Source organism: Stigmatopora nigra, chromosome 8, assembly GCF_051989575.1.
Source record: "Stigmatopora nigra isolate UIUO_SnigA chromosome 8, RoL_Snig_1.1, whole genome shotgun sequence".
NCBI classification, from domain to species: Eukaryota; Metazoa; Chordata; class Actinopteri; order Syngnathiformes; family Syngnathidae; genus Stigmatopora; species Stigmatopora nigra.
Genome location: NC_135515.1, coordinates 6794664 through 6903003, shown reverse-complemented (window position 1 = coordinate 6903003; position 108340 = coordinate 6794664). Strand labels below are relative to the sequence as shown.

Genomic DNA, 108340 nt, shown 5'->3' with positions numbered 1-108340 from the left:
CCAGTTCATGGAGCTCTGAAGGCTTAATTTAAACAAAATGGCCAGTGAATATAATTACCCATAACCTACCATCACAAAGTAATGTACATAATTTAAAAAGGTACACTGATTTGAATTAGTATGTGTAAATTATAACAGAAAACCCTTTTCAAAAATCAACTATAAAAGCTCAAGATGAATAGAGAACAGTTGACATAGTGTTTTGCTCAAAAGACTATGTACGGTGTCATGCTGCGTTCTAAAGAAAGAGGTTGCTTTTGAACATTACAAGCTCTAGAATAGATCTTTTCTGTTTCTCACTCTTTCTTCATGTGGCAGTGGAATGTTCCATTGCTATGAATAATTTTATTTTAACCTTCTCTAGCATGGAAATGGAAAAAAATGGTTGTTTAAGAGTCAAGAAGAACTGTGAGCGGACACTCCAAGTGCCAATGTTCACACTGGCCATGAATAATCAATACATATAATGCTTTTGACCACAATGACATCTTGCATTGAAGCATTGATATGCTACACACAGCAGTCAATTCTTGATTTTACATACATGCACACTCACACACTACATGTCTTACTAGGAATAACTAGGTATTTAAAAGCAATGACTCACCATGATCTTCTGAGCTGAGATGGAACGTCTGTTTCAGGTGTTATAGCGCCATCCAGTGAGCCTAAAAAACTACAGTAGCCAAATCATTAAACATCCTTATGTGAGTCACTTAGTAAATGTACATGCCAATAATATAAGCAATTCTTTGGAATGCATTAACACATTTATTTTTTTCTTTTAAGACGAGCACTAAAAATGATATGTTTTGAACATGTCTTTGAATAATGTCCTCTACATATTTTGAATAAGTAAAACATTGTTAGAATAATTTATGTCACAGTTTCACCATTTGTGTGACAATACAGCAGAAGACAAAAATAGACTTTTTAAAGATCACAGATGGTAGCTTTTTGATATCATAAAACATACAGTCTGCAATCATAATGAGGTTGATTTTCCATATATATATTTTTTTCCTTTTAAAAAAAGTTGTCATGTTTGCATTAAGCGACAATTTTGGGCGAGCGCGCAAGCATTTTTTTGTTTCAGCACAGAAAAATATATCAAATGTTTCTATCAAGAGGAAGTGGACGTCACACACATTTTGTTAAGACAATGTGTTTTCTTAAAAAGTGCTTCCAGTCTAAATTGACTGTCATAATATAGTTACAGTACATTAGCCACAGTTTAGATAGCAGTGTTTGTCCATATAGAAAAAATACAATATGATGCTTTGGACAAAAACAAAGCAAGTGTTAATCTCTGCACATTCTTCAGCAAACTGTACTTTTTAAGATACTACAAAATAATCAAAATGTACCTTGTTTTCCCTCGGATTTGTCGCAACAAAAGTATGAAAGCCACTCATTCATTTTCTGAAATGCTTATCCTTACAAAAGTCGGGTCTGGGCGGGTGTGGGGGGGGCTTTTCAGCCTATCCCAGCTAACTATGGGGACCCAGTGGGGGGCACACTGAATTGGTGGCTAGCCAATCGCAGGACACAAGGAGACAAAAGGACAACCATAGACGAATGGGGGCAATTTAGAGTGTTCAACCGTCTTACCCTGCTTGTTTTTGGGATGTGGGATGAAACTGGAGTACCCAGAGAAAACCCACACAAGCCTGGGGAGAGAACATACAAACTCCACACATTGAGGTTCCACAGACTTTCTCAAAAGGATAAATCACAAGTGACAGTCACACTATCATATCAGCATGCGTGCTGCCCACTGGTAGCGGTTTAGACCGGCTCCAGCAGGTTCAGCTAAAGCAGGGGCCAATAACCTATTTCACAAAAAGACGCAGTGGCTGCAGGATTTCATCCCAACCAGATTAGACGACATATTTTCACCAATCAGACGTCTTGCGAGTGTAATCAAGTCAAGTTGGCAGAATTATGACTGGTCACACTGTCTGTGCTGGATCGGTTGGAACAAAAAAATCAGGTCTCACATCGGCCCTCGAGCACAGGGTTGAAGACCCCTAAACTAAAAGTGTATAAAAGAACGAGTTATATTTTCTGGCTGAGGATAAAGTGCGCTTTTCCTTTGGGCCGGCCGGCTGTGCATTAACGTAAAAAGCAGTGGCCGTCATCACTCATGGATGCCGGCGTGTGTCCTGAATGCCGACTGGTAAAAAGCTTCCTGAGCCAGAGCCTTGGACAGTAGTCTATGTCCGTGGGGAACGGGGGCAGAATACGGGGCAGGATCCGGGGCCAGTGCGTACGCCGGCCTGGCTTTGGTGGATCTTATGGGATTTGACCTGGGAGAGGCGTATAAGCCTCCCGGAATATGGTCGTAGTACGTGGGCCGCACTTTAGTGCTCTGAGTCCTTCTGTTGGGCTGAGAGGAAAAGGAGCCGGCGTGTGCATCAGTCTGAGGCGATTTGGCCAGGTGGTGAGGATGTTGGTTGCGATGCTCTCTGGTGCTCTGAGACCGCTCTGGGCGCCTGAACATGCCGGCTCTCGTTCTCTTTGACGGATCCAGTTGGCTTCTGTCGTTCAGTTCGGCGAAGCCCCGCTCTGGCAGCGAAGGGATCTTCCTAAGCGGCGCCTGCTGACGATCCTGGGAGTCCATGCCTCTCACGGGGTTGCTATGTAGCTGGTGAGAGGCGGGCGATGTGGCCTTGACAATAGTTTGGCTTTCCCTCCTATTGGCAGACAGCACGCCATTACCCGGATCTGACTTGCTCCTGATGTGCATTATCTCTCTCCCGACGGAGTCGTCAGGCGAGACTGGACTATTGTAGGGAGACGGACTGCTTTTATTCTTCTCCTGCGAGTGTCCACTGTCCATGAACAGCTCTTGATCCATAGGGTGTTCGTGCTGTGAAGAATAGTAAAACTCGGGCGGCGCTCTTCCCTTGGTGGACCGTGTCCTATAAGGCTGACTGTGGCGGATATTGTTGAGTTGGAAAGGCTCGACGGGATATCGGGAGCTCTCGCAAGCAGTCAAGTCCGGGTAAGGGTTATATAGCACTTGTTGTACGTGAACGTCCTCAAAATGGGGCTGAAGGAACCTCTGACAAGCTGCCTCCTGATCGGCATAAAAGTCAGGGGCCAGCATGTCAGCGGCGGGCAGCTCGTAGCGGCTAGTCTGCGGGGCGTGAAAAGAGCGTGCTCTCCTGATGGCGGGGTGAGGGGCCAATCTGTCTTCGCACCTCTGCCATTGGCCTTGTTGTCGCTGGCTGGCGACCATAAGGTGGTCCCCTCGGTATTGGTGTCTATACTGAGGGGACGAAGGCTGTCCAAACCCGGAGGAACTGCAACGGTTCTCCGACGACTGCCTGTACACGCGTCGCGGCCCCGAGAGGTGACACGGCAGTGCGTCGGGGCGATAGCAGCGAGAGAGTCTTTCGGCGTAAAGTGGAGTCTGGGGTGGTTGGTGGAGTTGGCGGTACGTGTCACCCGAGGAACCCAGAGCTCTGTAGGCATAGCGGCGGGATGCCGGAGACTGGAAAGAGCGCGGGAGGGCTTCCTCGATGGAGGCGGGCATGGAGGTTTCCGCCAGAACGGCTCGGAAATTAAAGATGTTGATGGAGTCGGCGTTGGCGTACACCGGTGAGGTTAAAGGGCTGTGTGGGGAGCAGAGGGGATCGGTGGGTGTTGATACTCCTACACTTTGATAGGTGGGTTCTTCTGGGGTGACGTCGCCCTGGCGGGAGTCTAGGCTGCCTGAGCCAAGTGGGCTGACGTTGGGAGTGTAGGTACTCTCCGGTCCGTCGTTGGTTTGAGAGCAGAGGTGTGCTGGCAAGAAGTGAAGTGGAGACGCCTGCCACAGGGGAGGGCCAACGTAGGACTGTGGGTAACCTTTCAGGTCGAGGGCCGACGGCCGGGTGGGCCTGTCCTGAGCTTCCTGTCTTTGTAGAAGGCGAGCCAGGTGATCTCTTCTTCTCTGCGAGCCCCCACTGGCCTTTTGTGCCGACTCCGCCAGTGCCAGAGCCAGTTTGCGTGCAGCGCTCGTCGGGGAAGGGTGAGGAGGGAGAATAGACACTGAACTCATAAGTCTATCTGCTCCTGGGGGGGCAGAAGACAAACAACGCTACAGTATGACAGGACAAACAAAGCTATGGTAAGACATGATGGGACAGGACACAAAAGCTTTCATAAGAATTTACATATGACGACTACCTACGTACAGCACAGCCAAAAAGTAGTGCAAGTGCTTCACTTTTTTTGTACTTTTCACAGCCTTTTTATAAAATGGCTTTATCATTCCAATTCATTACCTTTACACAGTGAATACAACATTTTTTTGTAGTTGTTTTTCTTAAGGGGAAGCACAACAACTATAAAATGTGCACTCTAGCGATAGAAAGAATAAAAATCCTATTAATAAATGTAAATAAAGGTTAGCATTTCCAGGATAAGACCTCCGAAAATAAGGGCAAAAATTTTATAGATGCTGGTATCATTTCAGCCAATTAAATGCAAGAATCCCAGATTGCACTTGTTTAATTTTTGTGTTTAAACATTATTCCCTCCGTTATCAGGTCTTATAAACTCTGCATATTTGAGTACTTTATGGAGCCATATTTTCCAGAAATGGCTTTTGTGGAAAGAAGGGACGAATATAAAATAATTAAATCCATTTTGGAATGAGTACCAATACAAAAAGTGTAGCACCTCAACTACCTAATGGATGCACTGTACTAAACAAGAGATGATGGCACAAAAGGCTAAAAGATACTGACCTGGATCAGGCAAGTTCTGCGCAGAGTCTGTTAGCACTGATGCTTGACTCGCTCCACTGAGTGGGCTGCAATGTCGGTAAGGTGCTCGGGGCTCCTTCCCATCTGTCATATGAACTTCACGTGGCTCTCCTATTGGGGGTAGTATTGAGAGGTAGCAAAAACTTGACCATCTGCTGGTGACTTATTTCTTTTGAACTTTTTCTTACCTTTTCTAAACTGGGCAGGGCTGTCGATATTTGTGTCCGAGTCGCCCTTCTTTAATTTATGTCCCTCCTTGTGGCGTGGGGCACGGGGAGTTGCAGAGTTTAGGCTGCACTGGAAAGACATGGGATCGAAGTCTAGAGACGACATTCCGGCAACAGGCGGGTAGAGGTCAATCTCGTCTTCTTGCAGTGGAGGTGAAAGGTCGTCTTCTCCATTCTCACTAAATGTAAGCCTGCTTTTAGCCCTGTATGTGTCGTCTCTGCTGGATGTGGGCACCGCCTCGCTAGTGGAGCGGGGACGCAGGTGCTGGTATTTCGGAGGCTCGCCTGGAGGGGCAAAATAAGACAATAACATATCATCTATGTGCACAGAAATAAGCTTTTTTTTTTAAAGGCATTCTTAAGTTTGCCTTCTAGTTGTCTGTTTCCATGCATGTTTTTTTCACAATATTGCATGTTTGTATTTACTATAGATTTGACTAAATTCATGATTACCTTCCACATTAAGCAGAGAGGTGAGAGATTCTTCACTTTTTGCTGAGCGCAGTGTAGCACTGTCACCCCTCCCACCTATTTCAGCCAAAAAAAGTAAAAAGTCAGGTGTCAATACAATTAAAATATTCAAAATGTCAGGTTGCTGTGTCCATGAGCCCACCTGGCAATGCAATGCTCTTTATCTCATTAGGCTCACTGGGATGTCGCTTCAATTTACGTTTGGATACAGAGTGGGATTTACCTAAGTGGAAAAAGGAAAGCCAATTGCCCACTGGAGACTTCTTGGCCTTGCTTTGAGTCCGCTTGGTACTGGAGAAAAGATAAAAAAATAGGTTAAACTAATCACAAAGGGAGAAACACAATCTAACAAAACATGTTTTTGAAACTGGCACAGAATACCTGAAAAAAAAACTAAAACACCACGAAAACATGCTAAATCAACACAGAAGAGCCCAGATTCAAGCCTATGACCCAAGAACTAACATAAAAAAAAATCCATACGCTTCTAGTATATATAGTTATTTATAACATACGAAACTGCCAAAAATAAAAAAAACTAATGCATACTAGAGCACAATCATTGAACAAACCTATCCAGCGGGAGCTCGATGACTGTATGGAACTTGCCCGTCAAAGCTTCGGGTCCCTCCCCGACCTCAATGTAATCACTGTGGCTGAGGCAAGGTGTGGTGGTGGGAGAGGTCAGCTGAGCCTGAGAACGTGCTTGTGCTTCTTCCAAAGACAGCAGCTTGGTGGACGGGGAGCAGACCAGTAGAGACTTGGGTCGAGATAAGGTATTGTTACCTTGGACACATAAAAAAAAGAGAGTCAGCACCATCTCTTTGAGGAGAAGTGGAAGATATGAAAGCTTAATATTGGACCAACCGGCACTTTCCCGTATGATGGTGTTGAGTTTGGTGCTGAAGAGTGCCTCGGTATTGTTGAGGATAAATTCCACTACCACTGACTGAATGCGCACCTCCATAAAGGCCGCTGTGCCGCTGAAGCAGGCCGATTCGATCTGTCTAGACCTAAACCACATAGAGAGTACATTTGTCTCAAATGCATCAAGTAAGCTATAAATGTCAAGCTCACCTGAGCAGGTTTGGTGCCCACACAATGGCCAAGTTTTTAGTGTGCATGTTGGTACTGGAACTAAAAGTAGCCAGCCGAGACAAGTGTCTCATGAGATGCTCTAATGTCCTGCACATAAAAATAGAAAGTGGAAAACACTGTATCAATTTATCATGAGATGTATACATTGACACTTAAATACAGGTAATAATTTTAAAATTTTATTTCGCAGTGCAACATTGTTTCATACCTGTAAAAACTCTTAGTAATTGTGGTGTTTCTTTGTAAAATAATATTATATATTGGATACTGTAAATTTTAGGATGTTTTTGATGTACCAAATGAAATGAAGTGAAAACGTATTGCCTCAAAGAAGGAAAAAGTCTCCTTTTTTTTAATGTGAAGTTACATTTGTGGCCATCAGGATGTGCCAGAGAGCTATAAAACAAACCTGTAATGTGGAGGAGGCAGCTGCTGGATGACGTTGTGGATTTTCCCCAGCCTCTCCTCATCCGTAGCTGCAGACACAGCCTCCTGTGAGGATAAAAGGCGAGACTGAAAAGCTTAAAATCCCATTTACGTGCGTCTTTAACGTTCACAGCAGCCACCATTATTTATTTAGCTTAACATGCACAACACTCCCGCTGTTCCTCCTGGGAAGCCGCACATAAAAAGAGTGAGACAATTTTCAAGGCATATCAGCAAAAACGACTAAAATGTTCAAACTCACTGAAAATCTGTCGTAAAGCTGGTAGGTGAGCAAAGGGTTGGGGAGTTCTCGAAAATACAGCTTGCAGAGGGAGCCTACTGAGTGGATATCCTGCCGAAAAACATCTCGACTCAGGTCCGGAATCTGCTCCGAGTCAAACTCGTGCCTGAATACAATGAAATGAAAAGAAAATTTGACTTTTTAATCATTCTAAACTTTTTCTCAGTCACCATTAAACCTTATTTCTCAAAAATGTCAACCTTTCTGACATTTTAAATGATGCTTGACCTACGTAAAATAGAATCTGAATGTCACAAACATTTAAATAACAAAGCAACCTGAGTTTCTGGATGTTGGAGGAGATTCCAGACAGCCTATAGATTCCATCCACCACACCGTGTTTCTCAATGAACTCAGCACAGCTCTTCACAACTTGAGGGACTGTAGGACAAGACCAAAATGACCTATTTTAATTCCACTTCAACAAAGATATTGTTGATTTGTTCAGATAACAGCAGAGCTGCACACTACCTGCACCATTGTAAAAAAAAAACACACAACGTCATCATGAGCTATAATGTTCATTGCACCGCAATCCCGGTGGTATTAATTTTTTTTTCTCCCCCTCGCTATCAATAAATCCCTTGAGAGGATTAAAAACAGACCTCAAATTGATTCGACTAACACGTGCAAGTTAATGCGGCTACTCCACTGTATTGATCCCCATTTTATGTCATTTATAGTAGCAGATATGTATTTCCAATTTTACGAGGTGTTTTTTTTTTCATTTTCAACTCAATTTTTAATTTACACCGAGGCAGATTCCTAAAAATGAAATGACATACCACACATTTCAGCCAACAAACTTGAATCTAAAGTACATCATTTCACCTTTACGCATTTTACCTTCATGTTCCGAGCCGTGGAGGTGTTCGCCGAGGTCACAGCCGAACACTCGTTCTTTGAGGATGCCGCGTTGACGAAGCTTCTGCGGCGGTGGGCGGGACTTCATGAAAGACCTCAGGAACGTCACCAACTTCCCATGCTTTTTACACACTGACATTAAAAAAGAATTAAGTTGTGAATCATTTATGCAGAGGGGGGGGGGGGGTTGAAAGCTGATGTACCATACCTGGTTTGGGCACCGAGCTTTGAACACTAGGGGGGAGCTTGTCATTTATCAACTCAACACAGTCGCTGGGGAAGAAGCCAACCTGAAAAGTGACAAGATATGTTAGTGCTGAATATGTAGGTGTCAAGGAGAATGTAGCTGTCAAGCTATCATGGCGGGCAAAAGGGGTGTATTGAGCAAAATAGGTCAGTGAGCATCAGGGCGACGAGGTGCTTTGGGGCAGAAAATGTCTAAATGCCACTGAGGCCGACATCAATTTGCTTCAGTCAGCATGGATAATTAGGAGATGATTTGGGCAAAAATAATGTTTTGCTGGAATTGTGGGAGTGGAAAGAATAACCTCTTAGACAAGCAAAATGACATTTGCAGCAATGTTATACTAAATTTGGTGTTATATGTTCATTATATCTGCTGTTGAAAATATTGTAATTGTATAACTGGTTAGTATATATGTATATTAACAAAAATATATATATTTTACCTGAAAGCCGTGTTTCCCTCTCCACCAACCGGTGTCCTCTTTGGGAGGCATGTCAATGACGGAAATAATGTCCCCAACCTGACACGAAAAGATGAAGTCGGTTACCATGTAGTGCACTCATTTTAAAACTAGAGCAGAAATAACAATTTTTTTACTGAATTAATTGGAGCTTTTCATTAGGAATAGTTAAAATAACTCATGAATTCAAAATCAAATCGTGAATTCTCTGGGTTTCTTTTCTACCTCAAAAGTCAATTCATCTGAGGCCTGAGCTGTGTAGCGCTTTGTGACGTGGGCAGCAGCAATAGCCGGGACGTTGATGGATGCCTCTTCAGAGACCAAAAGATGGTTCCCCTTGTTGTCAATCTAAATAACATAAGACCCACATTTCTTAATATTGTTGAAAGATAAATTAAGGGCATGGTCATTTTAAAAGATTTATAGTGTACATATTAAATAGAGCAGCATTTATAATCATTTATCACTGAAAATTAAGCTAACTAAGCTCTTGAAAAAAAAGGAACCAAACCAAAATGAAATTTTAAGTGATACCCTCCCTATAATAAGCATGCAACAAACATCATACTTGAGTAACTTTACTACCTCCATCCATGTTAGAACTGGACCACAGTTGATCTTATTGTCAGCGATGACAGAAAAGCGGGACAAGTACGTAGTCAACATCTTGGTTACTGACTAAAGACAAAAGATATTATTGATTAATAAAATAATCAATTGATTGACCAAAAGGAGATTTAAAAGTACCTCATACGTGTTCCTATCTGGTTCATATTTGGGCAGCTCGGTGAGTTCAGAGTAGCGCCGGTCATAAATGCACAGATGCAGATGTTTGTCCAGTACACGGAAGTCCTCGTAGGATCTCTTTACTAGCCAGTTTCGAGCCTGAATGAAGAGGGGAGGAGTTTAAAAATATCCAAAACGTGATAGGAATGGGTATGTTTTCAAGTCAAAAGTACCTGACAAGTGATCTGGACCAGGAAGAGCAGTTCTTTGGAGTCTTGGGCACACTTTGCTACTTCACTCTGCCCCTCCGCAAAAGCCAGCTAAGAAAGAAGCCAATCATAATTGCGTTAGTGAAAGGGTTAGTGGGTTCAAAATTGGGGGAAATCAGGTTTTAAATATATTACATTCTCTGTGATGCAAGCTGGACATGAATAAAATTAAATTTAAATCAACCATATTCAACAAATGATAACCTTTCACATTTAATCGATACAAAAACAGAATATATTTCTTTTCACGACAATTTTAACATTGTCCATTAGATATCATTACTGATTAGAGTTATCAATTAAGCAGTTTGGAGTACTAGATGTAATTCATTAATGAGTGCTTTGAGAAGGCTGTGTAATTTGTTCACAATAATCAAACCATTTTTTTGTAAGACTGTAAATTTTTAAATAAGAAAAACAGTTTGGGAATTAAATTGGCAGATGTGAAAGCAATAAGTCGAGCGAGCGTCTGGTTATTTATAACAGTTTGAAGTACATTGAGACGGGCTGTTACACAACATGCCGACCCAGTTAAACACTATGAGATGGTAAATCACAAATGACTGAATGGGACACTTGCTTGTCTGCTAAAAAGCAATGAAAAATCCTTTTGGTTCTTCATAATAAATAGCAATAAACATTCTTCCCTTTGAATGGAAAAGATTATGAGTGATGGGATTAGATAGCTCATCAAAAGCAGAGTTTACTCCAAATTTCATTGTTAGAATTCCATTGTTAAGACACCGAAGCCAAGACTATTTCAAATTAATAAATGAATGATTTTAATTAATGCACATAATTAATATGTATCTTTTGCACAGGTAAATTTTGTAGTACCTTTCAACATTGAGCTAACAATGACACCAATAGACGTCTATCACCCTCTATAGGACTGAGATATTATCATTAATTAGCAGCCCTTCGTTAATGCAGCTTCTTAGTTGAGGGCAGACCACTACCAAGGCCAGACAAATGGATACAAACTTATGCTTACTATAGCAAAAATGTAACCAAGACTTAAAATGATGGATAACAAAACATTGATTTGCACGTTTAGATCGATCGGCAGCAAATTGTCATTCTTTGTTGGCCCTGTACGGAATCCATGCATTATTTACAGAAAAAAATCAGCACAACGTTGCAAAATTCAAATCATGTTCATGCTCTTTTTTCCTCAGTCATTCCTTAAAAACATTGCAAATGCACAAATCAAAGAGGTTAAAATAAGTTTGCATTAAAGATAGCCATCATGACCACAAAGGCAATCACACGTTCATCACCTGCCTCAATTCTGCAGAAAGCCGCTCTTGCCTTTAGTCCATGTACTCCCAAAAGCTCCACAAAAATGAAAATACTATCTTAATGAGTATAATACATGATATAATGCTCTTCTCATGCTGAATTGTGGCGCCTATACTCGCATTAAAAACATCAATATGAGACGAGGATGCTTGCCACTGTCTCTCACCCCCTTTCAGACTCTCCTCCTCCCTGTCCTGTGTGTTGCCTCCAACACCCCCCCCCCCCCCCTCATCCTCCATCGTGCTCATTTCTCCCTCCCCCTTCTTCACAGCGGTTCTTTCTCTGGCCACAAAAGGCGACTTGGCAATGAATGTGGGTCTCCGTCTCGAGTAGAGCTCGGAAAGACCTGGATAATATTCACACTATGAACAAATTACTGCTTTGGCGCTATGTTATTTCAGATGATTAGATATGATGGGGGTTAACCCGGGCAGTTTACGTCCGTTTTGCCCTTGCACGGTTCTGTGAGACCTGATCATACCACACCCTCCCCCATGCCTGTCTATGACATCACAGAGTTGTAAGCACAATAATTTGTAGTCCTATTCAATGCATTAGTGCCATAATGCAATAGTTCTGTCTTTCATCCACCCATAGATGTTTCTTTTAACTATTATTATTTTTTCTTTTTACATATTAGACACATTAAGGTTCCTTGAAGCCCATTGTAGTGACATTCCAGCAAAAATTGTGGCAGCACACAACTGCTGCCATCTGCAGGCAAAGAACCATGACTACAGCTCACATTTATAGCAATGCTTACAGTACATATTTGACTGAAGTGGCTTTTCCACTTCACTGCATCTGAACCAAAAATCCCTCGAACACAGGTGAAGCCAATTATCCGAGCACTGCAAGAGAGCTGAGCAAATTCATCTTGACGGATGTCCCCCCGGTTCGCCTATTAATTTGGTTGCACTTGCTGAGGAGGGACAAAGTGCACATCTGTGGTCCTTAATAGACATTTGGGTCTAATCACCAAGACTGGATTCACACACAGTCCAAACAATGTTTACGTAATTGTCCTTCAAATGCAGTTCCACTGCTTTCAAGTGGGACACTCCCTAAAGAGCCAACTAAAGAGCCAACCCTGCTTCTAGGATAGTTTGAAGCAACGCTTTCAGATGAATGCTAATATCAGTGTAAATGAGATGCAAGATTAACATGCAAATGGGGTCATATGGCATGCTGAAATTTTCTAGATGATACAATCCCCTGAGGTTCAGCTAAGAGTAGTCTTAGGAAGCTGATGAGTCAGGAAGTTATGGTGAGTCATACTTAGAGCAAGTTTGTCAGTTGTCTAAGAAGGGATTTAACATCTATCATGGCAATACCAAAACAACAACTTTATTATGCCAGTACAATGGCACTATAGTAGGATATACAAATTATACTGACAGGAAAATGTGTGCAATTCTTCCTATAATGTCTCTAGCAAAATGATCTCCACTGATTTATGACTACTATCAAGACTGTTTTTTCCTGCTAATAATTGAACCCGTTCCGTAAACTGACTTCTGAATTATATACTATATTTTGGAATCTGGCACCTGCTAAACTTGTAAGCTGATTCCATCCAGTTTATTGTCAAACTAATAGGCGGAATCAGAGGTTTAAAATTGAATTAAGAGATTAAAAGGCTGACATGCTGGTTGGAGTGGGACAAAAATTAAGAGTGCTATAATAGAGTTATGGATGTTACTTCTCTCAAATTAAGCTCTATAAAAATATGAAAATAACGAGGTGGGTCATGTACAAATGTGGGTTTTGTTTGTGCATTACCTCAACATTCCCAAAATCAACAGTCTCGTAGTGGAAGTGTGCGCACTCTGCCAGGCGGGGAAAGTGACCTTTGGGGAATGTCAGCCTACAAACACAAAACAAAAGTAACAACACCTCAGTTTTTGCTGCTGTGAGCGATGACAATGAATGACAAAAGTGGAAAAGCAACGCAGGGGGGCCATCGCTTGCATCACACTGGCCTGGATAAGAGGCCTGGTTTACAGCCCATAATAGCAAAGAGCACCTACTTCTTCATGTTCTTGACCTTCATGCTTGCCGTGCTGGCGCATGAGCGCAGGAGGGGTTCAGCTATGATGTCATCACTCTGTGAGTGCTAAACAAATGTAGCAAACATGGATGAGAATGACAAATTGTGTGGAGAAATTCTATGATGACCAATAATCACACTAATTCATATTTTTTTGTCATCCTTTTTCTGACACTTTATCCATGTTGAGGGTGTACCTGCTTTTCCTGTGGCTGTCTCTCATCCGTAGGACTTCTGCTGGTAGATTGGTGTAAGACAACTTCTTGGTTGGGCTGAATGAATGGTGCCATGTCCCTGCAGAAAAAAAGTCCCATTTGTGAGAGTCCTCTACTGATTAAACATGCAATTTTCAAACATACAGCAGAGGGGGTAAGCGAGGCAACTGTGTATTTCTCCAATCATGACACTGCAGTGCATGTCATTCCACATGTGACTGATAACGTTTGAACAAAATGTTCAGTGAGACATGACAAAAGAGAGAGGAAGTGCAATCTTTCAGTGGCTTTTGTGAAGAGAAGCTCACCTATTCAGGCAACTATAAAAGGCAGTCCACCACGGGTCGTGCTTGTTATAAAAGCCCGACTTCAAATGTGACTCAGTATCTTTGAGGAGGGGAGAGTGATGTCAACTTTTATGAGCAGCAAAACACAAGTGACGAGGGGATGGGCCACGACATTGTCATACTTATTCAGGGTGATGAGCTCAGTGACATGGGAATACATATTACTCATTGCAATGTGCAGTCACTTTGCTAGTGGCCAAAGAAATACATTGCAAATGGCTGTGCATGCATAAAGATACCTTTACTTATCTTGATGCTGATTCTATGTGATTTAGGTGAGTGCATAGAATAAGAGATGGTCTCACCCCTCAAGGACGTGACTACTTCCTGGTTCGCCCCGGGACCGTGTGGCGGCATTCTCGATCACCGCGGCAACCACGCACCCAGCCTCCATGATGCTGTCGTTCCGGAAGTGCTCGCTACCTAAAATGTTGGAGTTGAGGGAGGGTTTGAGAAAGATAAAGCAGGAATGTATTAAGGCAGGTAGTTGGGAAAAGAAGCCACGCAAGTGGCTGCTGCGTACTCAGCTCCTCTCTGTGAAAGGAGGATCCGGCAGTAATGTGTGATGATGTCATTCTACGATGCTGGCAGCTGACACCGTGATGATGCACGTTGCACTGAAATTCAGGGGGAGGGCTCCACTTGCTGAATTAAAAGGGGTCATTGGCTGGCAAACCAGTGATAGTATTAAAGGCAAATGGGAAAAGAATGTGGGTTCGCTGATTATATAGCTATCTTTTACACAAAGATTTTGGCCGTATGACCAACTATCAGTGATTAAATATTTTCCTAAATCTTTATGCCAGTCCTAATATGAATCATGACACAATTTTACATTCCATTTTTTTCAGGTGGGAAATCTACGGATGTGTAAAATCTGAGGGCAGGGTATCCATTACATACACAGAATTTTGATCTAGATTATTTTAGCCTCCTTGTATGAAATAGAAGAACACTTTACAGGAGCTATTACTGACTAGGAGCGATACACTTCCAGTAGAATTACTACTCTCTTTATGTACTGTAAACAAGCAGGCGGAATGCACTGACACAGTGAAACCAGACTCCTTAATGGTTGTCTATGCCATCTTCCCATAACTGGCTTTGCAATGAGTGTTTGGCCACAAACAATGTGTGAGGGTAAGGGGCACAAAGAGCACAAATTAAATTCATTATATCTAAACACTAAAGGAATTTGAGCTTTTCACTAATCAGTAGTGAAATTTACTCCAAGAAAACTGCTGTTATGACGGACTTCCATAAAGCCTGTTGACTCAGCAGAAGGCAAGCAGTCGAGCAGGACAAGACTTCAATAACTTTTGTGCTATCTCCTCCCTAACAACCCCTGTAAATACCTTAGACATGTCATTGGAGTTAGAGGTCCAGCCCTCACCTTGTTTTTATCTTTATTTACAATATCTTGTCTATGTGGCAGGAATTAAGGCACATTCCTCACTTGAATTTTATGCCTAACACTCGGCCTTGAATCATGTGGCATCACATGCCGATGGCATTCTGTATTCTTCAACGTGAAGTGCTAAGAATGGTAACATTTGAATGAGTCCTTTAGGGTAAATAGATGAGGAAAACTATTTAGTACACCTGCCAGGTCAAATTAGATCCAATTCTGGAGCTTTGTGTATTCTCCATATAATGATTAAAAATAGAAGAGATGAGAGTGGGATACAATATAAGACATAGGCTTGGTGACTGTAAGAAAATATCATTGTCAAACAAAGCACATAGTTATCGCATAGCATGTTGACACAGTCTTCTGCGTAGCCATAAAATGCAATAATCAAGATAATCAAACAATCTATCTAAAAGGAGCCCTTTGAGGTGCCAGCACTGAAAGTGTTCTTTTTTGTTTAGTTTCTTTTTTAAGATACCAAAAAAAAGGCAGCTATCTGATGGCCAACATTGGAAAAAAAATAGGACAAGCATCTGCATGTGGGCTGTTTATGGAACCCGCTTCAGCTGCTCCTTTCTTGACAGGACAAATCATGTCTTCCTACATTTTTTGTCAGCATAAAAGATGAGAACGATAAGTATATATAACCCCCGCATATTCCACCAAGAGAAATATAGTCAAATGGCCATAGAGTGAATACTGCATAGTGATGTAATCAGTGTAGGCGTCTCCAAGAGTCTTGGTAAAAGTTGTCTTTGTGTGGTCTATTTTTAGCCTAGCAGGATTACATGGCGCTCCCGGGTGAGAGACGGGCGTGTTGATTAAATATTTGTAGCTTTATTTTCCTCCATTTAATCAGAGCACGCTAAATCGCTATGCTCTCTGGCCTCGGTGTGACGAGGAAGAGATTGAGCCGCCGTGTGAGATGACATCAACTTAATCTGTCAGATTTGGAGAAGATTATGCGATAGGACGACTGCCCCCTCTCTCGACTCTCGGCGACCAGTGCACCTTAAAAATGGCTGACCGTGACGAGGGGAGCGAAGTCAAAAGGTTGCTGGGGGCCTAGTTCTTCTCTCCGAGTGCCTCCTCATCTTCAGTCTGGAGGAGTTGGTGCGGACGGTGGAGGTTGCTACGGTAACTGGCAGCCTCCTCTCCACTGTTGGCCCGCGTGCATTCCGCGGTGCAACAATGCACTCTCACTGAATTGGTGTGTTCTAATTAGCCATAGATCAAGGCATGGTGTGCATTTTAAACTAGCAATTGAAAACATTTCTCTCTTCAGGTCTTCTTTTTTAATCACGGGCGCTCATATATTGGTCTTTTTTTTTTTTTACAACAAACTGCCTCGAGAATTTGTTAAAAGTGCTACTTGGTCTGGTTAGTTGATGCCATGAAAGCCCAAATATGAATAACAGACTCTATCATCATGTTCAGAACGGATCGAGATTCTCAAAGTGATGCACAAAGACAAAAAATCAATATGCACCTATTTTTTTTTTTGGGGGGGGGGGGGAGATGGAATACAATAGTTAGCATACATAGAAGAGTTTTTTATTATTGATGCCCAGGTTCTCATCTCATTTTCTGATCTGCTTTATCCTCACTAGGGTTGAAGGGGGGGGGGGGGGGGGGGGTTCTGGAGCCTGTCCCAGCTGACTACCGGCCAGAAGCCGGGGACACCCCGAATCGGTTGCCAACCAATGGCAAGGCACAAGGAGATAAAACAACCATTCACGCTCACACTCATACCTAGGGGCAATTTAGAGTGTCCAATCGGCCTACCGCAGATCTCTTTGGAATGTGGGGGGAAACCGGAGTACCTGGAGAAAACCCATGCAAGCCTAGGGAGAACATGCAATCTCCACACAGGTGGACCAACCTGGATTTGAGCCCAGATCCCCCACTATGAAGCCGACAGCTTTCAGTATATATTGCTTATGTCAATTGGTCCTAAAAGGTTTCTAATGGAAATTCCTCCCAGGTGGTCTCAGACCTGCAACAGCTCCCACGCAACAGCTGATCGTGTCCTCCCCACCTACCTCCATGACCACCACCTACATTTGCCTTGTCACTTGCCCCAGCTGACTCATGACAGCTGTGTTTTTAGTGCACGGTATAAAAAAACGTGCGTGTGTTTTACACGATGTCATGGTGTTAAGATGAGGATCAATCTTACCTGGTGCGACCGAGTGTCCTCTGCTGCTCTAAACCGCCAAAGGGGGCATTTCTTCGGCTTTTGCCAGCATGATGGCGGCATGGCACTGCATCAACACCCAGCTGGAACACGGCAACGATGACCGCTGATCTAAACGTCCAGATTGTGATTAAATACAATGATATATAGTTGCAAGAAAACGTCCAAAAAACGCAGCGATTCTGCTGCCGTCAAGCGACGATCTTCTCTCTTCGGTGGCTTCGACTGCACTCAGCCAAGGGTGCGCGCACAGCACCGTCTTTGTGCACGCGCCTCAGATTGAAGGCGTTTTTTTGCCACCTCGAGTTACTTACTGCCAACCATTGAGGCAAAATAAAAGAAGTCGTGGGTTACTGCGTGGGGGCTCGTGGTTTGCAATGGTCGATGCAGCAGGGACGGGGGCTTGGAGGATCTTCATCCAGCACGACTGCACACGCTTACATAAGCCTCGTGTGTAGGTGGGAGCTAGTGCTCACCGTAATATTAAAAATAATATGAGTTACCGTTTTAAAAGTAGCGTAACATAATGTTTTTAAACTTTTTTTTACACTAAGGGAAAATCGTCGAACTATATTGACGTTATAAACCGCGATCTCAACGTCAACATAGCGTATGCAACTACCTGGCGAATTGACTTTTGGTGTCACGTGACAGTTTTTTTTTTTTTTAAATCATTTATTTCCTAGGTTCGCAACCACCGGTCCGCGGACCAGTACCTGACCTTTTCTGAGATTCTGGATGTTTGAAAAGTTGCTGTTATAATATGTGTTGTGAATGAGAATGAAAAAAGTCATGATATTAATAATAATAAATACATGCAATTGTGCCCGGGGCATGTTTATTTTGCCATTATGTTGCCTTACTCACCTCTGACTTTAATCGTTTTGGACTTTGTCCTGACCTCCGAAAACACTAGTAATTCTCTTTTGTTAAATTCAATTGGCAGTATATTCACAAGGTTTTATGGCTGCCAGTTATTTGCAGAGAGCTGTAAATGTAAGCTTAACAAAAACGAGGTCAGTGTGTTCACCTTTGTGTCCCATTCCGTTTAATGTCTAATCGTGAGCTCGCTGTGATGATTTAGTGCACGTGAAGTCAATACAAAGTACACAGAGTACGCATTTGCTCCTGTGCCCAAAATATTTTTTTTCATCCATGTCCTGTCTGGAGCACTGGATTAGATCTGTTTTTACCATTGGATGGCATTACATTTCATTGATACTATAATACACATTCCAAAGACATGCATGGTAGGCTGATTGGACACTCTAAATCCCTCTGTGATTGGCTGGCCACCAATTCAGGGAGTCCCCCGCGTCTGGTCCGAAGTCAGCTGGGACAAGCTCCAGCACCCCCCGTTGTTCAGAAAATGAGATGGGAAATGTCTCTTTTCCTAATCTAATTATTTTTAACAGTGACAGTGTTAAATAGCAAGTAGATTCCCTTTGAAAAGAATGGTTGAACATTCATTCTTGATTTAAAATGTTTATGTAGTGGATTAGGACAAGGTTTCCTCAGGTGTGTACACTTGCTTGTTCCTATTTGTTTCCCAACATGCCTTGGGTTTGGAGTGTGGTAGCTAAAGTGCAAAGGTCATTTCTCCTTCATTGTGTTGTTTGTTTGTTTTTCGTTCCACTTATGTATCTCCGTTGGAGCCACAAAAACAAAACATTAACTATGAATGGTATGTTTTTTTGTAGTCAATTTAAAACGCCTGAATTATTCATTACCTATGACAGTAAATAATTTTGGTACTTGAGCTGGAAAGATGGAGAAAAATGCACAACACTTACACTCAGAGTTTATCATGTGAACTACACTTTTTTTAACTAAACAAATTAAAGCCTTACCTATTTATAATTATCAAATAATTAGTGAAAAATACTCACATTTCTTTGGGCATGAAGGTACGGTACATGAAAACCTATAAAAAGTAACAGGATGAGTAGTAATCAAAGTATTTCTGCAGGTTTTGTGTACTGTTGCATCACATACTGTAATTTGTCAACATAATGACTCAAACCCTCTAGAACATGTAAATTTAAACATTTTAAATAGTACTCTACAGTAGGGGTGTACTAATAGACACCCCATAGGACTAATTATGACTTGTCTGTGAAAATCATATCACGTAAAAGGTCATTTCATGTTTGGTCAAAAACAGACTTTTGCGGGGACTGAACAAAATGAAACATAAAATACCACTTTTGTCTTTTTTATTATATCAAAATACAAAAATTTGAGAGAAAAATTCCTTATGGGACTAAGCATTGGACATGATATGATGACATGGATGCGTCCATATTCTCGCAGGCGTGCCAAACGTGGCAAGGAAGAGCCGAGATGGTGCGCTCAAGCTGTCGCGACCACCATCTGTGGCACTTTTTTTTTTCCAGGCCAGAGTGACTTTTTTTTTTTTTTTTTTTTTTTTTTACATTGTAGCTTGTTTGTCTCCTTCAAGCACACCCTGACACTCACGCACCAAAGTTGATTTTACAGATGCCACTTGACAGCGGTGGGAAAAGTAATACAAATATCATACATAAGGCTTTGGTACAGCACCATACAGTATGAGTTAATTGTTCACAATGTGTCCATATTAAACCTGATGACTAGACGGAACAACAAAAGATTAAATAAACTACTTTGTTGCGCTGAGATATATTTACACATGTGGATTTTGTACCCAAATACAGAATGTAAACGTGATGAACGGCACAGAGTCGGGTGGATGGATGGATGGTCAATGGAAAATGTACATTTTCTTTCCTTTGAAGCACTACTTGGCTTGCTTGCTTGATTATAAACATTTTACGCTAAAACAGTTAACAATGTAGTGCTTTTTTTATTGTAGTCTACAATAATAATAATAATAATACATTCTAGTTCCTCAGTGCTGGTACACGAGAAAAAACGAGAAGAATATAGAAAATACTACATATTATTAGGTTTCTGTTCATTAACAACCAGCTCAGATCTCCGTGAATGATTGCTAAATGTATTGTATTGTCTCTACATGCAAGATTAATACAATAAAAAAAATTGTTAAAGTATCACTCCGACAGGAGCTAGTGAAGCAGAGAAATTGTGACCGAAAAAAAACAAAAACGGAGCTAACAGTACGTCCAGAGCAGCCCTCTTCTTCACTATACATGTTTCTTCTTTTTGAGAATGCAAGAAATATATATATATATATATATATATATATATATCTATCTATATATATATATATATATATATATATATATATATATATATATATATATATATATATATATATATATATATATATATATATATATATATATATATATATATATATATATATATATATATATATATATATATATATATATATATATATATATATATATATATATATATATATATATATATATATATATATATATATATATATATATATATATATATATATATATATTATAAAAAAAACAAGATCTCGGAAGACGACATCCTATTCTAAAAGAGGATGTGTGAAATTTCCGTGTACCAAATGGGGCCAACCTGTATTGTAATACAAGGAATACTAGACCTTTTCACCATGAAATCACACCACTGCTCCCCAGAGCTTTCTTCACTTAGGCTAACGATAAAAAGTAATGAGAGACAAATTAAAAGAGCATGAGAATCTGGAGGTTGAATGCAGTGCTTGGGATGATTTTTTTTTAACAGAGGATATAAAACTGTAAACACCCCTGTTCAAATATCAGGATTTTGTGTTATTCTATACATTAAAGCAATATCATTAACATTTCTTTCATGAACTGTTTGCGTGATGTAGGACAAAATATCTAATTACCAAAACAACACTATATTTATAGTAAAAAATGATGGTGAAAGCTCTTGGGCTGTTTGTCAGAAAATGATGAACAGTCCCAAATGCAATTAGTGTGAGTAAGAAACCCTTAGGCTCTTGCTAGACAGAAAAAAAGACAAGAAAAGTCTATTTGTGCTTACCACTGGTTAATTGGTATCCCTTCTCCAGTTATGCAACCAGATTAACATGCTCCTTTGATTTTTATTCTAAAAACTTGTACAGATCTAGCATTTGGACAGGAGTGTGTAGACTTTTGATATTCATTGTTTTATTGGGGAGCATCCAATATATGCTGTGATGTTGGGGAAGTGACTATTTTTTTGGTACTTTACACTAAAATATTGATTTTTTTTTCAATGACCAGAAATACAAGGATTCCAGGTCTGTTGATATAGATCTTTAAATTAATTTGTTAAACTATGTTTTTTTTCTAAACCTTTTTATATTTCATAGTATTTCAATGAGCAAGAATTTATGAAAAAGCCTTTCCAATTGTGCTTCCCCACAAAGGGCTTTTTCTGTGGTGAGAAAGTGGTGTGAGGTCAGTGAGAAAAGGTTCCATTTGTGTGGCATGCTTTAGAAAAAAAACATAAAAACAGCTGTAAGAATTGAAATGACAGACCTATAGGTGATTTCCCTCATTTAGGCTGGGTTTAAACTCTCAATATCAGTATACTACTTTTTTCGAGAGAGTACCTTGGAAGCACAGACACAAACACACGCTATTGAGACGAGTATTCTCGAAGTCATTTGAAGGTCACAAATCTAGTTGTTTTTTTTCCAAGGTTACTTAAGAATACGCAACTATTATTTCCAATACTGTTTGTTCTATCACCATCATCGCAATCCACATAGTTATGATAAGAAAGACAGCTCTAGTTTTAGCACCCCATCCCCAGCCCGACAAAAACAAATAATAAAAAAAGGTTGTGTTTTCTACTCTACAGCACCACCATTTTGAATGTAGCACCAAGTGGTAATGCTGAGAAGCCGCTACCACGTTTGGAAACGCTATGCAATGAGCCCGGGTTTGTTAACTTTTAGTAGCTTTACAGTATCGAGTCAGAGAAGCCCCCCTTTTAACGCTCTATCTGTTTCTATATAGGAAGTCTACCTGGAAATTTCTCGGCTTCAGAGGTAGTATCGGAGCCGTAATCATATCTCTTGCCCTGTTGTTTTAAAATTGTGTATACATAGTAGTAATATTTTGATCAACCGTCAGTAGGGCTGGGCGAATTTTAATTATTAACTTTATTTTTATGAAAACATTTGCTCAGCTATCAATTTCAACACTAAACTAGTAGCAGGATTGTTTTTCAGGAATAAACATTTCATTTTGACTGTTGATCCCTTGGGGAAGTCATTTTGTTTTCCACTGTACTTCCCATTTTAGATTTATTTAGAAATAATTTACAATTGTAATTCCACACATGTCTTGAGAGTAAACATTTTCTTATTATTTGCTTGTCATAAAGCTTGTTTGGTATCAGAAGAAATAAGGCAAGCACGAAGGAGAAGGGTAGGTATAAATTCAAATTTTGCATGGAAATAATCTTTTTTTTTAGTATATAATAGTGATATTAATAACATATTGCCCAGCCCTATTGTCACAACTGTGATGCCAGAATTTTGAGAAGTCTCTGCGTGAGCGGCTTAATTACGTTTAAAAGTTAAAGAATTGACTGGGATAAAATATACAGGCAAAAGCGATACATTATACGCTGCAAACATTATAATGTTCATTCCTCTGGGGGTGAAAGAATGTGCGCTAAAAGCATGGCAAACGAGGCACCTTAAAATATTTCCATTTAAAGCCGTACTGTAAGCAAATACTGTTTTTTTGTTTAATATATATATATATATATATAATCTAATTTTTCTCTACGTCTCTTGACATTTTTGAATATCCTCATTACAAGACGATCTTCCTGTAAAACGCGGTTTCTCTTTACAAATACGATACATGTACAGTACATAACAAATATAGATCTTATATATTTTGTTAATGTTCTTCTTAAATCACTGGGTCGTCGCCTATGCGTTCTTTTGATTCCTTATTGTAGTTGCATGATTTAAAAAAAAAAGTGTTGAAAACTAAACAAAGCTTATAAAGGGGGCCCAACAATAGCGAATAATTTGGCCTGAATGCAGGTTGCGCCTTCATTCAAAAGAAAACATCATCAGCGGTCATTCAATGCACTGCGACATCGGGACATTCATTTCCTGTATAGCGAAAAACATACATTCATTATCGGCTAGTGTCAAAAAATCAGCAATCATACAGTAGCTAGAAAGAAAAATACACTTGTTAAACAGTCGTTTTGTTGTTTGTGGTTGAGTTAAATAGACTCTCGGGACTTAGGTGTAAAATTTAGCATTTTGTCTTTGTTTCTTAGCCATATTTTGAGTATAATGGCAAAAACTAATGAGGGGAAACTAAAAACACATATTTCTAATCTGGCTTTGTTTTTAGAAACGGTGTCTATTACTTTAAGGATATAAGATTGCATTAGACATTGGAGTCTTTCATCACTACAAAAGCAATTGCTTATTAATTATCACTTTAGAGATATTCAAACTTGCAACAGCCAAATTTTTGTTTTCATTGTTCAATTCCCGAGGGTCCAGTTTGTAGTATTCATTGCTTTTAGCACTTTCCAACTTAATGAGGCATCGTATGCGAGCTGAGTTTATATTTTACATGCAGCACTTTTATTTTGTCTGCATTTACTATTATTTATTATGTACGTGTGTGTGTGTGTTTTTCTTTTAATTGCCTTTTTCCCCTTTTGGTAGCCCTGTGCGTTTCATAACCATTTGGAAATGCACGGCTGAAACTATTTTAAAAAAATGAAGTAATAAAAAAGAAAATAAACAAGAGTCATGCTTTCTCTCTAGCAAAACAGAACAACAGTACTAGTATCAGCGTCTTCTCTGACGCGACTAACGTGAGAAGGCGACGGAAAAAGGCAAGTTTAAGCTAGAAAAAAGACGAGCGCAAAGGCAAAAAAAGGCACCTACCGATGTGCCATGCGTCACAAGTGAAATTCATCCTATGCAAGATTATACGATTGGTCACCCTGTTCGTCTGAAAGCCGTCCACCACTGGCGAAACCGACCTCTTAACTCATCCGCCGTTCTTGAATACAATAGAATGAACGGACTCTCTTCTGTCCCATTTCATACAGATTGGAAGTCTATCGCCTTCAATGGCCGTGAGCAAGTTATCATCAAGACACAGTCTGAGTGATAGTACCGCAAAATAAACACAAGCTAACAGCAAGAACCAAACGCCAGCTACCGTGTCGAGCAAAAAAACAAGCGCCTCGCGTGATCCAAGCCATACTATTCGTTTTTTTTCTCTCTCCATATGTAAAAAGGTCAAGTACGTACAGTATACCACAAGAATTACAGCAACTCTGCGTTTACTCTGAGGTATATTTGGTGGTAAGAACCCTGTGTTTGAATACTGACACTATTTGTATTGTAGGAAAGTCGGTAAATGGACGTACCGGGCATAACAGTACACTGTATCACTGGAAAAACATATGGAGCCCCGCCCACCCGTCAATTCCTGCTTGAGTGGGGAAAAAAAAAAGATCTTTATTACTGTTGCACGACCTTTGATCCCTTGTTTTGACTATTTATATACATTATATATGTTTTCAAGTGAGATGGAGGGAAGCCGAACCAAATGTTCGTGTACTCACATTGTTGCCGCCGCGAAACCCCCATTCTGTTCAAGAGAAGATAAGAAAGCTGTTAGCTCGATACTAAGATCAGAATTTGGTGGGGGTAGAGCACAGCAGGCTCAGATAGGCTTAAGTCAGGTTCAATGGCTTGACCCCTCGGGTCAGCGGAGGGTCCCGTAATTGGGGCCTTCGGTGTCGGCGCCAGTCAGGATGCCCGTCTGGTCATCCTCGGAGCGCCTGCGATGCAGCAAGGAGGTCAAATAGAGATAGGGGTTCTTCTTGGTTTGCCTTTGCCTAGTTCTGTCGAGCACCTCGTCCTGGTGGGGTTTGTGACGTAGCTGCTGGGTCTGAGATGGGGTCGCACCTATAGGTGTGACAACCACAGGAGTAATGCATTGGAAGAGTGAGGAATGCAATTACATATTGACAGATCAATTGAGTCCTTGCAATGAGTAATGACAATTGTCCATAATTTAGACAACAGTGACTCAATGACAATCACCCGATGACACCAAAGCTTCCAATATTGTGAAACTATTCAAAAGTGCATGTTGTTTTTACTATATTATGGTGAATCAAGGTCTAATTTGGTAAACTTGTCTATTAAAGTCAAAACTATAACATATTTTTTGCATGAGACATCATAAAAAAATAACTGAAAACTGTAACATCAGAGGTCTACTGGGTTAAACTTCCCAAAGGGTGAACATGATATATCTGGACTGTCGGGTAATGAATGACTAGGAATAAAAACGTACCAGTTCTCCTTGTGGAGGTTGCGTTGTTATTGTTGTTGGAAGCCACTCCCTTGGCTTTAGTGATACAGTGGTGCAACAGTGCTGGTAGACTTTCAGACCCAGCAGCAGCACCACTAGACCCACCTAGGGGGTCCCTGAAGAGAGTACACAGAAAAGGAGAGAGAGTGGGGGCAGAGTGAGGGGGAGAGAGAGTGAAAAAGTGAGAGATAGAGAGTGAGAGAGAGAGAGAGAGAGAGAGAGAGAGAGAGAGAGAGAGAGAGAGAGAGAGAGAGAGAGAGAGAGAGAGAGAGAGAGAGAGAGAGAGAGAGAGAGAGAGAGAGAGAGAGAGAGGCACAGCACATGGTGTCTCCGTATTAATCCAATACTCCATCCCACAGATGAGTATAAAAGAAAAAAAAAAAGAAAATGATGGCGGGACACCGGTGTCACTGCTACTGAGCGGTCTGAAAACTACATATACTATATTAGCACTCATGGATGATAAGCGTTAGACACAATGAGGGAGGATAGAAGACAAGAGAAACTGTTGACATAAACTTGAAGCAATCATTACAGGAAAGACCCAATTACCCAAGACGTTGGCTTTGTTAAAATTGGCATATGTGAGATGATGTCATTGCAGTTTGGTTCTATTTTGGATGCAGGTTTGGGTCTTTACATAGTAACTGCTTCAGAAAGATCAAACTAATTACTTTTCTCACTAAGGACGAAAAAATGAATCTTTCTAAAAAGGATGGACGGAGTCGGTGATGTAAATTAAGCCTAAATATTTTCATTTCATGTATGGCACACAATTGAGTTGATCGAAAAACCATTGGAATTGTAATTATTAAAAGATTTGAAATGGAGAGAAAGAAAAAAGTCTAGTCTAGTGAAATCACAACGGGGGACCGGAATCTTGCTGGCGTGCAATGCATTATGAGTTGGTGGGTGGCGGATTTGCATATATACCTTCTGTAGTCTGTCTTTCATCGTTTTAAGATTCATAGTGCAAGGTGGAAAATTACTTAAATGTCGGGGCTAATTAGTTAATATGGAGTCAGCTAACCAGATCTACAGCAAGAGAACAGTTAACAAGAATGGTCTTGATGGCTTTCATTCCATGTTAAGGGGAATTATCTCTCAAACTGGAGAAAGTACAGTGAAGTTGCTACTCTCCATTTTTAACAATGGCAGAAAGTGCACAGCACATAATGCTTTGGGAAGTGGGAGGAAACCAGGAGAAAAGCCACACAATTTCCCAAATGATGGGGAAAAAATGAATTGCTAACCAGCACAATTTCCGTCCCCAAGTCCGGAACAAAAACCTATCCTTGAAACACAATGAATAGACCTTTAATAAGTACATTTCCAGTATTTTCAAAATGGATCCAGTTAGTATATTTTCATAGATTTAAAGTTAAGAATCAGTTGTTGCAGCTTGCTTTGAAAGCTGCAACACATTAACATTGAATTTGTGACTCAAGCAAGAACCAAAGGACCTCATTGAGTTTTCAGTGAGTTCAGGTTCTGCAGGCCAAAATGCATTAACAGATCTTTTTAAAGATGGCGCCGGCCTAATACTGCTGTGGAGAAAGAAAGCGAGAGGCATTAGCCGAGAAAGAAAGGGTGGAGGACAAATTGGAGGGGGAGGCGCGGCGTGCTGGCTTAAAATGCAGCACGTCTTCCATATAGACATGAACACTATACAGCACACGTTGATCGACATGAACACTGCGGTACAAGAGGCTTCACCATGCTGACGGGAGGAGATGGCAGGAAGAGGAAAATGGCCGTTAAGAAGGACCAGTCAAATGACGGGAAAGAAGGAGGATGGCTATTAAAACGGTCACATGACGTAAGAAAAAAAAAACGCAAAGCACAAATGAGACAGAGAAGTCAGCTTTTCTTGTTATTTGTTTGGTCATATAGAGAGAAGTTTAGAGAATGCATGCATGGCATTTTGCACATGGAACAAATCTTTAAAGGGGAATACTCCTTTCTCTCGTTCAAGTGCGTCCTCTATTGATTCAAGGCTGCTTTTTCTTTATCCATGCGCAGGTAAACATGTCAAGCAAAGTCACACGCAAGCCTAATTGGCTGCGGCTTGTGCCGCAGCAGGCTTAAGGTGACAGCGCTATTATTGACAAATGCACCCTGCGGCCATGATGATTACATTATTACCATTAATGGCGCTCACTTGAATCTAGCACAGAGGCACCACCCAAAGCGATTCCCCTTTAAAGGAGAGAGTGATTCGAGCCCTCCACCTGCTGACCCCCTCCCCTCTCAAACATGGGTCCGACCCTTACCTATTGCGGCGTGGGGGGTCGGGTCACAACGCTGCCCAGATAGCTGAGATCAATCAAAGACAAATCAGGTAAGACCCTTGCCCGCTAGCAAACAGCAGTCATATACTGCTACCATTTCCCCCTTTGGAGACCACCAGCCACGTACACCTGCCAGCCCTGACATGATGGTTGGCCACTAAGAGCATGGGGAAAATACTTTGCATTGTTCATGTAATTGTTGTGTAAGAGACTATAGTGCTAATTGGCTAGTTGTTTAATTATGAATACTAATAATAAATGTACATATTAGGAAGAAGCAGAGAGTGTTACTCTGAGTGTACTACTTTTTGCAGAATGCATGGTCACCTGAAAAAACAATTCTCAATATCGGCTACTTACTCCTATTATTATACTATTATGTTATTAGATATTGTTATATTCTTATTTATTATGTTAATGACTTGAAAGGTGAAAGTTGTAGGATATATTCTTATTTTTTTAGATTGCCATCCCATTTATTTTATGGCTCATTCTTCTGCAATGAATGTACTAGCAAAAGTAGATTGCGACTTTTCACATAAAGAAGAGACTAAATAAGATATGCATATGCGTGCTCAATGCAATTACATGCCTTCTGCATATTAAGGAACAATATGCATCCTGACTAGAGCCATTTAATTTATGTTTTACTTGGAATATACGGCAGACAGGTAGAGATTATTCTCTGGCGGAATGATCACCTACCCTGAGGCTGATATCTGGAGCTGGGAGGGCTCTGAGGGTAGCATCTCATCCTCTGTCCTTCTCTGGGACGGCCTTTGACCGAAAACATCCCTGCCCTCCGGCGGGGGCGAGGGGGACTGCGAGGGGTAACTGGCCGCCGTGGAGGCGTAGGACATGTGGGCCTGGTAACTGGAGCCGACCTGCTTGCCGCCCTGACTAGTGGTAGGAGAGGCCGTCAGGGAGGACCTCCGGGAGAAGGTGCCCGAGGGTTGCAGGGTGAGCTCGGGCATCTCCAAAGACCGAGAGGTGCGGAGGATGCTGGGGCGTGGAGGTGGGCGCACTAGAATATCTGGAGAACCTGGCTGGGTGCTAAGGGGGCTTTGGGAGAGAGGGGACAGGCGGGATGGTTGAAGTACTAAGGGAGGCAGGCTGGGGTCTGCTCGGCGCCCCGCCCTCGGACTGAGCCAGGACTGTGGGCTACTACTTGGGGCTGTGCTTGGGCTCCCAGCTCGGGCTGCCGGGTCAGGGTAAGGCAACACTGGTACGCCCATTCCGTGGGCCGTGTGTCTGAGCTGGCCGAGACTTTGGGCCTGTTGCATAGCTAAGCGCCTAACTGGAGGCCCCGGGGGCCTGTCTCTGCCCTGGGGGGCGACGGGAACCTCCAACTGCAGGAGTCTCGGACTCATCGGATCCGCCATGGGAGGGAGGTGGAGGCGACCGGGTGGGAGCGAGTGAGAGAGGTACGAGGGTGGCTCGGTCATGTCCGGATGATGCAAAGGATGGTGAGGGGGAAGCATGAAGCGTGGACCCTCCAGACTAAGGAAGGGTAACGCTTGAGGCTGCCAGCTGTCAGGTGAGCGAGGGGGAGTGTGAGACAGAGAATGGCCGGACGTGGTGTACTGATGGTGCTCCATCTCTCCGCTCTCCTCAGGAATGGAGGGGTAGCCAAAGGGCCCCTCAGAGGTGCCCGGGGGTGAGGAAAGAGCGGAGCTATGCGGGCTAACGTCAGGCATGTAGAATGGTGGTGGAATCCCTGATTCGACGCGGCTGCCTAGATAACCATAGAAGGGGCCTTGGGGGAAGCCCCTGTAGCGGGCGGACGGGGCCTGCCCTGAGGCGTGAATGGAACTACCCTCTGCAAAGCTCATACCTTCCATGGCCCTGTGCATGTGGGGGCTGTAGGTGGGAGGCTGCGTGGACTCCAGGCTGGAGGACGTTGGAGAAAGCTGGGGCCTCAGCGTGGGCATGATGGGCGGCAGGGGGCCGGGGTCGAAATCGTTCTCCTCGTCAGACTGCCGAAAATCCGGGTACAGATCGGATTCCTCAGCAAAGGGAAAGCCCTGGATTCGGCGGTGCGGCGGGCTGGTATCCATGACGAAGCGGCCGTCGGGGCCCCGGCATATTAACTCGATCGGTGTGGTGACTTCCGCTTCGTGCTTTGACACGCTGTATTTCTTGCTGGCTATGGCACGCTTGGTTTTCTTGTAGAATGAGAACTCCTTGTCCTTATCCCGTTGAGGGCTGGGCAGCTTCCTAACGTACAGCCCGGGACCGTGGGAGCCATCAGAAGAAATGGATCGCGGCCGGGATGGAGGGGAGCTCTCCGGGCTTATCTTCCCTGATGACAACCTGACAGAGAAAGGGGCATAGATAGCCTGTCATTTAAAATGCAAAGGAGTTGGTGCAAATTAAGCGACACACACAAACACACAGAAAATGGGAGTCTATGCCCTCCCTTGCTATTAAATTTTCCTTTCCTGGCAGTCAAAACCTGCAATGACCTGGTCCATAAAAGGTCAAAACTAAGTGATTACGTTGGTTAACTAAAAAAATATCATTTAATTCAAACACTTCTTGACTTGTTGACCACTTTTGTTTTTTCTCATAACCACCTTATTTTCTCTGTATTTGTGATTGCACCATGCAGCTTCACACAGAGCAGCTGTCTTGGTACCTTAGACATTTGCTTTAGTCGTCTCTAGGATACCTCCAAGCAGGCTTCATCAGCTCATGCACATATGCTGCATTGAACAGCTTTAGCCCGTGTATTGGTATGAAAATCCATCTATTCAGCCTCAACAATGAGCAGTAGTAAAGAACAGCCTATGGCGACGACAGCATGGTAGACGGGACAGAAGATTACAAACAAAGCAGGGATGACGCAACAAAAAAAGACATCTAGCCTGCCAGAGCTTCCTTTGCCCACCCCATGGGCATCCTGGCTATTGTACAGTACATGCATCATAAAAGTGTTGCCACATGCAAAAGCACCACAACCAAAAAAAAAAGGTCATATATCTGTATGAAAGCATGCATGCCAAGCCAGTGCAGTGCAGCACACTCACAGGGGGCTGGCGGGCGGGGGCAAGAAAGTGCTCCTGGCAGGCTCGTCCCAGCAGGGCTCTACCCCTGGCAAGGGGGTGAGAGGAGGCCTGCGGCAGGAGACAAACAACATGGGCCTGCTTCATATTGAACGGCATTAGTAAGGAAGGAGTACGGCTCACATCCTAATACTTGTTCTACGTTATAAAAGAGCCCTTGTTTCTCCAGTTGTTGATCATTTACGTCTATATTTTTTCCCCACACAGACAGATGATTACACACATATTGTACATTAAATGTGCAGCTAAACAACAAAAAAGTGTCCAACACTGAGAGTCATGCAGATAGTGGATAGTGTTTGAAGTTAAAAAAACACACATGGATATACAGAATTAGTACAAAAGAGCACATACACTGCTGCTTGACCACTCCAACTAATGTGCTGCACACTGATCAAGCTGCTTTGAACTCCTAATTGGCATATGGTCTGCATATATTTAATTTCTGCTGAAACTCCTGAATGTTTCACTTAGTGTATCATTTTAGATAAGCATACTGTATATTTTGTAAGAGTTTGTTTAATTCTACTTCAGTGCAAATGCAGATTCTCATGTCCTCTTACATAGTATAAGACACATTGATTTTTTTGTAATGACAAAATGTCTTATTGTTTGTTTTAATTCCAGTTTGAAGTAATAAAGTACTACAATATTTTATTTTTGTTGGAAAATGACTTACGGTGATTCCACACTTTTCCTGAAGTGCGTCACAGACAATGGAGGATCTGAAGAGCACAAAGACATTCACAGTTAACATTTTTTGTCGTGATACCCCAAGATAAGTCTCAGGTAGTCGTGGACCAACCCGGTTTGCGCTTGAGCTTGCGGCGGTGCTGCTTGTTGACGAAGCACGCCGCCAGCGTGCTAAACAGCACGGCCGCTGCCAAAAAACAAATGGTTGCAACTACGCCCGCAACCACGGGCCGGGCTAGACCCTCGTCAGTCACCTCCGCAGGGGGGAAAGGATCTAAAGATCATAGTAAAAAGGTTAGAGAGCAAGTAAGGCAAAGTATTTGTGTTGTACTAACCTGTACTAGACACTCCCACTACATTGCTACTCTCGCTGATTAGGTCTTCCATTACTGCCATTACTCGAAACTCATACCAGGACTCCTGATGTTATGGAAAAACATGGATGAGGAGAAGAAAAATCAATTAATGAATGAACAAAGGGACTTTATCTTCTTTTTATGGTCACATGACCAGAAACAGTTTCTGACCTGAACTAGGTCTCTAGCAACTATTTCAGTTTCAGTGGACGGAATCAAGTCATCCAGGGTCTCCCATCGCTCCCCAAGTCGAAACTCCATAATATAGCGGTTGATAGGCGATGAGTGGTTACTTGGGGGGAGCCAGGTGAGCAGGACGCCATGTTGAGTCCGGTTGGCGGTGAGGCACCGTGGTGGGGTAAGAAGCACCAGTGGTTCTGGGGTACCCAGGGGAGAGCCTGGATAACAAAGAAAGAGAGGATTCTGGATCATGGGTGTGCGAGGTGTGGTGTCCTTGCAAATTTAGCATTCTTTGCAATTAAGTGGATATATAACAACACAACTGTGCTCAATTCTATCAGTGTGAATTGTAAAGATTCAACAATGTAACATGTGCTACATTGAATAACAGTAAATTGTTTCCAAAATGTCATTTTGAAACCGCACTAGAGGGCAGTATATTACATTGAGCCTTCACAACAATAAATGTATTGAACACCGTTTCTATGCCAAAATGAAGAGTGTTGATGGCCACTTAAACTGAAGCCCACCTGCAGTGTGGACTGTCACAACTTCACTGAATGGGCCTGTGCCCAGCTTGTTCTGTGCCAGCACACTGAACTGATACTCTGTCCCAGGCTCCAGCCCTGGCACCAACAACCACGTCTGAGCACCAGAAACCGGCATGGAATGCCAGTCGTGTGGACCAAAGTCCACTCTCTTTGACCTGCACGCAGCAAACGGAAATAAAAGTCACATTTACATTTGAGTGGGACTCATACATTTTTAATCAACATAGATTTTTAATTGTTTGGCCTCACATGGTTTGGCTGCAATTTTACTTTATTGTTCTCTTTTTTTACTGGCAGGCCTTACGGTTTAAAGTTGGACTGTGCACACAAGTGACCTACTTACAACAGTCCACCAGGGAAATAAGATCACTAATAAAGGCGAAAGAGTATTATATTCATCTGATTATTACTTCTTTTCCTCCTAAGGCTGTCAAGAAAAAAATAACGTAACCCCCGGAGGGACATAAAATTCTTATTGTTCCATCGTTTTATTGTCATGATCACATCTCTAACGTATCTGCAGAAGGGATTATATCATGTTTCCTCAAATTGCAACTGTCATCCACAAGAAAAAAGAATCACCTCTATGAAACAGAAGCTTGCTTTTCCCTACTAGAAAAAAATGTAAGGACTAAATCTCACTAAATGTTGTAAAGCCATGGTACCCCCAAATTATTGGACGTCTACAGCTGTCAGTGGCACTAAAACATGAGTAAAAGGAAAGCTCTATAAAATGTTAATGAGTGGGGAAGAAAAGACAGGCTGAAATGCTGTCAGTTTATTGATGTTATTGCTCACTCACAGATAGTAAGGACTTAAGCCAATTTAAGCAGAAAAACACTCTCTGAATTAAATCAGCAGTAAATAAAGACCTCAGGCGGCAATTTGCGATCAAAGAAGAATCCACACGAAACATTTCACAAGGACACGAGGAGCACTCACACTGGTCCGTACCACACGGAAAAAGTCTGCTCAAAGCCGCCGTCGTAGCCCGCTTCCCAGGACACATTAGCGGAGGTGGTTGAGGCCACCACATGGATGTTGCCAGGAGCGTGTGGGCTGGTCCCTGAGTGTTTTACACACACAAACAAACACACACACACACACATCATGAAGCATAGAAACAACGCATAACCTGTACTCATCAGACCTCTCAGGCCTTCTTCCATGCTTTTTATGAATTGTCTAAATGTATATTTTGGAATTGACTGTTATACTTTTAAAATGATATCATTAGTAGAGAGCACAACGACATTATCAAACGTAAAGTATTTGGGAAAATGTCCTTAAGTGAATGTACTTATAGGATAAGGATATTATAGTAACAAACGTTGTGATAAATTCAAGACAAAGTCACATATTGGTCGTCAAGGAGTTTGGAAGCTTCTATATGATGTCTGAGGGTTTGAATTTACAGTTTGCAGTAAAAATGTCCTTGCTCCACTCAATGGACACAAAAGCTGTGCCGCGTAGCCATTACAGAATGAGCTCACAAATGAGCCTTATAAAGCCATTACAGATTAGATTAAATGAAAATTTAATGACGCCCACGGCCAAATTGGATAGAGGCGAAGAGATTAAGAGATGTCTATTGCTGGCTGCTTCATGGGAATCACACTAATGATGGGAAGCAGTGACAATGACATTTAGACACATGTGCAATGTGTGTGTGTGTGTGTGTGTGAGCGAGTGTGTCAGCTGGTACCAATGACCAGGATCCTGGTGTTGGCAGTTATGCTCGTGACTACGTTAGTAGCGACGCACTCCCACTCTCCGTGGTCCTCCTTGCTTAGCGACACAAACTGTAAGCTTCCACTGGGGAGGATGTTGTGCTTGCTTCGGCTTGGCTTCCCAACCTGCATGGTACACGGTTAAGGTGGTTGGTGTTTGACAAGTATGTGCCATAAAATATATCAGCCGTGAAATGACTTGAATCTTACAAGTCATATGTTTTAGAATCAATTGGAATGAACTGGTACCGGTACAAGATATACAATTTTGAATTAGAAAAATTATGAAATAAAATTTGTCCATACAGTATCAAAAGAAAAAAATGTTTCCTATGATATTGATAATTTTATGCTGAGAAAAATTGATTTTTTTCAGGAAAAAAGTTGTAATATCATGAGAAAGAAAATAAATAATTCTGTGATTCTCCAAAACAGTTCAATTGAAATTTGTATGTCCTACTTTACGAGTCTAATCCCAATGCCATCATTTTTTTTTATAGAAAACTGCCTTTTAAGAGAATTGAAAAAAAAACATTGTACAAATTGCTTATTTTTTACATGTGCAAAGTGTAAGTCGTATCAGGATTTAAAAAATTGCAATAATATTTATTTGTGTAATTATGGGAAAAAGTTGTGTTACTATTATGAAATAAAAAAACATTAAAATTTGGTGATTTTAGTATTACCTTTCTCCAAGTGATGCTGGGAATATCAGGGTCTCCAGAAGCAGCGCAGGGGATGACTAATTCTCTGCCAGCCTCCTGTCGGTACTCCCCCCCTGGCCTCACATTAAAGTAAGGGGGATCCTTTACACACAAACACTCACATCAGTACTGACCAGACTGTAAAGGTTCATACGGCTGGGTCTTCACCTTTAGCACCAGAGTGGCAGGGGGGGACATGCCCATGGTACCCAGGGCGTTGTAAGGCACGCAGGTGTAAGTGCCCAGGGAGTCTTCGGTGGCCTCGGCTACCCGGATACTCCCATCTGACGTCAGGCTCCAACCGGGGTACTTCTCCACTCTCAAAGGGTAGCCATCTTTTTCCCACTTGACTGACGTCACGGGTGGGTTGGCATCAGCCGGGCAGCGGATAGTGCCAGGCAGTTTGCGGGGGACGTAGATGACCGGGGGCATGTTGATCACTCGGGCCGGATCTGAGAGGGGAAAGAAGACCGACATTTTGGGAAATTTTAGAATGTGTTTTATCTCTATTTATTTTAGGGTTTTACATACATTTAAGCATGTTTTGATGAGGCAAATTTTGTCTAAATTATTATCTTTTTGCCATATTGCGCACCCCTACCCCTCAGACTGGATTAAATAGTATTATATAATTACAATGAGTTCATGTTGAGTAAACTGAAGTCTTCCCATACTGAAATGTTTAAGTAATCTGGTGGAAAATCTTCACTTTTCAATAAAATTTTGAATATATTGTGAATATCGCAACGCCGTTTTTTTTTCCAATATCATTCAGCCCTAGAAAGAAATCGACTAAATGGAAGTTGGACTGGCATGACGGAGCGAGGTCATTAGCGTCTCAGAGCAGCGGCCCGCATTTTGGGTGCCTGTGGGTGCAGCGCTGTCAATTCCCCATTGACAATCTATTCCCACATAGCTTAGCACAGTAATCAATGACTGGCAGGAGGCGACTGAAGAGAAAATTATCTCAGCGCATGACGGCTGACGCTGATGACAGCCTAGGAGTGGCCTTCTCATCTGTCAGTTAAATTTCTACATGCATGGAAATGAAGGTGGCCAAATCACGATATGAAGACGTCTCCCTCTTCAAATGACGAATGTGACGAAATGAAGACGGTTGCATCATGAAAGCATATTAGGTGACCTTGAAATTAGCCAAGGTGAACGTGTGGTGGTGAGAAATAACAGAGCAGCTTTCCTGCTTTTCCCGCCTCTAATATCCACCCACTCCACACCCCAACGCCAGTGCACACGGTTGCCATGGCAACACTCACACTGAACGATCAGGTAAGCCGACGCCGACGGTGAGATGCCCAGGCTGTTGCTCGGGCTGCACGTGTACTTTCCGGCGTCCTCTGGCTTGACCCGGAAGATGATGAGGGTGCCGTCGATAAGGATGCGCACTCGCAGCTTCAGGTCACTGCAAAGAAAGAGCGCTTTTATTTAGATACAAGGAGTGTTCCAAGTTACTTTAAGAGGCCAAAAGAGAGCAGCAGAGAGTCAACCAGTTGGGAATAATGTCAATTGAAATCATGTTTAGTGCTGTACTCAATTAATAATAATAAAAATATAAACTATGGAATAAAAATATGAAATCAATAAAAATAATCAAAAAGAACTATAAGCTAAATCTTAAGGTAATAATTAAATGTGTTACGCTTGATTTAGGATGACTTTGATTGACTATAAAAATTGAATAATAAAATTATACTATGTATATATACAGAATATTTAATACATTGAGATAGAAAGAAAAGTATTACAGTGAAAGACAACTCTTAGTGGTATATCTAATAATAATAGTGTAGTAATTAGACTCCCAAATAGAAGAAAACTTTACTTTTTGAAGTAGACATTTTCATCCTCCAAGAACCAGGTGTAGGTCAGGTTGCCAGGATATGCCTCGGCTTGGCAGGTGAACAGTGCATTCTGAGATATGTTGACGGTGACATTTTCTGGTGGGGAGACGATGAACGGAGGCCCTGAAAAGACAAACCAGAAACATACAATTAAAACACCTAACCTTCAATTTTTGCCTCACATTTTGTTTTTATCTCTGGCTTTGTTCTAGCTTATTATATTGGCCAGCTTTACACTTGTATGGGAGTGCTAAATGTTCAACCATTTCTTCGACATCAAAAACAGGCTCCAGTTCCACTTATAAAAATCCATAGATCATTGATACAATGCAGTATGGCAGATATACAGTTATGGCTGTTAAGCTTGCGCGTGCTTCACATTGTAACCTTTCCATCCTCTCGGGAAATCTTGCTAGTAACTCTCCATGAAAAAGGAAGCAGAAAAAACTTGGCCATGAAAGGTAAGCTGTCTTTTGTTGAGCGGGTCCAGAAGGAACATAGCGTGGTATGTGGATTGAGAGAAGTGATAGTTTACAGTAGTTATTCAGTTCCTCTGTCAAAATTGTATTTGATAACTTGTGATATTCTCAAGGAAGGTAGTATGCAACTACGCTTCTAAAAAAACTGAATGATGGTTGAATCGTTTTCTAAATTGCCACTGGGCCCTTAGCCATTGAGTTAGTTATCCTTTTTAAATCAATAGGGTTCTCACTGTAACATAAGATGTGATTCATGAAAGTTTTCAAGACAACCGCTTGAGAGGCAACATGACTGGCAGAGCACTGACAGGTGAACTTTGACAGGCGAAACAAAAACACTTGGACCCCAGAGAGAGGGGGGAAAACAGCACTTCCCCTGTTGACATGTTTTAAAGGTAACACTTGCTTGTTATTTATGTTATGTCAACCCACAGAAGAACGGAGAGACAAGGAAGACACAACTACAGTTTGTTAGTTTCTCAGAGCTAATGGAGGAGAAAGGGAAAGAGAATCCATAATAGGTAGTCTTTTTGTGAATAAGATATCATCTCATCTCATTTTCTAAACCGATTTATTCTCACCACTCACCAGGGTCGCGGGGGGTGCTGGATCCCATCCCAGCTGAGGCGAGGCACACCCTGAATTGGTGGCCATCCAATCGCAGGGCACAAGGAGACAAAGAACCATTCACGCTCATAGCTAGTGGCAATTTAGAGTGTCCAATCAGCCTACCATGGATGTCTTTGGAATTTGAGAGGAAACCGCATTACCCGGAGAAAACCCATGCAGGCCCGGGGAGAACATGCAATGTGCTCAAGATGAAATATATCATTTAACTTGAAGAGTAGGGCACGTGTGTATCGCCGTCAATAGCTCCGAGACATGATCAGCCAATGACTTCACTTGACCCACTCGTACCTTGCACCAGCAGACGGGTGGTGTGCAGCACCTCCCCTTGGTCGCTGTAGGCTCTGCACGTGTACGCCCCTCTGTCGTCGCGGGTGATACTAAGGATGGTCAAGCTTCCGTCATGTACCTGAGAGATAAAACACAAATAGAAAATAAACGCAAAGATTAAAAGATGTAAAAACGTGAGTGCGCCGTGAAAATGACTGTGGCTTAACTAGCTTAAGGAGAATTATAGAGGCAATAATATAAGGCAAAGAAGCACTAAAGATCTTCCACAACCTTTAAATTATGCAACATCTTGTGATGCCACGTCCATTCAAGTCTCACATAGCTGTTGTCAGTCTATTATGCAGCTCGGGGAGAAAAGAACTAATCACACGGAACATATTTTACATCTGTCATAAAACTCAACTGTTGTGAAATGAACAAATATGCCACTTTCGCAGCACTGTTTGAATGTGTCAGGCTCAAAGTCGGAGTGTCATCAAAACAGCCCAAAACTGTGAAGAAAATCCAATCTGGGGCCTGAGATCAGAGAAGCCATGTCCAAAATTAAAAGTTCAAACTTGAGAGTGCTGGACATTTATGAGAAAAAGAGCATCATGCACTGAATGATGAGAATTATCGTATTCTGTAAGACTGTAAGGTGATTGGCATTCTCAATAGATATTTGTGAGAAAAGTCCCACAATGTCAAAGTCTGTGAAGGTGGTACCATATAACACACCAGATCAAGATGCAAAACACTTAGAGGATGGTAGTTAGAATGTACATACATACAGTATGTGTGTCATTATGTTTAACATCTTCGTTGTATCCCTTTTCCCAGTGCCCATAAATAAAGCAATAAAGTTGAGGAAAGGGAGCACCATGACAATTCCCCCGATCTCCCCTCCTCTCCTCTCCTCTCCAGCCACTGTCTGACACATTCCTGCATTTCTCTGGCGAGTCTCTGTGGAAGCAAGCATGTGGGTGAGCAAACACCAGCACACACGCACATGCACAAATTTGCACTTGCACTTGCACTTGGAGGAGCCTTTTAGCATATCCATTTCCCAAGAAAGAAATATATCAGTTGACAGCTGGTAAACTCTACGTTCAATTCTGTATTTTGTTTCTAAACTAGAAGCGATTCGTTTAAATAAAGACTAACTGAATATATGTGCCTGTAATTAATAATGAATCAAAATGTTGTCCAATCCTTTAGTGGAGTGAGTGCACGGTTATTTACACTTGTTAGGTTTCTTTGAATAGAAGAGCGGAGGAATTTGAAAAATGCAATAAAACGTGGAAAAGGCCAAGGAAAACAATAAAGAAAATTAAGAGTCAAATGCAAGAAAATAGATTCAAACCAAAAGACACATCCTAAATTATCATACATTGATCTTTTTCTTTCCTTACCGAATATTTTGCGTTGCTGAGAAGCTCCTCCCCCTCCCTCAGCCAGCTGATTCCAGGTTTGGGGTTTCCCTGGGCAAAGCAGCTGAGCAAGATGCTGCCCCCCTCCTTCGCCTCCACATATTGTGGCGGGGTCGATGTAAATGTTGGCGGCGCTGTTGGAAGATGAAAAGTATATTAAAATTATTCATTCTTATAAGCGATAATCAAAGCAATATTAAAACATATAATTTAGAACTATAAAAAAGGTAATTGTGACTGTACTGGGTTAAAGAAAATACATAAGACTAACCCAGAGATATTTACCATTCAAAAGTTTTTTGTAAGAGAGTCTCTTGTTTAACCACTCACAAAAAGCTAGAAAGTACTTTCTAAACAGCTAAAAATGGAGTAACTGCTTTGATGTCTAATAAAGAATAAGGCATCCCCTAAATGGAACGTCTTAAATGTCCAAAAGGATGCTCTTGGTGATGTCCTGGCATTACCCCTTGATGCTCCTAAGCTTCACCGGCAGCCACCAAGAAGCCTCTCTTCACCAGCAACCTGGGGCCAATAAACCTTCTTTCTTTTTTTCCCTCCCTCCTTTGAGTATTTCAATATAGTGATGATAAATAGCGGCAGTGTGCTCATTTTGAAGCGAGAATACAAGTGGGCCACTTGCTCGCTGCTGGGAAAGTTACCATGCTAACTAATGGTCCACTTACAACTCTGTCGGCCTCTCCGATTTGCTACCGAGTAAACATACATTGGATGCACAGGCATAAAGTAAACGCCGCTGAGACATCCTTAAGTCAATGGCTGTGCATGTTAAGATGCATTATTTTCACGCCATAGTGACGGAGCAGTCACCTAATTGTTGCCTAGCAATGAGTTAGGCTTTTAATTAGGAGTTGTATTATTGATTTCTAGTGGAGTTGAGGACTGCAACATATAAAGTCACTTTCAAAGTACAGAATTATACATATTACTGCATACATCCAGAATGCCAAGTAGTATGCATACCAAAGGAAGATATTTACAGCCTGGACAGTACTGTATTATTCCAGAATTTGAAGACATTATGGACTTAAAATTTTCTTCACTTTAATGATTTCCTACTACACATTCCTCAATAATAGGCAATAAATTATAAAAGGCTTGATTAGGTCAATATTGGAAAGCATTATTTATTCGTTTTTTTTTTTTTTTTGGGCTTTGGTAAATCGAAGGAAAGCTACAGAAGCATTGGGGAGAATAAGAAGCACGCAAACCTCACAGGAAACCCAGAAGGGAGCTACTTAGACTAACATATTTATTATGTAACCACAACAAATACTGTGCTCCAGTGATGTGGTAGCGTTGCTTTCATTCTAAGTCCAATTTAGTGGCCTCTTGAGGGAAAGAGCATAGTGTGACAACAAACAAGAGCCGCGCACACAGCATGGCTATGACGGAAAGTTCATCCAGTTAACTTGGGAATTTGTTGTCAGGTATAGTGACACACTTGAGTTGTTCCACGAATAAAAAAGTAAGTTGAACATCAGGAAAGTCAAGTAGCGGTAGCTGAAAACGTATCAATTATAGAGACCTGAATCTCTTTTGTGCGTAGCTTTATAAAACTCAAAAGTTTCAGAGTGAACTGAACCAGAAAGAAACAACAAATGTATTTTTTTTTCTTGCCACGGGTTTCTAAGAATGTGAGTGGGGGGAAAATAACACATGTCGGTCTGTGTGTACTTGATTTAACGACACAATACAGGCATATTATAGTTAAATATGTACTTTTACTTAATAGAAGTTTATCATATTTTCCTAATCATTCTAAAGGCAATCCTTAATGGATTCAGTGATACTGTTGTTCCTCATTTGTGACAAAACGACAGTCTAACAAAGTCATTTTCTTCCTCACATTGAGTGTCTCATCTGCAAAAAGGAAAGCGCCAAGCCGACTAGACAGGGGGATGAAGAAAAGGAAGAGGAGGTGGGAGGCAGACCGGAGGGAGACTGGCCTCACTGTCTTTTCGGGCACAAGGCCTCGCCATCTGACACCTGCCACTGAGTGGGCACTAATGCGCTGTCCGCTTGGCAGGAAGCGAAGGCCACCGAACAGGAACTCCGAAGGAGGAGTGCGTGTGTGCGTGCGTGCGTGCGTGCATGTAAACAGAAGAAAAAGCAAAGAGCTGTATGGACGAGGAGGGCACCTGCTACACGCACACAACTTCCAAGTCATCACTTGTTTGATGTGTGCGCTCTGAACCAACGCCAACATTGAAATATTTTCTTTAAGAGGTCTTCAGAGCAAATCGACGAGACTCTTAACGCTTTGAACCAATGCCATGACATCATTTCTGCCTATTGCCTTTTGATGCTATTTCTGATTGCAGTAATGAAGGAAGCATATTTACAAATTAGGACAATTTATAGTCATAATTCTAAATATGATTATACTAAGTAAATTGCTGCTATTGACGACAATGGACATATAATTCATTTGAAGGGCTGGCAAAGAATGATCATGTAATGATCAGCAATAACTGTCTAATTCTTTAGAACTAGCAGGGCTGGCAGTAATCATTCACTCAGTCAGCAAATTCAGATCACTGCCAATCTGCCCACTTCAAATGGATTGGACACCTATCGCCAATAATAAAAGCCAATGACTAATAGTTGCTGTAAGAGTGAAGAGATCTGCAGCTGGAAGTTGAGTATGAATACCAATGAGGCAAAGTGACAAAAGTGCAGTATGCCCCCACAACAACACGACATTCATAAAAGCTCGCAGGTGACTCTCGATGCCACAGTCTGGCCTATTCACTACCCATGTGGGACAGAGGATGTCATACAGTGGCAACATAAAAGGGCACACTCTCATTTAGCGGCGTTGATGTAACGTAGGCCGATTCCAAAGAGAAGGAAAAAAAAACAATCAGCCTATATACATTTGCATCTTTTACTCTAACGTGATTATGCAGGGACTTTATAAATGGTTCTTTATGGTACATTATTCCGCATGCAGTACCGTGTCATCATTATTCAAATAGGAGGTGCTGCAAAGTACTGTAAAACATATGCATAATCACATTTCACATACCAAAAATATATGTGTGAATGACTCACAGAAGGTTAGAAGACCTGCGAAAGAACGTGTTAGAATCAAAAACTTTGCCTCAACTGAAAATGATGCATACTGCTGGCAAGCCAACTTTTGGAGCATCATCTGCGACCAAAACGCCTGATAAAAGCTGAGCAAAATGTATTCCTCACATAAAACACAGCACACTGCACAGGATTTACTAATACACTTGGGGATTTGATGAGGAAATGCATTGGCGCAGATGTTATTTTCCCACCCAGTCATCACTTTGATAACTCATAGACAAGCCTGGACAACGTCTCAATACGACCTTAACAAACCACAATCAATAATGGAGCTTGTTCGAATAGGTCTCATGAAAACACAACACTGGAACATTCACCGCTTATTTAAAGACTGCATGCTTTTCAAAAATATCAGTGGTTTCTCCAAATTAAAGAGGTGAGCACTTGGGTATACATGTATATATTGATGGCTATGACCCTTAATGCTCAACCAGATAAGCAGAACAAGGTTGGGAGACTCACCATTGACCGTGAGGTGCACCCAGCTGCCGTTGTGGAAGGTGTCGTACTGTTGCTCCAACATCAGGACCCTGCACTCGTACCAGCCTTGGTCCTCTGAGCGTACCGGCTCAATCTGCAGGGAGGCTTTCCCGTGCAGAGAGGCTCGACCTGTGGACACGAGATAATTATAACACACAAAAAAAGACAGCTTTTTGGACAGGTTTATCAGTCTTGTTGTGGTTCACGGGGATTATTTTCATGTACCCTGATCAAGACTAAGTACAACAGATCCAAATTGTCATCTAAAATGAGAGTACATGCATGAGTCTACACAAGCTCATGACATCTTTCAGCAAAAAAAGTGCAAACAACTTCCCAGCTCAGATAAATATGTGAAATTGGCTGAAAAACAGAGCAGCAGCTTAGCAGTAATTCCCCAAGGCCACAATTTAAGATGAGTCAAAGGTATCAGTGCAGCTGGAAAAACAGCCTTCCATCTCTAAGAAGGCATACGTTTCACACACAACCTGTCCAGTCTGACACTTTATTTTTCTTCTCTTTCTTCACAGCTCAGTATAAATTGGAATTCAAAAAGGAGCAAATCGCAAGGGAAGGGAGAAGTTGAAGAAAGGCAGTCTGTTGAAGTCTGCCGCTTTTCGGCTGTCTGTCTCGCGGCTGCTCACACGGCCGCCTTTGACAGCCCGACACACTAAAACATTTGCTTCTGCCCGGTTTGACAAGGATTTTGAGATAGAGCCTCGTTGCCAACTTTGATGTGTAAACGCAATATACTCCCTCTTGCTGTTCCTCGGCGTTTAAGCTGCCGAAATGTACATATATGTGATGCATAGTTGGGCTAACAGCTGGACCAGTTGGGGGTGCAGATTTTTTTTTTTTGTTAGCAGAAAATCGATAGCATCACGGTGAGGATAGGAGCGCAGCAACTGCAGTCTTGCACAAGGGGGGAAAAAAGGCTGTTTGTCTTGAAAAAAGTCAGCTCTATTTTTGGCTGGCCATTGAAGTGCTGAGTCGGGGCGGGCGGTGTCTTGTAGAGATCAAGGGAGTCGGTTCTGCTTAAGTTAACCGCAATGCATCTTAATTAGCATTACAGGAAAATTAGGGGAATTGGCATATTTAAAGCTTTCACATGAATCAAAATGCACCGCCAAAAAAAATTGCTTGGTTGCACCTCTCAGAATCGAGGTCAGTTTTACTTTGCAAACTGAGAATCATGGAAAAATCTCAAGGATATAAAATGGAAGCTGCATTTTTGACGCATTTTGGTGAAAGGCCGCCTAATATAACGTGATTTTTTTGTGCTGATAAATTGCTTGAAAGAATTGGATCATTGTAGCTTTCTTGAGGACATTTTTTGTTATCTTCCTGATTATTCTCCAGGGTACAAACTGAGAATTACAATCACTAATGACCAAACCAGGGTAAAGTCTTCCTCTTATAAAGCTATCTTGGACACACTGCAAATGACTAGGCTAGTGTTAAACAATATTGCTTCACATCATATTCTTGTCTCAATGAGGGGTTTTCAAACTTTTATGCTTTAAAATCAAATTTTCAAACTCCTGCAATCTACCCTTTTTTCCAGGCCACCGGCAAAGCTCAGTAGTTATGTATGTTGATATACCACGCAATCGACTTTAAGGCGGATAAGGGAATATCCACTATCCGATACATGCTCTGGCTTACTGCAGTCATGCCAGATTCATAATAGCCTAGCTAAGGAAACCAACAGCCTCGAGCAAAACTCACTGTTGTACCAATAGTACTTCACGACTAATAGATCACAGTGTACGTAATAACCACCGCTGATCTAAACTATCCTGAATGCTTTTCTACTCCATTTGCAGTCGATCAACAAACCCCTCAACAAAAATGTTTATTTATCCAAATAAACACTGTTCCTATTTAAGAACTTCATTTCATATCTGTTTGTTGTGGTTTCCACTACCCACATAACTACAAATGTCGGCAAGGTCTTGTTGAAAGATATATGATCTTCTTATTCCTGCATCTTGTCCCAGAGGCTGAGAATCAACGGCTAAAAATCTCACAAGATGCACAGCTGAATTATTGATGCAGTAGGCACAGAAATAGATGTTTTTAAATGCTGTAATTTCAATACAGCTGCGGGACAAACACGCGCGGTAATGAAAGGGAGATAATATATGTCTGCGATGGGTACACAAAGCGCATCGTTTAACAGGAAAAGATCTTTTCATTAGGGACAATTTGCATCCAAGGGTGGGTTTTCTGCAAATGCGATGACATTAAGCAATTATACAGCTCATTACATTACATAAAAATAAACACAAACCATAGTGTAGCCTGCTAGTAAGACTCCACGTTTTAAAGAGTTTAAGAGAGTCATTCCAAAGTCTAGTGCTAGTTTAAAACCTTTATGCTCTTGAAAAATTATGTTCTATTGTATATAAATATATATATATATATATATATATATATATATATATATATATATATATATATATATATATATATATATATATATATATATATATATATATATATATATATATATATATATATATATATATATATATATATATATATATATATATATATATATATATATATATATATATATATATATATATATATTCACTTTTACTGCAAATGAATATTGGCTCCTAATATTGGTTATTGACCTCCTCTAACTACAAATAATAGGTATCAGTCTTGAAAAACCCATATCGGTCGATCACTAAATGAGATGATAGTGTTTACACTGCTGTTCTTCTTCAGGCATGGTGTTGGAAAAGGAGACAATAATGCACTTTGACGGGGGCACTTTGTCGCAGCGTGAGCCACCCGCCATTGGTCGACAGGTTCATGTCAACAATGACACACTCCCGAAGGCGCACTGATGGCGGCTACTGAGATCTCCTGGAGGGATCCATTCGTAAAATAAATAAATAAAAAAGACGGGAGTTGCTTTCACATTCAGGACATGAAATGCAGCCATGCTTCACCTCGATTTGACAGCGCATTAACAGTCGAGGGTAGAGTTTGCTACACGGTAAAAAGGAGCCAAAAGGAGGGGATAAATGTGACCCCATTCTGACAGCTCCCCATCTTAACTCTTTTCCTCAGTCTCACACATACACACAAAAAGAGGAAACTTCAGAGAAAGCAATTTCCTACTGTGTGAAAAGGCAGTACTCAGACATTGACTAAATCAGTGCAGGAGGATTTGTTATTTTTTTTTATGTTATGTGATTCATGTGGTGTGAAATGCATCTCTAACAGGCAATGCTTTTACTTTCAATCAACCGTGAGAGTCACACATCAGTCACATGGCTCACAACTATTTCTTTGAGGGTTTTTTTAGTGGTGTTCTGGAATTTGATTATGCTTTCGGAGTGGCTATGCTGAATGTTTTTTAAATGTTAGATTACGCTGCTTTGACAAGATTGGCTGCGTTGACAACGTTTTAGGTATTCCCAAGCATACTAATCAATCCGACAAATTTCCTCACTGAGAGAAATATCTAAAATGTGGTGAATGTAATTGTAAACCTGTTTCAGAACTTCAATTTGAAACAGAGCCTTATCTTTTGGTTCTAATTGAGAACCTAACACTTTAATGGAACTCTAACACTGAACTCTCAACTGGAATCCGACCACTGATTTCAGGATAATGATTGAGTGCCTTCACGGTACGTATTTATGTACTCACCAGTGTACTCTGGATCCACATGGGGAGGGTAGAAGCGGAAGTTGATGAAGAAGGGAATAGGCACTCCAAACTTAAACCACTCCACCACGTATGGGGGCTGTTGGCCATCCAAAGGAGGGGACACGTCGCACCCCAGGATCACGCTCTCTCCGGCACGTGCCGTCACAAACCGAGGCTCTTCTCTCACTCCGTGGGCACCTGAAAATGCAATGAGGCGCTTTGACCAACAAAATAATCCAAATTCATTAAAAGCACATTGACTTTATTGCACACAGACAATAAAGTGGCACCACTTTGAGTGGTGCTGCCTTACAGTAGGTGAGCGGAAGCTGCCAAAAGCTTCCATTGATCCTTGCCGGCTGTCAACGGGTCTGAACGCTGGCCTACCTACCTCAGCAGAATGCTCACTCTGGGATTTTCTTTACTTTGCCACCAGCCCCAGACCATAATTTAATTGAGGTGTGGTATCAAGGGACATATTGACATTTCACTATGGGGAATCTAATAGGAAGTGGAAGCGTTTATTAATAGGATGATGCTTGATGAGATAAGTATTGGGATCGATTCAGTCTATCAATCCAATTATAATTGAAGGTATAAGCGGGCAAAAGTAAAGGGACTTGGCCTGATTATAGTAAGGTAGACTATAAAGTACATTTTGGAATATTGTTCTAAAAATGGTCTGCTGAGATAAATGAGTAATATTGGTTGTTTCATTAAAATAGGTGTGACAGTAAGGACCTATTTGAAACCCCCATCCTGGTTTTAAAGTATTCAACAATCTTGCAATCAATCAACCAAACCAATATACTACTATACTTTGGAAAATGATCATTTGAAACGTAATGCTTTCTTGAAACCCCAATTTTCAATGAAACAGAAATTCACTGGTACAAGTGCATCTTTGCAAGAGGATATTGAGTAAAGCTGTTGTAAAATTGTAGGTGAAAACAATCTGTAGCGCAATGGAAGGTAATAAAATGACATCCCCTTTGACCTATAAAGTTATTTTTGAGAGAGAAACCAAAAACATACTATTTCCTAGACCACCTCTTCCTCAACAAACTACAAACTAAAGCTTGGACTCCATCTCTGAAAGGCCATATGGATCACTCAGGGAGTATGTTTATCATTTTAATCGGCATTATCCTTGTCATACAGTTAATCCACTGTGGTCATTTCTGCCGGCGCAGATTCTGAACTGAAACAAAAGCAGATTAAATCAAATTATGTATTTTCCCCCCCAAATCATCTGGTGGAATCTGCTTTTGATACTGTGCCTTTTGAGCAAATGAACGAACGAAGTAAAGCCTTTATGCAATAATAGTTTGGTTATGATATTTTGCAATCTATTGAACCCAAGCAGAATCAGATCTCACTTGAATGGAGTGATGTACAAAGATCGACCGTCACATGTCAGAATGAGCAGAAGGCATATGGACAAACAGATAGTTTTTATGCATAGTCATCTTAGTCCATTAGCTATACATTAAGTGATGATTATCTCCAACCTTGGATGCTTGGCATTTGTTAAGTGAGAAAAGACTATATGTACACTTAAGGCATTGGTTAAGTCGAGTCACTTGACAAGCTTATACCAAGAAGAGAAAGGGAAAAAAACAATCCGTGGTTTTCTGTGCAGCCGTGCAGGCGGTTTCTGGTTCCTGGCTGGATATTATTTTTGGATCCTGTAAACACTTCCAGAGCTAATGATTGCCAAACTCATTAGGGAATCCTCAAGGGGGCGCAATGAGCAGTGGCTCCATCACAGCATTTAGCATTTTCAATTCCTTAATGGATTCACAACGACCCATGCTAGGGTTTACGAGTGCTTAATGAGGGGGAATATTCATGCTTTCGACAACATATTCATGTCATAGAATGCTACCATAAAACCTGTCACCATTCCATTGCTTCATTCAGCATTCTTGACACAACGCTCTGCGACTTGGCTTCCAAAATCGACCTCAAGCCTCGTATATTTCGCATCTTATTTTGCAATATCCACTGCTACACAAACATCATGACGGTGTGAAAATAGCTTAATACGTGCGAACTTATGCTCATGGTTAAAACAGGTATGTATAAATCAAGAAAAGGTGCAAAACTAAAAATAGGGGGAATCACATATAAATTTGCATTGAGGAGAAGGCTATGGGAAATACAGTAGGCTCACTGGGTTAAATGGCTCCAAAAAGATTCTCAAGGACGTGCAGCCACTGGGCTGGATGGGCCACTGACAGGGAGGTAATTGAATGCCAGACTGCACGGCTGAAGGTCACGTCAGAGAATGTGTGCGTGTCTATGTCTGGATACAGTACTTATGCACAGAGGCAGTAATAACAATGCAAACAGTTTTAACTTGTGTTTTTAACAGTGCATTTGTATAGTGTTTAAAGTAATTCAAACTTCAGATTTCAAGGTTAAAATATTATTACTATTTTTTGTCCTTTTTATGTAAATATGCCAAATACTTTATTTTAGGGTCAAAATGCAGTGCACTAACTATTGGGTAAAGTTTGTGACATTTCAAAAATGTTAGGTAAACTGCATTAAGATATGGGGTGACCATTAATTTTTTTTATGCTACATGCAGAGTACAGCAAGGTGCCCCAAACTATGAAGTTCAAGCGATGGAGCAGGTTAAAAAGTTCTTAAAAGATTGCTATAAAGTGACAATGCTATCAATGAGGTTGGTTATTGGCATTTTCGGTTTGTGTTTTACTGTCTTTTGGGAGGTTAGAGTAGTTTAAAGCTTTAAAAAGTTGCAAAAAGGCTGTAAAGATAGATGCCTATTAGTGTTTTTTATGGCATATGTGCAGAGGCTTTCAAAAAGGTGACCATTTAAGTTTTTTACAAGCAGGGGTGATGGGGCTAAAAGGGTGATCCACCATGCCTATGAACACTGGTCATTGCTATTGTAATCGTTTAGCCCTGTTTTGATTGGCGCGGTGTGCACCCCGACGTGCCGCACTAAGTCAGGGATGTCTTGGATGTGCTGACACCTGCGCAAAAACTCCAGTGCAAACAGCCAGCGAGTGAGGAAAAAGATGGCGGTGGCTTGCCAAAGGCACAAAGGGCGAATCAAGACAGTGCAGCTTGCAAGTGCAAATTACAAAGCATCTTTGAACCAGACTCCAAGACATGATTGAGTTCAACTTTTCTGGCCAACAAGTTTCTTAGACCCAATTGTGATCCAATTCCAAAGGCAAATGATTGGACCAAAACAAAATCATAATACATCAAAAAATGACAGAAGTCAGATCAATCTTCCTATCTTCACAATTATGACTCGTCTGGGATGCTTTTGAAAAAGTGAGTGAGTTTTTAATACAATCTGACGCAATACAAATCTTGCTTTTAAATCATGCTGTCAAATAGGAACGCAACGGCTGAAAATAGTTTCCTTCAAACAGTACTGCTCCATCAGTGTCACTTAATTACCACTTATGGTGCCACCAGAGTGGCTCCTGCTTCACCTTGATAGGTTGCCAAATTACCGTTGACTTTGTTGACGTGACCTCCGGTCTCTCCAACCATATGCTACAAACACACACACACACTCGGGTGCCCACTTGGCAGCAAATAATAATAAATGAATTTGATAACAAAATTCCTTGACTACGACTGATTGGTCCTCCAAAGCTTAGTCCCTCTAGTGTCTTACATTGTTTGTTAGCACAAAGGGATGTTCATCGGGCAAAACTTTGTGGTTTCTTTAAATAAACAATGGAAAATTATCCGTTTTAGTTTGTCAGTAAATTGAAACTGAGGATTCAGAATCAGAATCTATGACAAAACAATAGCAAAGCAGAGAAAACCCACTGAGGCCAAGGGAGAACATGCAAACTCCACATAGGTGGACCGACCCAGATTTGAACCCAGGTCCTCCACTCTGAGGCCGACACGCTAACCACTCACCCGCCGTCGGCCCCACTAACCACTCAGCCGCACAGGCCATCCGTATTAGAACTTTATTCTCGAGATGTTCTTTTTCCTTACATTCAATGTGATTCTAAAATAAATAAAACACACACACACACACGCACACACAATTTGGTACTCTCTGCAGTTGAGTTTATAATTAGCACTGGCGGGTCTTTGGGAAAAAACCTGCTAGTCTGTCACCCTCAATGCAGTAAAAGCAAGCAGACTTCCCTCTCTCACACACCAACGCTTTAAGACCACATTGGCTCTCTATCAGACTAGATGATTCCATGCCAGACGTGTGCTAGCAGAGCGGTTTAGACTGGGATGGGTATGTGTAGATGTGGGGGTGGGTGAAGAAGGGATGTCACTGGGATCAGTTACCAGGCAACAGCTTGGGCCTTGTCTCCCTCGTCTGGACATGAATGGAAAAGCAAGGTTAAGTGAGTGCATCTGTCATTGCACATGGAGTACGACTGGGAGCCCCCACAAAACAAAAAACCCGAGCAATTTGTGCATCCGATGATGCCCAATTGATGTCGAACACAGACTTTACTATCACGGCATCTCGTGATGGAGCATATTGCAAGCTTCTGTCAAAGCCATGAGTGCATTCATTTGACTTGTGATGCATTATTTAGCTACTTGGTCCATCTTGGAGGGGCTCAGACGGTCACACCCCTCTCATAGGAGTATGAGACCTACCGTGCTATGATCCCACATGCTCATTTTCTACACATGCAATATGAGGAATGATCGATGATAGGCACATTTGGTCAGCGTAATCCATTGTGCGCGCGACTGTACTGTGCATGCGTGTGTAAGCCTTTTCGGAGGCAAATCTCGTGCAAGAAAAAAAATGTCATGCATGTCTCAAGCTGCAGCAGCAGCAGTACACACGCACTCACTCACACGCGCATGCACGCACAGATGGTGTGCAAAAATGCAAAGGGGGTATTTATTGCACTTCGACTCACCTTGAGCGGCCGTTCCTCTGGTGCTGAATACACTTGCTATCAGAGTGGCCACATACCAAATCATAGTACTATTGCCAGCCAGCTATCGCCACGCAAAGTGCCCCGTTCGTTCGACCACGATGGCTCATATTCGACCTTGCGCCTCCTTTTCTATCTCTCCTCTCGTCTCTTCTTTTTGGATTTTAGCGACTTCTCGCATCCGGTGTCGTCTTTTTCCCGGCGCGCTCGCCTCCCTTCGTCCCTTCTTCTTCTTCCCTCCCCCGTCCTTCCATCCGCATCCCCGATGAGACACAGCACCTGCACCGCCGCCGCTCTCGTCTCGCCACACAAGGAGACGTTTTTTTTTTCCTTTTTTTTCCTTTCCCCCCTCCTTCCCTCTCTCCCTTTACGAGCGCGCCTAAGCGGACAGCCCCGTAGTGGGAGGAAGCGCAAAACCCAGCCTCCACCTCTCTCCATCACTCCCTTCAGAAAATCCCGCCCCCTTTCTCTCACCTGATTGGCTTCCAGTCGCACCTCCAGCGCTTGGATTGGCTGGCTCGGACGTGCGCCTCATTCAAGGTGAGTTGGAGCGTGCCCGTAGTAGAGTATAGTGCGAGAGCCGCAGAATCATGCGCACTGACAGAAAGACACCTCTTGGATATATTTCACCCTAAAAAGGGGGAGGTGGGGGGTGGGGTAACAAAGAATGAAAAAAATATCATCCAGTGTGTCACATACGCGTATCAAGATCGTGTGGTGTGAATTTGCATGTGCCAGAAGCATGGGTGAGGCTCACAGGAATAAGCATGAGGCTGCAGCATCCTCCCTTCACTGCACATGGTTAGTCCTGATAAGGAACCCACTATCCACTACTACACTACACACACATCCACGCTTCCTCTCCCCTTCAATGGATGCCTCTGTTTCTGCATGCATGTGCACTTACAGCATTCGTAAGTAGAGCTATGACTGGGTTCTGTGAGTTGAGATTTGAAAATAAGGAAAATTGCCCAGTTAGCTGGACAGATTTGCCATTTTCTTCTGAATCGCCATGAAAAGACAAGACATATATTAAGATTTACGTTTTTCCACATAATTAAGCTTCCATTCCTATTGCACTAAGGAATTGTCTGTGGGCATCTGCAAGGAGAAATTGTTCCTCTTTTGCATAGCAAGACACAATGGAATTACCTGCACACACTTCTCAATCTACCCCTCCCACATGAAGTTACCAAGGTGCTGACACAACAAGTCAAGCATCATGCATCCACCTGCATGCAAAATGTGGTGTTTCCATGGTGAAACATGCCCGAAATGGCACAGATTTGCCTCATGAACGTAATTAATCACTTCTGTAATTAAGATAGATTTCCCTATATACCCAGGCTCCAGAAAATATGACATAATATCTTATGTAACCAAACTATTGGTTTTAGATGAAGCCCTGACAAACCCCAAATCTTTTTGATTTTCAAAAAGCCAACGGAGGGAATCCCGAGGAATATGTTTGGGATTATGTGTTACATAACATGAAAAATGAATTATGAAATTGGGCTGGATGGAAAAAATATGCAAAGTATGCAATGAATATGTTTGGCAGTAAAAACAATATTTTCCTTATTTATGCATTAAATTTTACTCTGTTGAAACTACAGTTGTTCTTGAAGTGATAAAAGTTAAGGGAGGTAAAAACTAAATACTACAAATTTTGACCTGGTTTTTCAGTAATTGGCTCTGACAGATGTTACTGTATAATACAGGGTCTCATCCTGCATGTCAACTTATCCTGAAACATACAGAACAGATGTTCTCAAACATACGTTTCAATATGACTTACGGTGCATTCGTGAGTACTGCAAGCTCAGTGCAGCTGCATGAGCAGCAGTGGTCAACAGACCTTTACTCATAAACAGGCAGCTGCCTCAGATTCTGCAATACTGTATTTATGTAGTTATTTAGCATAAAATTAGATAGACCGACGCAAACAATCTGTCCTACCTAAATTCCAGGGCTTAGATCGACTACAACATGAGAGATTCTGAAAGTGAATTATCAAATTGGCTCCCAAATTGTTTATCTGTTTTATCTAGGGGAAAATTTCATTATTTATGGCTCTTCTAATTGAATTACATGAATTCAAAAAAAACACTAAATGAATTGCGCCGGCAAGAGGGCATGACGAGGCCGCAAAGTCACTTTTGGTCTTTGCCCAATCGTTCACATTAAAGTCACGGCTTGTCATATTCAGAGCTCGTCAGGTAATGATTCGCCTGCCTGCTATGATGGATGGATGCCCAATCCCTGTCAAATTCCCTGAGAGAAGTAATATAGCGGTAGTATGACTTTGGGTATTGGCAATATTGTAGGAATTCTGTGTCAGAAGAAGCAAATTACTATTATGCTAGGCCTTGTGAAAGATTGGAAAGACAACCTAGATAAGGTTTACTGCTACTGATAAAACTCTAACCTATTTTAACTGGAAGGGCAGACAATGTTTTTTTGCAGAGTTTTAAATGATAGTGATGAATCTCAGAGCTTGGGTAAATTCAATCGACTCTTTACGAAGGTTTTTATAGCGACAGGCAGTGATAATTATGCTCCATGGTGACACACAAAAGACTCTACAGGTTTCTCAAATATCCATGGCAATCACAGCATGTTTGGAAATAAAGTGGGATTGATGTAAAAGGGTAGTGATATAGGGTTGAAAAGCATATGTTTATCAAAAGAAGGCTTCAAGACCCCCCGACACCACACTCACACAAATCTATTTTTAACACTGTGATAATTGCAGCACACCCCACACCTATGAATTTACAGCTTTCACTCTCCCATTTGAAATCACGTTGCATACTTAGATAGTTGTTGATTTTGCTTGTTTGTCTGTTTTTTTTTCTAAACTGAAACTGATTTTCTTAGAAGGGGGCACAAATAAGTGAATATTGAATTTAGTGCCTATACAAGACCATATAAATGGTATTTTAGGCTCTGACATTTGTATTCATTTATACTATACATCTAGCTTGTGTGATACTGTAAAACCATCGGATAGTATATGTTGCCGTAGAAGCAAAGGAAATGATGCACAGTCGTGATCCTGGATTGACACCATTACAAGAAGGAACTCAAGCTTCAAGCTGTGCTAGAAAAGGGAACGGGGATTTTTTTTAGATTACTATACTCAGTTACATGCAGAGTGGCATTATACAGTTCATCCAGGATATGGACAAAAACATTTGGCGCAGTTAAAGTAAAACCTGTGTATATGCTGCCACCTACTGGTCATACGACGTTAAGAATACAAATAAATGTACCACTTTCAGAAGTATATAAAGGCAAAATCAGATATATCATATTTCTAGACAATCATCTAAATTATAGATCATGGGAATATAACTCAGGAGCCCAAAGATCCCAATGTGTTTGAATAATTCACTTTATGGTTTTAAGGCAGTTATCACCATTGATTTAATGATATTAAATTGTGATTTATAGTTATTATTTTGCTTACATTTCAAAGGTTTGTATTGTGATCTTCAAGCACATTGTCAAAAATGATGAACATGCATTTTCTGTCCATCTTCCGCCCTTATGCCCTTGTGCGCATCCTTCCACCCTTCCTATTTAGCCCTCTTTGCAATCTGACAGGCACATTTTCACATTTCAACACCGCTGACTATTGTTTGTCGTCATAGGGTTTTAACACGTGTGTGTTTTTATACAAAAAAATGGCATAATTTGATCACTTTTGGGGCCACCCAATGATGAAGTGATTGACTTCATTGCGGGCAGCCAAAGTTCAATTCCCACTCGGTGATGGTGTAATTGTGAGCATGTGGCTTGCAAACAATTCGGAATGCCCAAGGTTGGCTGGGATAGGCTCCTGCACCCCCCACGACCCCTGTGTGAATAGGTAGTACAGATGATGGATGAATGAATGGTCACTTTAATGATTTAGTTGATAGTACTAGGGACCTTGCAATGCTGGCAAATAAACTCTAAATAGGACCAATTAAACGTAAAAAAACGATTTCTGGAAACAATTTAGTAGATGTGGCACTGTATGCACTCGCAATTTAGTATAGTTCTGCTTAATCCATCAGGTGCTCGGAACCTGCAAGACAACGTGCAGGGCTTAAGCACTATCCACTGTAGCTATGGAAACTGGTTGCTGGCAACATCCACCAGCCCTCTTTTCTCTCGCTCTCCCTTTCTCTCTTTCTGTGTCCCCCCATCCTCCTCGTACCTTATGCGAGGTGGCGACACTGGCGAGCGTGCGTGTGGCCGCGAACGACAAATGAGACGGTGCAAGATGGCGATTGTGCGACTGGTCGCGTGTTGTGTGCTGTGCATCAACCTCGGTAAGCGCTCGATCCATATCGTGCATACGCGCATGTCGCTTCTACCCCGCCGCAGCAGCAGCTGTTCCTCCGGCTAACATTCCGAGCAGCTGCTGCCGAGTTAGCTTTACGTAAACAGGTTCAAAGAGATGAAAGACACGCTGGAATTGTATATTTGATACCATGTGATCGTACGTTAATCAAAGAGAACAGTGACGTAGCCTTTCTTTATAGTGATGCTGAGTAGTGGTAGTTGGAGCAGTACTCCCCAATTAGGTGTATAGTAGAGTTCCTCGCTGCTGATTAAGAGAAGGGAATTCTCACAGTTTTATTCATATTTTTTTGCACGCGACGTGTTCCGATGTCAGCTGCCTTGTCGTTTGGGATGGCGAGAAACAGGAGGACAACATCTGCTTTGTGTGCGGCGTCACTTTGTGTTGTCGTGTGCGCCTTCATGTGTAAGTACATCAAGCCTCCATGCTGCTTCACTGGCTTCACTATTATTGTAATTATGGCTGTTTAAGTTAAGGGCGAGGCTGACGTGAGTTGTTTTTTAAAAATGTGTTGTGAGAAAATAAGGGGGTTGATGTGAAATTTTCAGAACAGTAGGTGCACCTGAGGAATTGGAGGAGAATGGCAATGATGCCCTCACAGTGAATGTTGTTCTGTTATTTTAGGCGTTTACTTGGTTGATAAAGTGTCCTTCAAATTTCGTTCAGTTGTCATAAATTGCACTTGGAATGATGGCGAATAGAAGATCACAAAATATTTTGCTTTTGTTCAAAGTGGTAGTTAAAAAAAGCAGTTAATGAACTATTAAAATGTTAATAACTTCAAAGTAGATTGATCATTTTTTGGTTTGGAAGATTAAGGTCCAATTGATGCATTCCCTTATCATTTTCTTTGATCAATTTAAAAAATATTTTCATTCCAGGTCCATAGTCATAATGTCCGACAATGTGTTCTGACCACTCCCAGTTAAGATTGAGACAAAAGAAAGTGTCTTACATGTGTATTAAAAATGACTTCATCGTAGACTATCATAGTGCTAAAACCTATTGCAACATCCATAAATATGTAACATAACGTAGACATAGGAGAGGATCAATAAGCCACAAAACATTCGCTATCTGAACACGGCGAGGGCATTGGGGATTATAGAGAGACCAGTCATATTTTTTCATATATTCTATATAATTGCTACAGTATACTAAGTCCGTTTTTGTAGTTTTTAGATGTGGACATATAAAATTGTGGCCATCAGGTGACTAATGATACAGAGGTGAAGCAATCACAACACGGGTGGCGAGGTCTCATCTACCTCGCCGAGAACAACCAGGCAATGAATGTGACTGGTATTGGAATGATGTGTTGTGCGGATGTCTGTATGTGTGCGGTCACCTTGCTGTGAAAACGCCTGTGGTGTCTTGCCGGGCGTCTATAAACGCTAGATTGCATCCGTACGGCTGAAACCTTTGCCCTCAGTGTAAATCAACACGCTCACTACCTTCCCACCCCTGTGGCTTTCCATTCGTTTTTGCACATGAATAATACAGATTAATCAATAATTTGCTATGTGGAATTATTGTCCACCAATTTTTTTTAACTACTCGTACCTTGTTTTTAATGAACTTGTTGCTTGACTAATCCATTTTAACTAGGAGGAATGGCAGTGCCATTGACTATAAGAGACATTCAATATATGTCTCTTTCAGTCAATATGTGTAAAAAAAATGCCAAAAAGCTCCATAATAGACAAATTAACATTATTTTTGATTTAACAGCTCTTCTGATTATACAAGTAACACATCCAGGGATCTTAAATGACATTGATTTCAACCGTAATCACCAAAAAAGTGCATATAAACCCGACTATTCTTGGCTATTGTATTATTGCATTGATATTTCTGTTAAGGTTGTAGTGAGTGACTCATCGCAACAATATAGATGTCCCCAGGAATAAATGTTTTTAATGAAGTCATAGCTCTCTTGAGGGTAAAAAAAAAATACTCCTTGAGAATGACTTCATTGTTTCAAAATTAAATGTTGCATTTTGGTTAGAATGTCTGGCTAAATTGAAAGAATAGGACATGTTTTCTCATCTCCCTCAAGATTTTAAGATAACACACACATGGTCAACTCGCTAGTTTTGATACAGTATATCCCAGCGGCCCTGTTAGTTGCAGCATGTTTTCGAAGGAAGCACTCCGTGGAATGTCTGGGAAAGGGTTTTTTTATAGCTGCGTTCATATTTTGGTGCGTAAGAGGATTGCGGGACATGACTACTGGAGTGCACATTACCACAGACAGCAGAATGCCTATTGTATGACGAGTAAATGGAAGAAGACGGATTAAGGCGTGCTGGGATTATTGTCATCATTCCCTAATATTGTCTTTAGGTTGACCCGCATTTTGACACAGAGGCTCCATTGTCACCTTTTATTTTAATTGCCTGCTTCATTTAACATTTCTACATTGTCTTTTTGCATTCCCACGGCCTACATTAGGTTTAGGGTGACAACCTCTATAAAACAGCGCACTAATTTTACTGTCACTGAACAAATAAGGGATGGGAATTTGAAAGAACACTATTTCTTTGATCACAAAAGCTCTCTGTGAATGTTTTGATCTCCTATTTTAATACTGGTGTTGTGCTTAAACCAATCGTAGATACCCTACAAATGAATAGAAATGTCATTAAGGTGTTCCACCTTCACCCAAAAAAATGATTTTAAAAAGTAATTTCACCCATTATGCTGTACTATTGTGTCAAAACAAGTCACAAACATCACAAAACATTGAGCTGTAATAGACGAACACCTGACAAATACTAAACCGAAACAGTGAGGACCTTTGTTCTCGTAACATTACAACAATTAACTCTTAATTTTTTCTATGGAATTATTATTGACCTGCAACAGATGTTCCTTTCTAGATTGTCTGTCAATTTCAAGCCTGTGTCGACCAGGAGTGTAATTTCCTGTGTAGAAGGACATAGTATGGTGTGATGTTATAAAAGCGCTACATCCACAAATGTCATGCTTTGGATGTGCCTCAAAGGGATGGGGGGTGGGGGCAAGCACTCATGCCTTTATAGCCGCTTTTTTACTGAGCCATAATACTACACCTCTGGCCTCCCTGCCTCATACGAAGCTGTTAAAGGATAATCCACAAGTTGCAAGGGATTGTTTGCTGGACAAACTCGCCTTGTGTCGGTCCCTCTGGACGTCCAGACACAGCTGGAATAAAAAACAAATAGCTCTCAACCCCCACCAACATGTACAGGGTGGGAAAAGTCAGCGAAGGAGACAGAATCCGAGCCATGGGAGTCATGTCTCATCTTCACACGATAAGGCCTTGATACGGCTTGATGCTCAGGAAGGAGCAGTGTTTTTATTGCTTCTACAGTCCCTTTGTGTGTACGTGCGTGTGTGTGTGTGTGTGTGCGTGTGTGCACACACAAGTTGGCGGCAACCTCAGAGGCAAGCGGACTGATGTCGCGTGGTAGCGGGCTGCTTTGAATAAAGACCTCTGAATTAGTCAGAAAGCTGCAGGGGAACAAGGAAAGGGGCATGTCTTGTGGTGTGCGCGGGTCTTTTACTTGTCTTAATTTCAGCCTCCATTTTGGAGCCTTTTATCCAACCCCCAGTGGGAGTGTGGAAACTGTCTTGACCCAGCAAGGGGTTATCTCCCATGTGTGGCCTTCTATTAACTAAATGAAAAGCATCAGGCATGAATTAAAAGGCCCAGTGGATGATGAAAACATTCAGTGTCGCAATCAAGATTTGAAATGAATAGTATTTAGGGATAACATGTTGTCACCCTTGCCTAACTTCATACATACAAGAAGTATGATGAGAAAATTATTCATATACTGCAAATCACTACAATTGCAACAAAAGTTGAAGTTTTAGAAGAATAACGTAGAAATTGGAAATGATAGCAAACATGGATCTACGTTTTACAATAGGTAAAATGTACAAAGTTATGATTCATGAGTAATTTTATAAAAACAATCAATATTAACAGTTTTATAGTGCACTATGACAATATCTAAAATGATCTAAAACAACCCGAGCATATGGGTTAACAATTTTCTTCCTTCTTCTCCTCTTTAATTTGATAGCAAAGCAGCCGTCTATTTAAAAGGAACTGGCATTTACTTAAATAACACAGATTGCTTTGAGGAGTCCACTCAAGCAAGGGCTGCTAAAAACTTAAGTTACTGTATGCTCTGTGTGCCCCAGGGCAAACAAGAATGATGATTAAATATGCAGCACATTTAAGCATGGTTAGATAATTTGCGCTTCTGCTTTTTGCGGCACCCACACTTTTTGTTTATTGCTCAAAATCTACATGAATTTTAAACGAGAAGGACTTCACCTGCTGAGAAAACTACCAATGTTGCATTTTGAGGCGTTAAAACAACAGCTGACACAAATGTATTATTTAGCTCCTTCAGTTTGTCAAGACTGCGCACCTGTCAACGCGATGAGACGTAATGGTTGCGATAATGCTCTGCTTTGAAGTCTTCTCATGTCATGTTTCAACATTGGGCTCGGGATCCTTTTTGTGGTCTTCTAGCTTTCTTCCTATTCAATATTAATAGACCGCACGTTACGTTGACTGTGGCTTTCCAGCATGCTGCAAAGTCTCATTCTAATAAAGAGACGACCTTGCGAACTTAGACCTCAAAGTCTTGTGAAAAATTGTAGATGCATTGATAAATCATGTGTCTAGACATGATTTAGAAAAGAAAATGCTCATTTACCAGAACATCTTTACTCATATGCCAACAACTTTTGGGAAATTGTATTTTCCTGATTGCCAGTTAAGTGCAGAACACAAACAGACAGTCAGCTTGACAGAGAACAAAACCATGTGCTTTAATCAATTGGAGAAGCCAACTGCATCTGAGTGTGACACACCACAGATGCTTCTATGAAGGCATGCCAGGACTCAAGACGATGCAAGACAGTCTGCATTTTAGCATTCTAGAGAACCAGTTTTGATTCCTACAGCACATCACCAGCACTAACTATCAGGGCACTAAGAACATATTTATCGTGGCGTGTGACTGTTTCATGAAAAGACCGCTTGGGGCACGCTCCATTATCAACATCTGCTCATCAGCTGTTTAGAGCTGGAAGGCAAGTGAATGTCCATCAAAGTAGACCGTAGAGCATCTGTGTCACTCTTAGTACACAGAGCCTGAAGCATACTGGTCAACACAGGAGAAACAACGGCAAGAACCAAAATGACCAAGAAGACAAAGCCTCAAGATGATCCTGAATCTGAAGAGAAGGTCCATAACGACAATGCAAACTGCAAACATACCAAATTCTGACCAGACAACGAGATATCTGAATGAGTTTGTATAATGTTGGAAAAAACAGAGAAGACAGATTGACAGTATTTTTTGTGTGTGTTTTAGCTATCAAAACCTAACAAAATATGGAGGAACAGACGCATGCTATTTTTCTAACACATAATGAAGATAAAGCGGTTGTGTATCAATAATTCATCCATCCAAAGATTGAGATGCATAATTTCTCCACACCTAATGAAGATTATATCAGTCAATTTGACACTGCCAAGTGGTTATTAAAGTAATTGTCCAATGTATCATAGTGAAAGCAGCTATATTTCCACTGCTACTTGTAGGGGTAGATGAGGTGACCAGAGTTTGATATAGAACTTCAATTGTGCTGGGGAGTGCTTCTGTACCCGTAGCTAATAAATTGACAAATCAATGCCCCCGTAAAGCTCAAAGTCAGCACTCTAACCTCCGCTTGTGTCTGGAAAAAAGCCAAAACAATAAAAGGCCGTCACTGCTACAATATTTATGGCCCGGTTCCATATCGTTATGGTTTTATGAGCAGCAATTGAACATTCGTAGCGTCCCCTCTCGTGACCCACCGTCCGCCGCATTATTATCCAATTAACCACCATAAAGGAAAGTGAGCGACAAAGTGGAAGTGAAGCTATGTGTATACCCTCCCTCGATTTTGGGTTAATCTTCTCGGATAGGAATAGGAAGCATTTAATACTTCTCCTAGCAGGGAGCTTGTGTGTGTGTGTTTATCATGATAATCCGCTGTTTATAAAGCAAGCTGCCCAGCTGCTAATGTCTGCTAATGAAAATTCCATCACGGTGACTCAGCTTTAAATAATTTTTCTCCTGTCTTTCCACAGGCCACATCCCGTCATCGGTCGCAGTAATCCTCCGGACTACAGACAAGATTGTGTGGGCAAATGAGTTTGAGCGTAAGTTGCCGCATCCCTATTTCCCCCCCCAAAAAAGTAGCTTTTCATTCCCTTAATTTGCATTGCATCCGCCACCCTACCCACTTATTTTTCTTAGCCGTTGAGCTGACCTGCTTAATAGAGTCCATCTCCACCAACAACCCGAGGATTGAGTGGAAGAAGATAAGGAATGGCATCCCAAGCTATGTTTACTTTCAAAGGAAGATATCAGGTATGGCAGTCGGTCGGTATAAGCTGGCGAGAATGAATGGCACTTTTCAGAAAACTCTGCTCTGGATTCCGTTCGTGACCTGACCCGAGCCATGCTGTGTTTTTCAATCAGCCATTGTAAAGTGTTTTTTTCCCTCTCTCTTCTTTTTTTTAAGGCGACTTGGAAAACAGAGCACAGCTTAGAGAGCCAGCCAACATTCTGATCTTCAACGCCACCCGCACAGACACGGCCGAGTACCGTTGCGAGGTGGCTGCCATTGACGATCAGAGGGACTTTGATGAGATTCTAATCAGCCTGGCTGTGAGAGGTGTGTAAATTTAAACAACTAAGTAAACATGGCCATTAATACTAAAGAATGTTCGTAACTATGCTACTTTGAATGCACAATTTTTCACAATGTGTCTTAATTTATACAACACAACTGTCAAAGTAGCTCCTAACTATCACCACGCAATGATGTTCACAAGTCCGGAGCACAAATTTACACCAAATTTTCTTTGCACAGTGAAACCTGTGGTGCCCCGATGCAGCGTGCCTGAGGCAGTCACGGTGGGCACGTCGACCGAGCTCCGGTGTCTAGAGAACGAGGGCTTCCCGACACCCATCTACCGCTGGTTCCACAACAATGAGGAGCTTCCCCAGGATCCCAAGAACACGCCCAAGTTTATCAATGCCACATACGCCATTAACACAGACACTGGAAGCCTGGTACATACACTTTTTTTTAGTCCATCCAACTTTGTGGGAAAGCACATTCCCTTTCCACTTCTGGCCTCTAGTTTTAATACTTTTGCATATGTAAACGGTCAATATTCAGATGTGAGGACCGGAAACAAGATTTTACCATTTTGTCGACATTGCACTAAAGTCACTCAACTAACTTGACATTTTCTCTTGTCAGAAATTCCGCAGGGTGAGGAAGGAAGACGCGGGGGAATACTACTGTCAAGCCAAGAATGATGCGGGCCACGCCCAGTGTCCCTCCCAATGGATGGAAGTTTGTGAGTGACATTTTATTGCATGTGCACTTTTGTCTACTGTAAGGAGAATGTTGACGTTTAGTACGTGAATAGCATTGTATAAATTCAAAAGAAAGCACAATTAGGATACTGCGGATGAATGCAATACTAAATGGAACTCATAATTCAGCAGTTTGTCACTAGGAAAAGCAGCTACACCACTCCTAATAGCATTTTCATACAAATTTATGAGGTTGTTAGCATGAATGTGAATTTATGCCTGGTAAAGAATAGCTTGCAAGCCAGCCATCCTCACGAAATAAGTCATTAAATAGGCCAGTGCCACTAATGTAAGTTTTGTTTCGTTAACAGTCCCCCGAGGACCAAACAAAGTTTAAAACATGACCTGATGAGCCAAGTGCTTACTGTATTCGTTAGATCAGAACCCTAATGCAAGGTTTATGCAACATCTTAATATATGTTTTTCTAACGTTTAACAGCATGTAATGTGTGCAATGCCAAGAACCAAAATATAAATGCAAAACTTATGGTATTTGATCCCATTTGTAAAAGGCAGAAATCGCAAATCCCTTGTGGGTGTACACAGATGGCCAATTTCTGTTCCCATCATTTTAGAGTGGCATTTTATTGTGAGCAATCAAAGTGTGAGTCATTTGTAATAATGAGCTCTATTAATCAATATAAAATCTTACAAGGTCACACAACTTTTAAGGTAACCTTAGAAGGTCAGGAGGGTACTCTTGACGTTCATGCGGGCCACCAAGTGAAGTGGCCTCTGGAACAGTTAACACGCTGAGATATAAATGACCATGACAAATACCTCATAAAACATTGCTGGTTTGCTTAGATTGATTGTGTATTTTGAAATACAAATATCTCTATTGTTTATAGATGACGTTGACATCCTCGACATTGTCCTCAAGTCCGTCGGTGGCGTGTTAGCAGTGTTCCTTGTGATCGGCTGCATTTGGCATTGTCTTTTACGCGCATTTTCCACCAAAAAAGGGCACAATGAAAACGAGTGAGTTACTAAAAGTAGTCTATTTTTCCGTGTAATGGCAACATATGCATTTTCATGTGTATTTGTCTTTTATTGCAGATTTAGTTGGCCGGCACAGAACGACGGGGTTGAATATGGTGATGCAGATGAGGTAAAAAAAAAAAAAATGTTTAGCACAATTGTTTTACTTTGTTAAAGAGGTTATACTAATTATGTAACATTTTGATAGTTTGCAGTTTAATTGCCGATTTTAGTAAGCTATTTAAAACTTGCATTTTCGGGAAATATTTATAATGTGTCCTTCATAGCTGAAGTCCTATTCTTTTTTTCAGGGACATTTTCGCCACAAGTCATCGTTTATCATCTGACAACCTAGGACGAAGTGGCGACAAAGGTTAACATGCAGCAACAACGGCACGGGTGGTTAAATTTAAGCTGTACCATGGCACACTCTGTTCTCTAATGCACATTAAAATAAACCAACTTGCCAAAGTAATGCTATATATGGGTTTGTGGCCCTAGTTCACTGTTTTATAGCGTCAACAGATTTTCTATTTTTTTGACTATCCAGTGTTCCTTTCATTATCCACCTTGCACTTTTAGACCGTTTTTTTCTCCCCACACATTTTTACTTGACGCATCATTCACTACCAAGCTGTGACATCTAGCCAATTGATGGTGGTGAAGCATGTGTTAGAACAGAATTCCATTACCAATTTTGGAACAAACTCTTTTTGTAATGTTTTTTAATACACTGAACTTGTTTTACAGAAGTCCTCTTGTGTTTTCTCTGTGATGATATAAGAAACACTGTTTTTTTTCATTAAAGTTGGCAAGAGTTAAAAGCGGTATTGTTTAATTTTTTTTTTCTTCTACCGAGTGGCCAAGTGATGAAAAGTGGTATTTGTACATAGCTGTATGGGCAATAAATAGCTGACTGAAAGCAAAGGATAGAAAATATACTGTAAAATGCGGCACAATTTATCCAACTTGAGGATTCAGTAGGAAAAAATAAATCAGATGTTACATGTAAAAGTTACCTGGTGGATTTTAATATTATATATCCTACTTTGCTGCAAAATCAGTATTTACTTTAAAAGGTGGCAATGTATGACTTACAGTGCTGTTTGTGTATAAGTGACCTTCTGTGTTTTACTACTGTTTTGGTTGTAGTTATTGGACATATTGTCCAGTTTTGCCTCTATATTGTACATTGATGCTAAAATGGTTTTCCCCCCAGTACCTTATTGTAAATAAGGCCATATGTAAACTGATCAAAATGAAAATTTGACAGTGCAGTAATTACTGTCTAATGTTGTTTCAAACATTTTTTCTGGTCTTCATAATTTGTGTAAAAACTCAGGAACTGTTGTACAACGTCCACTATTCATGGTTGATTTTTGTCATGATTAAAATACATTTGAAATGTTGACATTTAGAGGTTTTTGTGTGTCCTTTTAATGGCTTGTAGAAAATATTTAAAAAATATGAAAATATATAACATTTATTTAGTTTTTATATTTGAATCTTGAATATTTAACTAATGTTGACTTTTTTAACTGCATATTATAGCTTTGTGTTCAAATAAAGCCTACCTTGCCACAAATTCCTATTTCTACTGTAAAGAAGACCATTTTTGAAAGAAAATTGCATTACCCAAATAGTATGCTTTTGTTTGCGCCAAACACGGTCCATTTGTGCGCTCTTATTTTGTAGCAAAACTGACCCGGATATACTAGAGTCAAGCCAAATGACTTGCATCGTTAATATTTGACAACATTGGCGACATTCTCTTAACGGAACATAACAAACATGTAATTATACGATAATCGAGTTGCGATCGCGTTTTGCATGGCTAAAGATATTGGACTGCAAATGAAAGGGAATCATTGAAGGTACAGTTTTTTCTTTTTTTTTTTTTTAAATCGATGGGCATTTAGTTTTTTTCTTTTTTTCTTGAGGCGCACGTAGCGTTGCTGTTTTCAGCTCCGTCGCTGCTGCAATCGGGCATGGACATTTAAAACGTGTTTGTATTACAAATACGTCTGCTATTTAATAGCGTGGCGTGCGGCCCTCGAAAGGAGGGAAATTTAACCTTTGGGCCTTGTTCTGTAGCTGTATAAGATAACAACAATGAGCTTCTTCAGTTTTGGACAAAATGCGGAGATCGACGTGGTGCTCAACGACGCCGACACCAGAAAAAAAGCAGAGCACAAGACGGAAGATGGCAAAAAGGACAAGTATTTTCTCTTCTACGACGGAGAGACCGTCAGCGGCAGGGTCAACGTCACACTCAAGAGCCCAGGAAAGAGGTTGGAACACCAGGGCATCAAGATTGAATTTGTCGGACAAATCGGTAAGCATGTTATCTATTCATCCATCTAGAGTACAAGAGATACCCATCAGAGACCTGCGAGCTCCTTTACTCCGCATCTCTCCATCTCATGCAAGAGGGAAAAATGAATGTGTATATTGGAAAATATTGTCTAGCATTCCTGCATGCTGTACAAGTACATAACAACCTATCCACTGCAAATAATCTGCCACAGAAGAACATTTACAATTCATAGTGAACACGCTCTCAAAAGGCGGCTGTAATTGCATACCGATGCCACAAGATGGCAGCAATGAAACTAAAACGGATAAAGTCTTACCTTTACCACCCAGCTACTCTTGAACCCATGTTTCTTTCATAAACTGTTGTACTACAAAGCTGTACAAATGCAATAAGCAAACATTTACTGAAAAGTGACTTAAAGGAGACTCATAAATAGTAATACCTAGTTTACTAGCTATATAATCTGCTGGTATTTGCAAAATGTCAGTTTTCCTTCTTGAAGATAGGGAAAACTGATTACGTAAATGCATGTCCAAATGGGTCAACATTTGGCTTTTTGTTCTCAGAGCTGTATTACGACCGAGGGAACCACCATGAGTTTGTTTCCCTGGTTAAAGACCTGGCGAGGCCCGGTGAGATGACCCAATCGCAGACTTTTGACTTTGAGTTTACCCACGTAGAGAAGCCCTACGAGTCCTACACCGGCCAAAACGTCAAACTCAGGTAAACCTTCAGAAAATATAATGACCTTTCACCTGTTGAAGTGGACAAGCTACATAAATTTCTACCTGGGTGCAGATACTTCCTTCGTGCAACAGTAATCCGAAGACTTAATGACATCAGCAAAGAGTTGGACATTGTGGTGCACACACTCAGCACTTATCCAGAACTGAACTCTTCTATTAAAATGGAAGTTGGCATCGAGGACTGTCTCCACATTGAGTTTGAGTACAATAAATCCAAGTAAGGATTAGTCACTTTTGCATTGTGGGCAAAATGTGGGTAATATATATAGGAATTACCTTCTAATCCTTCTCTCTTACAGGTACCACCTTAAAGATGTAATCGTTGGAAAAATTTACTTCCTCCTGGTGAGGATTAAGATAAAGCATATGGAGATTGACATTATTAAGCGGGAGACGACTGGGACGGGCCCCAGTGTGTACCATGAAAATGACACCATTGCCAAGTATGAAATTATGGATGGAGCACCAGTGCGGGGTAAATATAAACCCTGTTATTTTTTTTCCAATAACGATTGAACATTGTTCCACAACGTATTGTTAGAACTTAAATCTGAAATATTTTCACTGTTTTCTGCTTTTAGGCGAGTCCATTCCTATCCGGTTGTTTCTCGCTGGCTACGACCTTACTCCCACTATGAGAGACATAAACAAGAAGTTCTCAGTGCGCTACTATTTGAACCTGGTGCTCATTGATGAGGAGGAAAGGCGCTACTTCAAACAGCAGGTACTGCAGCCGTGCATGTCAAAGCATTACTATGACAAATATTTCCACTCTGCGGGAGTGAAAGAGGGGAGAGGCTTAATGTACCAAATAAGGAAAATGCTTTTCTGTGATTGTCAGCTGCTATGATCAGCATTCAGCACTTTGCTTGCATGGACGGGCAACTGGGTCACAGAACATGTCATTTATAATGCAGTGCATGTGTAGACCTCAACAGAGATGATACAGATGCTAAATGACTCATTCTATCGCTCAGTTAAATTGCCAGCAATTATTTCCGGCTGGTATTCTTATATAATGTATTCATTTACAGATGGGGGAGGCTTCCATTAAGTTGTAAGCCTTGATTTATACTAAGGTGTTAAACAAGTATAGCAAAATGTATGTCATGTAAAAGTGGAATTTTAACTAGATAGAAGATTGAAGTGACAAAACATAAGAATGAAAGATTTTAGAATGACATCACCCCAAAGAAGTTTTCTGCAGGTAAAATATGTATTCATTTGACATGTATTTGCAGGAGATCACACTGTGGCGTAAAGGCGACGTGGTAAGAAAGAGCATGTCCCATCAGGCCGCCATCGCCTCCCAACGCTACGAAGGCTCAGCCGCCTCAGAGAGCGCGTTGGAGCAATGCGCCAAAGAAGAAAGCGGGTCCGAGCCTCGCCTTAGACTGGATCGGGGGTCTCCATGAGGCAACAAGCGTCCCCGCCAGAGAGGAATTTTAAGGGAGACTGGACTGAGTTTATCTTCCCTCGCTTTGTTTTACTTGGATTTTGTTCGTCAGCGGTAAACTCAAACTAAAGTACCTCCCGCGTAATAATTCCTCCGATTTTCAAGCTAACGCCATTCCATGTGTACTCCTAATGCTATTGCGGCTAAATGAGTTAAAAACTTTGAATAAGCGACATTCCACTTATAAAAAAACTCAGAAATGTGAAATCTATCCAAGTTTTATTCTACGCATGTAGATGTGTAAATAAGAGATTCAAATCAGCATTCTGGCGGCTTCACTAGGTCGTCACTTCTTAGTGTTTCATTTGTTTAGACAAGTGTGTCCTCCTGCGCCTCAAACATGATTTAAGTCTTTTAAAGCAGAGTTACGTTACAAATATTTAGATCTTTTTGCAAAGAAAAATGTTTGTCCTCCGATTGTCAAATAAATTAATGCAAAATAGAAAAAAAAGCCACATTTATTTTGCTTTCTGGTGTCTTCTTTTTTCATCCAAAACAGTTCACATAGAAAATGGTCACTATATATCATATACTTACTTAAATGTATAAAATGGAAAAAAAAATTATTTCAACCCATCGCGAAGTCACAGTGGTTCTTGTTCCTCCAAGCTTAGAAGAAAGTCAAATTCTTCTGCAGGGATAATAAATAAGCAAAGGGGCTGTTGCTAAGTTTGAAAAGATCCAGTGACGAGATACTGACTAGATTCTAGTGAATTACCACTGGTGAGTGGCTGGACAGACAGCCTAGGCCGAGTGAACAGCATTGCATTCTTCAGAGGCCCCCCTTTGGTGCTATGCTGCAGGTGGTACTTTTTGAGTTCGCCAAGAGGAAGAAAACGCTTCAACATTCTTTGGTATTGCACGTCCACCTGAGAGTCAAAACCTTTGTCATCCTTCCTCACCTATCACTATCCTGCATTTGCTGTTGTTCGTGTGTTGTTGCCAGTTTTCAAAAAATATAATTTTAATATATTTTTAATTTTTTAAATACATGGGAATTATTCATTTTTCCAAAGGGATTTCATTTCCATATTTACCGTAATAACTCAAAATTGACTTCTTTATGTTCCCACATTTTTTGAAACACATTTCCAATTTCATTTCTGTGCTTTGTTTTACTTACCATTCTCCATTTAGGGTTTTCTTTCGTGCTGCTGGCATCAAAATGAACATCTTTTTTGTCAAATTGAGTGTGGTCCACATATGCTTCCTTCACTATCTGACAAAAGAAAGAAACAGCAAGTTTTAATAATTGTAACATGAAATCATTACAATCAGAGTAATGCCTTATATTAACATTTGCACAAGTAATTTACTAGGAAAAATGCAATGCATGATCTTACTTTAATGAGTCCAGCTATTCCAGGTTCTTTACAGTTGCTGTGGTAAAAGAATGCCAGGTGGCCTTCTTTCATCTGATGCATAAAGTTCCGTGCCTGAGAAAAATGCAGCAACAGTTGTGTTAAAGTCTCCATTTTGGTTTTGTTTTAGTATTTAGACACTAAGAGCCTAGGAGTGTAATTTACCTGATAGTTGCGGACACCGTCCCAGCAGCTTGTCTGACTTGGTAAAGACTTCAGATCCTCAATCCCAAACTGCAGACATTTTGATGGTATAAAATAAGATTACCAAATACATAATACAGAAGTAGTCTTTTCATATCGTACCTTGACATCAATGCCGTTTTCAAAACGGCTTTCTGGCTCAGATTTCATAAGCCAGTGGCTATACTGTACAGTGCTTGCCTCCTCCAAAGTCTTACTGGAAGATGATGTCTTCCGCTTTTTTTCAGCATTTTGGCCTGTATTAACCACACCATGCTTTTTAAATGTGCATTGGAAGAAAAAAAATGGTAGTCCATAACAAATGCTGCTTACCTGAATTGACAGTCTTTCTTGCTCGTTTCTTTGGCGGCATTGCTTCTTTACTTTAAGGAACACAATTTGGTTTAAAAAATAATAATAATTAAAAAAACAAAAGCTGAAATAATCACGGATGGAATAAGATTACTAAATTTGTCACTTTATTCTAAACATTTATTGGAAGGGTGAGAAGCAGTACATTAAGTGGTTGATCTGACCACTTAAAAAAGTATTATTTCAACTTTTGGGGCCTTGTTGAGCAACATTTTTGAATGCTTATTTTACTTTTTCTGCATCGCAGGCTGAAAAGAATGCATTGGGTTGTCCGTGTATAAGCGTGACTTTGTATTAAACAATACAAAACAGCATGTTGTTTTGCTGAAAACCATGATAAACCCGACCAATAGTTCTTAGATCAGTACCATGTGATGTGGTTGTTTGAACGTGTATTTTATTAACATATTTTGGAGGCCTATGTGATTTTAAAAAGTCAACTGTATTCAGTTAGTACGCTGAATTGAAAAGAATGAGAATAAATCATACCTGTACGTCCAAATGGCACAAAATAAGCGGCCACTAAAAGCAGAGGAAAAGCAGGACGTCATAAAAAAAAAAAAAAAACAGCCGTGACACCGGAAGTTTTTATGTGTTTCAGAACTACATCTCCCAGTAGCACACACAGGTTGATTGTGGCGTAACAAAATAAACATGGCGGCTGCCTGGTTGTTCAGAGTTCCACAGCGGCTCACAACGAACATCTGCAAAACCCAACGTTTAATCAACAGTCGAAGTTCGCAAACTCGAGGAATAGCTTCGTGCATTGCCCGTAAGTTCCCAGGAAAAAGTATGCATGAGTTTTGCAAAGATATAAAAAATGTAAATACATTTTCTGTAAGTGTATTGTGAAAGATGCTGAAGCTGATACTGACATAGGTGGATGTGGTCGCAGCATTTTAATTACGTATACTATGACTTTACTCAACTGTCATTGGACAAAAAGAGCCTCACACCCATCACTAACACCGCCCCCTTTTTCCTCCCCATCCTATAAGACAAATAAACACGCGAAAGTTGCCACGCATTGTGCATAATATAAGATCAATATCACAGAATGATGCAACAGTTATGAAAACATTTATCATGCTTACCTAAGTGTTTGTATAGACCAAATTACCTCTCAAATATGACTTGCGCATATGAAAATATGACTTAGTCATATTTGAGTAAAAATGTAGAAATATACACATTTCTTTTAAACTATCACCTTTTTTGTTTTTCCCTGATGTTTATAGATGTACTTCAATTTGTGAGAATCAACTCCTCTGTAGTCTACCACTATGTTAGGCTTACTCAATAGTATGGTAATTATTACAGATTTTTTTAATGATTTAATTTATGTTCTTCATTATTATATTATTACTTCAGCTTCTCATGGGCTCACAGATGAACAGAAAGAATTCCAGAAAGTGGCCTTTGACTTTGCAGCCAATGAAATGGCTCCACACATGGCAGAGTGGGATCAAAAGGTAAGTTTGACAACCTTCAATAAGTGTCTCCCCTTGTTATTAATATTATTTTTAAGGTTTTAACTATATCTCAGTTCACACATTCTTAGTGGACTCAAAAATGATGAGCAGATTTCATACCAAAACATTCCATAAAATGAACATAATTTCCATTCATCTTAAGGAAATGTTCCCAGTGGAGACCATGCGAAAGGCAGCACAACTGGGCTTTGGGGGCATCTATGTACAGCCGGACGTTGGGGGCTCTGGTCTGTCTCGCCTGGACACATCCGTCATCTTTGAAGCCCTGTCCACTGGATGCGTCAGCACTACTGCTTACATTAGTATCCACAAGTATGTCAGAACTTTATACCGGTATCCTCACTAGTGTGTGTTGTTTGTGATGATGCAAAAAAAGAAACCTTTTAAAAAATATCTAATTCAGGCAAATTTATACAGTTATAATTAATTGCATAATTATAGAAGTTGATCATTTTGCAGCATGTGTGCCTGGATGATTGACACTTTTGGAAATGAAGAGCAGAGGCAAAAGTTCTGTCCTCAACTTTGCTCTATGGAGAAGTTTGCATCTTACTGCCTCACGGAACCTGGTCGGTCATTTATATTACCCCTAGTTGAATTCTACGACTCTATTAAATGAAGGTGTCCTTGTTTATTTCAGGCAGCGGCAGTGATGCTGCATCGCTCTTGACAACTGCACATCTCCAAGGTGACCATTACATCTTGAATGGCTCCAAGGTAAAACTTTTAATACATATATAACACCTTGCTCAGTGTTATAAGGTGGGGATGAGGGTAAATATCTTCCCTATTTTAGGTAATGGCGTGACACATTATGATATTTTTTTAATTCTTTTAAATGCAGGCGTTCATTAGTGGAGGAGGAGACACGGATGTTTATGTGGTCATGTGTCGGACAGGCAACAAAGGTCCGAAAGGCATCTCATGTGTTGTCGTAGAAAAGGGAACACCTGGTCTCAGTTTTGGCAAAAAGGAACGAAAGGTAGCCAAATATGTTGTTGTTGTTCATGTAAAACTCCAAAACACCACTAGATGTCAGAGCGGTTTCACAGAGATGTTGGTATGGAGCTGACTGAATGTACGTACTCTCAGGTGGGATGGAATTCACAGCCCACCAGGGCGGTCATATTTGAGGACTGCGCCGTTCCTGTGAGCAACTTGCTGGGACATGAAGGTCAAGGCTTCACAATTGCCATGAAGGGACTGAATGGTGGCAGGATTAATATTGGTGAGTGACCAGTGGAAATAAAGTCTATATACACGTACATATTCCCGTTCAAATCAACTCGGCTGAATATCAATCAGCGTGATTATACATAGATGTATGTATATCTATAAATATTATGCATACAGACCTTTGCTTGAAAGCAATAGCATGCAGGGAATATCCCTGTCCTCAACAGATTATTTTTTTTGTATTTTATCATAAGAGGCAGAATTGGACTAAATAAATTACTGGTATATTTTTTTTTTACTCATGAAATAATGATTATAATTAATATTTGGTTGTCAAAACTTTCCTTTATGAAGAAATAATCATCAATTATATACTATGCTCATAATACTGGGTAGTTTTTGAGCGCAATGTAAACATTTAATTTGTAATTTCATGTACCCTTGAACAGCATCGTGTTCTCTGGGTGCGGCCCACGCCTCCGTACAGCTGGCTCGAGACCACCTGTTGGTGCGTAAGCAATTTGGAGAGACACTTTCTAACAACCAAGTGAGTGCCACAGAACTGCCTTTTTCCAACATAGGTTTATTAAAACTGACTTGATACATGTGTGTGCTTTTAGTTCCTGCAGTTCAAATTAGCAGAAATGGCCACAGATTTGGTGGCCTCTCGCCTTGTAGTACGCCAGGCCGCAGTGGCGCTTCAAGAAGACCGAGCAGACGCCGTGCAGCTGTGCTCCATGGCGAAGCTCTTTGCCACAGACCACTGTTTCAATGTGAGTAATGACAGTCCAAACCATATCACATTTCGCTAACTGTTTAATGGTTCTTCTGTATTCACTCAGATCTGCAACCAGGCTCTACAGATGCATGGTGGCTATGGTTACCTGAAGGATTACGCTGTGCAGCAATTTGTGCGCGACATCCGCGTGCATCAAATCTTAGAAGGTCAGTCGTTATGTCAGTTTCAATGTTCCTGGTTGCACATAAAGCTAAATTGCTCACTTCTCTACAGGAACCAACGAAGTAATGAGGATGATCATCGCGCGCGATCTTCTGACGGAGTCCTGATACTTGGTATTTTATGTTCTTGTATGGCAGCGCTGTAGAGAGACTGGGGAAACAATTAGAGTGGATTGGACTGGAACATTTTGTCAACAAATCCAGACCAGTACAGACACTCTATGGAGGAGTTCTGTTACTAAAGGAGGTTGACAATGCTTATATCATATAACTGTAACCATTTTTCTTATATTGACTTTGCTCAGCTCTTTTTTGCTGCTACTTCATTGTAATTAAGTATTGTATTTACATTATGAAAATATATTTGAGTGAAACACTCCAAATAAAATCTTAAAACAAAATGCTAAAATCTGTCATTAACTGAGATGATATGGAGAGACAACTGATGTACATGTTCTTTTATTGAAAAAACAACTTCTAGCAATCAAAACTCAATTTCAAATGCTACATTTAGCTGCTTAACATTTTGAATAACATCATATTTATATTTACAATTATATCTGTCGTATAAAATCCCGACACAACCAGCATGGCCTATTATGGGATGTATCCTTGCTCTCTGTAATTAAGAAAACAAAAACGTCCACAAACTGTGCTCAATTTTTTTGTTAACAAATCTGCCTACCATAAAAAGCAACACATCAAATGCTCTATAACCATTGAATTTCATAGAAAAACCTGAATTTTGATCTACTGTTTTTTTGTTTGACTTTGCCCTTCATTGCCACTTTCTTTTATTTCTTTAAGCCTGAGAGACATCAATAGGAAATATGTGAAAACTACTCAAACTAAGCCATTTTCTAATCAGAAAACTAGAATATTCCATTGTAAAAAAAAAAAAAGAAAAACTGGATGAGTCAGTGAGATGAACAAAACAGTACATCCTTCCAAGAAGTCACAAAGAAGTCCCATCACAAGCAGAGAAATGTCAGACACCAGCCCCTTTCTTCCTGTGCAATCACAGGCTAAACCAGGGAGCCCGCTTGGCTCTGCGCAGGCACCATGACAGCCACCGTGCCCGTTCGGGTCAGAGTGGACGACGAGCTAGCTCGCGTGGATGCCGTGAAGGCGGGCGGCGTCTGAGGCTGAGCCCCTTCGGTCCTGGCGGGGGGCACACGGATGACCTGGGGTGGGCCCCCATTGGCGACGGGAGGCCGTTTGTTTTTGCGCGACGGCGTCCCGCCTGCGTTGTAACCCGGAAGACCCCGCAGGGTGTTGGCTTCGCCCGGGCGAAGTTGATAAGTGTTGATGACGGAACCCGTGTCGGTGGTGGATGACGGCGAGTAGGGGTAGTGATAGGCGGGCTGCCGTTGGTGGTCTGTGGGCCGAGGGCTGGTGGCGATGGATGAGAGTGTGCCGTTTTTGGACACTATATCCGAGCCAGTGTTGCTTTTGGCCCAGGATACTCGTTTTGGAGCTTGAGCGTCCTCCCTGAAGAGCATCAAAATAATGGTGAATTTCAGAAGTACACATTTGGAATCCATTGATATCCATTTTGACAGGTTCAAATGAATTATACGTCTATCTCCATCAATGAGTTGAAAGCCTTCTCACTTGATTTCATTGGCAGTTTCTTCTTCAGTATCCCGCCTCTTCCTCAAGACAAATAAGAGGAAAAGCACCATGGCGACCAGTCCAACCATGGAGCCCAGTGTGGCGGCTGCAATCATACCAGCATTGGAAGCTGCACAAATAGCATCAAGATTCACAAGGTGTTAATCACACCAGCTGGAATGGCAAGTGGGTTTTGGAAAAGTGTGGGTGAGTGTGTGTGTGTACTCACAGGTGATAACCTCCAGGTTAATGGAGCAGCTGTCTGAGCCAGCTGTGTTGCTGGCCCGGCAGATGTACTTCCCTGACATGCTTTTGGTCAGGTTGCTGAGCCGCAGGGTGCCTTGCCTCTCGTCTGCAAATCAACATGCACACACAAACATACAAACACACACACACACACATACACACACAGTCAGTATCACTTGATCACACAGACACAATTAGAGGTAACACACCTTGACTACTGCATCACATATTGGATATAGTGGCTTCTAAAGGAACTATAAACCGAAGAAAACAGGGTGCAAACATCAAACTAATACCCAATGGACTATCTAAATGTGTAATATTTGAGTATTTTTGCATATTCCATTATTTTTGGACTTTCTTTGAAAGGCGCAAGTATATTTTCACAGTGTGTATACATAATCAGGCACACACCCTCGTCATAAAAGTGTATTTTCAGAAGCCAAAAACTAAAATTATTTTATAAAAGAAAGGAAATACTGGGTCAAAAGGCTTGGCCATTGATCTTAGACTGAAACTACATCCAGGATACTGTCATTTTGTTTTAGCATTTTGCATTTTGATATTCTGACAACTTCCTCACTGTCACACCAGAATAATTTTGTGTATATGATGCTCGTGTTGACTCATTAGTTACTGTTTCCTGCCATTAATCTCTCATTTAATCCACCCCTGGTGCGTTTCCAACAGCCAGGTTGGCAGCACATATACACACAGAGCTCCACATCGCACGAGTTTGTTCTCTCACCAGATTTCTTTTCATATTTTCGCACACAAAGGTCGCAACTTCATCCAGCTCGCATATCCACTGGACTGCTTCCTCAGTATTACCAATATCGCAAATGTCCAATAACTGCTTGTAAAGCGCCAACATGGAAATAAATGAACACCATATTAGGAAGCACAAATCCGTCCTCGATTCAATTTAGGACGACAAATCAAAGCATGTTGTCATCTTGCATTATTTTTGTAAAACATGGCATATATGCTTTGTCCAATCTGATAAAATTGAAAGCAAGCAAGGAATCGCAGAATGAACCCTGGTTGACATCAGAGCGGATAACCCAATCAATTGCCTAAATCAACTGATGCGGGCCCTCGAGATTTGATTGACAAGAAAGATGTGTCAGACAGATGTGCTGTAAAGAAAAAAAGAATACAATTTTGCTAGGGTGGTCCATGGGCTGAATGGTTAGCGCTGCAGCCTCATAGTTATGGGGTGCTGGTTTCAAACCAAGGTTGGTCCTCCTGTGTGGAGTTTGCATGTTTTCCCTGGGCTGACGTGGGTTTACTCGGGGTAATCAGGTTTCCTCCCATATTATAATGCAAAAATGCAAGGAGAAAATAGGCTGTTGTGCAACACAGTTACCTTGATGTATTAATTCCATATTAAATAAACTACTACACTTCAAACTAAACTAGCCAATCATCAATCTGGCCTTGGAACTAAAAGGATGAGCAAACTGTCTACATGGTCTATAATACACGGAAAACACAATCTTTAAATACAAGTTGATATTTAATACAGTGTAGTGAATCAACACAAGACATACGGCAGTAGACAGTTAAATATTTAAAGGAGAACATTTGTAGATTGAATCTATGAAATAGAAATCTCAGTATTGTGATTATCATCTTAATTGACTTACAACATAGGGTTTCTCCTTTAAATCTTTAAAAATGTATCTCTATTCAATCTGATTTGGGACAGAGGGTGAAACAAATGCGGCGAAACCCTTACCCAAAAAACCCAGGACCAGTATAGGCTGAGGGCATGGCCTCCATTCTTTTGGGGGTGTTAGATGAAATTATGAAAAAAGAAAACAAGGAAGAGAGGAAGCGAAAATAAACAAGAATGGAAAAGTGTGACGAACGTGCGGTGGGAGGGAGTGCTGAGATGTTCTCAGGCTGGAATCCAACTATGGGCTCTTAGAGGGGGCTGATCAAGTAATGACATGGGGCTTGTTAGATTAGGCACAAAACAAGAAAGTGTAGCAATTGAGAGAGAGAGAAGAGAGAGAGATAGAGAGAAAGAGAGAGAGACAGTAAGAGAGAGAGAGGGTAAAAGAGGGAGGCTGAACGAAAAGATAAGCAGTGTCAAAGGAGAGCACCCGTACATTAAAGTGCTGCTGAAAGGATGACATTTGGACTCAAGTGTTACATTTTTCAAGATTGCAGCCAAAAATAAACAATGTCAGTCAGAGCAGTAGCTTTCATTTGCTAAATCTAAAGACTTTAGCGTCTAAAGGGATGAAGGGCGCACATTAACCGATGCTTAGTCCTTTTTGTTCAGAAGCAGATGGCCACAAATGGAAATGCAAGAACAGATTTAAATGCATTTGTTTTTTTTTTTCTTTCATATTTTCGCTTTCAGCATTTGTGCAGAGGCAGTTAAAGTCCCGGAGCGCTGCATCACCTCCCATTTGTTTGGATTTAGATAAAAAATGATTTTTTTTTTTCCCCAAAAAAAGTTGCAGTCATGAAACTAACATACAAACATAAAATCCTTAAGAAGGTCACAATGACAGTGCTTTTTTCGCCTTTTTTTTTTCAAAATGCCACATAAATAGTGTAAAAAATAGTCGAAAAAGTATTCTTGGGGCGGGTGTTGTGAACTAAAAAGAGGCAGAAAGGTTGCATCAGGATGTGATGTTGACGATACTGTGAGGGTCCTGACTCAACTAAGCTGTTAAGGGGTCACTGGCGAGGTACTATGTGACATTTACGCCAGCACAACACAACTATCACACTTCATGTTTGCCATTGCTTTGACACAACACTGACATATCTGTGTAAAATAATGTGTGAAATAATACCAGATTGTTTAATATACAATAATGTATTATTTTTCATTGTTAATCGTTATGATAATATAATATTTTTACACATTGTTGAACATTCTGTTGTTGTGACTGTGAGTATATGATCATGAGCCAAATCTGTAAATAAAAAAAAGGGTGGCAGCCGGTGACTGATGCCAACAAACAAGATGAAAGCTCTCTAATTATCATGTCCATTTGTTTCATCCTCTTAAAAAGCGGGTAGTTTTGACATATTGAATGTTATATCAGCTTCACATCAAATTTAAGCCAGGTTGATTTGACAAAATGTGTAGGGTGTTTTTTTGGGAAGCAGACCAATTCTGCTATGCAATACTAGTAGTCTCTATCCTCTTCCGTGAGTAGTATGTTTATATTATTTACAAGCCACTGTCTAGCCAGTCCATTCCACATATGATCCTCTTAAATCAGGCTTGTAGTCACTATGGATACTCACCAAGTGTTCACAAAATAATAATAAAATAAAATAAAACAGGCCTCTACTGTTATCTTCTCATTCTAACTGCCAAACGATTGTCCGACCAATGGCTGTGCAGCATTTTTAAACCCCACGACAATTTTTTTTACAGATCATAGAGCACGGGTGAGAGGATGAATCACTGTCACGTTGGTCGGTTTCGGGGGAAAGTGACCTTTTTGGTGAAAACGAGGTTGCGATTTGGACAAATGAATATATAGACTTATTTTTTCAGTTAAGATTTGGCATAATCCCTTAATTGCATTTTTGAAGACTGGTAAGCCATTTGTCCTAATACTTGCATGGCATTTATATCCGTTTTGCTAATTAAATGATGGTTAATGAGTATTACTCACTCTGCATGGGTGAGAAAAAGACTTCCTGCATGGGAGCAGTCTTGGTCCACTTGTACTGAGGAACAGGCTTTCCATGAGCAGACTTGCAACTCAGTGTCACATTGCCATTGACGACGGGCTCACCCGTCATGGTGCACACTGGAGGCGATGGTGGTACTGGGAAGAAAAAATGTCACCGTGGACGATGTTAAAGGATCCAACTTTGCGAAATGAGGATTTTTTTTAGGTGCCTGTCAAGTAATGTTGAATAAAGTGAACGATTTCTATGGTGATATTGGAGATGTCACCTTTCACATTAAGGTGCATCTGTCCAGAAATGCCAGCGCCTCCGGGTATGATGACATCACATACATAGCGCCCCGAGTCGGACTCTTGTGTATTGTTGATAAAGATGGAGAGGTTGGTGGAGGGCATGGTGGCGCTGAATCCTGCACGCTTGCTGAAGTCATTCTGGCCATAGCCCATCTCCCCAGAGCTGAAGTTGATCACCTTTTAAAAAAAAAAAGGTGTACTCATGTAAGAGTTAACTTTCCAAAACCTGTTATACAACCCTAATGACTCTAATTTTGTAAAAGCAATGGAGTGAATGAAGCGTGATACGAACCACCTGTGGTAATTAGTGAAGTGAATTACATAGCGCCTATGATAACTTGATATTCTAATTACATTGGCCGTGGGGCATATTTGGTGCTGCAGATTAAGCATATAAACAGAAATGGGCGTCCGTTATAAAGATAATCCTGATGTGTGCAGATGGCAAGCGGCGACTTTTCAGATTTCTGTGCGAGATAAGCTGCCAGGCATCAGACACTGAAACTGTTTAGATTATATTAATCATGCCAAGACTCACGCACATATACGCACACACTCTTCGCTAATATTTACAGGGGAGATGAAATATGTCATTAGGTTTGCTTGCTTCCCGTATGAACAGGTCGTTAAACATGTTGCAAGAGTAATCTCTACGTGTGACACCTAAAGACGGGATAGAAAGTGTAAGTTATATTCCTGCTTGATTTTATAGATGTGTGCTAAATAATAATCCATAATAAAAAAGCGAACCTGAATAGTCTATAATATGATTAAACTCCTTCACTGCCATTACCAGATTGATTAATTTTGACTGTGATCATTGAATTCATCAAGTGTGAACTGGAAATGAAATCATTAAAAAAAACCTAATGTCACAGATTTGAGATAGGAATTAATAGGAAAATTTCAAGAGTCAAATATACATAATATCTGCATTATTGTTTACTGCATTTAAACAATCATGAAAATAAAAATACATTTTCATCACAGATGTATGAGGTGCTGGCATTATCACTTATTCTCCTTTTTATCCACGTTAATTTATTTGCCGTGATTGACGTCGAAAGACGTCCAATCCATGAGAACTGTCCAATCCCAGTTCAAAAGCCTTCATCAGCAGCCAAAGAATGCTCTCCTGTTCCAAACATATCACATCATTCCTACAGTAGATACCACTCAACTCTTCTTTAATCCGACTAAAGATGATCACCATTGTCAAGTGGAGGTCAGCATTCGGTCATATGACACAATATTAGTTTCTGTGTTAGCCCTCTCACCTGTTTGGACTCATTCCCAGTAAAGTGCCAAACAACAGTGTTTTTGGAAATGTCCGAGTTGGGGCTGTACCAGGCATGGAGCACCACCATCTGGCCCTTCACCACCTCCATCTCCTCCCGTGGGATTTCCACCTTGTTGCTGTCACCTGTTATTGGGGCACAAACATATATTACCGACTGGTATGTGTATAAATATAGCTTGCCCTTTCAGATACTTACCATAACCCACATTAGGGCACGCATGGGAATACTGTAATCATATATAACATGACCAGAGTTTGTTTCTGTTTTTTTTTTCATATTAACTTGATTAGTTTTGTTTTTGATTCATATTTTCTTAAGTTATTCTTAGTATCTTCATTCATTCATTTACTGCATACCCTCACAATTACAAGAAGAGACACTCTGAATTTTGGCCAGCCAATCGCAGGGCGCATTCGGAAGATAAATATTTCAAAAAATTAACATATAGTAATATTGATTTATAAGAAACATATGTTCTTTATTATTCATAGTGTGGCCAACATAAGGCAAAATGTGTGGACCCAGTTTTCTTTTGTAATTTACCAAAAATAGTTGCATGCTCTAAAGGATTTAAGAGATATTAAATGGGTTTAAAATTATGGCACATATGTTTGCTAATTTAAATGTAAACAATGGTGTTACTACTATTATTATTTTGACTTATCGGCCACAACAATATTCAAGCTGTCCAAGTGATGCTTTACTAGTGTCTCAAAAAAATAACACTCAGAAATTAGCCAAAGTGAATTTGCAACAGTCAATTCATTCATAGCATGTTACTTTTATGCCTTTTTGATTTGGGAATCAATTTTATTAGAGTTATGTTAATTATAGAACTGAAGAAAACATTGTGAAAAAAATCACAAGACAAGAGTCAGAAAGATTTCTCAAAATGTGAGCGCGTTTATAAGAATGAAAAACATAGTATTTTGTAGTTTGTACTCAAATGTATTCATTTTGCTGCTGTTTCTTTTCAATTCAAATTTAGCACAAGTGCACTTCCATATAACCAAAACACTTTATTGTCACATAAAATAACGAGATGGATGGAGCAACTCACAGGGTGCCCAGTCCCCAGAACCAGACAGCTGGAGCTGGATCAGCTGATCCCAGCAATCGGAGTCAGAGTGCGTCTCCAGTTTGGAATTTTAGGGATCGAAAAGCGACCCAGAGGGAAAAAAAATACAGGAAAAAAAAATCAATTCCGCCGGAAAGCTTTGACGAGGTTAGCACTCAAGGGAAAATGGTCAATCAAGCAACCAGGAGAGCATTGTGAGCCACAGATGGACAGCTGGAGCGTCTACATCTGTTCGGGCAGGAACGTCTTTCCCGTTCTGGCTTTCCCTTGCTTGTGCAGGGGCGGGGGAATTAGGAGATTGGAACTGGCTGGGCTGGGCTGAGTGAGGATGTGCACATTTTGGACAAGTTGTTATTTTGACCTGAAAAAAGTTGACTTGCAATGACTTGCTATTATTGTTTCTGTGCTTTTCCTGAGGGCAAAGTGACCTCTGTCTCAGTGGCGCTCTTCTTCCTTAATTTCTCAATCTGCTAAATCCTGTTGACTAATCCCCGAACAATCCGGAGCTCAATCCTCTCACCTCACGTGAGGGAAAGAGCTCAGCAAGCCATGGATATGATGTAAGGGAACCACACACATATACACACGGACCGTTATAGTAGATTCACAAAATATTAACATGAGCTAATCACATTGCTTCTCATGATCTCATCTTACGTTAGGCTATCTTGGAATGGCCTGTTTAGGAAGAAGAGTCCTACTTCCCGGATTGTTGTCATAACCACATAGCATGATGGAGGAAAGACCTGCCGATGAATGGAGGTTATTTTGAACAAAAAGGAAAATAGATGGAAAAGTAGAATTGTAAAAACTATGTTGGTTACCTGAAATAGATAAATATGATAACTAACTGAATGTCTGTCATCTGTGCATGAAACTAACAAAAACACCGAAAATGCACTACTACTAATCCTCTGTTTTTTTATTCATCACTCCTTTATACAAATTTAGTTCAATCAGTAAAAGCCTTAACATTTTTTGCATTGCACTTTAGAAGAGGGACCAAAATAAAACAGGGCTTTTCACAAATATTTTTGCTACACATAGCCCTAAATATATCTAGAATAAAATCACTTTGTCTTGTGATAAACATTATTACCATTTTGGGTAAGTTGTATAAATTTGCCCTGAGCTTGATGTCAACTGAAATATCCTCCGGCACCCCCGTGAACCTTGCCAGGATAAGTGGCAAAGGAAGCTAAAAAAAATGAATATTATCAGGTAGCCAATATTATTTTGGCGGGTTGTGCGCTTCAGTTTGGTGTCATTATTTTCTTTTCCTTCTAAATTCCTCAGTGTTCTTCTTTGAAAATGGCTACCTGAAGGAAATAGACGATCAAATGATCCCTGCCATTCCTCCCATTTCCAATAGATTGGACACCTACTTTTGTCAATGGCACAGATACATGAGCTGCCATTTTTTTTCACCCTGTCTTCTTTTCTTTTCCTTTTTTTTTATCTTATAAATCCTGTTAGCAATCCAATTTCATTTCCAGCACCGCCTAGTTCAAACCAATAAACAGCCTCAGTTCTGCTGTAATATTATGTAACGACAAAAATAAAAAAAAATAAAAAAATAAACATTTTCAGAATGAGGTCGTCTGAAATTTCATCCTGAATAATCAACATGGTGCGCACAAATCGGGGAGGATGATCAGGTGGACTGATGACGGATAGTGCTATGATGATAAAGATAAAGGGCAAAGGATAATACTCTGGTGTCTGCTTCATTGAGTAGGTTTAGTGTGTCATTCACTTGTTTATGAAACGGAGGAAAATCTTGATTTAATCCATGGCTGTCTCCATCTGGGACGAGAGCAGACAGAGTTGCTCCAAGATTGCAGCTCCGGATGAATCTGCTAATAAATGTCGCCTGTCTATGCAACCTCTGTTAAATCTTGACCTCAATTCCACTTCACCCAAAAGGGAAATTACACTTCATGACTGCTGATCATATATTTTACTTTCCTTCAAACAATTGTTTGGAGTAGAAATGTTCGAATATTGACATTTGTACAATGAAATATGAAAGAAACAGACATGACTGCATATATTTATACAAAAAAATCATAATTTTGTGCAATTAGTGTCATGGTATATAGGTTGTGAATCGGCATGAGCATTTTAATTAGGCAAAAATATAAATATTAATATTATTTTGTTCTCAACTGTTACATAAAATATTAAATATATATTTCTATGTATGTAAGCACTCCTCACACATAAATACCACTATTGATGTTTTAACTGGTGTGTACATTTCTTAATTGAACTTTTATTAAACATCATTGAACATAAATTATAGCCTGAAGTAGTACCACATATTGTCCAAAGGAGGCAGCACATTCCTATGATACCACAGGGGGGCTAACTAGGAGATTAGATCACATCATCATTAAAATAGTAACAGATAGGATCAGACAAATGGCAGTAAAATGCACATCAAGAAAGTATGGGCCATTTTAGATCCCCCTCCAAAACAGGTATGTCATTGTGTCATGTGTGTATTTAGCTCACTCTGTATGTGTGTCTGTGTATATGTATGCGCTCAAGAGGAGGATAAAAAGTGTGTGGCTCAGTCAAAAGCCCTGAGGGAGCCATGTAAAGTCCTGTGTGAAGATAAAGTGATCCTCTTTAAGCGGCCCTACTCTATCTCATGCAGTAATCTCGGATGCTTCCAAACCTCCTCCTCCGCTTCACCCTCTCATGTCACGTCCTCTCCTCGGAGCCAACTCTTCAACTGATACTCAAAGCAAGACTTACTATACGTCCATCTCTACATCTCTAGCTATGACATTTACCTCAATATGAATGAACACTGTCAACCCTCCAAGTCAAAATGCTGTTGACATCTAATGTCATCAATGGCAGCCAATAGACTTCAATGTGTCAAGAAACTCTAACTCCCCTTTTTTTTAATGTAGAAAAAGATGCCAGAGAAGTTCCAACTCTTTCTTCGGATGACCTCGTAAATGCAACGTCACACATAGCAAACAAAAGGGATAATATATTATTCAAGCTCCGGATTTCTATCCCCTTGTTATAATCTTTCACCAAAGCAGCCTAGAAATTGGGGTGACCTTAAAATTTCCACATTTTCTGAGAAGAACAAAAGCAGAAGCATTTCTTCTGGAGGTTTATGACAGACAGGAAGGAAAGTGGAGAAATGTAGGACAACAAAATAGCTCTCTTGGTGTTAAATGGCGTGTTGGACTAACCCTAAAGGCTTCAAAACAGATGGCACCTCAATAATAAATATTTGGGGAAGGCGCTTTTAAATTGGATTACATTAGTATAATCTCTGTAGCTATTTTCAACTATCTCGGCACACTAGCTTTAATCCCTCTTAACTTTTGATTGTGTTTTAAATTGATTCTCCTTGCACCCTCACATACACACACATAAGGATATAAACATTTATATATATATATGCACATTTATAGTCAACATCATGGACAGGATTAGATCCACTGTCACAGCTTGGATTTATATCAAATACGCCATATATAAAACAATAAATTGCATCATTTTAGTCAAGATACTATACAGTCAGTATACTATATAATTGAATCTGATGAAGGATGACACTACTAAATGTTTACTGCAAGTACTTCCAAGCAACATTGATTTAATTACTAATAAAATCATTAAGTGGCATTTTAACTATAGGGCACATTGTTTTATTTGGATGGGAGTTAAAAAAATCAGTTTACTGTTATACCAGTTTGTCATCTATGTATGATCAATACCGTTATCTATGATTAGGGAAATCAGATATGATTTAAGGTTGGCATTTATTTTAATGAATAAGAGCATGTAATTGGGACACAGCAACTAACAGAAGAAACACAGCAGAATTTTTGTCATAAAGCATTAATTCTGTATAACTCTAGTGCAACTATTTACACAAACTATTTATAGCGCCGGAATGTGAAGTCATTTGAGACATTACTACCTCCATCTTCATCACCCGCGCCTCGTTATAATCACATTATTCACTCTGGAATTGACTACATAGGCCTGTCCTCTTTCTTTGTCCTTCACCTTTTGTCCAATCTTTATTTACAAGTGGGATGAAGCTGAAGCTGCAGCTACGGTATGTGACGCTTGTTTCTGTGTGTGTGTTTCGCTTTTGAGACGCCTGATGCCTGGCGTGTGTCTCTTGGCGCCTTTTGACAAGCAAACACATTTAACACAATGCCCGCAGAGCTGATGCAAACATGAAACACAAGAAATACAAATGGGGAATAGGGAGAATCTTGGGGGGGTGTCAGAGGGGGGTTCTTCTGGGGGAGGCGGGTAGCAGAGAGTGTGTTGGGTTTGCAGAAAAGCATGGGGAAAGTGGGCTGAGGCTTTGATCACATGCAAATAGCACACACTGGGGATGTAGGTGTTTATATGGGAAAACAAAGACTTCTATTGTAGCCTAACTTTGCGAGAACATGCAAGTTTGAGAATTTAATATATGTTTGTCAGTGTCAGGCATACCTGTCAACCTCGAACCATTTGTGATCTTACCAAATTTTGTTTTCGCCCTTACATATATGTATAAATACATGGAAAATCTTACCACTTTACTTTTTTGTAATTTTTTGCAAATGAAAGTAAACATAAACAAGGGAACAGGAAACGGAAATCACATGGTGAAAGTGTTACAAAACGAAATGTTTATCATGATCTTTTTTTTTTAGCCAATCAGAGGCGCCGGTACATATATCACTTGGCAGACATGCGTTTCCGGGAAGAAACAATGGCGGATGGTGAAAAATGGCTAGAAAGTGCCTTAATTTATTTATTTTTCTCAAAATCACCGTTTAGCGTACCATTTTCATGTGTACAGCGTACCAATATAAAAATGGGCTTTCAGTTGTACCAATTACGGCGAGAACGTACCAGTTGACAGGTATGGTGTCAGGTCATCTGTTGTCAGCAGGGCTATCTATTAAGTATTGAAAGATGTGGAAAAATACATTGCTTAACTCAATTTCTGCCATTGGTGGAATCAGACACCCTATCAATTTGAACTTAGATAGCACTTTTAAATGCATTGAATGTTTATCACTTTCAATGAAGAAACAAAGAAGAAAACTACTGAATGTGCCTCAGTAATAGGAAGTAAAATTTATGTTTTTCACAGACGATACAGAATGATGTTAAATTGGGTGTCTACATAACATTGGCGCGTAGCTGTTCGCTCAGCATTTGTTTGCAGTTTGCTATTATTCAGCATATGTGTAACCGTCCCGCCACCGGGGATGGAATCCGTCGCCCTCTACCGGGTCAGGACTCGAACCCACACAGGAAAGCGGCAGCATAGCTGCGAGCCTCTTTAGTTTCTAGAAGGCATTTAGAGTGGGTTTGGCACAGCACGCAATGCATGCGATGCACCATTACATAAGCAGAAGACAAAACATCTAATTCAGGGCTCAAAATTAGTGTTTTCGGGTACTCACCAAAATGTCTGCTTAATAGGAGCAAATGTTTTGTCTCTTCCACAATTCCAAATAAAATACAAACAAATCAAGGCCCTGCAATCGACTGGGGATTGGCTCTAACACCCCCTGCAATACTAATGAGGATAAAGCGGTTCAGAAAATAAGAATGAGAGAGAACAACCTGGTCAAGACTCAATGGGCTAGTGGAAATTGATTTCCTAACATCAGTGGAGAAATAGACAGAAATTAAAAGTAAACAGCTTCAAGTGATTGACTCATACGGTGTAACAATCCCTATGTAGGACTTTAAAATGTGCAATTAGAGCAGGGGTTGTATTCTTCTTCACTATTGCCAGTAACTTTGGATGCTGAGTTGGTCAGTCAGCCTCGAAGCATCCATTGCCAGCAGTTTCTTCATCCCAGCTGTCGATCATTCCCAAATTGCCTTCCCTCACCAACATTCGGGCAGCCAATGAAAGGCAAAGTGGCAACTTAAATAGGTCTGCAATGTTATGCCATAACAGCCCACAACAAGCCGCCTGGTGTCTTTCAAGGAGATATTTATAAACCATTCGGGGTGGCGCTCGGCTGATTTAACTGGAGTGGCAGCACCCGACCAACCAGCTACATTGCCTCCGCTCGGCCGCTCGGAGGGTGACGCCGAGGCTTTTATTGCGCTGGAAATGGTAATTAACAAGAGGAGTGATCTGATTTTAGATTTCCACTGGGCCTTGATCAGAGAGAACTCACAGGATGAGTTTTCTAATCTGCCTATACGGCATCAAATAATCCAATGACTCCAAAGTCGATGGGGGATGTATGAAAATCACAGTCAAAGCCCAAACGTGCTTTGTACATCATGTCGCGTTATATCCTGTCTACACAGGGTATTTGAACAACCAGTACAAAAGCCTGATTTCATTTAGGTTCAGTTTGAAAATAAAGCCTGTAACTCGTGTAAGAAAATAGTGTATTTTCAGTTAATGGTAAATTAACCATATACTCTCTTCATCTCCATGTTAAATTAATATACAGAGCTAAAAGCATTCCTACTATAGTAATATTTGAATCCAAATGAAACTGTAGCTCAACTGTAGCTTGTTAATTCTTAATAACTTAAGATCCATTAGCAAATTAAATTTAAAACATGTATTTGTATGAAAAATATAACATTATAGGGATTAAAGAAAATTAGGTTCGATCCTTTTCCTGATTTTTATTTTCCAATTTTCCCTTATATTGACAAGCTCCTAAGAAACTGGCAAGTAAATAGGCATGAGGAACAAATCTGAAAATGTTTGTTTTGCCCCAACATATAATGCGGAAACTATCCCGACATGGGAGAGAATACTCATGATGAATTACAGCGTGCTACTTTATCAGATCAAATTACGGCTTTGCTCTTTACCTTCTGCACTGAAATTAGCTTTTGCATAATTAACAAGATATTGCATTGGTGAAATCAATATTTAAAACAAATATCTAATAATAGTGTGTCATTTTAACATGTATTTAGGACATGACAGTACATAAAATGTCAGGAAGAAGAGTAGGAAACACTAAAATGATTTTGAAAGCTCCAAAAACATCCAAGCAAAGCCGTGACAGTGAAGCATGGATGAAATGAACGAACACACAAGGAAGCCCTCAATTTAAAAGCTGTAGTTTTACCCAACAATTTTAAACACTAATAAGAGTCTTTGTTGCCTTCTGCTGGATTCTTGCCTAGCCTAGATGACCGTGTCACCCCTAGAGTATAATTTGCCAGAGTGGCAATTATTTTGTAAGTGAATGATCACGCTAAGACTTCCCAGGTCAAATGGATTTGACGTCAACCGCCGTCAATGGAAGCTAATGAGTTAATGAGTAGCCTGGCACTTCGGAAACAAAGCTATTTGCAGTGTACATGCCATTAGGAAGTTAAGACAGTTGTGCACCAATCAAATAACAAAGTAGTGTCTGCACTTGTTCAGTGCAAGGACACAGTAAAGGGCCAATTCACACACAAACACACACACACACACACACACACACGGCACCCCCACTTAACCTTAATTTCCTGATCGTTTTTCTTAATTGCATTTTCTGCTTGTAGCACCGTGATCACACTTGCCATCCTTCTCCCCTCTGACCGAATACGTCACTTTTAAGAAGGACTATCATGAGTAAAAAGGAAGGGCCACTGAATAAATTAATTAACCTCATCAGTTATTAGATTTTTTTCACAGAGAGCATATTATTATATTAATTGTGATATGTGCAACTTCACCATTTGCACTCAAATCTCCATCAGATACAGTTGGAAAACTCAATTTTTGTCAATAATCTTCATTTTATGTTAAGTTGTCAACTCCTAGTCTAGAATGTTGGTCAGGTTTTGTTTTACAAACCAAGACATATAAAACAAAAGACATCAGAGCTCTGTGGATTTACACATGTAACCTTAAATGCCATTTGAATAAAATCAAGTAGTTATTACACCACCAGCTCTCTGCATCTCTGCAGCGGTTCCCCGCCGTCGCACGCAGCCCGTGTGACATTTAGCGGGAAGCGGGAGCTGCACTCATCTGTTAGGCACGCTCACAAATCAGAGGCATGATTAATATGGAGCAGCAATTTGCGCAGGTAATTCTGCTCCCGCTTTGCTTCCCTGTTGTACATTAGCTGGCTAATGTGACGCTATATTGATCCCCGTAGGGGCAAATGTTCCTTTTGGCGTGCAGGTCTAAGTGCAGATTCCGGAGGGCCGTTTTAAAAGTGGCCATGCAGCGAGCTGCTTAGGCATTCAGGGTGCTACGGAAGGATGCTCACAGCTGCCTTCTGCGCATGAAGGGTGCTCTGTGGTATGATATTACTGACCATTTGCTCGAGACATGATGACTTTTTGGTGTGTGAATGCACATTTGGAAATTCACAAGTGCAATTGTTGCCCATTTGAATTATTTCAGTGTCAAAGGACTAGTTTAATGTTCACTTTGATACTTTTTTTCACACTTAACCACTCTGTTTTTATTGAAGATGAGCCCTTACTTAATTTATTCGAACCACGTGGTGCCCATTTTTAGGTAATGAGTTGAAATGTATGTATGGTTAAGAAGACAAACTAGGCGAGATCACGACTCCTCATACAGGTTTCAAACCCTTCTGATTCTTTTTCCACTTTTCCTCTTATGATCAAAAATGGCTACTGAGGAATGAGCGGGATGCTTCTAAAGCGCTTTTACTCCCTGAACTTTAAGTCTATTTTACCTGATTGTTACCCCTCTGACTCAAGTGAGGTGCTTACGTCACAAACCGACTGCTTGGGGGAATATGTTAAGTATGTTTTCCTACCAAAATAAAAAGCTGAGCATATACTAGTAGGCTCGCACACAATGCTAGACCTCAATTTTCTTCCCCCTCAGCTCTTTTCGCCTCATGCCACGTCTTGTGGTAACAGCTCTCACTCAAGTGAACACACTGCGGGAGACAGAGGAGACGTCTCGCATTCTTCAAATTGGGTCATTGGTGGAAAAAAAGTCTGCCCTAAAGACACTGTTCTCCAGCAAGATGGCAGCTCACCTGATCAAGAAAATTGGGTCGCCCCCACGAGGGAGGAGGACGATGGGAGGGACAGTCAAAGACCTCCGACTGCAGTCAGTACCTGCGAGCCATGTATGCAGGTGGAATTAAACATTCACAACGATTGTCTTAAACGGACAGTTAATTTCATTTGCAGAACAGTTCACTTAGGCGTGTATCCAGGCTGACATTGTGCTTTCTGACTCTGGCAGAATTCTAGGTCTTAGCAAATCAAAGGCAGCCGAATGAAATACAAAATCAACACTTGTTTACTTGGTTCTTAAAAGAAGGGATGAAAGTAGAGAGATTTGTAGAACCATTAGGTGGATTGATTGGTTTTTTTTATGTCGATCTCAGTGAGCAAACAGGCTCTAATGGTTGTCAAGCACTGTAGTTGAAGTAAACTGTAACATTAAGCATTGAAATATAACATTAGATTAGATTTTTCTATGTTGAAGATTTGATTGGCCCTTATTCTTGAGTGAACAGCAAGAGACTTTCTTAAAACCATCTATGGAAAATATCTTGCTACTCTGAAAGTCTTGCGTCATTGTCATTAATGCAATATTCCTCTGACATTGCTTCCTGTCGCTGCACACTTTATTGCCATACAAATTCAAGTTCACAGTCATTCAAGATCATCTGTCCTTGACTTTATCCTTTCCTGAGACCTTTTTCCTCATCGTGTCATCATCCGAGGAAGATGAAAAAGGTGATCAGAAAATCCTGAAAAATATAGTTTTATCATATCAGCATCATCACGAAAGAACATTAGCCTCATTTGACCAGCCTCAATGTCCCTACCAATTTTCTCACCACCGTTTTCAAAGCAGTATCAAATAAGTCCAGAGTCGACACAAAAGAGATGATCGTGTGAGGCATCTGACTCGTGAAAGTCCTGACTACTTGAAGTGATCCACTGCCCAGGGTGAGCGCGTAACTGAGGCTGGCATTTATTTGTGTGATATGAGACGTTCTCCCATCCCAGGGTACTTCAGTCAGCTCTATTCCCTGATGGAGGATGACACAAGAAGTTGATCTGAAAATGATGACGCTCTGGGCATGCTTGTGTGCCATTAGGCTGGTTGTCTAAGGATACTTGGGCTCGGCTACTGATCTAGAATGGACATCCTTATTAGAAAATAATATCATATGCAATGGGTCAACACACCTATTCTAGTTATGTTTACTTTGTTACCTACTCTGACAATGACATAGATATGGAAAGACAATGTGGGTTGAAGTCCCAAAGTCCAAGCCACAGATAATTCCAGACGAGTTACAAGATAATACGAGATCAAGTTCTGCTTAAGAACATATGTGGGCGTGGATGACGTAGCTCTAATAGGTTAAGGCAGTGATTTTCAACCACTGTGCCGTGGCACACTAGTGTGCCGTGAGAGATCGTCAGGTGTGCCGTGAGAAATTATCCAATATCCTTTTTTTTTTAAATTAACATTTATTAATAGTTTTCTGCAAATATGATGTCATTGTCCAGTGTCCGTGCTGTAGTAAATATACTATACAGAGTGTCATTTTGTAAAAATTTTGGTTAAAATTTTTCCAATGTAAAAAATGTGCCGTGGCTCAAAAAAGGTTGAAAAACACTGGGTTAAGGCATCAGACTTCCTGAATCTCACATTTTAGTACTGGACACAACAGTGTGACCCAGAGGACATGTTGACAAAATGAACTTTCAAATCTAAGTGGGAGAACGAAGTGGAGTGCTACATACTTGAGGTTTGTAGGCTGCCATCTTGACAGAACGATGCATGAGAAACTGTCTCATCTGTTAACGTCATTTACTAACTTGCCCTGGGCTGGAGTTCTCACCCTTCTCTTATACGTTGCATGCAGAAAATGACTGTCACAGCCAGTGTGCCAACAGACGCAGTGAAGAGTCCAATGATGATTTTGGTTGCGGGCCAGTTTTTAATGAGTGGCGATCTTGGTGTTAAAATTCCTTTTCACAAATTCGTGCAGCGCATTTGAAAATTTCAAATGTGTCAAATAATGAACAATAGTTTCATTCATTCTATTTTATTATATAAACATTTCTGAACATTTGGTAAACACCTTCCTTGGAAATGTTGAAATGGTGTTATGGTTTTCAAGAGGACACTTTTTTTACCAAGTGTAATCAGTTGATTGTAGCCTGGTACTATTTGTTTGAATGGTAACTTCATTGGTTAAACTGACTGTGCTCGATTGGTTGATTCAGGTCCAGGTTGGGCACTCTTGCACAAGTCCAGGGGTGTCAAAGCCATTCCACATAGGGTAAGAGTTTCCTGGATTTCATTCCAACCAACACACTGTAGAGTGTAGACTATCTAACTAATGAATTTTCAGCAGGAACAGGCAGCATCTGACTGCAATCAACTGATTACACTTGTAGTAGATTGAATTGCTGAAAAGATGCCTTCTTTATTGTTAATAGTGGGATCCAGGACTGTCTTGGCTCTTCATGGAATTGCTTTGACACCTTTCGACTAGGCTGTGACAGGCTAAAATTGTAGACCCCAACCAAAGTTGCTGATGACTCAAACTCCTCCTGTCATACGCCATACAGCCTTTTGCCGCACAGTTTTATTATGACCCCCAAAGATGTATCAATTATTCTACAGATGCTACAAGTCTGACAGAAATAATAATCATTTTGTAGGGGCTCAAATAGACTGTGATTACATCTTCAAGCAAACCACAGTTCAATTGTGTTCTTGTGCAATCGACAATGTAATTCCGCTCAGAGCGCAACATCCTTCCTGGAAAGACAAACTGTATGCGATAAAGTGTCCACACATCTAATCAGATCTTTTCAAGGCTTCTGAGAACATGGCTGCCGTGTCATTAACCTACCAATTTCGGAGCCCCCTCAAACGTTAGAGAGGTGCGGGGAGCACAATCAGCATGGATTATTTTAAAAGTGAAAGGATTGGATGGCAGTGACACGCTTGACATGATAGATGGGTTGGCGAAGGCTCTTAAGGCCTCTCAGGGGTCTGCTCTGCGAATGCATTTAAAGGCACGCCTCACCTTCAGCGCTAGGATTAAGACGCAGACTCCCTCGAGGACGGACAAATGGCGTTTCATCGTAATGACCCAAGACATAAGAAAGAGGTTTTATTCTGGTTTTTATGTAATCCTCTTGAGCTACTTTGCACGTTTCTCTGCCCAATGAGTTGATAAAATTCGAGTGCGTTAAGGGCAACAGATTTGGCATTTAATCTGTGGGATGTAGAAATTCCGCAAATGCTTCAATCTGGTTAGTGGAAGTGGAGGCTAAGTCTCATTTGTTTTGATTGTCAAAACACTTATCTCCGGATTGGCTTTTTACTTAGCCTCAAAACGTTTTCTTGCATTTCTTCTAGGACTTGACCAGTAGTGGTCATTCACCACTAGCACTTCCACTCTAAACGTTTTCTGTGCAAATGAGAAAATTGTCCGCCACAAGAAGCAATTTCCCGTAATTGCCATTACCTTATTGCAGATTACAAATAGGCCATGTTGACATTGTAAACCACCAAGGCTGAAGTGACTGGCCGGATTGCCTCTGGCATGACACGGCGTGACCTGGAGCATTGGAATACGCATTAAATTGCCTCCCCTAAAGCTGTGACTCTGTTAAGATCTTTGGAGACAGTTGGCAGCCAAGGGGTTAAGCCTTTAATTCTACCACGATTCCACAGAGCATTGATTAGTGGAGATGGATGAAGCAGTGATGGAGGCGAAAGCCTTTCTTTTTTCCCCCTAATGTGTTGTGTAGGAGGTGTTTATAGATGGAGGCGTAAACGTGCGTGAATGTGCACCTCATTTATCAACAGTGTACCTATGCATTCTAAAAAGATTTAAATTAGTCCCGATCCCATTTCTAAAAACGGAGGTGTTTTAGCATAAGGGTATCCAGAACTTGACAGTGTATTCCACACATAGTCCCTCTCAGTAACGTCTCCATAAAAGCAACCTGACAGATAAATGATGTTTCTAAGGGCAGGTCACTAAGATGGCTCTTACAATCTAATCTCATTATCAGCACAAGCTGCCTTTCGCAGGGGAGGGGAGGACAGACGAGACGACTTCATAACACCACCACAGCTCTTTGACTTGGGAGGTCACCTGAACGGAATGTCTGCTTGTGTGCACACATGATCTGGATGTGTGGTGTAAAGTGTTTAAGAGGAACATGACTGCATGTGTTGCATCATAATTACTATTGTGCTCAGGTATATTTAAACAAAGCTGATACATTATTAGGGGGTTTACAGCTTAATTTTCCACCACCAAGGAAAAAATGAGAAATACAATACTCATTATATACTCCAGAGTATATTTATAAAGAATTTGACCCACCCAGGTACGATAATTAGTGCTGATAGAGCGCAGCCCACCAAAACAATTTAGAGTAATTCTGTATGAAAAGCCAAAAACCCTTTAAACCGATACAATCATAAAGCATCTCGCTAGCATGTACACAATTGCGAACCAGTAGTCTATTCAGTAGTATTATCCAACCAAACCACAATCACATGAGTCTCATCAATCCTATTAAAATCCAAACACCGATTGATGTGACATCTCATAAAGGCAGACAAAAAGGCACGCTATAACGCAACACACTTTTTTTTAAACTGCCTTACAATACAACCATTTGTCCTAAATAAAAAGCATGTGCGCTCAAGAGACGATATGATCTCTGAATCAGGCACACCACACGCATTAATCAAGTCAAGTCAAACTGCAAATTAGGAAACTAGTCTATTAATTTGTCAATGAGAGGAAGAGATTGTTTTTTAATCATCTAGTCCAGACAAAAGATAGTAATCTCGTTTAATTTAATTGTAATTCATGTATATCTGCACTTAGAGGCCATATTTAGAGGCCCTGAAAGTGCTCGTTTGAGCTTCCATTGAAAATCTGTTCCATAAAAAATGATAGCAGCACCCCCTGAAAGCATTTGTTCAGGATTGCGGTTCCAAAAGAATATGTTACTTAGGCAAGTAGATCCTTTAACATCTTGGTTTGACTGAAACAAGACACGCTCGTTTTTCCCATTTCAAGCTACTTGCCTGACGCTCAGCCGATTGGAAGAAGATTAAAGGCATGACACTCATCTCCGCTGCGGGATTTGACTCAAAAGTGTCTCCGTGTTGGTCTTCGTTTGGGTAATTACCCTGCATGACAGCCAACAGATGAATAATGAAAGACACTTAAATCCTGTGAAAAAACTCAAGTATTCTGATCATTAAAAATTTGCTCAAGGCTGATCATGGAAACCGTTTTTCAATATCGGGGCTAAATGACACATTTTTGGAGTGTCTTGATTCCCACTTAGAAGCTCCTTTTACAAGTCTGAAGATATTTCTATTTCCTCATTTTAAAATATATTACATTTTGGATTTAACAAGTCAGCTTGAATGGGGTTTTTGGTCTTTTTTATTCAATAAATCAGATGTTTTTTTTCAACTAAGTAAATCAACTGGTGTCCACAGAAAGAACACACACCTGCACCTTCTGTGTCTACTCATCTTCAACATGTTTATGCATTCACAGATGCCCCTCAAAACCTGGCGTTATAACAAGAAGACTCTTAATTTTAATCTGTTCCAGCCAGTTTGCTGTCATTGGTTTCATTTGATTAACTTTTTTGATACATATCTTGGTGACACTCAATTAAAAATGTTCTGAAAAAAGCAATTTCTGACACAATTGTGCCAATGAACATTTCTTAATGATATGCGCCAAAATACAGTAGAAATTTAAAAATAAAGGTATTGAGACAAAAAAAATGCCACTGGTGTGACAATGTTTCTTATAACCTTCCAAAGCTTTAATTCTTTGTCCCTAAAAAAAACACATGACGTCATTATTCCACATGAAAAGTCCTTCATTTCTGGTTACAAACAAACTTTGACATTGACTTGCACATGAAAATCATCTGGGAGACCATCTGAGCAAATTTCCTAATTTAATACTGGTTTTATAATTCCACTGCAAGGAGAAGTCTTAAAGCTGAACATAAAAAATTAAGCATACATTATGTCTGCAGCAGGTACGGTAGCTACCATGGTTACCAAGTTTATCAGGTGTGAACACCCCTCCAAGAAGCGGCACTCTTCAACCAGACCAATTTAGATCGTATAAAACAGCCCCCCTCTACCCCACCCCTGGGCTGGAAATAGAAATGAGCCAAATAAGTACCTTTAGATTGCTGAAGAGGAGCATTTAATGTCATAGTTCAGTGACTCTGGTTCATTCTAAGTAAATATTTGAACAACTAGTGAATTGCACTACTAAAAAGTACCAAAGGTTTTAGATTTGCCAACCTATTAGCAGTCAAAATGGGTGGATTTTTATTTATGTGGTTTATGAATGTAACAACCTTAAAAAGGAGAAGAAAATAAAGCTTCCATGAGGAACTTTGTTGCTTCAAATCAAGGTCAGGTTTTAGATGATAGATTGTCAAATTGAGTTTAGGCTTTGACAATAAGGTTTTGACTTCAGTACTGGTTTCCATATTAAAGTCACAAGTCATAATCCTTGTTTTGTTTGGATTTCCTTTTGTTTTCCTTTGCACCTGTTCTCATTAGCCCCTACCTGGAGTTAACGAATAAGCTTCTTCCAGGCACTTCATGTGTGTCACCTTAGATCATTACCTTGTTCTTTGTTGGCAATACTGCAAACAACTTTTTCATTGATTGTTATTTTGCATGTCATGGCAGGTTAAGCAACTCTGAGGATTTCTTTCTGGGCTTTGTGCATTTAAGTTACATTCCCACTTCAAGATCTGATGCTCATTTTATTTAAATACATTGTTTTTAACTGATTTCTTGTAATTCATTTGCTTATTTTTTTTTGTAATGAATACAAACTTATATTTTCAGCCCTTCAGATTCCCTTTTTGCAGATCCCTTCACCTACAAGACCAATACTAGTTTTAAACCAGGGATCAAAGTTTTTATATCATTCAAACACACTTGTGGTGTGGTTGAAAGTCATAGGTGAATAAATAAGAAAAAAAAATCTTCCTCACAGCTAATCTGCCTTGGCTAAAATGAAAAATGGATCAAATGATAATGAAAGAAATCTTCCCACCCTGGTGGAACTAATCCCATTCTTATGGCTAACTCACAGATGTGGTCACGCGGATTCGTTTTATTGGAGTGTGCAAGAGAATTTTTTATTGGGACCAGTGTTATCAGGAATTCTTATCATAGCCATTACTTTTTTTCTTCCTTTCCTCGGCTTTTTGCTGCCTAAACCATTTTCTGCTTTGGATGAAAATGAGGCCATTAGGCTTGCCTACGTGGACATAGCATTGGGTACGCTTGTTTTCTCCGCTGCTTATTAGGGTGGCAATGCTTATACTTGCTGTTGATAACTTTAGTTTTTCATCTCAAATGAGGCCATAAGTTGACTAGAGTATCTTGCAAAACCACAGAGAAATTACACTTAATCACGTATAAGGTCACGTTTGTTTTGAGTAAGGATAAAAAAACTTACACCAAAAGAATTATAAATTTTAAGTAGATTTTCTCATTTTGAACTATTTTTTTTCGAGTTGTTTTTGTATAAACTAACCATTAAATGATTTGCGGAATAAATTTGTCAACATTCAATCTGATCCATCCCCTTTTCCTTTTTAATCCTTCTTTACTAAAATACTTATGAGCAAGTTTGCAAATTGAAACTGTACATCTTAAACGATGAAAACCACTGCAAACTCTTGTATTTAAAACAAACAATTCTAGCATACATTATCAACCATTTTTTACATACCGCTATATATATATATATACTCCTTTATTTACCAATAGCTTCCTTATTGAATTCATTCAAAGCATCATGTTGCGCCTTCACCAACCCACCTACACACCCGAGGTTATAAATATGACCCTGAACCGCATGACTTTAGTGGAAACATGTTTTAATCTTATTCTGCAACCAAGTTCAAATATAGCCACCTTAAGGGGAAAACACTATGTGCATGTATTCATTTTCCTCATGCTCATTCCAGCAGATGAATAAAGACACACTTCTGTAGCCTGATGAATCCCACCTAGGAGTCCTGCGGACCGATATAATGACGCCGATGAGGAGACAGCGTTCTTATCAAATGTGGTGGTGGGCGCACACTAATGGCATGTGGAGACGCTTGCAGCCGGGAGTGTCACATCCAGCGGCGGCCAGGTCATTACTCTGGCCGCCTTCAAGTCACAGTCATTCCAATGAGCCAATTATTCCTGCCTTTGACAGATAACTGAACATACAAAATCACTTTCATTCCTTCTATTTGCAGCATCGACAGCCTAAAGATATTCATTCGAAAAGCAATTTGCTTTGGAGCTAAACTGACCAAAACAAAACAAAATGAAATTGATGCTACAGAGTAGGAGTAAAAGAAGAAGAAAAAAACAGGCAATGACTTTTAATGAACAGCACACCAGGCAACACGCAATTAGGTGACACACCAGCAAGCATTCCTTGTCAGGAGAGTTTTAATCTGACTAGCAGTGGATGATTTACCCCGAGGACCTTCATTGGCTTCACGTGAGCTCGCCCGAAGCCCAAAAACACCGGGTTACACCTGCAGCTAGATGACGGCATTAATCTGGCCACGCTAACCCTCCCCTGCCATCTGGTGAAAGGCACAACCTGCTTCCTACCCCTTAATAAATTCTGATTTTAGCTTTCCCTTCAGATGGAGAAATGACAGGACAATTCTAGTGGCAATTTGACCATCATATGACATTTTGAAAGTTACCTAGCTGGTAGGAGAAAGAGGAAAAAATGTCCAATTGCTTGACTATAACAGCCAGGACAATCATCTTTATGTGCGTCTCCAGATAACCCAATTTTCCTTCCAAGCTAAAAATGTTTTATTTTTGCACATACCAGCGCTTCTTGCACCCCTACCCTAGAAAATGCAGTACATCTTCCTCAAGGGATAGAAGACAAACATTTTTACATCAAAGACTTACTGTCATCTTTTTTTGAAATGATAATAATAAAAGAAACATATTCTGCCTGTCTCAGCAACTGTAGACTCATTTAAAAAGGAATAATTGTGTCAGGACGAATCTGAGAAATCCACTTTAGCCGGTTTCCTCGAGCACAAGCAGGATCTTCCAAGATGGAGATTACAGTGTAGCGTTAAAACGAGATCGACTTAAAGTTCAAACAAATTGGAAAGGGAGCATTCATGGAATCTAAGACTTAACGTTGTAATTCTCATTTTCATGACGATATGTTACATTATCTAATCTGATACGATATTTGCCAGTGATTGATTCAATTCCTTTTCTATCTTTTTGACAATTTGGTTTCTGAAGCATTCTATTTAGCAAAATGTCATGTCTGAAATATCACAATGTGAATCAATATTATGCATTTTCACCCATTTCAAATAGATTGTGTTTAAAGAATTATTTATCCATTCGGATGATGACATCATTACCCAGACAGACTACACCCTAAACTGGTCGCCAGTCAGTCAGTCGGTCCAGTCTAGACTGGTTGCCAGTCAGTCATAGAGCACACATAGAGACTAACAACCATCCACATCCCCAATCATACCACCACCAATGGGAATCGAGCCCGCGTCAATCTATACCGAAGTCAGGCAAGTAAACCTCTACACCACGACAGCATTCATTTCTAACTATGCCGAAAAACTGTCCCAACTGTTCCTATAATTTGATAGATTTCCTCTATATTGTGAATTTCCTTTTCATACTAAATCAAACTGAATCTTCATGAGAACAAGCTATTAATAATACTTTATGCATGCGGGGTGTCAGCAATGGATGACAGCAACAACAACAATAACAAAAATGAATGCGCTCTAACTCATACAAAGTCCCTTTATGACAGCTAATGATTATTTTTCAGCAATAATATGATCAGGATGGCCTCTATCATGAGTTCTATAGTCAATGATACATTCAGCCAATCGTAGGGCACCACGAGAAGGACAGCCATTCACATTCCCATTCATACCCAGAGGCAATTTTGAGTGTTCAACCACCCAAGCATGCATGTTTTTGTAATGTGGGAGGAAACCGGAGTACCTGCAGAAAACCCACGTAAGCCCCGGGTGACATCACTGGAAATGAATGGCATATAATACCTTTGTTTTTCAACTCTTGACTTTAAAAAAGTATTTATTGCAAGTTCTCTGAGGGAAGTGCAGGGTTGTAATACATGCCTCCTCTTCTTTTTCTTGCTCCGAATTTTTGCTTTGGTGGCACAGCGTTTACTTAAGATTCTCTTGGCTGATTAGCATTGTAGGCCAGTTAGATAACGTGTGGGCCACGGATAGCAAAATGGCTAATGCGGTGTACTGTAGCGAACATCAAAGCGAGCGATTCGCCATCTCAAAATGCTGATTGGTGTGTGAATATAATGATGGCGGCAGTTTGAGTCACATTCGCCTCCGAGTCGGCAGCGGTGGTGGTGTGGAAGTCGAATGGAGGACTGGGGGGGGGGAGCGTGCACAACCTAATGGGCATCGAATACGATGTTTACGGCCAAAATGTAATCGTATTACGTTTGTAAGTGCAGAGCAGAAGCAAGCCAACAGACTGTGACAAAGACTTTTTTTTTAAACTGCATCTCTTCAAGTGGCGTTTACAAGACAAGCTGTGCCGTGCCACTGCTGATATTCATCAAAATTCTTGCCTTGACCACCTTCTGAAAGCCACAATTGTTGCTATCACCATATGCAAAACTCCCGTATCCATACGCAGAACATGCCTTGACAAAAAAGAATATTTTTGTTGTTGATGTTTTAGTCATTTCAAACTCATCGTACACCATGATGGTGTCCTAAATCGATTTAAATCAAAATCGTGAGGTTACCACGTAATCTCTCTTTTCAAAGAATGTTATTTACATTCACTGCCTGTAATCAGCATCTCTTAACCTCTACAGGGTCTTAGTAAGTGCGCATGTCTGTATGGTCTGTTAGGCTGCCCTGTGGAACACCCACACTAAGGTATGCGTCAGACTAACGACTGCAGTCATGCATGGCATCAGAGGGGTAATTTACTATATTCTCAAAACCAAGATGACCTGGGCTCAATAAAGTGACAGCAATGATGTACAACGCTGCATTATCGTTTCTACATGAGATTGTGCGGTCGACAGAGAAGAAGAATGGGCATCACGTTACATTTAAATGTCACTTACTACGACTTATAGACTGCAGAGATGGCGGGAGGTACAGGGTGCCGGTGACAAATGAGATAATTCTCCATGTGATCCGTAGAATCAAGGAACACGTGGGTGTAAATATTTTCAAGGACAAAGGCAATTCCTAACTACTATATATGCTGATTTTGTATACTAACTATAACGTCGCAGTAGGTCCACAAACAGTATTTTGATGGTATTTTGAGAACAACCACCCTTACAACGTTGTGCTTAACATTGAAGCATGCACGTTAAAGTTGTGTGCCTAAAAATTCATGAGATACTCACTTTTGATGAGCTAAATTAGAATGAGAATTGGTAAAATGGATGCCTTCATGTAATGGTAACCACTTGACAGAATGGCATTAACAATATTTGGGTTTTTCTCTACCGATGCACTTAATAAAAAATATTTTTAGTTTTTTTACCATTCATTAAACGAGATATATCCTGCTAGGATGCTCATAATAATGGTCTCATCTTTTCCTGTAACTAAGAAGGACAGGTCCAGTTTAAAAAAAAAAAAGAATGTTTGTCATCATCAATGGTAATCAATAGGAAAAGGTCATCCTATTACCATAATGTTAAGTGCCTAAATGCAAACAGTGATGTCATTCGGCACCCTGATGGGACCCAGTTTGTTTTGACACTGGCCTAATTTCAATTTAAGATAATGAAGCACTACAAGATGATATGAGGTGACCCTCAGTGATGATGTGATAAGATTCCACGGGGTTGGCGAACACGAGGTCCCCGCCACAGCCGAGCAGCCCAGCTGATGACACGGCGACATCGTAACAACGCCATCTCAAAAAGAATAGTGTTACTGAGAGAAAAATGTGTTAATGATACTATATTCAGTACTGCAGGCTCCAGTCACCTTGTCAGTGTCCTTAGCCCACTTCAGATATCAGTCATGTGCCACATACTGAAATATAATTGGAGGTGTTAATGGGTATTAAGCATCTCAAACATGTCCACACTCCAAATAAAGTTAATCAGCTAGACCAGGCCAATTGGCTTGTTTTATTGGCTTGTCAGCTACGGATGTCAGTATTTCTTGATTTGTAAAGTTGCTGTCAAGTAGGATTGGCCTCTGTAGTGTGGGAAAAAAGGAATCCATCATGTAAATTGAGGGCGGCCTTCTATCATCAGAGCGGGGGGTAGGGTTGGCCCTCAGAGTGTTCATTTTTACAACTAATTTTAGTATCACTAAAGGAATTTTACAGTATTCGCACAACAGGGATCCCAAACCAAAAGTACAATCTTTAGTTGAATTAATGCTAAAATGCCTGAAAGTTCACCAATTTATGAAAAAATCAAACACAACTAAAATTTTCCCCATCATCGCAATTTACCAAGATTACAATATGGATTGCCATAATCATGATTATATTGTTGAAGCGGCCTTTTGAGCGAGTTACCATGTCGGCCTCACGATTTTGAGGTCGAGGGTTTGATCCCAGATCGGTCCTTAGTGTGTGGAGTTTGCATGGTCTCTCTAGGCTTGAGTGGGTTTTCTCTGGGTACTCCGGTTTCATCCTACATTCCAAAACATGTAGGGTACGCTGGTTGAACCCTCTGAATTGCGTATATGAGTGTAAATGGGTGTTTGTTTTCTTGTGTCATGCGATTGGGTGGCCACCAATTCAGGGTGTCCCCTGCCTAGTTCCAGGAGTTAGCTGGGATAGGCTCAATCACCCCCACACAACCCTTGTGAGGATAAACGGTTCAGAAAATGATTGATTATAATGTTGGTCATAATAGTGCATTCCCGGATAGTTTCTTCAATAGGTAAAGTTGACTTACCCAGACATTGAACATTTTCAAAGTGCATTTGCAATACTGTGACAGAGTAAAGTGACAATATTTTATTTCAAGGTTATCATACTGGCATCAAGTACTAGCGCTTCACTCAATTTGAATGTTTAACAAGAGCGCGACGCAAAAATGATGCAGTGCTCACTTGACTCAGAAGTTTGACGAGCCTTCGGGGTTTCTCCGAGAAGCGCCTGAATTATACACAGTATGAGCTACTTTGGAGAAATAGGGGGGAAATTAATCATATTTAATGCGTGCAAACGTTTGCATTCGCTTGGTGAGACAATATCACTTTGGTCTGCTAAATGCTACTTTTAAAGCAGTCGCAAATTAACTCTTGAGTTAAAACCTCATCAGATAATATCAGCCCATCCATTGTCTGCCTATGTGGACTCCTTCATAAATAAGTCATTATGTGAGCATGTCTACTTATTTCTTACAGGTAAATCTGTGCTTTTATGTCATTCCCTGGCTCACCGGGGACGATAAAGCAACATGGTTTGACATCGTTGAAATTCATTTTTTGGAGCGTTCAAGCGTACCGAGACAACATTATGCCCTCTTAAGATGTAGAAGTGCTCCTCTGCTGTGTGCTTAAAAGCAGGACCCCCTGCTTCAAAACACAGGCGGCACAATCGCTGTGGAATTCAGCGCAATGAAATAGAAAAAAATAAAAAAAATAGCATATTTCATGGCTTGTCACCACGCTTGAATCCTTCATTTGACTTTCCAAAGAGTGGAATAAGAGTACCTTCAAGATGCCAGCAAAAATAGGGCATAGGAATCAGCCAAACGGCTTTCTAATTCTACTTTAGAATAAGGAAATACATTCAATTATTAGCCACACTCATTCATTTCCAGTTTAAATGTATTTTTTATTTAATTATCCATTTATTTTGGTGTTAAATTTGATGTATATTTGATTGTACCAAGTTTTCATGTCATTTTGTTTCACTAATTTACAAATGTAATTTATTTACAGTCACCCAGAAAAACCTCAATGGTTAATTATCAGCTTAATTTTGTAGTATAAATTGAAACAATCATAAGATGCATGCACTATATATTAAAATTAAACTGTATATGTTCATACAAAAGCACTAGGTGTTCAATTAATATTTTGGGTTATTTACAAAAGGCATGCAGCTCTGTAAAAATCAATAAATTAATCATATTGGACTTTAAGCCACAGGGTTCAAAACAAGGGAAAGAAAACAATAGCTGTTCATAGTCTGAAGATTTTCATAATTGTAATTTTTAGATTTTTTTATTAATCTATTTGTGTAAAGTTGGTTATTGTAGTTGTTGTGAAAATAGTAAAATATATTTGATTTATAAAAATGTGTAAAATTAAACTCCACGTTGCATCTGTGTGAGTGTGAGGCTGTGTATACATAATACAAATGAATATCTGAATATACATGTGCAAAGTCTGCTGGTGTAAATGTTAAGTAGTATAAAATAAACAAAAGAATACATGTTTAAATTACATGGACACACAAATATTTATTTATAGTATTTGTATATTTGGTGCCCCTGTGAAAGAGTCAGCCTCACAGCTCTGGGGTTGAGGGTTCAATCCCAGGTCGGTCCTGACTGTGTGAATTTTGCATCCCCATCCGCATCCCCAAAACGTGCATGGCAGGCTGGTTTAACATATTTAATTGACCCTACCGTGAATGATTGTCCGTCTCCTTGAGCCCTGCGATTGGCTGGCCATCAATTCAGGGTGATCCCCACCTGTCGTCTTTAGTTGGCTGGAATAGGCTCCAGCACCCTTACGACCCTTACGAGCATACGTATGGAAAGTAGGGTGGATGTTTAAATCTAATTTTATGCAAAGTTGTGAAAATCTGAGTGCAAATTATAAAAAAAAATGTCCTCATCGGCCATAAAGTATGATTTTATAGCGTGCAAATACATCAAAACAATCAATGATTTGACCTTGCTCAGCCTCAGTTTCAAGCTTAACTCACTTTTGATTGCTTTTCTTACCTTGAAGAATCCACCAAAACATCATCAAGATTCGAAGTCTTGTGTGCGTTTCCATGGCGCCACATCCAGTCAGCAGGACCACCTTCAAAGTCGCTTCAAAGCACTCACACACCTCCGACAAGCTTCTTCAGGTAACTCCAGAGGAAGCTACAAGAGGAGCGACGCGTGCAGTAGTGCCCAAGAAAGCTTTCTCTCATGTTCCTCCTTAGCCAGGACTCCACGGTGGACATGGTGCGCATCCCACCACCGCCTCCCGTCACTTTGCCAGGGACAACAAGCTCCGCAGCCGCATTTGAGCACAGCCACGTTCGATTCCCTCTTCTTGACTGTAGTTCTACAACAAGTGCAGCCAGGAGCCAAAGCCCAGCGAGATAGTGAGTTTGCGTGTGAGTGTGCGTGTGCGTACGGGTGATGGCTTTCCTCTGACCTGATTGATTTGATTCTATGGCGCTCTCTCCAGGATGCTGAAGTTAATGCAGCTCATCAACAGTAAACGTTCAACTTTTGACCTCTGAAAAAGCTCAAAGCAATTATGTTTCCCAGTGTTAAGTTTAAGGCCACCCAATTAAGCAAGAGATCTAAAAATAACCAGTCAACAGGGCAGAAGCTTCATTAGAATGAATCTTTATTTGCTGATTTCAACCCAGGGCCACCATAATGAGCATCTTCTTTAAGATTTTTTTTCGTGTTATTTTCTTTTTTTTAAATCTTAAGATAAAGGTTTAGTGACAAAGTAGCCTTGGAGAGGTATTCAAATGTTGACACAGAGAACCTTTAACATTTTGTAAAGCAAATGACTAAAAAACAATGATTATTTCATTGTTGAGGTTTTGAAATATTTGTCAACGTACTTTGTCACTTTGGCAACAAATGAAATGCTTTTGTGCATGTTTACTCTCATTTAGTACTGTTTAACATTATTTTTTATAAACTTTGCTGTCTCTTGTCCTCCTTACTTATTGTCATCGTGTTAAAGTGGCATTGTTTGAACATTTCTAAGTCATATTTTATGTTTTTACACTCGAATTAGAATGAGTCAATACCCACAAAAATATTCTGCTGCTCCTATTTCCATTGTGAATTGCAAGTTGGAAAGGCCTTTTTCTCTTTGTTGCAAATGTCCATACTGCCTTAAAAACATCTCAATGTAATGGATTGTTTGAATCAAACACACAACGCTGCAAAAAGAAAGA

The 108340-nt window shown here is 40.5% G+C and overlaps 7 protein-coding genes across 14 annotated transcripts; 3 read left to right on the top strand and 4 right to left on the bottom strand.

Annotated features, from left to right (window-relative positions):
* Positions 1 to 768: 768 nt before the first annotated feature.
* arhgap32a (Rho GTPase activating protein 32a) lies at positions 769 to 18001 on the bottom strand. Of its 2 annotated transcripts, XM_077722848.1 has the most exons (23): positions 17351 to 18001; positions 14066 to 14183; positions 13396 to 13492; positions 13179 to 13264; positions 12931 to 13015; positions 9811 to 9897; positions 9599 to 9736; positions 9437 to 9529; positions 9077 to 9199; positions 8834 to 8911; positions 8353 to 8434; positions 8127 to 8276; positions 7559 to 7661; positions 7242 to 7386; positions 6963 to 7045; positions 6533 to 6640; positions 6323 to 6468; positions 6028 to 6241; positions 5598 to 5746; positions 5438 to 5512; positions 4946 to 5269; positions 4740 to 4868; positions 769 to 4062 (listed from the first exon to the last, which is right to left on the bottom strand). In XM_077722848.1, the coding sequence occupies exons 2-23, from the start codon at positions 14152 to 14154 to the stop codon at positions 2141 to 2143; spliced, it is 4506 nt and encodes a 1501-aa protein (XP_077578974.1). In that variant the 5' UTR covers positions 14155 to 14183; positions 17351 to 18001; the 3' UTR covers positions 769 to 2140. The 2 variants fall into 2 exon arrangements, with proteins under 2 accessions (XP_077578974.1, XP_077578975.1); XM_077722849.1 differs by lacking the exons at positions 12931 to 13015; positions 13179 to 13264; positions 13396 to 13492; positions 14066 to 14183; positions 17351 to 18001 and adding an exon at positions 11131 to 11302.
* A 2804-nt stretch (positions 18002 to 20805) lies between these two features.
* igsf9ba (immunoglobulin superfamily, member 9Ba) lies at positions 20806 to 52420 on the bottom strand. 3 transcript variants are annotated; one of them, XM_077722991.1, is made up of 20 exons: positions 52083 to 52420; positions 47179 to 47376; positions 43489 to 43635; positions 39892 to 40043; positions 38501 to 38618; positions 37085 to 37226; positions 36519 to 36664; positions 35413 to 35696; positions 35227 to 35346; positions 34516 to 34666; positions 33753 to 33876; positions 32790 to 32965; positions 32251 to 32477; positions 32059 to 32143; positions 31836 to 31997; positions 31710 to 31755; positions 30995 to 31081; positions 28671 to 30278; positions 25657 to 25790; positions 20806 to 25262 (listed from the first exon to the last, which is right to left on the bottom strand). In XM_077722991.1, the coding sequence occupies exons 1-20, from the start codon at positions 52144 to 52146 to the stop codon at positions 25060 to 25062; spliced, it is 4374 nt and encodes a 1457-aa protein (XP_077579117.1). In that variant the 5' UTR covers positions 52147 to 52420; the 3' UTR covers positions 20806 to 25059. The 3 variants fall into 3 exon arrangements, with proteins under 3 accessions (XP_077579117.1, XP_077579119.1, XP_077579120.1); XM_077722994.1 differs by lacking the exon at positions 20806 to 25262 and adding an exon at positions 27948 to 27990 and having other exon boundaries at positions 25652 to 25790; XM_077722993.1 differs by lacking the exon at positions 30995 to 31081 and having other exon boundaries at positions 52083 to 52419.
* Positions 52421 to 56248: 3828 nt separating this feature from the next.
* Positions 56249 to 66289, top strand: jam3a (junctional adhesion molecule 3a). 2 transcript variants are annotated; one of them, XM_077723368.1, is made up of 10 exons: positions 56249 to 56422; positions 56770 to 56859; positions 62597 to 62668; positions 62766 to 62879; positions 63034 to 63186; positions 63385 to 63587; positions 63781 to 63880; positions 64751 to 64880; positions 64959 to 65010; positions 65192 to 66289. In XM_077723368.1, the coding sequence occupies exons 1-10, from the start codon at positions 56311 to 56313 to the stop codon at positions 65225 to 65227; spliced, it is 1062 nt and encodes a 353-aa protein (XP_077579494.1). In that variant the 5' UTR covers positions 56249 to 56310; the 3' UTR covers positions 65228 to 66289. The 2 variants fall into 2 exon arrangements, with proteins under 2 accessions (XP_077579494.1, XP_077579495.1); XM_077723369.1 differs by lacking the exon at positions 56770 to 56859 and having other exon boundaries at positions 56250 to 56422.
* A 295-nt stretch (positions 66290 to 66584) lies between these two features.
* vps26b (VPS26, retromer complex component B) lies at positions 66585 to 69850 on the top strand. 2 transcript variants are annotated; one of them, XM_077722988.1, is made up of 7 exons: positions 66587 to 66754; positions 66975 to 67215; positions 67764 to 67920; positions 67996 to 68160; positions 68243 to 68418; positions 68525 to 68667; positions 69185 to 69850. In XM_077722988.1, exons 2-7 carry the CDS (start codon positions 66993 to 66995, stop codon positions 69356 to 69358), a joined length of 1038 nt encoding a protein of 345 aa, XP_077579114.1. In that variant the 5' UTR covers positions 66587 to 66754; positions 66975 to 66992; the 3' UTR covers positions 69359 to 69850. The 2 variants fall into 2 exon arrangements, with proteins under 2 accessions (XP_077579113.1, XP_077579114.1); XM_077722987.1 differs by having other exon boundaries at positions 66585 to 67215.
* Positions 69851 to 69983: 133 nt separating this feature from the next.
* thyn1 (thymocyte nuclear protein 1) lies at positions 69984 to 71316 on the bottom strand. The gene is made up of 7 exons (XM_077722892.1): positions 71277 to 71316; positions 71067 to 71200; positions 70926 to 70994; positions 70743 to 70835; positions 70523 to 70618; positions 70118 to 70268; positions 69984 to 70030 (listed from the first exon to the last, which is right to left on the bottom strand). Exons 1-7 carry the CDS (start codon positions 71314 to 71316, stop codon positions 69984 to 69986), a joined length of 630 nt encoding a protein of 209 aa, XP_077579018.1.
* A 608-nt stretch (positions 71317 to 71924) lies between these two features.
* acad8 (acyl-CoA dehydrogenase family, member 8) lies at positions 71925 to 75345 on the top strand. The gene is made up of 11 exons (XM_077722986.1): positions 71925 to 72087; positions 72687 to 72787; positions 72951 to 73120; positions 73268 to 73377; positions 73449 to 73525; positions 73653 to 73790; positions 73901 to 74036; positions 74434 to 74531; positions 74605 to 74757; positions 74827 to 74929; positions 74997 to 75345. The coding sequence occupies exons 1-11, from the start codon at positions 71970 to 71972 to the stop codon at positions 75050 to 75052; spliced, it is 1260 nt and encodes a 419-aa protein (XP_077579112.1). The 5' UTR covers positions 71925 to 71969; the 3' UTR covers positions 75053 to 75345.
* Positions 75346 to 75387: 42 nt separating this feature from the next.
* On the bottom strand, positions 75388 to 107551 carry esamb (endothelial cell adhesion molecule b). 3 transcript variants are annotated; one of them, XM_077723432.1, is made up of 8 exons: positions 107148 to 107551; positions 82047 to 82192; positions 80745 to 80946; positions 80458 to 80613; positions 78546 to 78590; positions 76788 to 76910; positions 76559 to 76688; positions 75388 to 76435 (listed from the first exon to the last, which is right to left on the bottom strand). In XM_077723432.1, the coding sequence occupies exons 1-8, from the start codon at positions 107200 to 107202 to the stop codon at positions 75970 to 75972; spliced, it is 1323 nt and encodes a 440-aa protein (XP_077579558.1). In that variant the 5' UTR covers positions 107203 to 107551; the 3' UTR covers positions 75388 to 75969. The 3 variants fall into 3 exon arrangements, with proteins under 3 accessions (XP_077579558.1, XP_077579560.1, XP_077579559.1); XM_077723434.1 differs by lacking the exon at positions 107148 to 107551 and adding an exon at positions 83131 to 83419; XM_077723433.1 differs by lacking the exon at positions 78546 to 78590 and having other exon boundaries at positions 107148 to 107550.
* Positions 107552 to 108340: the final 789 nt, after the last annotated feature.

Bases quoted from the DNA above. Each gene is read 5' to 3' on its own strand.
- arhgap32a (XM_077722848.1), bottom strand. From the start codon at position 14,154: ATGGAGGCTGGGTGCGTGGTTGCCGCGGTGATCGAGAATGCCGCCACA. The intron at 7,662-8,126 runs GTAAAATGCGTA...CTTGTCCTACAG, and splicing joins CCACGGCTCGGAACATGAAG to TCCCTCAAGTTGTGAAGAGC. The intron at 6,641-6,962 runs GTTTGTTTTATA...TTTTATGTGCAG, and splicing joins CTGCCTCCTCCACATTACAG to GACATTAGAGCATCTCATGA.
- igsf9ba (XM_077722991.1), bottom strand. From the start codon at position 52,146: ATGATTTGGTATGTGGCCACTCTGATAGCAAGTGTATTCAGCACCAGA. The intron at 32,966-33,752 runs GTGAGTGCTCCT...TGCTGCGTGCAG, and splicing joins TCCGTGTGGTACGGACCAGT to GTCAAAGAGAGTGGACTTTG. The intron at 31,756-31,835 runs GTTGGTCCACGA...TGTGCTCTTCAG, and splicing joins CAAGCTCAAGCGCAAACCGG to ATCCTCCATTGTCTGTGACG.
- jam3a (XM_077723368.1), top strand. From the start codon at position 56,311: ATGCGAGGTGGCGACACTGGCGAGCGTGCGTGTGGCCGCGAACGACAA. The intron at 63,187-63,384 runs GTGTGTAAATTT...TTCTTTGCACAG, and splicing joins AATCAGCCTGGCTGTGAGAG to TGAAACCTGTGGTGCCCCGA. The intron at 64,881-64,958 runs GTGAGTTACTAA...CTTTTATTGCAG, and splicing joins AAAGGGCACAATGAAAACGA to ATTTAGTTGGCCGGCACAGA.
- vps26b (XM_077722987.1), top strand. From the start codon at position 66,993: ATGAGCTTCTTCAGTTTTGGACAAAATGCGGAGATCGACGTGGTGCTC. The intron at 67,921-67,995 runs GTAAACCTTCAG...ACCTGGGTGCAG, and splicing joins GGCCAAAACGTCAAACTCAG to ATACTTCCTTCGTGCAACAG. The intron at 68,161-68,242 runs GTAAGGATTAGT...TCTCTCTTACAG, and splicing joins TTTGAGTACAATAAATCCAA to GTACCACCTTAAAGATGTAA.
- thyn1 (XM_077722892.1), bottom strand. From the start codon at position 71,316: ATGCCGCCAAAGAAACGAGCAAGAAAGACTGTCAATTCAG. The intron at 71,201-71,276 runs GTAAGCAGCATT...TGGTTAATACAG, and splicing joins AAGAAAGACTGTCAATTCAG to GCCAAAATGCTGAAAAAAAG. The intron at 70,031-70,117 runs GTAATTCACTAG...TTATCCCTGCAG, and splicing joins TGTCCAGCCACTCACCAGTG to AAGAATTTGACTTTCTTCTA.
- acad8 (XM_077722986.1), top strand. From the start codon at position 71,970: ATGGCGGCTGCCTGGTTGTTCAGAGTTCCACAGCGGCTCACAACGAAC. The intron at 73,378-73,448 runs GTCGGTCATTTA...TGTTTATTTCAG, and splicing joins TTACTGCCTCACGGAACCTG to GCAGCGGCAGTGATGCTGCA. The intron at 74,037-74,433 runs GTGAGTGACCAG...ACCCTTGAACAG, and splicing joins TGGTGGCAGGATTAATATTG to CATCGTGTTCTCTGGGTGCG.
- esamb (XM_077723432.1), bottom strand. From the start codon at position 107,202: ATGGAAACGCACACAAGACTTCGAATCTTGATGATGTTTTGGTGGATT. The intron at 78,591-80,457 runs GTGAGTAATACT...CACCCCCAAAAG, and splicing joins CTTTTTCTCACCCATGCAGA to AATGGAGGCCATGCCCTCAG. The intron at 76,436-76,558 runs GTGAGAAGGCTT...GATGCTCTTCAG, and splicing joins GAAACTGCCAATGAAATCAA to GGAGGACGCTCAAGCTCCAA.